Below are 144,179 nucleotides of genomic sequence, written 5' to 3' on the forward strand. Positions count from 1 at the left end.
ATTGAATAATCATGGATTAAATTTAGAATGTATAGAAATAGTATTCAACTGATAACCTTTTCTGATTCTAGAAAGGTAGCAGCTAAGTTTCTATGTGTAATGTGTATTGTTAGTTCAGTTGCTCACCATCTGAACTCCTTTGTGTATTTGATTTCCCTGCATTTGATCCTAGGTGGTCAACAGCTGCTTTCCTGTGCCTGCAGTTACTAGGTGGGCACGGGGTAGGCATTGCATCATTATTTGAATCCTCCTGCTTTACATTTTGAGTTGAGAGCTACTCATGAATAACACAGCAGATCACAGTGGCATTCTCCAAGCCAAAACCATTAACTACGTCCAGGACTGATGCAGCTTCCTCTCGCTGGCTAAGTGCAGTGCAGTGGTTATTGAGGAGTGACATTCCAGGTGCACAGTGGTTAGTCATGAGGCAATGAGACTGTGTTGATCTGAGTCCCTACGAGCCACCCAACTTCTTAATACCTTGATTTAAACAAGGTAATGACTGTTCATTTTACTACAAAATTGGCAGAATTTAAGGAACATGTGTGTTTGTACACACAATATAAACGCAGGGTTTCTTGATAAAACCCAAATCAACCATAATGTGATTTCTATGTTTTTTGTGACAATGATTAATAGCCACATAATTTTTCCCCCACAGAGATAACCACATAATTTAACTGTTCCTGAACATTTACTCTTATATGCAGACAGAATGTTTCAAGGAATATTCTTGTATGTGAAACTTTGTCTATGTCTGATGCTTTGAGAGATTCCTAGACAGTAGTTCACTAATGGTAAAATCTGACTTAAAAACAAAATAAAAAAATTTCCCATCTAATTGTAGAGTTGGTTTCCAGGGGTAGCTAACTTACTCTTCAATCTCTATGAGATATCAGTAAAGTCAGTGCTGGCCCCAAGTGAATTTACAAAGTGACACAACACACTGTTAGCAGGGGATTTTAACCAATGAGCATTTATTAAAAGCCAGTGGTGCACCAGGCACAGTTGCTGTCCGGTAGGTTACCAAATACAAATGATGGGACCAGTTCACTTATTAGCTTATCCGATTAAACAAGACATTTCATAGAAATGATTATAAAATGCACTGCTGAATTTTTTTGCACTTGCAGATCTTATGGTACCCTACCCTAAATAATTAATAAAAACCAGCCAATCCATACAGTAAAGTTAGCAAACCACCATTCCTTTATTTTAGTCAGCAAAGGAAGAAAACAATGTAGTCATGCTGAAACAGAGCGGCTTCAGCATAAAATATTAACATCCTGTTTCCAAATTGCTAGCACAGTCCACTTAGAATATTACACATTCGCTGTTTGTCATCCTGTATTAAGTCACTAGTACACCTTTGGGTTTAGATTAGTTTTGGTTTCAAAAGGAGTTAAATGTAGTACTTGAGTCCAATACCTCAGCTTCTTGTCACGAGGTGGGAGAATTACTCCAATTACAAGTGAGTTATGGATCAAAACCAGAACATAAATAAGCCAGTTTCCTCTACTTTGGCTGGTATTCTTGCCAGAACTGAAACATTAAGATTACACAGGTGATTTTAAATGACAAGTCGCAAAAAGAAAACTAGACAAAACATAGGCACGGCTTGTTTTGAAGCAAATCTGTCCATTGAGAGCCATTAATTGCATTTGGGAGATGCATGGCTAATTTGTTGACGTCCACAGAGTTCACTAGTACAGTCGGCAGGTTGGTCAAGAAGGGGGTGAGGGAGGGAGGACAGGTGGGGCAGGGAGTGGAGTGTTTTTTGCTGAGTGTTTTTCCTGGTCACCACTGAACCGCAGTCCTTCCAGAGAGGACCCCAGGGGTCTTCCAGAGACCACCGGGACCTATTTTCTCTGGCTTGCGGCAGCAGCAGAAACTGCCTCCAAGAGTCAAGGTGAACATTCATTGCACAAGAACCAAGATTTTCCCCTCCCCTTTTCCTGAGCTGGAGACCTCCAAGTGCAAACGTGTCTGGATTCTAGTCAGGTCGCGCCTCTGACCAGCAGGAGGCGTCTGCCAGATCGCCGGGGGAGCACCTTCCGCAGAGGGAACCGTGAGGTATGACGTTGGCCCAAGCCGCCTGACTGCTCAGTCGCCATTGTCAAGCAGCTTTTGTAGGTTGCTTTGTATCTGGAATTTAGGAAAGAGGGGCTCTCATTATAATTTGGAGGCATCTGCTAGGTCTAGATACTGTTGCAGATAATTCTATCTTGAATATAATGCTACACATACAGGTGGAAACAAATGCATGCTTTTGTCAAATCGAAGAAAAATTTTAAAACAGTGTAAGGAAGGAAAAAAAAAGTCAGGAGGGGTCAAAGGATGACATGGAATTAAAAAAGAACTACTAGCATTAGCTGTGACCTAAATGCATTCAGAGACACAAGGAAATTGGCCTTCACAGAATCCATTCTGAAGATGCCACATAATAACGTTAGCACAGATATACAACATTTCCAGGAATATTATAAGTTCTTTTTAAAATTACTTATTTGAAAGTCACAGCTGCAGAGAGGGAGGGAGAGATCTTCCATCTGCTGGTTCACTCCAAATGACCGCAACAAGGGCAGAGGCTCGGCTGAGACCAGGAGCCAGAAGCTTCTTCCTAGTCTCCCACTGCTCCCTGAGGCAAAGTAGCTAGGAATTGCTGGTACTAGGGACCAAGTCAGGCCATGCTTCAAACTTTTCCTCTCCACCCGGTGTCACAATGTTAAGCCCCATGGCCAGGGAGGGAGGATGTATGAGTAAAATCAGATAAACCCTGAGACTGCTTTGAGCAATGTGTAAAGCCTAACACATCCACTCTGGGGCCCCTGGGTACTGATGCTGCCATGCTCTCTGATGCACTGTGGGCCTTCCAGCCGGGCGCCTGCCCTGCCCGAGATGGGCTGGCAGCTGGCCTGCAGTGCACGAATTCTGGTTTCTGTTCCCTTATTGCACAGTGTGCTGTCCAAGCTGAGTCTGGCAGGGGAGAGGGAAGAAATGCGAGATTCCATGTGTTTCTGATGCAAAGACTATCATTTGTACATCAAAATCAACAAAATTCAAAACTAACACCTCTCCCCTGTTGAAGTCATGATGAAAGCCACATATATGTAAGTTCAAAAGAAACTGAGATGCTAGATAGTGTTGGTGAAGGGAATCAGACAGTTTACTCCTGTGTATCTCATCCCTCTTCCCCAGTAAGTGTGACTGTGGTACTACACAGAGCACCACAGCGCAGGACCATGTGAGGGTGGTTCCACTGGAGCACTGGACTCCAGATTTACCCTGAAGGATGGTACCAAAGCCTTCGTCCTACAGGGAGGAACGGCAGTGTGGAAGGGAGGGAGGTGTCTGGATTGCGTTTAACCTCCGATTATTTTGCCTTGTTCACACTCCCACTGCCACCTAGGAGTGCACAAGCTACAGGCAGCTTTGCTCCAGCTCTACCTGGCTGTAGGAAGATACTTTTCAAGGTCAAGGTAAGTTGTGGCCTTGCTGATTCTAGGAAGCAGTCAGATTGCTGCCAACACAACCAAACAGGCAGAGACGGGCCTGGTGCAAGTTCTAGGTGTGTGATTGTACAAGGGTGTCACCTTGAGCAAGGAAACTTGAAGTGGATTCTTCTGTTACAGAAGAATGCTGCCTCCTGTCCCTCAGGGCTCCAAGTAGGCCTGGATATTTTATGGATGCTAGTAGCCATTCTGGGTTGGGCTGGGGTGCCTTTGGGTTTGGGCTGCTGCTTTCTAATTCATTCCCTACTGCTGTGCTGAGCCTTGTGTTAAGTGGTCGCTAGCTGCTGGGCTGCTGGCACAGAGATGTAAGTAAGCAAGGAGAAAAATCGACAGACCAGCAAAAGCCTGTGTTTTCAGGATAATGAAAAGTTACTCCTTTGTGGAAAGAAATCGTCTTCCACACTCCCTCAGCACACTGCTGGTGCCGAGTGTGCAACTTCCCCCAACACTCCCATGCTGGCCCCCCAGAGCCAGGAAAGCAACGGGTCACCTTTTCTAGTTTCACTATGTTAGCTGAAAGCTCTTGGCAGAGGACTTCCACGTTCAGTTGTACCTGTGAACCAAGGCTGGAGGGTACCGTCTGCCTGTGAGAACAAAGCAAAAAATGACCATGGTCAGGGATGGCCCAGGAAGAAGCACAAGGATCCCATTTCAATGTATGTGTCAAAATCTGGCTGTAAAAGAGCTCTTTCCTTTAAGCCTAAGTTCTCAACAAACTTGGTCAGGCACGGTAAAGGCTGGAGAGGGACTGACATTGTGGCATACCCCCTGAAGCCAGCTCCCAGCTGGGAGTGGCGTTTGAGTCCAGGTTGCTCTGCTTCAGTGCAGCTCCCTGCTGCTGCGCCTGGAAAAGCAGCCGAGGAGGGAGAAGTACTTGGGCACCTTCCCTCCATGTGCCAGGCGAGGATGAAGCCCCTGCCTCCTGGTTTTAGCTGGGCCCAGCCCTGGTCACTGAGGCCATGTGGGGAGTGAACCCCAGAGAGGTAAGGTCTCTACCATCTTTCCTGCCAGTCGGCTTTTCAAACACAGAAACTTTATCATCATTCTCCCAAACTCACACATCCTACTAATTACTAGTCCCATCAATTTTTGTTTCTTGGTCACACATTTCTTTTGATCATGAAGATTCTGTGTATTTGTTAAATGTGCTATTTGAATTGCTTCTTTTCGGTGAAGGTCTTGACTCACTGCAATCTTACTAAGATAAAATTGTATAGTTTAAAAATGGGCCAAGGTCATGACCACAGGACAATGTAAAACTAGACTTGTTTATTGCTCCATGACTGGTAAACAGTATAGCAACTCAAGAATGGTTAGGACATTTGTTTCTAGGAGCCTCTTACTTCTTCACTCTACATGTGCACTTAACAGAATGTTCCCTGCATCTAAGTTTGCCTAGAAGGAGGCTAAGCTCGGATCAGTGAGCAAGTGACAGCAGGGGGCAACGGCCTTACCCAGGATTATGGCTGTCCACAGTGGAGGTTAGTGAGCCCAGTCGTTCCTCCAGAGTGTTAATTCTGTATCTCATGTAGAAGGTTGAGATCATTAATGCACAGACACTGCCAGGGGATAGAAGGGACATTTTCAAGTGGTTAGTGGCCAGAAGCTAATCATAAAACAATCACCTCAAAGCCAACCTTGTATACACCCAGTGAAACATTTTCCAAATTAACGAGGCTAAAGATACTTTGAAAAGATGTTTTAAAAAACATCCTGATGTTAACCACAAAGCTTTACAGCTTTAAAGTCCTCCAGTGCAAGTAAGTGCCTTGATGGGTAAATTGTGGACATTCCACTAGGACTGCCCAAGGCCAGGGTTCCACCTCCCCCCGGGACTAGAAGGACCTGCATGGAGTGGCCATCCTTGTCCTTTAAGTTCCTTGTTTTGTTGGATATATGATTGAGCACATCCTCCTTGGTGGGTGCAGAACAGTCTACACCCAGGCCAGGCTATTTCCAGAAGAGCAATTGCTCGCAGATTAGCACTGAAAGAGTGGCTGCATTTTGAGTAAAGGCGATGGCATTTTGTAGTTGTTTTGGCCTCAGAGGACATAGAACAGTTGGGAAAATCTGTGATTAGAGGAAACACACCTCATCGTACACAGAGCAATTTTCCAACTACAAGTGTCCAGTAGGCACTCAGTCCTCTGCCAGTCTTGGCATAATCATTATTAAAACATTACCTAAGCTGATGAAAAAAAATCAACAGCAGAAACATTTTCAAAGAAAATATATGGATCACATTAGAGACAACTGGTACACACCATGGCTCTTGGCAATGTAAAAACAGTTGAACCATTTTCTAAAGTCAAAATAGCAAACTGATTCACTTACACAATTGCATAGAATATAAGAATATGGTGAAGGGTTGGACATTTCTGAGACTTGACTTTATGCAAGATTCCACTTGTTTCCAATTGACCTATTGGGTAGAAGACAACGAAATGCAACAGTTGATAAACCACAGCACACTTCTTTCATCCAGCAGTGTCGCTACAGGGAAGAGGGACTAAGAACAGGACTCATTCTCAGGTAACAGAAGTCTTTCAGCTGTCTCTGAAGCTGATACTTAGTCCTTCCAACAAAACTCATTCCATACAGTTACCGCGTCTTCCCTGTGCTGTTGGTAATGGTGAACAGTGCAGTACAACAGTAGGTTATGCTACTAGGAATAGTGGGTGAGTCTCACTTTCGTTTTACCAGCAATTCCCGATGCACAATCTCAAAGTACTCAGAGTAATTAAGTGACCTTAGTGAAAGCTATCACTTTTGTACTCTACCCCCTCAGTAAAGCATAGAACTGGGCATTGCTGGCTGGATGCACAAATATATGTCAAGACCTGCAGCAGAAGGGAAAGGTGGAAATATGAAAGGTGAGTTAGAAAGGGAAACAAGGGGACCCTTTAAACGTCCCCTAGGAATCCCCTTGCTTACTGTGTGCAGGGTGACTCTTGGCTTTTCCTTCAGGTCCTCTGTTTGCATGGATGTCTGCACGGGCTGGTTCTCCTTTGGAGACATTCAGAAATGTTTGGGATTCAGTCACATGGAAGTCTACCAGGCCAAAAAACCAAACGGGGTGAGTTTTCTCCCTGGGGCATTAAAAACAGCAGACCCCATAACCTGAAGCAGTGTCTCACTGTGCACAATGGTCAAGGACACAAACAAACCTTCTTTGCAAGCTGACTGGCACAAAAGCAGAAAAGGAGCGCCTATCACCACCCCACAGCTCACCGCCAGCATTATCGTGGGAATAAGAGGTAAGCACACATGACCCATTCCTTCCAGCCACCCTGTTAGATGGCCATAAAGGCAGCAAAGGTTTACTGCCCTGGCAAGCCCTTTGCCCTGAATCATCCAGACTCCCACTCAGCCTGGAGGTTTGTGTGCTTTTGTTTGGGAACGGGGCCAGATGGGGATGTCTGGGGAAAATCCCACTCTCGGGCAGACGTACAGACCTCGCGAGTGCTCCGACTCCGGGGTCTGAGAGCCGGAACTGCTGTACCCTTCCATGTCCTGCCGCCTTTGCCGAACCACCCCGTCCAGATCCGGGAACTCATTGAAATCCTGGAGGAGAACAAGGAAATGAAGAAGCCTAGCTCCCTGTTAAGCCAATAGGCCGTTGTGAACCCCCTCTAGCCTTTCACTTGGGCTCCACCCATCACATACAGAGCAGCAGGGAGGACTACCCCAGGCCTTAGGGGTGTTTCCGGCAAATTGCTGTCAGTCTGGCTACTACAAGGGAAGTTATCTGGCAGTTATATTTTTGTCAGCAAGCAACCGCTAGCTTGTTAGGATGTTGTCTCTAGAAAAATTCAGAATGATGGTGGTTGTCAACCTTCCACCGTGAAGCGAGGGAAGCCTCCTTAGTGATCTGCAGCAGGATACAATGCTGCAACCACCAAGGTCGGAGAAGGTGGAGACTTCTCAGTCCAAGGGATTGATCGGTACTACCAAGTTACAAAGGTTTTTGTTTTGATTTTTAACAAAGTTTGCATTGGAAAGGCAGAGGAAGAATGATGATCTAGATTGGGATCTCCCATCCATAGCTGGGATGCTTCAAATGGCCACGACAGGCTCAAGTTGGGAACTGCAAGCCCAGTGCAGATTCCCCATCTGGAGAGCAGCACCATAGCTGCGTGAGCCATCCTCTTCTGCCTCCCAGGGTGTGCACTGCAGGAAGCTGGACGTGGCAGTGGAGGGAGCCAGGACAAGAAACCAGGCATCTGATTATGAAATTGACTGTTGAGTGCTAGAGGACAACTACAGCAGGAAGTTGGTATTTATTAGTTGAAGAAATGGAAGTTAAAAAGCTTGCCTCACAAGGGCTGGCACTGTCATACAGTGAGTACTACTGCTGTCTGCAAACTGGCATCCCATAAGCGTGCCTATTTGAGTCCCAGCTACTCCACTTCCAGTCCGGCTCTCTAATGCACCTGGGAAAAGCAGCAGAGGATGGCTCTGGTGTTTTGGCTCCTGAACCCAGGTGGCAGATGAGGAGATTGCTAGTCCAGGCCCTGGCTGTTGCTGCCATCTAGAGTAAACTGTGTCTAACTCTGATTTTAAGAAAAAAATTATTTGAAAGAGTTTTCCTGATGACATATCACAGCTGAACAAAGCCAAGGTGAGTGCAGTCCCGCTGTGCTAACTGGGTTTCCTGGATTCCAAATGCCAGGAGTTTTAATTTATATTGTATTGCTTCCTACTACTTTGTAAATTTTTATGTAATGTAAAACCATGTTAGTATACAGTTAGTTCAGTGGTTTTCAGAATACTTACAATGTTGTCAGCTCATCTACAGTGTCCTATTTTACAACACTGATGTCAGACCCAGAGCACATACTCTCTGGGTGGTGGGAAGTGGTTACTCTGACATTTCCCTCATTTCACTGCCCAGCAAGCAATGACTTCTTTCTTTCCTCCTTGTACTTGTCTAGTGGGACATTACATACTAGAAGAACTATAGGACCCATTGATGTCACAGCCTGTTCCTTTTTGTGGCTTACTATCACTGTACCAATTATGGCTCATCTTAAAAATTCATTCATCATGGATTCATGATGGGCATTAGGTTTTTGTTTTCCCCATCCCCCCTTTTTTTTTTGCTGTGTGAATCATGATATTCTGAACATTCTGGTGCTAGTGTTGGTGTGAACATGTTTCCCATCTATTTTGCTGCTTCATTAAAAGTGAATATTTAACAATGTTCAATTTAGAGATGGTCATCTGGCTGAGAGAGAACTCTCCTGGCAAAGTATTGTAGCATTACACATACAAATCTTGTACAAAATGGGTCAGTGTTTCATCTCATGGCTCAGCAGCTAAGAGACTTGCATTCCAAGTCAAAACACCTGGCTCTGGTACCTGGGTTCCTTGTATCTGCACAGGAGGCCTGGATTCATTCCTGCATCCAGGCACCACTTTGGGCAGGAGAGAATCCAGGATAGGAGGACTCTGTCAGTCCACTTATATGTCTGTTTCTCTACCTCTCAAAAATTTTAAAAATCCTCTACTAGCAGGAGGAACTACTTCCTACTGCAGATTCACTCCAAAGTCAACAAAGTTGGAGGGAGGCAAACCATGTCTGCCTGTAGCTGGGTGTGGTTCGCCTTCTATTATGGTGACTTCTGAGTGTGCCTTGTCTTGTTCTAAGCCATAAACTCTTTGAAGGCAAGCATTCATTTCGATTTTTCCTGGTATCCTACCGTGTGCACTAGCACAGTGCCTTGAACTGTTAAGATATTCATTGATTTGTAGAATGATTCATGCCCTGCTTCAAAGATTTGTGAATCCTTCCAGAACAATACTGACAAGCAAAGTTTGCATTGCTTGAGTGACTAGTAGCTCACAAAGACACCGTATGGTCAGTTTTGCTTTTGCAGGGCAACCCTTCAGCTACTTCAAAAGGTTTATGGCATCCTAAGTTCCCTCTCCCTTAGGAGAGCGGTGTCCTATTTCTGCAAGTGTACCTCAGGTATTCTGGCCCACAGCCTTCCTGTAGCCACTGACACAGGGTAAGCATGGATATAACTGGGGGGACCATATTGCATCCCCCCTTTTTCATGTAGATGGTTATGTAGGCAACTTACCAGAGGCAGGGATGAAGGACGGTCTACTTGGAAACAGTGTTCAGTAGAAGATGGATTGGGAGTGCTGCATGGGTTGGGACTTGCATTCTGAAATGACGTGAATAAAAGGAAAAAGCAGCTTAGCAATGAAACGAAGAAACACAAGAGAAGATGCATCCCTGAGCTCCAGGACGGCAGACTCACATCTAGGTGTCCACACACGGACTTGAGCAGTTTGTAAGTTGAATCTCTGGAGAGTAGGGAGACGAATATGTACTGAAAAAGAAAAGAGGATCATTAGTAACAAAGCCTCTAGAAGCAAGATTTCAGAGTTCAGGGAAGCATCTGAATATTGTTTTTATTTTCAAACGATATAGCCCATTCTCTTGGCTACATTCTCATTTATCCCATTTTTAAAATTCCCTTCCTGCTATAAAGTTGATAGGGTCCCCCACCAGAGCAGTGTGATCTCACAGCCCAGTTGAAGATTAATGAAGAAATGTAGGGCAAACTGAGGGCTCTGGTGCCTTCAGTTAGTGCAGATGGGCACAGACAGGGCTTGTGGCATGTGCTAGGTTCTCCGGAAGGCCTTTCCTCTCTTTTGTGTGTGTTTTTAAAGGTTTTCTCTGTTCTGGCCTAGATTTCCATTGAAACAGTCTTAGTGGTTTTTAAGAGCTGCTCCTTTCTCATGCCACTTACAGATTGTTCCCTGCATAGTTTTTTTTTTCCTAGCAGAGGCTTCTAAGTGAGCTATGCCAAAACACTAACATGAGAGCTAGACCAGTAATTGGGAGGCAAGAGGAAAAATGATGTTACCATCAACAGTGTTCTCTGAAAGTACAAAGAAACTAGCTATGCAAGCACTACAGAAAGTCAAATTGAATCGAGACAGGTTGATGTGGTACAAAAATGCAAAGTCATAAGTTCATGGATTAAAATTTTCTGGGAGGGCCCAAGAAAATTTTTTAATTAGTTCTTTGAAACACTGCTGATTTTGAGTTGCAGACCCTTTTTGAACCCCTTTTTTTTCTCTTCAGGGAGAGAACCTGCTATGATTTCCAAGTTCAGCAGTTAGATCCAGTTGCTAATTTTGGCTCTGACAGTATACTAAGTGGGTGATGTTAGGAAATTAATGTTAACTATGCTTTGTAGGGTGAGTGTATGGAATAACCGAGAATATATAAGGGAAGCACTTACTGTAAGCCTGCTAAGGATTAGGTACTCATGGCTGTTAGCTGCTGGTATTAAACTAGCCTTTCATTGGTGGGTGCTGTGGTGAAGTAAAGCCCTCGCTTGAGATGCCAGCATTTCATGTGGGCGCTTGTTTGTGTCCTGGCATCTCTACTTCCCACCCAGCTCCCCTGCTGTTGGCCTGGGAAAGGCACTGGAAGACAGTCCAAGTGTTTGGGGTCCCTGCTCCCACATGGTAGACCTGGAAAAATCTCCTGGCTCTTGGCTGTGTTGAGGCCGTGTGGCAGTGATCCAGTGAACAGAAGATCTCTCTCCCTGTCTCTAACTCTTCCAAATAATTTTTTTTAAAAAAAGGCATTTGAAATATGAAAATCTTTTCTTCCAGGATGGCCTCTTATCTCCCCTTCTCCCTTCTTTTCTGTTAAGTTATCCAGTATGGTGAGAAATTAAATGTAGCTTTGTGTTCACAAAAGCAGTAGATAAGATGAAACAGCAATTTCAAAAGAAAAATAGCCCAATGACTGCTCCCTTTTGCTTGCCAACCAAAATAAATTCCACTTCAATGCCAATGTTTCTGGTTGTACCCGTCAGGGGCAGCCTGCCAGCCAATGCCAGCTCTGGACTCTCTGGGTACAGAAGAGTATAGTAAAGGTATAGTATACTCTACACGGTATAGTAAAGGCCTTCGGGCCTGCCGCTGAGGCTGCCACTGCTGAGCAGGCTGCAGTTCTGTGCATCTGGGACAGCTCCAGGAAGGTGGGCACTGGGGGAAGGGGGTGCCTGTGTGCCCTGCTGGCTCCTCAGAGGCACCCTGCCTCCCACAGTCACCTGGGTTGTAGTTGCTGTTTTTATATTTTTCAAAAATGATGTCAAAAAAGCTTAGCCTGGTCCAACAGATGGCAGGGCAAAGTAGGAATTAAGCCAACCAGAATGCAGAGCTGGCAACAATGAGGTGAGAATAAATGACCTGGTGAGAGTGTACAAGGCCGGGCAAGTGCCTCAAGGGGCTCATGTCCAACTCCGTTCTCACAGAACATGCGTCTCCTGCTTCCTTACAGGACACGGGAGGGATCACGGCTGAGGGTCTCCCTCCTTGGCAAGAGGCCTGGGCCAGGACTGTGGTGTACTCACCCTGTCTGTGACTGTCGCTATAATCAGAGCATTTGGCACCAGGAGCGCGGTTTTGGTTTTCTTTATTAGGGTTACTGAGAAAGCCGGAATAGAGATCTGAAAAAGAATCACCGAGTTAGTACCCATCCAGACTTCACTGGCAAGCACCTGCAGCCTTCAGGTTCAAGGAAGAAACAAAAACAAAGCAGCAGCAGTAAGCTCTCCGGCTTCCACTGCAACACAAGAATGAAGGTCAAAGCCTGTCGGGGGCTCCATCCCCGAGCTGCTCACCTCAGCCAGCGCACACACGCAGCTCGTTGTTTCTGTCACACATCTTGGTGGCAGCCTTCATTTCCAGGCACAGAACACAAAGCAACATCTCCTTTTAAAGATCCAGTCTGAGGTTCTAAAGGCATTTCTGGGGTGAGATCTCATGGGGCCCTAACCTCCCTGCACCTGCGCCCTAGACTGGCAGAATGGCTGCTCACCGTTAGAAACTGCGAGACCCGTCTCCTGATCCCATCAACTGGAGACGGTCTTGACAGCTTGAGATTTCCCAGGAACTGAATCATATATGCAAATGTCCAGTGCCAGATAACAGCTTGTGATGATGAAATCACAAGACTGGTAAGTTCCTTTCTGGTTCAGACCATAGAGAACAACCACAGAGCAAGCTATTTGGATGCCCTCAGTCCGCAGTGGATCCGGTCAGACCCACAGGGCTGTTGGCGAGGAGGATATCCTGCAGTGTCGCCAAAGCCCAGGGAGCCTGCAGAGCCACCTCTCACCCCGTGGTGCGGGGACCCTCTTGTTCTCAGATCCACTCTCCGCTGAGGTTGGCGCTCTCGCCTACTTAGGACTACCCAGTGTGTCCAAGACTCTTTTTTTCTTTAAAAACAAAAAACCGGGTCACTGCTTTCAGCTTTGTGTTTGTCCTCTCTTAGGATGAAGATTACGATTTTAAAACCACTGGAGAACCATATCCGCCTGACACTGTATTTGCTGCCTTTGTGATTCCTCCAGTTGCTCGGCAACCGTGCTCACTTCTGCAGCCGTCCTGCTTGGCCCAGAGACGCTCCTTCCCTCTCAGTTCCCGAGAACTCACAGCGGTCACCAACACTCACTTCCCTCCTTTCCCATTCCATGGGCAAGCTTTGTAATCCACAAATATGATGGAATACTGCTTAATAGTGCTTTGTATCATTCAGATAATACTGTGATCCAGTGTTCTAAACTTGAGCCTATGTAATAAATATTAAAAAATTTGTCTCATTTAAGAAGAGTATTGTGCTAGCCTGCAGACCCAATGTGATCCAAAAAGTTTCTATTCCAGTGCTTTATGTAATTGCTGATGGTCTTAGGGAGATTATTTAAATAAAGCATATCACACAGTTTTTAATCAGTTACTTCCTGAGTATTACAAGTGCTGACTCAGAAAGCATGAATCAAACTGAGTGAAAACTCACTGAGGTCACGCAAACCCAAGCTATATCTCTGACTTCCTGTTCTAGGTGCTTGCGTGAAACACATCCTCACAGCTCATAAGGAAAGCATGCCAACATACAGCGTGATCTTTTCCCTTCTTTTGTGCCACAGTCACAAGATCCTCAGTTTAGAAGGTGGGGTCCTGGGAAAACTGCCAGTGTACCGTCTTCCCAGCCAGGTGCGGTGCACCTTGCTCCCCCATATCTGCGTTTAATAATGTGATGGGAAGACAGAATATCAAAGTACCCTTGGGACCGTAGACATGTGACTCTCCAAGATGAGGCCCTTTCCACTCCATTTCCTGCTCATTTCGTGAGGTTTGAAGTTCAAAGGGAGCTGGGGTGGGTAGCTTATGTCACTTCTTGTACGTCTCTTAAGACTCTGATGGGAACTGGGAAGAATCTGGTACAAAAAAAGTTTCTGAAAGTACTTGTTCTGGTTTTACAAAATGTCTTTGAGACAAACTACAGCACAGCCTCCACATGAAACGTGGGGACGGGGCTGAGAGGACTAGGGCACAGTTGTGGGCGAGGTCCTGAGTGGTCCCTATAGGATGCACACTTGTCTGGGCATGACACCTTTAAAGGCATAATCACAGCTGAGATTCAGAAGCACAGCGAACTCTTAAAACAATATTCACAATGCATTAAAACAAAAAGCCAGGTTAGCTTGCTTTTCAAAAATGTATACCCACCTTAGTGTCTTTTCCAAACACCTTGGAATGAAAACAGATCCAGTTTTCAGACACAAAGAGCTTTCCCTGGTACAGGATTTCTTTCTGTAGAGCACAGGTAAAGCCTGGGAGAACACATACACGTAGAACACTGTTTAGAACTTCCTCAGAAAGTAACAAGGAGGGGCAGATGGGAATTGTACACCATACTCCAAACTCTAGCCTCTTAGTCAAAGAACTCCAATTTGTGTTCTAATTCAAAGTTGTGTGGGGTTTAGAATAATCAAGTGAAGAGGGGAGTCTGGCAATGCACAGAACCCAGTTTCGTGAAGGCCCCACCCATGCAGGTGTCCATCTGCGTGCTAACCAGCACGAGTCCTGCATGCCTCTCTTCCCGGGATTCTCACCAATGACTTCTCAGAAACACATGGTCTGATTGTGGGAAGAGCATGTGACGCACACCTCTGGTTTGAAGCTCTTGGCAGGAGCCCAGCATCTTGTCCTAACATTTGTACACCGGGAGAGGCTAGTGTAGAAGCCCAGGCTCGGCGATGAAGCAGATATTTCACTGATACACTGGGCAAGAGATTTAGCCATGAGCACCGTGCCCACCACACCCTGCACAACACAGGTGTGAGCAGGCATGCCCACGCAGATCACTGTTTTCTCTTGGCCCTTGTCTTCTAGTGGCCTCTCTTGACCCGAGCTGGTTATCATTTAAAAAAAAAAACTCAGGAAAATTTAATCACATGCATTGCAGCAGTAAAACCAGAAGGTAAAGATACCATTCTAGATGATTCCACATGGCGAGATTCAGTTTGTCTTTCTATCCTTGGGTCTGCACACTGAAGCTGGCATTACTACCACATTAGGACTTTCGGAAAGCTATTACCCTGGATATAGCTCCTTCCCTGGGACATACCCTCTTTCTCCCGACCAAATCAGTTAACACCTTTCAAAATAGGAGCTTAGGATGTCAAATGGGTCAGAACTTACTTTGCTTTAGTGGCTCCTCTGTTGGGACCTCGAGAAACAACTTGTGAAAGTGCATATTTGCCTTGTACTGTAAGGAGAATGAACACAGGTGTCACCTTTTTATGCAACATGATGCCTTCAACTTCAGTCATAACCACAATTCTCTCCCTTAGTACTATCTTCAGGAATTCGGTCTCTCCCATCTTCAGGTCTCCAAGACAACCCATCTGTGACAAACAGTGGGAGTTTGGGCACCAAGGTTTTCTTTTCCAATATTAATGCCTTTCTGATTGATCAGAAGGCTGCAGATTGTGGTGGGTCTTGTGCTAAGATGAAAGCACTAGACTTGGATATCACCGATGAGAAAGAGATGAAATTCTAAGGGGTCTCACCAAGGCAGGTACTGGATCCCGTGAGTACTCCAGAACAGCAAAAGGCTTCGGGGTGCAATTAGGCAGATCGAAGCCTCGGCTGCACCTCTTGGTTGGTATGCGGCCATAGCCTGCTGACTTAACCTCCCTGAGTCGCTGTTTCCTTTTCTGTGCCTGAGTTCAGGAAAAGTTCCAACCTTGGAGAATGACCCAAGGCTCAAATGGGACAACACCTTATGGGACCCGCTGCTTGGAGCTAGCTGTACTGAAGGTGTTTCTTGGGCAGCCACGGGGCGGATGACAGTCCTGACCTCAGACAGGGCAACAGAAAGCTCCCTCGCCCCCAAGTCTGAAATGCTGCCAAGTTGCCTCCCTTTCAAGGCATCTGCTTTGATAGCTGTGACAATGACACTATCCAGCTAGCAACTTACAGTCCTTACAAAGCTCACAATATCCTCGCCATAACCCAGGCAGGGACCCTGTGACTTGGGGCACCACACAGTCGTGAAGAGGTGGAGCTAGTTGCTCTCCTGCAGCATCTCTCTGCCTTTTGGGAAGCCAGCTGGCTAAGGAGAAGGCAGAGAGAAGCACAGAAGGGCCCAGATGCTTTAGGATCCGAAGTAGGAGTGGCTGCCCTACTGCTGCTCTAAGGAAGAGCCATGACCCACGTCGTCAAGGCGACAGACAGGCTGCCAGTGACTGCCCGAGGAGGCCTTGGATGAAGTGATTTCCAGGCTGTTTCCCAGCAGCACACTTCGCATCCAGAGAGGGATGCTGGAAAGCCAGATGATCTATGGGGGCTCCACGAGACTGTGTTTTGAATTGCTATAGACTCTTGGCCGCACACTTGATTTAAAATATTCTAGGCTAGATCCTCTTCAAAAATATTAATGTAATAAAAGGCAAAAAAAATAGTAGTAGTAGTAGTAAGAATGAGCTACTGAGCTCCATGGGAAGCCACATTGCAAATGAATGCAGGATGGGACTCCTGATGGGGCTCTGGAGAGAAAAACAAAACACAATGTAACCTTTACAAACGGCATTCATTCCTGGGACAAATGGGATGTGGAACAGGGTTTCACAGCATGCCAACTGTTTTTAGCACACATGCATGGATGCTAAGGTGAAGTTTAAAAAAACCCTGCCATTCAAACTCTTGGCACCAGTCATCGTGCACCATCTAGAACACAGCACCTGAGTGGTAGGTACCCTGCATGTATTTCAAGGCCATTCCTGGTGAGGAGCTACCGTCCCAGGACCTGCTCCAGGTGCAGGGCTGGCCCTCTCTTCAGCTACATCATCTGACTCTTGCATGTTAATATACAATGTCACGTCTGCCCCCTCTGCGTCCTGGTAACTTTCAAGGGGGAACATGGCTGTGGGTTCCTGCGCTCTGCGCATGTGCTGGAGCTGAGGGCCACTGCATGGAACTCATCATCACTCAGATGCAACTGTGACTGTCATCGCGGTGGGATATGGAATGGAGCAGAGAACTTGACACCTGTGCCGTGGCTGTGCCAGTCCCGAGCGACAGCAGCTGCCTCCGTGGGCCATGCTCTGGCTTTGAGGGACTCTCACCCGTGGGCACAGCACACTTTCCCAGATTACCTGGCTGGAAGAGGAGGACTTTTTCCTTTCAGCCTTTGAGTCACTTTTGCCTTCTGCCTTATAGTCATTCTTGTCACTTGCTAAGGAGGCACCGTCAAAGCTGGATTTTGACCTGGGGAAATAAAACCCAAGGGATTTACATTTTTTATGTCACTCTTTAATTCAAACAGACCTTGGTTATCATACCATCCCACAAGGAAACTAGGTTTTTGTTTTTCTCCTAGATATCAATTAACCATGTCTGCCACTCTTCAGGGCATTAAGGTAGCTTGTGTTTTAGGAGACAAGGATGATTCCAGCTAGTTCTACACAACCTCCGAAGTGAGAAGTAACAACTGAGTTGTGAAAGTAACTGTATCATCTTCAAAGTATTTTAATCAGTTGAAGGAGGAGTACTTGAGGCAGATGAATAAATAAAACTGCAGCTATGGTTCATTCAAGGAATATTTTTGTTTCAGAATCCATTAATATTTAACAGGTGTTAACTGAGAGTGGCATTGTGTAAAATGCCTTGGGCACACAAGGACAGTATTTAGGCTTAAGCAACCCTATGCATGTAGGCATAGAATGTTTTTCAACAGGCAGTATTTAACTTAGTATTCAAAAACAACACACGTCTCAGAATTAGGAGATGGTATAGAGTAGAAGTCTAACATAAAAACAGACAAATAGAAAAGTCTGGGCTTCTTTTTTCTCAAGATTCATTATTTACTTCAAAGGCAGAGTGACAGAGGGGTAAAAGCAGTTCTTTCATCCTTTTCACTCCCATTATGGCCCCAACAGCTGGAGCTGGGTTGCGCTGGAGCCAGGAGCCCATACACTTTGGAGCCATTGTCTACTGACTTTCCAGGGGAGTAAGCAGGGCTTTGGACTAGAAGTGAAACAGCCAGGACCTGAACCTGCACTTTGATAAGGCATTGAAACTAGGACCTTAGTGCACTATGCCACAGTGCCAACCACAGAATATGGGTTTAGTATGCTCAGCCTAAGCAGATGAACCAGGATTGGGTATGAAGCAATAGAATATCCCAGGGGCAGTACAAGTAAGATCATAAAAATATTTTTTTGGACCCGGCGCAGTAACCTCGTGGCTAAATCCTCGCCTTGCATCTGCAGGGATCCCATGTGGGCATTGATTTGTGTCCCAGCTGCTGCACTTCTCAGGGATCTCCAGATCCCTGCTTGTGGCCTGGGAAAGCAGTAGATATCCCAATGTGTGGCCTTGCACCCACATGGGTGAATTGGTAAAAGTTCCTGGCTCCTGGCTTCAGATCAGCTCTGCTCTGGCCATTGCGGCCACTTGGGGAGTGAACCAGCGGATGGAAGATCTTTCTGTATATCTGCCTTTCTAATGAAAAAATAAATCTATATGTATATATATATATATATATATATATTAATTAATAAATGTATTTGAAAATCTGAAGGAGAAACAGACAGAAAAACAGACCAAAGTTCTGCCATCAGGTGATTCAACAACAGTCAGAACCAGGCCAAGCCAAAGCCAGGAACCCAGCATTCCAGTTGAGTCTCCCACATGGGCGGCAGGACCCAAGTGCTTGAGCCGTCAACTGTGGCCTTCCTGGGTGAGCATCGGCAGGGAGCTGGGATGGGAACCCAGGCCCTCTGATACAAGCTGTGGATGTGCCAAGCGCCCGCCCCAGAGGAGCAAGTATGAAGTCAGGTTCTCCTTTGTCCTGTTGCAGGCAGAGACGAGCGCCCAGGATTCCCTTCTCAGGCAGCTCTAGGCCTGTGAACGTATATGTCCCGTCATCTCTACAGCTCTAACCAGGTGCATCAGGGTGGGTCACGGGCACTTGCAGGAGATCAACATTAATATATTCTGTAATTATGCAGTTGCTCTATTGTTTGGGGGCAGGGAATGGTACATCAAAGTCCTGATTTCGCAATTATCTTTTAAAATAAAGCTCAAAAATATTTGGTTCAAACATGAAGAATATGAAGTAATTTCAGTGGCACTCAGCGGAAATGACTGAAGTGGCAAACACCGAGGCTGGGGTTCTCACAGTTGGGAAAAGATGCTCTAGGCGGTGTCTCCGGCCCCCTCAGCTCTCATAGCTGAGACTTCCCCAGGATCCACGCACAGCTAAGCACCCCTCGGCAATTCCACATAGGCCATGGAACCCACTCAGACACAGGAAACCAGGGAATCCACGAGTAAACACTTAGAGTCTACTTGAAAATAAAATAAATTCTGTGTCCAATTACCCTGTAGGTACACAATGCAGTAATTCAAACAGGTCCGCCCTAATGATGCAACTTAACAAAAGTGGGCGCAAGCAGCATTGTGGCAATCAGCTGAGGACCTGGAAGCCCGGAGGCAGTGGGCAGCTTTATTCTCACAGGAGCTCAAGGCCCAAGCAGCACAGGGCACCACGGCCTGCAGAGCCCTGGCCCGGGGCGCTGCCTGTTAGTCACATGGCGTTGATTTCTTTGGGTCTTCTCAGTTGCGCCACTCTCACGTCCTACAGGCGACAAGAACAGCCCTGGAGGCCCAGGGAAAAATGAAAATATGGGGCCTCAGACACAAACATTATAAACAGTTTCTGGGCCAGCACTCCATCCTGTGGCACCAGCTTCCCATATGGGTGCCAGTTTGTGACCTGGCTGCTCCACTTCCAATCCAACTCCCTGCTTTAGGTCTGGGAAAGCAGCCAAAGATGATCCAAATCCTTAGGCCCTTGCACCCAGATAGGAAACTTGGATGAAGATTCTGGCTCTTGGCTTTGTACTGACTCAGCTCAGGCCACTGCAGTCATTTGTGAACCAGCTGATGGAAGACCTTCTCTCTATATCTCTCCTTCTCTCTGTAAATCTGCCTCTCAAAAAAAAAAAATAAATTTCAACCAGCAAGAGCGTTAAGCCAAGTGGAAGGCCTGGAGCCACAGCACAGAAGGCATGGGCATGGGGCAAACCGGACCCACGCTGAGGATGAGTATGCAGCTCTTATGCAGAAGCCTGGGGAGATGAGAGCGGAGCCTACAGCAGCTGCAGGCGTATGGCCACCGTCATAAGAACAAGAAACAGCCTGCTCTGTGCCCAGATGAGGAGAATCAGTTACAGAATGAGGCGGGAGGCCCCGAGGTGAATGAGAGGAACAATGGGGAAGGAAAACAGGGGCCTGCAGACAAAAGTGGGGATTACACGGGGAAAAAGACACTCTGGGTTCCAAAGGAAGGACAGGTTTACAGAGCAGCCCCAGCAGGGAGTGACAAGCAGAGGCCACCTGTCCCCTGCAGCGCACACTGGAAGGGGTGGGAGGTGGATGGGCCAGGGAGCAGCTCCTTTAGCTGGCAAGTCGGGATACAAAACCCCAGACACCCTGCACTGCGATATGAGTGATTCCTTTTTTTTTTTTAAAGACTTATTTATTTTTATTGGAAAGTCAGATTTACAGAGAGAAAATCTTTCATCTGCTGGTTCACTCCCCAAGTGGCTGCAATGGCTGAAACTGAGCCGATCAAAGCCAGGAGCCTCTTCTGGGTCTCTGACCAGAGGCTTTGGGTCATCCTCGACTGCTTTCCCAGTCCACATGCAGGGAGCTGGATGGGAAGTGGAGCAGCCAGGGTACAAACCAGTGACCATATGGGATCCTGCTGCATGCAAGGCGAGGACTTTAGCCACTAGGCTACCACTCCAGGCTGAGCGATTCCTTTTAGAGGCTTTACGGCAACATGAAGCCTTTTGTTGGAGAGGGCTGGGGACCACAACTGTGCATCTCAGCCCCACACAAAGGACCCCGGCTGGGCTCCTAGAACGGCTGCTCATCTGCCCTTTTCTGTAGCTTCCAGGCCGGCCAGGGAGACACAGGTGCACCCATTCTGGGGCTGAGCAGACTCTGCCAGCCGAGTCTGAGAGCTGGACCCTGCAGAAGGCTACAAGGGGGAAGGGGAGCACAGGGAGCCACTGCCCAGCCCTGGAGAGCCAGGCTCCAATGCTTGTCGGGGTGGTTCTTGGCCAACAGCAAGTCTCCACTCTTGACAATGACCATGAGACTAGAGGGAGCAGAAGGGAAGAGAGTGGGTGAGGACTCACCAAAGGCTGAGGCTTCTCTTGGAGTCCGGGGACTCGGTGTCCACGGAGGGGGGAGGAGATTGGGCTGCTGGCGATTTACACACCTTCTTCTTCTCCTCGGCACCATTCTCGGCCTCTGAGCTGGAGAAGAAAGACAGGCGCTTCACCTTCGACATCCAGAGGGAGGTGGAAGGGAAAACGATGAAGTACCCACGCTTCCTGGACAGTGGGACAATCCTCAGGCCCCAGCGGCAGGCTCGACAACTGTCACAGCTATGCCCTTTCTCTGTCTCCATCATGAGCCCTCTCGGCAGCAGGTCACACCTGCTTCATTTATGACAGGGCGACGGTGAGCTCCCAGGTCTGGGCCGCGGGCCTAGTGCCGCCCAGCCCTGCCCTGCCCTGCCCTGCCTGGCTTAGGTGTGTGCCGGGCGACAGATCACCTGGAGGTTGGGAGGGCCCCCCACACACATGTGACCCGTAGTTTCCTGCAGGTGTTGGGAACCCCCGCCCCCTTTGTTTGCACTTCTCTCGCGCGTCACTCATCGGCTTTTGTGGTAATTGTGTAGGTCCCACTTTGCGATGTTTTAACCAAGCACTTCCCTAAGCAATTTACAGGCTCCGATCTTTACAACCGCCCAGGCTAGCGAGGAATTGCTACTTTCATTTTACAGATGAGGCGTCTGAGGCTCTCACTGAATATATTGCTCAAGATCCCTGGCTTGCATCTATCTAAGCTGGGATTCAAACTAAGTGGGAATCTATCCATCTGAATAGAACTCTGTTGATCTGTGCACATGCCAAGCACTCGCCCCTCCATTTATCCACCTGTTCCCCGACCGGCTCTTCCACGTGGCAGCTCCACTGTACGGCAGGAATCTTACTTATCCTTATGCCAACCATAAGGTCTGCACAGTGCTGGGATACCAAGTCAGGAGGCTTTGGATGAGCTGTTCCCAATGTTGATAAAGTGGAGGGGGAGAGCGAGGAAGTAAAACCCAGACAGTTTGCACACTGAGCCATTAACGACTGGAGGGCAACACAAGCATGAAGACAGAGCCGAGGTTCCTCGGGTGGCGCCAGAACACCTCTCCAGCACAGGAATCCATTTCCAATGTGGAAACCGGGAGGGGAGGAGGGGGAATAGGTGGGCCCCACCAACTGGGGCGTCTTTGATGCCAGCTGGTGCAGTGGAGCTTTGTTCACACTCCTGCAGATGGGGAGAAGTCCACGGTGTCGCTGAGCACACAGTGACACCATGAAGATGGCACTGACGAAGATGACAGATCAGCTTCCTCCAATCCCACATGTCACCTATTGCATGTGGAGACTCACCCGGTCACCACTTTCCATATTGGCAAACACTGCAGCCCCCATGTAGGGCAAGAATCAAGTGTACGTGACAAGGGCTCCCAGCTAACAGTCCCTGCGAGTGTCCGACTCTCGTTCAGCAGTTAGCATTTGCCTTCTCCTAAGTAGACGAACATGTGAAGGCAGAGGTGTGACTGACTTCTTTGGTTCCTCTCAAAATACTGAATGCCCTCAAGTGCATTCAAAGGGCTCATTACAAATGTGAATTATCTTATGTCACGGAAAGTATATGGAGGGCCTTGCAGTAGAATTAGGAAAATACGGTTTTATGTTAAAGTGAATTGGTTTGATTTTATTTACACTTGGCATCCAGGTTAATCTACCGACTCTGCATTTTAGGACAGATGCAGAAATGCACTGAGCCCCTTCAGCAGCAGGGAGCGGTGTGTGCTGTGTGCCTACAGAACGTCAATGTTTCAACTCAGCACTCACTGAGAGTTACTGTGTCCACGTGTGATAAAGTTGAGACAAAGAGGGGGAGCTGTGGCTGCCTGGGACAGCACCTGCGTGCACACAGAAAGAGCCACTGTCCGTAAGAAGCAATGTGTTTGGATGGACTCCTGCCTGGAGACAAGGTGCCCCTGGCTCTGGGCAGACAGCCCAGCACCCAGGTGCAAAGGCAGGCAAGGGCCTGCTGTCCACCGTGATATTTTCATGCAGTACAGGGGACGTGTGGCTGGCTAGTTTCTAAAGCCCCACCAGCTCAGCTCTGAAGATTATAGTGTGGGTTTCGGGCCTGTCCTACTCTGGCTGTGTCTTTCAGTGACAAAACATAAACATGTGCTCAAGCCAAGTTAGCCTTTTGCTAGATGCCAGACTGCTTTGGGAGAAACCCGTGTGAATGAGAGGTCTTGGAAAGTGTGTGGAAAATACATGTGGTGAACAGACTCTGCACGGATCTCAAAATCTTTGGCAGCACAATAAACTCACCTCTGAATTCCACCTTCTAAGATTTTCTTGCAGGGCTCCCATGCATGCCCTCCTCGTCTTTTCCTTAAACTAGAACTTGGTGTCTCTTTTCTGCCCAGGGACCCATCCTTCCTTCTCCAAGTCTCCCACCCCACTAAGTCTCCTCTACTCTCCGGGCACTAAGGAACCAGCACCGTGTACTCTTCAGTTTCCTCTCCAGTGTCTCAGTTATTCAACCACTGGGCTAAAGTTCCTTTAGGGCAAGGAATGTGTTTTTTTTTTTTTTCCCAGAGCACTCAACTCACTCTTTGCTCATCGTGGTCACGGATAGGTTGATGGATATGGGGTTAATCATGTAGTGTCTCAAGGAGGAAGTGCAATCCACCCATGGGTCAACTCAGTTGGATGTTTTTATTTACGTCAAGCAGGTTCTAGCAGACTCCTTCCTGACAGAGGCACACTGCCTGCCACCTGCCTCCCCTGCCTTGGTGGTCTTAGCAGCAGCAGGCAGCTGTGTCTGTGTCTGAGTGAGCAGGTATGGGAGGGCATGTGGAATGCGTGCCCAAGGCCCACTCACTCACGTCAAAGTTGTCAGTGATGCTCAACAGGTTTCATGAAAGTTATGAAAAGAAGGATGTGTGTGTGTGTGGGGGGGGGTGTGGTTTTAAAACTGGAGAGTCAAAAGAGTCACACCTAGTCCCTGGCTACAAGGACCAAGAAGCTGGCAACACAACCCAGGCCCTCACCTAATTCAGCCCCTGCTGCATTAATGGGCAGCTGGAGCAGAGAGTCAGAGCTAGGAACCAAACCCGGATACCAGGATAGTGGATATATGTATCTTGATTGATTGGCTAAATTTCTTTCCCATCCCCACCCCCCCAAATAAACAAGAAGACAAAGCCCTTCAGGGATACTGACTAGAAGGGTTAACTAAAACAGAGACAAATAAAATGTAAAGAACCCTGCTCCTCCTTTTCAGTAACTCCTGCTCACAGGATGCTCAGGTTTCGGTAGGGGGTAGAGGTGGATGAACCAGCAGTTGGAAGTATCTGGAAAGCGGCAGGTTGAATACATAGCATTGCACTGCCTTCAACAGACCTTCCGAGCAGTGTGACAGTCCGCTGTTGCCACCTGTGCCTGGCTTCATCAAGCTAGGGACAGCCAGGAGGAATCCAGTGCTTTCCATAAAACACTGCCACTCACTGCTGCCCAATCTGCCCACGGTCTACAGGGTGCGCACTCTGTCAGCGGCCCTACGGCTCTCCCTTCCCACACCTCCTGAAATCTGGGTTTCACAAGTTCTCAGCCATCTGAAGACATCCCTGTGAGTATGACAGACTGCAGCGCAACTTTCTCTGGTCATGCTGGTCTCCCAGGCCTGTTGCCTCACTGCTGAGAATGGACAGAACACACACATGCGTTCACAGCAAGCCCAGATCAGTAAGTAGCTCCTGGGGAGAAGCTGCGATTTGCCTGCATTTCAGGTGAACAAGTGCTTCTCTGTGGCTCAGTCTAGCAAGCAGATTCCTTTCTAAGTGCAGTGCCCTCATTATGTTTGCATGGGCCTTGATGGTAACCTTGCCAGGGGTGGGCATTGTGGTCCGGTGGGTTAGCATGCCACTTAGGATGCCCACATTCCCTGTTGTACCACGGGATTTCCTGGCTGTTCCAAATGCCTGTTCATGCATCTGGGAAGCTGTGGATGAGGGCTCCAATACCTGAGTCCTTCCAAACATTGAAGAAGCCCCTGCTTTTCACCTATACCAGCCATAGCTACTATTGACATTTGGGCAATGCCCAGCAGACAGAAGTTCTATTTCTCCAACTGCTACCACCTTGCCTCTCAAATAAAAAAAAGGTAAACTTTATTTTTGTTTAAATCAGCCTAAGCTAAAGCATAAAAACCATATTATTAAACTCCCTTATGGCTGTGCATGTGGAGACAGCGTTAAATCCACTCTGAGATTTGTTTTTTAAATATTTATTTTTATTGGGCCCAGCACAGTGGCCTAGCGGCTAAAGTCCTCGCCTTGAACGTCCAGGGATCCCATATGGGCGCTGGTTCTAATCCCGGCAGCTCCACTTCCCATCCAGCTCCCTGCTTGTGGCCTGGGAAAGCAGTCAAGGGCGGCCGAATGCATTGGGACCCTGCACCCGTGTGGGAGACCCGGAAGAGGTTCCTGGTTCCCGGCTTCGGATCGGCCGTTGCGGCTCACTTGGGGAGTGAATCATCGGACGGAAGATCTTCCTCTCTGTGTCTCCTCTCTGTATATCTGACTTTGTAATAAAATAAATAAATCTTTTAAAAAAATATTTATTTTTATTGCAAAGTCAGATATACAGAGTGGAGGAGAGACAGAGAGGAAGATCTTCTGTCTGCTGATTCACTCCCCAGGTGACAGCAATGGCTGGAGCTAAGCTGATCTGAAGCCAGGAGCCTCCTCCAGGTGGTGCAGGAGCTCCCAGGTGGTGCAGGAGCCCAAGACTTTGTGCTGTCCTCCACTGCTTTCCCAGGCCACAAGCAGGGAGCTAGATGTGAAATGGAGCTGTCGGGATTAGAACCAGTGCCCATATGGGATCCCGGAGCGTTCAAGGCGAGGAATCTAGCCGCTAGGCCACTGTGCTGGGCCCCCATGATGAGTTTTGAAGACGTTCCCAAGCATTATTTTAGAAACCACAGTGCTGACCAGCACAGGTTGAAAAGTGGCTTGCCAGTGACTATTTTACAAGAAGATTCCATGGTGAGGTTTCTAGAGACAGGTTTGCTGTGGTCTGGCCCACGTAGGAAGGCAGAGAGATTTGCTAAATCCCTGTACCAACAGCAAAGTTGGCACTGGGACTTGCTGAACCCTGAGATCCCACTTGCCATCGTGTCTGTGGGCCTGCCTGCTTGGGGCTCCTTGGCTGGCAACCCAGGGCCCTCAATACTGGGAAGCAAAGATAAGTTGTAGGTGGGCAGTAGGGAGTGGGGGTAGTGGTGGCTCTGGGGACTGCTGGGCAGCCACCACGGTGCAAATAAACACTGGCATTCCAGGAGCCTAAAGGAAGCTGCAGACTGGGGTGCAGGGCAAGTAATAGGGCCTGGGATGGCTAAGAGACCCTGGTTTCCCTAAATGCATAAGCTCAGAATCTCCGAAATATTATTTTACTAAATCAAGAACAGTCTTCCAGGGCCACAGGGGGTTAAGCTGCCACTTGCAAGCATCCTTATAGCAGTACTGGTTTGTGTCCTGGTTTCTCTGCTTCTGATCCAACTTCCTGCTAATGTGCCTGGGAAAGCAGAGGAAGAGGATGCAAATGCTTGCTTCCTGCCACCCACGTGGGAGACCTGGACAGTTTCACATTACCGGCTTCAGCCTGGCAACAGCCCTGACCTTTGCAGCCAAATGAGGGAACCAACAGAGAAAAGACGGCATTGCCTTTCTCTCTTCCTGTTAGTAAATCTTTAAATGTTTGAAAACTGTGCACAGGTTTTTCAGAATAGACAATTTCCATGAACTTCCTGACAGCCCTCATACGCATGTGTCCACTTTTTGAGCACATGCTGTAGCTTTTTCCCATCAGAACAAATAGATCATCCTGCTTGTTTTTAATGAGTGTATAGTTCCACCGCAATGAATAAGCTATCATCTAAACGGTTCTTAACCTGGGGCACTTTTGCAAATGCAAACAATACTGCAGCAGGTGTCCCCTGCTGGTTCTTCATGGACCAAAGGGTCGTTTTTCTAGAAATGAAACTGTTGTGTTAAAAGGCTCGTGATTTAAAGTTTTATGGTCACGGTTAATTGCTCTTAGGAAAAGTTTTATGATCCACACCATATTATACAGAAGTGTTTCCACATTCTTAGTACCACAGACAAGTACATATTTCAAAAGGGCTGGCCGAACAACCAGCACAAGGGAGAATAAGAATCATTTATTATGGACAATGTTGTACTTTTTGATCTTTGCGGATATGAGGGTTTAAAAAAAATCTCTCATAGTTTAAATGCACACTTTTCTTGTGAGTAAAAGTGAGTGTATTTTCATATACTTAAAGTGAGGAGAGACGCGCATTCCTGAAGACCCCCATCATTTTGGACTCGGCACCATTTTAAATATCTATTTCCCCTAGGTCTCGGCCTCCTTAAAGATTCACACGCCACTTAGGTTCAAATTCTGTTGCCTGTCAATCAGCTGTAACTTAGTAACCCTGTTCCCACCAATCCGCTGTAGCCTCATGGCACCACACCCAACGGCCCTGTCCACCAACCCTTCGTGGCCTCTCCCCGTAGTCCTCGCCCACTGCAGTAGCTAACAATCCCTGGCGGCCCCGACAGCCCTCTCCAGCCATCCCTCATGGCCCCACCGTGCCGCCCTGGCCATACAAAGGCCCACTCCTGTGTGTGCGTGCTGCCCTGCTCCTTGGTCCCCGCCTCTTTTCCCTTGGAACTTCCTCCTGCCTTGCTCCAGTCTCCACGGCTCTCATGCCTGCTGGAATAAAACCTCCTGCGTGGCTTGCGGCATCTCGTGCTTCTGCCGGTGGCGGCTAACTGAAGAGAGTTAATGCTAAAAAGACTTAACGCTTAAGACCTTTTAAAACAATTCCCTGTCTTCTTTGCATGTTTTGTCAGTTTTCCTTATAGTTTGATAACTGGAATATTTAGGAAAGAAAATCCCAACAATTAATTGCAGCACAAATTCTTGGTAATCTCACAGAATTTTATCCTACAATTTGCTTTTTCAAAAATCTTACATATTTGAAAAACTTAAGTGCTTGGGGCTGTGTGGTGGCATAGCTGGCTGATCACCCACCTGACTGTGGGACCTGCACCCGTATGGGCAGTGGTTCAGTCCTAACTGTTCCACTTGCGATCCAACTCTCTGCTATTGGGCTGGGAAGGCAGGAGAGAAGGGCTCAAGTTCTCAGGCCCCTGGCTCCCAGCTCAGGACTAGCCCATCTGCAGCCAGGGTGGCCATCTAGCACATGAACCAGTGACTCCTGATCTCCTACACTCGACTCGCTCCCACCACGCTCTGAGCAACTGTGAGAAAAGATGGATACCGGGGAGGGCAATGGGACATGGGTTAGGATGCCACTCAGGATGTCCACATCTCATATCTTGCTCAAAGCCTGGCTCTGCTGCCCATTCAGGGGATCCGGTTCTTGGCTCTTGGCTTTGGACTGGCCCAACCTTGGCTGTTATAGCTCTCTGGGGAGGGAAAATATTTTCTTTCTCTATCAATCTTCTTTTTAAGATTTATTTATTTTTATTGGAAAAGCAGATATACAGAGAAGGGGAGAGACAGAGAGGAAGATCTTCTGTCCAATGATTCACTCCCCAAGTGGCCGCAACGGTCGGTGCTGCGCCGATCCAAAGCCAGGAGCCAGGAACTTCCTCCAGGTCTCCCACATGGGTGCAGGATCCCAAGGCTTTGGGCTGTCCTCAACTGCTTTCCCAGGCCACAAGCAGGGAGCAGGATGGGAAGCAGGGCTGCCGGGGCACAAACCAGCATTCATATGGGATCCTGGTGTATGCAAGGCAAGGACTTTAGCTGCTAGGCTACTGCACTGGGCCCCCTCTATCAATCTTTCAAAAGCAAACAAATAGAGAAAAATAGTAAGAAGAAATGAGGGGCCTGGGTTGTGGCTCAGTGAGTTAAGTCATTGTCTGCAATGCATCGTGTGGGTGCTAGCTCAAGTTCCAGCTACTCCACTTCTAATCCAGCTCTCTGCTAACAACCTTGGAAAATGGTGGGGGGGAGGATGATGATCCAAGTGCCTGGGCCCCATCACCCACATAGGAGATCTGGAGGAAGCTCTTGGCTCCTAGCCCTGGTCATTGCAGCAATTAGGGGATTGAACCAGGAGATAGGAAATCTCCCTCTTTGTAATTCTGCACTTCGAATTCATTCATTACATCGTTCTCCCCCAACTTCTTACACGTCTCTTTTCTTAACGAGTCCCATAGATTTAACTGAAGACTTGGATGACAGCATAAAGATAACGCAGTTAAAAAAGGAGAAAGAGTGAGAGGAAACCCAGCTATGTTGCCCTACGTCAGAGGAATAGGCATTTGAAAAAGAACAAAAGCAATGAGTATGAAAAGAAAAAAGGAGGAAGCGTAAGGGCAAAACAAAAGCCCAAATGCCAGGAAGTCAGAGGGATTTAACAAGAGAGCTGCGCTGCTGGATGGTTGTGCAGGCCACAGGACCAGGAAGAACGTGACGTGAATACACAGCTCTCGGGGAAGGAAGGCGCGGAGGCGAGCAGCAAGGATTCTTCTCCATTAAGACAGGAAAGTGAGAGATGAGGTGACGCTTGATAGAACTAGCTCCACACACACATTTTGACAGATAATGAAGTAAGCACCAAATCAGATAGTTACAAGTTTCCGGCACACAGGAATGGAATGTGTGCCAGTAGTGTAATCTAGGATGTTAATGCATCATGCTATTTTGGTAAACACTTAAAATATAGCCAAAGATGTATAATGTAACATGGAAAATTAAAAAAAAAAGTACTTGAGTTCTTACTAGTATAAAACCTAATGCCAGCTTCTGTGTTCTTAAGAGACTTTAATCTGGCCCATAAATAAAGAACAGAGACAGGAAGAAATACCCACCATAAAACAGCTTTGAAGGAAATCAGGAATCTCTTCCAGTTCTAATGAAGAGAGTCAGAAAGATTTGTAGAGGTACTAAATATGACACTGTTCGGGGAGGGGATAATGCCTTTTCTTCTTTTGAAAGATTTATTTATGTGAAAGAGTTACAAAGGATGAAAAAGAGAGACAGAGAAAGATCTTCCGTTCTCTGCTCCATTCCCGAAACGGCTGCAAAGGCCAGAGCTGGGCTGGTCTGAATCAGGAGCCAGGACTTTTTCAAGTGTTCCACATTGGTCCAGGGGCCCAAGGACTTGGGCCAGCTTTTACTGCCTTCCCAGGCACATTAGCAGGGAGCTAGATGGGAAGTGGAGCAACTGGGACTTGAACCAGGGCTCAGGTTGTTACAGGCTGAGGCTTAGGCTGCTATGCCAAGACATGGGCCCTATATGTTTGTTCCAGTTTAGCAGGATAGTATAATGGCAGAAATATACTTCAGTGTAAGGAACCAGACATGTAAGAGATATATCTGTGTGTCCTATAGAAACAACAACAAAAAGTTTCTCGGACTGGGAAAAAAACCTTCTGCCTAAAATCTTGTCGTCGTTGTGTGGGGCTTATGGTGCAAAAACTGGCACGTGAGCACCAGTACAAGGGATGAGTAACCACGTGGACCGGGGAGAGAGACATCCTTATGTGGGAATCTAGCAGTTTGGTGCTTTGTGGAGGATGGGCAGCAGGAATAGGCTGGGAAACTTCAAGGACTAGACCCGGCGGCGTGGCCTAGCTTCCGGGTGAGGGAGGACTGCTTTTACATGACCAGGGACAGGGAGGATTAGCCGAAGATCTTTAAACAGGAAGAATAAAATGGCGGGGTCCAAAGCACCTGCCTTTTCCCACATTCATCCTGAGGGTGTGAGGAGCTGTGCCATGCTGCAGGATCGGGGTTGCATCTGGGCGAGAACCAGGGAGCGGGAGGGAAGGAAAAGGCAGGAGGGGGCGGGTACGCAGGGGAGAGGCCCAGAATGCACTGGAGAGATTCACCCAGAGACAACACTGCAAGGGGCAGGGTAGGGGCATAAGCAAAGGACCGAAGCACTCACGAGAACCCCAAGGTTTTTTGGGGGATGGATGGAGAGGATGGCTCAGCCAAGGACACAAGAGGAAGCATATCGGCTGGGAGGGATTCTGGTGTCAGACATAACAGAGATAAATTGTCAGCAGGTGGAAAACTATATATATATACATACACATATAAAATATAATTACTTCAAAGCAATCGACAATGCAAGTCTCCACCTTTGCAGCGCACGGGTCCTGCCAGTTTGGAAACCAGCTCTGTGTCTGAGTCCCAAACAGACTGCTGGAACCCACAGTCTCCCTAAATGCCAGCGATGAGTGGGGCTGGAGAATGGAGGAGCAGAGGCCAAAGCTGCTCCTGTCCCCTCACAGCACTTGACTCCACCAGAAATGAACAAGCCATGGTCCCAACTGCCCGCTTAAATCGACTCAGTTTTGTTCCCCTAAAGCACCACTTATCCTTCCAGGGTACCTCCCTAGAGCTGTGTGGTAGGCTTCTGATTGAGAAAGGGGCAAAAGCCCCCAAGTCACGACAGCTACACTAAAACCCACAGACCAGCGCAGCCCCCAGGGGCCTGATCACTGCCTTCAGATGAAGTCGGCCACAGAGAAGTGGCTGCCTGGGTCTCCATCTGCCCTGGGGATACACAACAGACATTCCAGGACCTCCCTCGCCAAGTCTTTCGGGACACGAAAGGCTGAGACGCGGCGTGGCCTTCCACCGACCACAAGAGCAGGAGCTGCCTGACCGGCCTGCATCTCACCTTGCTGCGCTCACCACGTTCCTGGGCCAACCTACCACGTCGTGTTCTCTCCCTATCGATTTTCAGTTCTTCCACAACATCCTCTGCTGCTCCTTATAGCAAGAGCTTCCCATCCCTCCAGGCCCAGGGCAAGTGCAATTATGTTGCCCTCGTCACTTAACTTCCTGTGTGCAGAGGTAAAAAAGTGGTGCAGCTGATGCTTGCTGATACAGGACAACAGCCTACACTTTGAAGAGGTCTTGGGTAAACATTTGGTCTCACATCCTCCCAGGTAAATGTGGTTGACAAGCGTGATTGACGAGTCTTACAGGAAGACTCCACACTGCAGAGTGGGAGGAGCGGGGAACAGAAGTCCAGGTCTCTCTTTTCCATGGCTGAATCAGTGTTGTGTGCAAACTCATTGTTCACACTGAGTATAAGATGGGCAATCGGGCCTGGCGGCGTGGCCTAGTGGCTAAAGTCCTCACCTTGAACACGCCAGGATCCCGTATGGGCGCCAGTTCTAATCCCGGCAGCTCCACTTCCCATCCAGCTCCCTGCTTGTGGCCTCCTGGGAAAGCAGTCGAGGACGGCCCAATGCCTTGGGACCCTGCACCCACGTGGGAGACCTGGAAGAAGTTCCTGGCTCCTGGCTCTGGATCGGCACAGCACCGGCCATTGCGCTCACTTGGGGAGTGAATCATCAGACGGAAGATCTTCCTCTCTGTCTCTCCTCCTCTCTGTACATTTGACTCTCCAATAAAAATAAATAAATCTTTTTTTAAAAAGATGGGCCATCATTGAAGCAGTATGAAAATCTGAAACGTTATCATCATTACTGGAAGAATTAACAGCAGCAAGCACAACCGCCATCAAACTGAATTTCTCAGCAGCAGCAGCGTTTGAGGCCCAGCACAGGTGCAAAACAACGCAGGAACTGATAGGAAGCCACGGAGGCAGCGCCTGAGTTCTCCAGTGTCTAGTCAAGGCGGGTGGGCGCTGCTGCAGGGCAGCTCGCTTCCGCCAGTCACACTTCAGCAGGTGAACACTCGTCTGCAGAGCTCAGTGCCAACGGACATTTCTCCAGGTAGATACGAATACATCTCATTTGAATACATCCCCTTCCCCCAGATACAGGAAGGCAAAGAAGAGAATGTGGAAATAACAGTCTCACGTACCTTCCTGTAGCCCTTGACCCTTGTTACCCTAAACGACTATGTAAAATCATCAAAAATAATTATTAAAAAAAAGAATAATCTCCTTCAAAAGGAGGGGGGATATCTAGACAAAGAACAGCATTAACAAATCCTCAGCTCTTATAGTAAATAAAGTACTATCAACCAGTAAGATTGAAAAGCAGTTCAGATGTTTCAGTTCTGAACGAGAATGTTAGTAAAGCTGTTTACATAAACCAGTTAAAGCTGTCAGCCCCTTCTATGTGAGGATATAAAGAAAAGTCAGATTCTGGCCAGAAAATAGATTTGCTGGATCTTGAACTTCCACCACTAACCAAGCAAATTCTGAAGTAGGGCCCAGTGCCGGAGCAGGTGTCCTACAACTTAAGGGTAGTAAGATCCTTTCAGTTAGCTTTGGGTTGGCCCACTTATGTTTGCCAACTGGAATCTGGCTCAGAGCAAGGACAGCATGATCCTGTGGTAGACAGAGAGTAGAACCTGTCATGGCCTGGGAAGAAGCAAACTGGATCCTTGGAAGAGGAGAGCCTGTTCTGAATGCTTCCAGTGGAAATGAGATTAAGCACACACACAGAACAAGCACAATCTCATCATATCAGCCCCTCTAAAGTTCAGACCAGAGAATGGTAACAGCTCCCCTTTGAAGTTTTGGGGGGACCTATCACAGGGGAGATCAACTTAGAAACTTGTTTTAAGAGAATGCAAGACCAAGGAAGGATATGGTGCAAAGAAGGAGAAAGGGAAGAATGTGTAACTTACATACCAAATGTTGAAGACAAGAAGCATGGCGGTGTAAGAACCAGGAGATGTTGGACAGAGGCACAGGTACTGCACTTGCTCATGGTCTGATAAGAGCATAGTACAGCTCTGAATTTAGCACACAGTCCTGCTGTGGTTTTCTGAGATGAGGCCTCACACGAAAATGATACCCTTGAGAAAATTAATGTACCTACTTTGAGAAATAGAGTACGCAAGAAAGGAATAGCAGGTAGACCAGATGCATATCATGAAATCCTGATTCACTCAAGATGAGGATAGTAGGAAGGTAGGGGTCCCTTGGAGCTGCTCGGTCATGAGGGCCGAGTGCTGAGCAGAGGAGTGCCTGTCCTATCACATGAGGACCCAGTGAGAGCAGCATCCATGGCCAGAAACGGACCCTTGAGCACGTACTGAATCTACTCAACTGGAGTCTCCAGCCGACTTGATGTGTTGTGACAACAGCCTAAACGGCTTATTGCCCCAGGGTTTTCTTTTCCAGGGGAGAGGCAATGAGGACTGGGGAGAAAGTGAGTAAGGCAAAGGCAGGAGGTAGAGACCCCAAGGCAAGTACCCTAACAAAGCTTGGAGCAGAACATTCCTTCATGTTAATATAAATGCCTCTTGAACTGAGCTCCAGTTCTCATGACCTCAGTACACTTACACCTGCGATAAATCTTATTTGGGGGCGCAGTCACAGGAAGTGTCACACTACAAACACATGCATTAATTCAGAAAGGAGTGTTTTGCCTATTAATAATGCAATGACATTTAAGGTGAAAACAGACAAACAAAACCCAGGCCATGAGACACACATTTGGACAGTGCCAGTGGTTGCTTTGCTTTGAGAATGCCAGGTCTCCATGGAGACGGCTGTCACCCCATCCCTTGGCTGTTGGAGCAGCCATTGGGACTTGCAGCTTGGAGGGCGAAGCTTCTGCCAGCTGCCCTGGCTGGCATCTGATGGGGGAAAGCCCTTCCTTCCTCCTCTATGCTCATTTCCCGTGACACTGTTTTTGTGAGCCAAAACAAGAGACTAAGGCATGCAGGTGTTGTGCGGTAGAGTTAAGTTACTGCCAAGGCCTAAAACAGTCCCACTGAGTTCTGCTGTCTTTGACAATGTATGGTGCACATGTGTTTGGACAGTGCAGGATATCCACAGCGCTGTGCCCTATAGGAACTCAGGTGGTGGCCATTATGGGTGGCATTGGCATGCCTGAAAATTCTCTGTGCTACATGGAGGGCATTGTGGCACAGTGGGTTAAGTCTCACTTGGGATGCCTATGTCCCTCAGTGGAGCGCCAGTTCAAGTTCTGGCTCCTCGGTTTTCAGTCAACTTCCTGCCACTGTGTATGGGAGGCAGCAGATGGCACCCAAGGATTTGGGTTCCATTAGTCATGTGGGAGACCAGAGTAAGTTCTTGACTTCTGGTCTCAGCCTGGCCCAGCTTTGGCTACTGGGGCTGTTTTGGGAATGAACCAAGCAATGAAAGAGATCTTTCCATCTGCCTGTCTCTTCCTCTTTTTCACGTTGCCTTTCAAATAAACAAACATTTACAGAAGTTTTTAAAAATGGAGAAAATTGGTCCTGGTGCTGTAGCCTAGTGGTTATAGTTCTCACCTTACATGTGCTGGGATGACATATGGGGGTCACATCATATCCTGGTTTCTTCACTTCCCTTCCAGCTCCCTGTTTGTAGCCTGGGAAAACAGTCGAGGATGCCCCAAGCACTGAGCCCCTTGACCTTTGAGAAACCTCCATGGGATCAGTCATTTCTCGTATTACTTTAAAACTGTGCAGCCTCCAGGTGAAGCTGAACTGGGCTCTGAAGCCTCTCCGGCTTTCATGCCCCTTCCGGCCTCCTGGCAGCATCCTACATCAGAGCCGCCATATCCCCTCCGGCTCATCTGACATGTTCCAGTTCTGGCCTGGGGCACCTCTTCCATGAAGTGTTTTCCAACCCCTTTGGACCCTGAGGACTGAAATTCCCTCTCTGCACTGCTGGGTCTGACTGCTGGGGCAATCGTACTACTTTAAGACAGGGTTTGTTTAAGGATCAGGAATGGGCTAGTGCTTCCTGCCTTTCCCGGGCTCCCACCATCGGCCCTGGAGGCAGGTCCTGGTGCTCCCACATCTCTGCACCCCACCAAAGGGGATCAGTTCATTTACCTTAGAGATGTCATGTTCTTGAAGCTAGCGTCAAGGTCAGGCTTTCTGGTTTCAAGCCCTGAGCCCTTTTCTAGCCTCACAGACGGTACAAATAGCAATGGGAAGAGATGTGTGTGTGGCTTGGAACACCCGGGCTTGGGCAGACTGGCACGGTGCAGGTCAGGACGGCGTCCTGCCCAGGGGTGCATCCGGCTCTGACAACTGGAGACTGGTTTGGGGTGTCAGTCCCTGCAGGTCTGACAAACATCACACAAAGCGGAACTGTGACAGGGGAAGGAGAAGCATTTCCCCCGAGGAAGTCATACCCTTTTCCCTCACAAAACCAGGTGAGAGGTTGTGGCGTGTACCTAGTCAGCAAGGCGAGTGACCTTACCGCCACTGCTGGGAGGGGCCGTGACACCTCTGTTTATTTTGTGAGCGTTTAAAGGGCAATGCTGAGATATGGCAGCCCACAAGAAGCTGCAAGAACACAGGACTGCTTTCCTCATTTACCCCTTCTGGGAAATGGAGAAGGCTCTGGAAGAAGTCTCACTTCTGTGACCAGCAGTTTCCTAAGAGCAGGCGGATGCAGTTTCTGGGAGCGGCACCTTCAGAAGGATGCCTGGCATTCCTCAGCCTCTGACGGAGAGCCTCCACGCCAGGCCTGCCTCCCACAGCCGCTCTCATCCCTGCACTCCACAAAGCTGTCTCTCTCAGGTCTGGCTCCTGTCACACCCAGGAGCCAAGAATGCAACCCAGGCATCCCACATGGGTGGCGGGAACCCAACTACCTGAGCCATCACCCACTGCCACCCAGGGTTTGCAAGAGCAGGAAGCCGGGAGCTCTAATCCAGAGCCAAGTAGCTTTTGATTTGGGACATGGGTATTAACTCTCAGGCTCAACACCCACCCCAGGTTCTCTCAGCACTTCTGCAATAATCTTTAGAGAGGAATTTCAAGGAACTGGCATTTTCTTTTCTTTTTATTTATTTATTTGTATTGGAAAGGCAGATATACAGAGGGAAGGGGAGACAAAAAGATCTTCCCATTCGATGGTTTACTCCCCAAGTGGCTGCAATGGCCAGAGCTGAGCTGATCCGAAGCCAGGAGCCAGGAGCCTCTTCCAGGTCTCCCATGTGGGTGTAAGATCCTTAGGCTTTGGGCTGTCCTTGCCTGCTTTCCCAGGCCACAAGCAGGGAGCTGGATGGGAAGTGGGGCCGCCAGGACACAAACTGGTGCCCATATGGGATCCTGGGCATGCAAGGCAAGGACTTTAGCCACTAGGCAACTGTGCTGGGCTCTGGAGCTGGCATTTTCTGATCCATGAAGTTAGGCATGCTGGATAAGTTTAGTAATGTTTGTCAGGTCACCATGGTTACGGCTGGATTTCTTTAGCAAACTCAGACTCATCTACTTTGGGGGATTAATATTAAATTCACAGCATAGCTGGGTGATTAAGAACCCCTACTTGCTTTCATAGAAGATTAGGAAATTTTAAATCACTTACTATGAACACTTTATAATACAGAGGCAAATAACATATTCTAAGCAGCCTGGCCAATCTTACTTCATCTATATCTCTGTCTGTTATATCCTCCTATTTATTTTGAAGTGAATCCTAGATACTATCGTTCCATCTGATGTTATTACAGAATGTAGCTTTGGAGATAACGGTTCTTTCAAAACAAACATGACAGTCATATCAAACCTAAGGACTAAAAATTCAAACCGATACTAAAAAGCCAATGAATGGAGTTTTGACACAGTAATTAAAACACCATTTGGAATGCCCACATCCCATATTGGAGTTTCTGGGTTTGAGCCCCAACTCTGCTCTCAATTCCAAGTGTTCTGGTAATGAAGACAACAGGCAGTGGCTCATGCCATGCACATGGGAAACCTGACGGATTTTCAGACTGCTGGCTTTTATCCGGCACAACTCTGGCTATTGTGGGCATTTGGGAAGTGAGCTAATGGACAGAGTTTTCTATTTCTCTGCCTTCCAAAGACAATGAGAATTTTAAAAGATTAAACAGTGAGCCAAATCTTATTAACTGATAAGCATTGCTGAGGCTGGTGTGGGTTGAAGCACCCCAAGGCATGCTGCTATGTGTCTGTGCATGCACTGTGAGACTCAAGGACTTTCCAATCCCTGCATCTGTCTATACATCAATGGCCAGATATGCATAGGAGGGACCCACTGGGTCCCAATGATCCTTCAACTGGTGGGTGGTGAGGTCTGCTGTGGCTCCTGTGGGGAGGGGCAGGCAGAAACGACATCCCTTAATCTCAACATCTGGGTCTATTAAGACTTTCTTGGAGCTGAAGGAAGAGAGAATCCCCAATTACAGTCAGCAGGAAGTGAGCTGTACACATGAACAGAATTATCCAAGTGGATGAGCTCCCAAGACAGAGCGGGATGAGGCGGCCACACCTGCCTGTGCTTCACTGTCATCTCTCTCCAGCATCCCTCCTGCTATGCCTGAAACACAGTGGTGGGAGCAGGAGACAGTAGCAGGAGACAGAGGCGACAGAAAGCTGACCCATCCACAACCCGTGGCAGCAAGGCCTTGGGCTGGCCTGGCCCGCAAGATTGAGTGGCCTTTCACCCACGTGTACCTGTGTGTCTTCAGGGATCTGCCGAATCAGGGCACACTTACTGAACACAGCAAAGTGACAACAATTCCTATCCGTTTAAGAAACAAGCAGTGGGTGGGTTTTGAGACCAAAGACAAACTTCTGGTGGGCAAAAATCAGCTCTCTCACAAATACAAGAGTCCCGGTCTGTTACAGATGTGATGGCTTCAAGGTTATTTCAGGGAGCTGGGGCACTGGTTGTCCCTGAGGGCCCCATGCACCCCATGGGGCAGCTGCTGTGAGCTCCATAGCTCTGATGAGGAGCAGGTGACAGGGCTGGAGTGGGAGATCATGATGGCTGCGCAGAAGGGCCTGGATCCCTACAATATGCTACCCCCAAACGCAGCTTCTGGCACCAAGGAAGACCCTTCCATCACCAACAAGGGATAGTGGGCTGCATCTGTGAAGAGGGCAATGGTGCTGTCATCCGGCTCTGGCTGCACAAAGGCGAGGCCCAGTGAGGCCCTAGCTGTGGAACCCACTAGAAGCTGGTGCCTCGCCAGTTGGCCCGATGAGTCCCTGTACTAACTGAAGCAAAAAGTGCTGTTAAGTTTCTTTTTCCAATAAAGGTTAGCCATTGTGTTGGCGCATCCTCCCATTAAAAAAAAAAAAATACAAGAGTCTCAGAACTGGTCGACCTTAAACACAGGCATGAAATATCCTCTTATCATTGTAAGAGGTTCTTGCCAGCTGTTAGACTGAAAATCCACAGAATCCTGCTCATTAAAAAGTTTTTATGGAGGAATAACATCCACTCTGTCCTTGGGTGGCTTCAGATAAGCCCATGCTACCCCTGGGCACTGAAGAAAGGTCTTACTGAAGCCAGCGGCCTGGGCTACTACTAAGTTAGACATCCAAGGCAATGATTTGCTCAGCGGGGCGAAAGGCTCCTCCCTGCAGTGTCTCTGGATTGTTCTATCCCCACCCTCTTAGGCCTCCACCCCTGGCCCTTGCCCCAGTGTGTTCTATTTGCTTCTTTGATAGGTCAGGATCAGGGTTGGCATTGGTTGGAAGACAACCATGTGTTCTAACAGCTCCCTGTTGTGTTATGAACACAACAACATGAATGCGTGAGGTCCAGCCAACAGACAGATGGTCCTAGGGAGCAGATGGTAGAGGCGGACCGACTCTCCCTCATCCAGCGGTCAACTGGCTTCAGTCTGCTCCTCCCTCCAGCCAAGGGGAAAAGGCAGGACAGGCCCGAGCAGAACTGAAGCAGTCCCCTTGACCTTGCAATTCAGTGTGAGTGTTTCACCTTCAGACTTGGCAGGAAGACTCTAGATGCACAGCTCGGTGCTTTCTCAGCTGCTTCTTCCTCCTGCCTACATGCACTGGTTACTGATTATTCTCAATTAACCAGAGTGGTTGGGACCGTGAAGGGGTGAGATGGTCTCTCCTCCGTGGGGGACTTATTTGCAGATTCCATTCAGTGAGGTCAGAGGTGGCAGACCGATGCCAGCTGAGGCTTCTTCAAAACTTCCATCAAAAATGTGGACCATGAAAGAACTACATGTGGATTCCAAAAAAATTATGCATCAAAATAAACTTATCTGTTAATTCAAGTTTTTCAAAAATTTTGAATTATTCTTACATACGCTGTTTTTCTCTCTCTGCATACAAACCTAAGATAAAGCTTAGCTTATAAAGTAAGTACAAAAAATAACAAATAAGAAATTTGAACATTTACAACACACCTATGCTGTACTGAAATGGCCAGGAGATGAACTACTTCTGTTCTTCAGTTGCTGTTAAGCAAAGCAAGAGGAAAGTGAGCACAAATACAGAGCCTTGATAATTAATCAAGACCTTGAGGGCCACTAAGTGACCACGGGGAGGGGTTTCCGTTAATATTTAGGCAAACCAGAGGACTGAAGATTGAAGAGCTGTCTGCCCCTTTTCTAACACTTTTAAAAATAAAGAAACCTTAACACAACACCTGTGGCCACTGTCAATATTTAGGGGAAGAAGTCAGTGAAGACAAGAACAAGAGTTAGTGGATAAATGCACTAAATCCCAATCCTCGGGCCCGGCGTGGTGGCCTAGTGGCTAAAGTTCTCGCCTTGAACACCCCGGGATCCCATATGGGCGCCAGTTCTAATCCCGGCAACTCCACTTCCCATCCAGCTCCCTGCTTGTGGCCTGGGAAAGCAGTTGAGGATGGCCCAAAGCCTTGGGACCCTGCACCTACATGGACACCCGGAAGAAGTTCCTGGTTCCCGGCTTCGGATCAGTGCAGCTCTGGCCATTGCGGCCACTTGGGGAGTGAATCATTAGAAGGAAGATCTTGCTCCCTGTCTCTCCTCCTCTCTATATATCTGACTTCGCAATAAAAATAAATAAGGCTAAAAAATAATGCCAATCCTCATGTTTATTTTCCCTGTTGTTCTGTGGCATGGTGAATCCTGTTGAAGGGTCTTCATTCCCAGACTGGAAATAATAATTCCTTCTTACAGAATTCAGATATTTTAGTGAGTTACAAAGAAGTTTCACATTTAAACACCCATTCAAACAGATTGTAACAGCTCTGAACATCAACAATGCTAGGGAACAAACTGAGAGGTTGGTAACCTGTGGTCCAGTTGCATACTGTGCTCGGCACTGAAACACATACACCCTAGTACTACAGGTGGTAGCTTAATGTGCTATGCCACAGTGCCAGTCCAGTTTTCTTTTTAGTTTTTATATTATTACTCAATTCAAAACTTACTTTAAGATACAGTGAAACAATGGCTAAACAGTCATCCTTGCTCTTCCTCTTGTATTTGAAAATGCCTGAGAATATACTCAGATTTCTTTCTGAACACTTGTTACGACAGCTTCGCCGTGACTCATACTCAGCCCAGATAATTCCTTCAGAAAAATTTAAAAACTATTCTGTCATAGTCTGTCAAAGTCTCTGAGATTCTGTTTGGAGTTGTCTCCAGTTTGTAAATTTGAGACACTTAATAACTTTCCTTAGCCAAGTGTTTTGTTCTTTAGCAAGCACGCGTTCTCACTTTATTTAAATCCAATTATATTTATCTGGGTATTTCATCTATTTTACTGCTTGTCCATAACCCTTGCTTCAACTACTTTTCAACTTATTATTGCTGGTAAGAAAAATAAGTAATTTTTCTATTTTCTTTTAGTCAACTTGTATTATTTTTAAAATTTACTTATTCAAAACTCAGTCTGTTTTTAAAAAGTTTACTTCTTTTTTAATATATGTTGCAGATTTTTTTACTGCTTTTTTTTTCATATAGATTGGGATTCCCCCCAAACTCCTACCCACGACAGATTTTTCCCCATGTTGCTTCAATGTTATAATCCTTCATAAGGAGTCATGATTCCATCAGTCTGTTATGTAATTGTACCCCTACACATTGTCTACACATTTCCAACCGTTTCATAAGGAGTCCATCTCTGATCTGGGAGCAGGGATGCACACTGCATTGTATCCCCACATCTGTATATGGTAATCTCTTACTCCATCACTATACATTCCCATAAATGAGAAGCCAGGAAATAAGATCAACAACCAGTATGAATTAGAACAACAGCTACAATAACAATAACAACAACAAAATTATAGCACCATGAGAAAACACGCCACTGAGTGACAAACGCATTGAGTGACAGAACACACAAAAGTCTCTTGGGTAAAATAATACCACTGTGTAATCCATGAGCCAGCAAAACATTCGACAAGAGAAAAGTATTTGGAATAAATGAAACCAAAATCAAAACCATCAAAACACATGGGATGCAGCCAAAACAAAACCAAAACACAAACAAAAAACACGGTATGGAATGGGCTATTGCAGTTACACTGTACATGATGGTTTCCTTAAAAAATTTACGTCTTTGAAAAAAATTAGAGAGACAGAAACAATGACCTTGATCTGCTAATTGGTTCACACTTCAGATGGAAAGATTGGGCCAAACCAAAGCCAGCAGGTCTCCCGCATGAATAGCAGAGACCCAAACTCTTGGGCCATCTTGCATGGTTTATCTCAGGCCATTCGTAGCGACCTGGATTGGAAGAGCAGCAGCTGGGACTTGAAAGGACGCCCATATGGAATGCCAGTGTCACAGACGGTAGCTCTACGCACTGCGCCACAACACTGGCCCCTCAATTGTTTTTAATTGCTTTCTGTTGGTTCACCTGACATTGCACAACACCGCAGAATCAGCTTTTACCTATATACTCCAAGTAAAGTCTGAGAAAGGCCAGTCTAGTGAGGGTTCACCTGCTTTCCAGCCCTCATTCTCTGCCAGTGATGCCTTTATTGTTCACCTGGATGGCACCCATCACTCTTGCTCTCCACCCAGTGACCTTTACTGGCATTTCACAGGAATCACTCGCCTTCACTGCCTGTCTTTCATCATGGCTCAAACTGCTCCATCCAGGGACTGTCTCTGTCAATAGTCTGCAAGGGACCTACCTGTGTCTACCTATGTGGTTCTCAGCCCTTGCCACCCTCACCACCATCTTCTAGTTTATCAACCCCCCTGGACCATAGGAAAGCACGTTACAAGTTAGTGGGGAAAGGAGACCATGCACAGGTTTTCTAAATACATATTTTCCATTAATTTTTGAAGAGCCCGCATATGCATGGATTTCAAAAATTTTGCAGTAAGTTTAAAATCCACTTTTCATAAGCTTTTTTCTTTCTTTTTTTTTTTTTAAGATTTGTTTACTTTTGGGGCCCGGCGGCGTGGCCTAGTGGCTAAAGTCCTCACCTTGAACGCCCCGGGATCCCATATGGGCACCGGTTCTAATCCCGGCAGCTCCACTTCTCATCCAGCTCTCTGCTTGTGGCCTGGGAAAGCAGTCGAGGACAGCCCAATGCCTTGGGACCCTGCACCCGTGTGGGAGACCCGGAAGAGGTTCCTGGTTCCCGGCTTCAGACCGGCGCAGTACTGGCCATTGTGCAAGTGAATCATCGGACAGGAGATCTTCCTCTCTGTCTCTCCTCCTCTCTGCGTATCTGACTTTGTAATAAAAAGTATCTTCCGTCCGATGATTCACTCCCCAAGTGACCGCAACGGCCAGAGCTGCACTGATCCAAAACCGGGAACCATGAACCTCCTCCAGGTCTCCCATGCAGGTGCAGGGTCCCAGTGCTCTGGGCTGTCCTCATCTGCTTTCCCGGGCCACAAGCAGGGAGTTGGACGGGAAGTAGAGCTGCCGGGATTAGAACTGACGCCCATATGGGATCCCGGGGTGTTCAAGGCGAGGACTTTGGCCACTAGGCCACCATGCCGGGTTCTTCATGAGCTTTTTAAAATATTTTATTTATTAGAAAGGCAGATACACAGAGAGAAGGAAAGAAAGAGAGGAAGATCTTCCAACTGCTGATTCACCCTCCTCAAGTCGCCACAACAGCTGAAGCTGAGCCTATCTGATGCCAGGAGCCAGGAGCCGCTTTTGGGTCTCCCATGTGGGTGCAGGAGCCCAAGGCTTTGGGCCATTCTTGACTGCTTTCCCAGGCCACAAGCAGGAAGCTGGATGGGAAGCAGGGCAGCCAGGGCACGAACTGGCACCCATATGGGATCCTGTTGCATGCAAGATGAGGACTTTAGTTACTAGGGTACAGTGCTGGTCCCTCCATGAACACTTATTTTAAAATAAAGACTTTCTGTATTTACTTATTGAGAGAGTGAGAAACAGAGCGAGCGAGAGAGCTTATCCCTGCAGATTCACTAACCAAATTGCCTCAATAGCTGGGATTGGGCCAGATTGTAGCTAGGATTCAGCGGTTTCTTCTGGGTCTTCCACATAGGTAGGAGGGGCCCCAGCTCTTGGGCCGACTTTCATTGCTTTCCCGGGCACATCAGCAGGGCTGGTTGGGAAGCAGGGCAGCTGGGATTTGTACTGGTACTCATAAAGGATGCTGGTGTCGCACATGGCAGTTCAATGTGCTGTATCCTACACTGCCCCCCACCATGAAATTTCTGACGCTTATATACAGGGTAATTTCAAAAAATGTGAAATCATAATTAAAAGGATCAGCTTATTTTGATGCAGAAAAATTTTTGATGCAATTTAAAAGATTTTTAATAAATGGAAAGAGCATATTATAAAAAAAATCAGAATAATCACACCTGAGTTTTAAAATACTTCTTTTAAAACCTCTTGTTTCACGAAAGGAATAAGATTATCTGCTTTGCACTGGCAAGCAGTCTCCCTCTTTTCTTTCGGGGGCGTCTATTTGAGAGGCAGACACAGATAAGACAAGGAGGTGGGGGAGTGGAGGTGGTGGTGCTAGGTGGCCAGAGGAAGAGAACTTTTATCTCAGGTTCACTCTTGAAATATCTCCATAGTCCCAGGCTGGGGCCACAGTCAGAAGTTGTGAACAATAGGATCCCACCACTGAGGGCAACCCCCAGGTCTGCATTAACAGGAGGCTGGCATTAGGAATAAAGCCAGATATCAAACACAGGTTCTGCTGTTAAACTCATTTATTTATCTTCCATGAAGTTTGAGGAATTCTCACATGCGACTGGTCACCCTGTTTTCTTGGTCCCCCCTGCCACATCGATTCACTGTACAATACACACACCCAAATCAGATCCAGACTCGTTTTCTGAACTTGGAATCCCCAGATCAGAGCTCCCTCAAGGCAGAAACGTCGCCCCTACGGTTAACCGGTGTGTCTGTTGTCACCTGCGTCCCTAGCATCTCTTAGGTGGCTTGCTGTTTCCTCAGCTCAACCTCCACACACTCACATGCTCTTCCAGCCCCAACCCAAGACCCAAGTCATCCCCTCTCAATGGGAACAACCACGTGGGGTACAGAAAGAACACGGACACGCTGTGTCCCCAGCCAAGAGCCACCACCTGTCTACTCCTGACCAGAAGTTATCTGCCTCTACATCTACTCCTTCAGTCTCAGAAGCCCAGCCTCTCTCCTTTTCCAGTCCAAGCCCATTCCCTGACACCTCTGGGCTTCTGTTATCAGATGCCACCCAAGTGACCTTCTCCCTTTCTCAAGGCTCCTTTTCCCTGCTGAGATGCACACTCACTAGCCTTTCCCATCCATACACCAAAACCTTGCCATGACCGCACTCAGTCCTTTCACTCCTTTACTTCTCAACCAGGCGTCCTAAGGCCAGTGCCTCCGCAGGCTGTGTGTGTATCTCCACTTCTCAACCACCCAGTCGGCATAATCTAGGCTGCAAGCTTGTCACCGCACTGAAATTTCTGACAGTTTACCGGTGATTTCTGCATTTTTTACATGCTAAGGGCATTGTAGCACACCTCTTAATGCTGCTCTTGGTTGCACCTGTCACTGGTGATCATCTCTTGAGTTTTTCCTTCACTTTCCTCTTGTCGTGATTCTATTCGTCTCCTCTCTTCTGCTGGCTGTCTGCTGTGCTGCCACGTCCCTATCACCTCTGTGGCCTCTCCTGTTGAACTTCATCCCCAGGTTCATGGTCACATTATCAGTTCCAATATCCCTCTCAGGGATCCTAGTCTTCTCTACTGGAAAATTCCATCTGTGCTCATGTTTGATAGTATCACCTCTAGGCTGACAATTCCCAAAGGCATATTCTAGCTCTGACCTCCAGTCCAATCTCAACTTTTTGGATAAGAATTCATTTTGATAACTCCAATCTCTTTAATTGTTATGCTTCATAACTTCCTACAATGGCATCACAGTTCACACAGCCATCTGACAGGGGGAAATGAGTCATTTTAGCTTCCTCTATCAATCCAACTTACCACCCGGTCCTTCCAATTTTATCTCAACATTTGTCAAGTATACTCTTCCTGTTGTGCATACCAAAACTACCCCACTTGAACTGTTTTACATGCAGCTAATCCCTGCTCATGGCTCTGTCCTCTGACAAATCCAACTTAAACCCTGGCACTGGAGTCATCTCTAAAAAAAGCCCCCTGCGTAACCATGTTCCAATCCAGAGTCAATCTCTTCATTGGCACCTCTGCCTTATGGACAAAACAGCTCCTCTCACCACACAGCTTGTCCTCTTCTGTGACCTTCCTACAACCTCCCCCTCTTGCCTCACATTCTGGAGGGAGTGTGGGAGGCAGCAAGCAAGCACTCCCTAAGCGCCTGCAATGGCTGGGGCCAAAGCTGGGAGCTAAGGATGCAACCTAGGTCCCCATGTGGGTGGCGGGGCCCTCATCACCTGCTGCCTCCAGGATCTGCAGCATCCGGAAGCTAAAAATAGAAGCCAGACCTGAGAATCAAACCTTGCACTGGTGAACACAGGTGTCTTTTTTTTTTAAATTATTACTTTATTTTATGACACAGTTCCATTGGCTCTGGGATTTCCCTTAACCCCTCCTCAAGCCCTCCCCCATATTGATTTCCTCTGTATTATTACAATAGTATAGCTCATAAACTGTCATAATTCCTTCATTGTGAGCATGGACCATGCATAGAGACCAGCATCCTATTGTCAAGTTAAATTTAACAGTTTCATTGAGAGTCCATCTGAAAGTAGAGATGGCAGAATATCCTCACATCTAGATACGATAGTATCCAATAAAGTTACTATACACCCCCTTAAATGAAAAGTCACAATACAAAATCAACAACAGGAAGAAAAATAGAAATTTACAATATCATGAAGTTAAATAGCATGCTACTGGATGACTAATGTGTTAGAAAGTTCAAGTTCTTACCCAAATCCTGTAACTACTTCATTGACATCTCATTTTTAGTTTATACATAACCAACTACTGTAAACCTTAAAATGGTTGTAGGGTAATATTGGGCTGTTTTGAGTTTAATATATTTATATTTAGCAGTTTATAGTATTCATATGAGATTTTACAGAACTTCTTGAATTTTAGGATATTCCAGACAAGCTTATAACTAATAATTCATATATTAACCACTGAAGAGTAGAACAGTTTTAGGAGGGGTGTGCAGAGAAATCTCTAATAGCTTAGATAGTGAGGAATAACTGATCTTTGCGTCCTATCTAGTGAGGTATACGAGAATCCAAGCTTTTTCTTGTCTGTTCTTTTGTTTTGTTTTTTTGTTTTTTTAAAGATTTATTCATTTTATTACAGCCAGATATACACAGAGGAGGAGAGACAGAGAGGAAGATCTTCCGTCCGATGATTCACTCCCCAAGTGAGCCACAACGGGCCGATGCGTGCCGATCCAAATCCGGGAACCTGGAACCTCTTCCGGGTCTCCCATGCAGGTACAGTGTCCCAATGCATTGGGCTGTCCTCAACTGCTTTCCCAGGCCACAAGCAGGGAGCTGGATGGGAAGTGGAGCTGCCGGGATTAGAACCGGCGTCCATATGGGATCCCGGGGCTTTCAAGGCGAGGACTTTAGCCGCTAGGCCATGCCGCCGGGCCCGTCTTGTCTGTTCTAAGCTTTCCATATTTATCTCTGCCTACCTGATCTAATTTTTGGGATTACGGAGTGACACTGATGGTCAGTGCAAGAGAGGATGGGGAGACAAAGTTGGAACTATGTAAGGACCAGAGAAAGCTCCTCTCCTCAGTCCAGAAGGAAGTTTACTATTCTTTTGCCTCTGAGGACTACCCGTGGCTCCTGGCTGTTGTTGCAATGTCATTAGACCCTGAACACAAGGTGTCTTAACCACTAAGCTAATTATCTCCTGTAACCATTCAGTTCAGCATATTTTATGTCCTAGTAATGTTAATTCTTCAACAATGCTGCTTTATATTACTGTATCTTTGCTTATGTGGCTAGAATGACATCCTTTTTATGGGTGGCGTGGGAGTTCTTATTCATCCTTTAAATCTTATCTTTGGCCTCCTCATTTCCTCTAGGAAACCGTCACTCAATCCCCACATTAGTTTCTTCCTATTCGCTGAGAAATGCTTGTACATATTCTTGCTTACCACAGTGGAGCGAACTTCACATTTAATGTCAAACTAACATACATATGGTTCAGGCCTGGCACCACTGGTGTAGTATGCCAAGCCTTCATCTGTGTTGCCAATATCCCATATGAGTACTGGCTTGAGTCCAGCTGCCTCACTTCCAACTCAGCCCCCTGCCAACGGCCTGGGAAAGCACCCAGTGGGAGGCTGAAGTATCTCATGGCTTCCAACTTCGGATCAGCTCAGCTCTGGCCATTGAGACCATTTGTAAAGTGAACCAGCAAATGGAAGATTGTCTCTCCTTACTACGCAACTGTCATTGCAATGAAACTAATCTTTAAAAAATATTCATTGTTCAGATTGTGATGAATTTTTCCTAAAAAAAAAAATCTTATTTGAAAGGCAGTGACAGATACAAATCTTTCAAATGCTGGTTCATTCCAGACAATTTCCAGACAATAAGTATACCAGGAAAGCTAGCAATTGCACTGATGTTGAGTTTGGTCCTCCTTTGTGGTAGAGGTGGAAATCAACTCCCCAATTAGTCATTTCCATTCAGCTCAGTCCAGAGGCTTTGTGGCAAAGCAAGGCTGAGGGAATGCAATGTGAATGCTGATGGATATCTTAGCAATGAGTAAGAGGATAGTCGTTTGGTTATATCTTAGTGGCTGTCCTGCCTTGAACAGATATACGTTTACCCAGGGAAAGAAAAGAGAAAAAAAATAATGAGGCCAACCCAAGCAAGAAAGCATGGCTCCTATTGTTACTAAAAGTGCTTTCTGTGGATTTGTTCAGCGTGATAGAATGGCTGGCAAACAAAGAAGGCCGCAGGAGAGAGTGTGCAAGTAGGGCAGTTTCTTCAAAGACTCCATAGTAGTCTGCAGCTTAGAAGCGGGATAACAGAACAGGTCATTGGGCTCTCTTTGTCCAGACGCTGAGACTGGAGAGGAAAACCACCTGCCTGGAGCATCAGAGTCTGCAGGGAAGCAACAAGGCAAAGCAAAGGGGGTACCTCCAGGGAGTCCTGCCCCCAGGTGGTCTCCCCCCCATAATCTTCCCAGGAGACCACCACCTCTCCACCCCTCCAAGAGTGCGGCAAAAAACGTGAACCTGAACTTCCAAATGTCCCATCTTTGTCTTCCCTCTGCCTGGAATCATTTTGCCACTGCATCTGTGGCTGAATCCTTTCTTATCCAACTGCCTCACTCTCACCTCTGCTCACCCCAAGAAAAGCAGACTGCTGTCTCACAGTGTATGCTAGCTGCTGTGGAATTCTCACCATGTGATACTAGCAGTATTGTGTGTGTGTGTGTGTGTGTGTGTGTGTGTGTGTCTCCTCCCTTCTCAGCTTGAAGGGCATCACATGAACCCATTCTAATGGTCAAGAACAGGAAAACATGTTTACCTTTGAATATGCTCAGGGCCTGGCCATTTAGACCGATCAGTGAAGACAGATGTTAAAGATAGAAAAAAAAAGAACAATGCAATGATTGCGCTGAAAAGTGGAGATACCTTGCATCCAGTGAGAAAAAGCCCAAATGATGTAAAATTACAATAGGGTTAAGAAATCTGAAAAGCGCAATTTCCATATAAATCTCCATAATATGGAGGGAACGTAACAGTTAAATACTGTCTAAACTCAAGGCAACTTTCTCAAACATGATGCTGTATGTAAAGTGAAGGTCAGATTCTTCGGAAAAAAAAAAAAGATAGGGCCCGGCGGCATGGCCTAGTGGCTAAAGTCCTTGCCTTGAAACCCCGGGATCCCATATGGGCGCTGGTTCTAATCCCGGCAGCTCCACTTCCCATCCAGCTCCCTGCTTGTGGCCTGGGAAAGCAGTTGAGGACAGCCAATGCATTGGGACCCTGCACCCACGTGGGAGACCCGGAAGAGGTTCCAGGTTCCCGGATTTGGATCGGCGCGCACCGGCCCGTTGCGGCTCACTTGGGGAGTGAATCATCGGAAGGAAGATCTTCCTCTCTGTCTCTCCTCCTCTGTGTATATCTGGCTGTAATAAAATGAATAAATCTTAAAAAAAAAAAAAGATAAATGTACTAAACTTTTATCCTCAAAGTATTTTGTGATGCTTAACATACTTCAACACTTATCGAGTGTATTATAAACACTGGAAAATTATTTTAAAAGAGTAGTAACTATAAAATTTTACTGTTTCTAGAATTAGGCTACTACGTCATAAACCTAGGTTGGGTAGTGTGCACATTTGTATACACATTGCCAGAAGTGCAGTTTCACTGTTTTACAGTCACATCATGTTTTTAATTAAAAGTAAGCTTACCCGCAGAATGGCTTACAGCTACTTAGGCTATTCTTATCCACCCTATTCACCACTTTTGGCTTCAAATACTTCAGACTGTTTCCAAAACCTGAATACCCTTTCAAAGAAGGGGTTTGTCAACCTTATGACTATTCAGATATTTTGCTCCAGGCTTTGCAAGTAACTCTGCAAGAAGAATTTCAAAGAGCTCTGGTGCAACTGCAGCTCTGTTCAAAAAGCCTTTGGGTTTCTCCATTGCCTACTTTTAAACAGACAGCATTCACACGCCTTTTAAACAGACTGGTCATATTGCTTTATAAAAACACCCTGTCCTGCTGTGAAAGGAACCCAAGCACAGCTCTGAAAACTTGGGATCTATGAATGATTGCTAAGCAAATGACAACATAAAGCAGCAACCAAAATGATGAACTTCCTGGCTGTCAGGGGCGAGCACCCTGAACACATCCGTTTCCAAGGAGACACCTGTGTCTGACAACACCAAGGGTTCTGGTGTTTAACTCAAAGGGGATCTTCCTCCTACAGAACAGTGTTAGACTGACAGGATGGAAATGAGCCTGGGTTTCATGGCTGCAAAAAACAAACCTGTCGGAGTTAAGAGACCCACTCAGGGCAGCCCATACGTTTGAGGGAAGGCAGCGACATCACTGTCCTTCCTATAACTAGAGAGATTGCAGAATTGATGATTACAGAAAGCTGGTTCAGATTAGACTGCCTGCCTTTGAACTGAACACTTGAACAGCTGTCATGACCTAGGATGGGTGACTGTCCCTGTTATCCACAAAACGTGATGAAAATAGTATGTATTTCATTCACTCATTGTGCACACGTAGAAGCGCTCTGAACGTTGTCCTGTGCATACAGCAGTGATATTCCTAACAGAAGTGTTGATATTTTTGAGCTGTCCAGTATCATCTTTGAAAAGAAGATCAAATCTCAAAAAGAAAATGTTTCTCTTCTCTGCTCCTTTTTCCTGTGGGCGAAAGTCTTTAACTTGCTAATCTCCATGACACTCAGCATGGCAGCCAGTAAGAACGACCAACCAGCTGGAAATGCTGGTAAGAATGTGACCAGATCTCAGATCACTATCAATAATCAAACACTGACCTCCTTATCCTCTCGTTTCACAGGTTATGATGGAAGGTCTGACAGTTTGTGATTTTTAGGGACAGTGTGTTGTGACTCTAACATTTTCCGAAAAATTCTGATCAAGGAAAAAAATATTAGCAATCTAGCAGTTTTAGGTCAAGATAAGTCCAACTTCGCATACAATGAAGCAGGATGGAAAGAAAAATATTCCTGATAAGTGATTTATAACCTTAGAGGTCTGCATTGTATATTAATATGAAGCATCTAACACAATCTTTAAGTATTAACTGAATCAAATGAGCTGGTATCTTTCAATAAATTAGTGAAATAATCCAGGGATAGGAAAAAGTGCCATGGTGAATCAACTGTTTGCACAGAGCAGCTCAGCTCACTGCAAGCCCTTTACAGCATCACACAGCAGGCGGCTCAAGATCCACAGTATCACACAGTAACTGTTCTCAGATAACAATCCTTATTAGTCAAGAGGAAACAAATTAACTGGCTTCTTCCCAGTTATTATAAAAACTGCAGAAAAAGGAAGCCGTAACTTGAAACACTTCAGGAGATCATGTGTGTGGATATAATCTTATACATGATGCATGTGGGCTTGAAGAAAACATGTATACACAGATCAAACTCTCCACTAGAGGAGTCAGCACCTTGGCATGTAGGGTAATGCCTCTGCCAGCGGTGCCAGAATCCCATGAATCCCAGCCACTCTACTTTCAATTCAGCTCCCTGATAGTATGCCAGGAAGGTTGTAGAGGATAGCCCAAGTCCATGGGCACCCACATGGGAGACCTGGAAGAAGTTCCAGGCTCCTGGCTTTGGACTGGCACAGCTCAGCAGCTATCGTGCCATTTGGACGAGATAGAAGCAGATGGAAGATCTTTGTTTCTTCTTCTTTCTGTAAAAATCCGCCTTTCAGATAAACAATAGTAAGTATTAAAAAAAAAAAAAACTCCACTAGAGAAAAGCACTGATCACACACATACTACCATAGCAAGGCAGAGCAAGAACACTCTGTGAGACAAGATTGTCATTGGTTAACGGTAAATCTTTTCTTTGTTCACTGTAACACAGTAATACTTCATCGTCTCGTCATCCAGCTCTCTTCTCGTTATCCTCATCTCTTTACTTATCTGTGACCTCACATGGTCATTCCCGACCTGCTTTACTCTATGTCTGCAGTTCTCACCACTTCGGTGCCCAAGGCTGATCCAGGTTTCGCCACCTCATCTTTAGGACTAGAAGGGAACAGTCAGGAAAAGCACGTGATCGCCTAGGATGGCTCAATCAGCAATCAACCCCTTGGATGAAGACCTAGAGTCCTCCTTGCTAAGAGAATTGTACTAGAGTAGTGTTCTGACGGGTTTCTTTATTGCTGGATGTGAGGTCACGTTCCAGGGGGAAACTTTCTCCTGATCTGTAAGGCAACTTTGAACTGTGCCTGATACTGACTGACCTCTCTCAGGTGTGCAAACTCCCCAGATGCTTCTCCTTCACAAGTCCAGCACATTTACACATAAAGTGGAAGGTATATATTCTAAAAGAAAATCGAAAACTCGATTCTGGCTCAAACTAACAATAGCATAAAATCAAAACTTTAAGAAGTGGTTCCCTTTCAGGTAAAGAACTGTGAGGTGGGAGATGGGAAGATGTTCAAATCTGATACTCTTGTTGCTCTAAAATGTCATCGATGGCGACAATTATGGTCCAATTCTTTTATTGAAAAAAGTTAGTATTAAGTGTTACATGCAAGGTTTTAAGAAGTATAAAACATTGTATATCACCAGAGTTACTTTTGATTCTGTGGCTGACCGGCGGGGTGGTCTCCAAATCTCAAGTACAAGTGTGCACAGATAATCATGCATAGAATGCATGCCACGGATCAACCTTCAAGGTGATTACTGTTCTGCTTTTTCTTTTTTTATGTGAAAACCATTATGTTAAACCTATCACATGATGACAGGTGAAACTGCAATGGCAAACAGTCTGCCAGGTCCTCAAAGGGTTAAATACAGAACCACCACAGGACCCAGCTATTGGAGGCATATACCCGAAACTAAAGCATTTGTCCATACCAAGATCTGCAGCAAACACTGACCCTAGCATTGCTCATTACAGCACCAAGGTGGAGCAACCTAACTGTTCAACAGATGCAAACAGACACAAAGTGTAGTATAGCCATGCAATGGCATGTGAGCCAGCAACAAATGCCTTAATGGATGAACTTCAACATACCAGGAGAAGAGAAAGGAGGCAGTGATAAGAAACTTCGGTTTGACTGCAACACAGACTTAGAATTTGTCAACTTACAAGTGTCCAACCTGTGATTTTTCCACATCACAGCAGCACGAAAGTGATGCACACTTGGGAATTTTAATCTGTGCTCTGACGCTGTGGCGATTTTGGGCAGCAGAGCCACAGCCCATGCCAACCATAAACCAGGAGGTTGAGAGGTTCAGCAGGTTTGGCAGGATCCATGGAGCAAATGCAATTTCAACTTAACACCATATCTAACTTAAGGGTTCATCAGGATGTGAACCCACCCTAAGTCACAAACATGTGTATGAGACGGCCAGAGAAGGCAGACAGCAGATGGAAAGTTAACTCATTACTTCAGCCTAGGGCTGCCAGCAGGGTGGGAACAGGAGTAAGAACAAATGTACCTGCTCTCAGGCTATGGTGAGGGCCAAATTACTGACTTGTATACAGGAAAAGTGTACATTTTATGTCATGTGAAATGTATCATGGAGACATTAGTTCCCACAGAAATGTGGAAACCTGGGACATGCATGGGAGGTGAAGCGACATTACACACATCCGTCTAAGGCAGTGCAGTCTAAGTTGGTTCAAATACGCTGCCGAAGGTACAACATCAACCCTGTGTTTGCTTAAGAACTCTCCTGTTCCTGGAGAGGAAAACAGCCACTAACAGCAGCAGAGGAAGTAACATTTAAATAAGCAAGGAGGTCACAAAATCATCCTGGCCCAAGATGCCTTTAGTGTCAAGTAAAGACCAAGACGGTGCCCTCCTGGTCCCTGGACATTAGTTTGTGGAAGGAGCAAGCATTGAGCCAGGTGCTTACTATGTCTGATCCCATATCTGAGTGCTGGGGTCCATTCCCGGTTCTGGCTCACACTTCCTGCCTATTCACACCCTGGCAAGCTCAAGGAACTATCCAATGGGAGACCTAGATCATGTTCCTGGCCCCTAGCTCCAGCCCCAGCTGTTGCCAGCACTTGGGGAGTGAACCAGTGATGGAAGCCCTGTCTATCATGCATCAACTCTTCATGTATTTTTCCAAGTTTTCAGACAAACTGAATGAAACATGTTTATTCTGATATAAAAATTCTTCAAGGGTGCAGTGCCATGGAGTTAGCAAGTAAAGCCTCCATCAGTGGCACGTGTATCCCATACAGTTGCCGCCTTGAGTCCCAGCTAGCTCCACCCCAATCCAGCTCCTTGCTAATGCACCTAGGAACACAGTGGAGGATGGCACCCGTGCTTGGCTGCCTGCACCCACATGGGAGACCCTGAAGATGCTCCTGGCTTTGGACCAGCCAACTCCAGCCACTGCAGCCATTTGAGGGAGTAAATCAGTGGATGGAAAATTCTCTGCTTCTCTCTCCTGTAAATTTGCTTTTCCAATTCTAATTGGTTTTATTACATGTTATGTTATCCTTTCACACCACCCCACAGCATGTTCCCAGCCCTCAACAAAGAGAACGAACATGCCTGCAGCCTGTGGAGAGCTGACCGCAAGGTAGGCCCTGGGCAAGTACATTTCCTCTAGGAACTTTTTCTATTTCAACCTCGGAGCTGGCCTATTTGAAACTGTTAACTTAGGTGTTTCACTTCCCAGATTACAAAACTAAGACTTTGTTGCTCTGAACTTTCAAATGCATGTTCCTTAGAGCCTGCATTCTTGACTACTGTGTTTACTTAACAGAAAGAAATATTGAGAGAGAATTCCAGATGCTGGTTCACTCCCCAAATGCCCACAGGGCTCTCAAGGGCGGGAGCCAGGAAAGCAATACACAATTCTCACTTAGGAGGTGGAAAGCCAAGTGCTTGAGCCATCCACTTGCCTTGTGGGAAGCTGTGGAGCTAGAGCTGGGAACTAAGCACAGACACTCCAATTTGGGACACAGGCCTCTTAAATACTAGAGGCCTAAAATCCACCATCTCCTAACCACTCCATTCACCGCATTTGGCAAATCACTAGCTTCTTATGGTATTAATGTAGCCACACGGTTGATCTGGATCATTGTATTTCTCTTAAAAGTTTTCAGGGGCCAGTGCTGTATGCAGCCGGTTAAACTACTAACTTAGAAGTACTAACTTAGAACATCCTTATGAATGCCAGTTCAAGTCCTGGATGTTCTACTTACCATCGAGCTCCCTGCTAAAGTGCCTAGGAAAGAGTGAATCATCGGATGGAAGATCTTCCTCTGTCTCTCCTCCTCTATAAATATCCGCCTTTCCAATAAAAAAATACTAAATCTTTAAAAAAACACTGCCTAGGAAAGCAATGGAAGATGATTCAGGTGTCTGGGCCCCTGCCACTCGCTGGGAGATCAGGAGGAAGATCTTGGTACCTACCTACAATCTGGCTCAGTTTTGGTTAGTAAGACCATTCAGGGAGTGAATCAGGAAATGAAAGGTATTTCTCTTTTTCTGTAACTTTCAAACAAATTCTAAAAAACACCCAAAAAATATAAACCCACTTTCAGACCAAAACACTATTTTCTCCATATTCTCAATCTCCTCCACAGATTGTTATACTTGAACGTAGTTTCTATGTTTTATAATACAGATTTTTTTCCCTTTATATACTCCCAGAAGAACTAGGTCTGTCACTTTTGACGACCAGAAAATTAAAACACACACACACACACACACACACACACACACACACACGCGCGCGCGCGCAACATAAACTTTGTTTTGCGAATGAGAACTTTAAAATTGGAATAAAGTACTGAAAATTACATCAGACAATAATCATTTGCTTGTTCCCCTACTTCCAACTTGAGATCAATTCTCCAATCTTGAGTCCACGGTTTTTTGTTTGTTTGGCTTGGCTTGGTTTTTATTTAAAAGGGAGGAAGAGTATTCTTATCTTTCTATCTTCTGGTTCACTTCCCAATTGCCTGCAGCCTTCTGGGCCAGCCCACACAGAAGGCTGGCACTCCTCTAGGTGTCCCTTTGGGTGGCAGGTACCTAAGCACTCCCAGCCACGGCCACTGCCTCCAGGGCACAGCAAGAAGCTGGATCACAGCACTCCAGCCAGTACTGACTTGGGAAACTGCCCCAAGCAGAAGCCTGACCTATCACCACAAAGCCTCTTTCCAACTCGGACTTCCAGCTCTCAGGAGCCCCAACACGCCCTGTGAAAGATCAGACCCTACATTCTGATTTCAAGCACGACTGAGAAGAAAATGTTGAAATACATCTGTCCTCTTTTCTCACATACAGAGCTGAATAAATTTCTAAATTTTTTTTGCTCCAAGCCACTAAAAAACTTAGATATTTAAAATTAAAACTGGGGCCCTGAGCGATGGTTCAATGGCTAAATCCTTTCCTTGCAAATGCCAGCATCCCACATGGGCACTGGCTCATGCCCCAGCTGCTCCACTTCCCTTCCAACTCCCTGCTGACGGCCTGGGAAAGCAGTGGGGGATGGCCCAAGACTTTGGGTCCCCATACCCATGAGGGAGACCAGGAAGAAGCTCCTGGCTTTGGACCAGCTCAGCTTCAGTCATTGTGGCCATTAGGGAAGTGAATGAGTGGTGGAAGACCTTTCTGTCTCTCCTTCTCTCTCTAAATTTGCCTTTCCAGTAAAAAGAAATCTTTTTTAAAAATAAGTTTAAAAAAATTTGAACTGTATTACAAATACATCTGATAAGTCATATAATTCAAAGTGCTTTTAAACATTTTTTTTTATACTTCAGAGTGAGTGAGTGAGACAAAAAGACAAAGAGAGAGAAAGAGAGACAGACAGAGAGCTTCCATCTGCTAACTCCCCAAATAGCTAGAGTTGGGCCAGTCTGAAGCCAGGAGCTTCTTCCGGGTCTCCCACATGGGTACAGGGATCCAAGAACTTGGGCCATCCTCTGTTGCTTTCCTAGGTCATTAGCAGGAAGCTGGTTAGGAAGTGGAGCAACCAGGAATAGAACCAGCATCCACAGAGCATGTCAGCGCCACAAGCAGAGGATTAGTCTGCTACCCCACCATGCCAGCCCCATTATCCATTATTTGAAACAAATCAAGGTATTTTTTACTCAGAAATCCACCAGCACTGTTTTAAATATTAGTTGAAATTTACCATAAGTAACCTGACTTGGCTATTACTAAATCCACAAGAATGTATACAAAATAAAAGTGAGTTTCTTCACCTGGATGTTTACCCTGAAACTCTGTATGGGAAACATCAAACTCAGAATGAATGAGTTTATGGAAGTGGGGGCAGCTATGATGCCAGCAGGGAAGATACGGCTAAGATAACCACTCTTGATCAGAAAAGGGGTGTGCCACATATGCAATTAAAAATTATTTTTTTTTTTAGAAAGGAAGATATACAGAGAGAAGGAGAGACAAAGATCTTTCATCCACTGGTTCACTTCCCCCAAATGGCCACAACAGGAAGCTGGATGGGAAGTGGAGCATCCAGAGCACGAAACGGCACCCATGTGGGATCCTGAAACTTGCAAGGTGAGGATTTAGCCATTGAGCCATCGCATCGGGCCTAAAACATGCAATTTGATGGTGATTTAATCAGACGCCTATCCTTTAGCACAGAGTAATACATAAGGCATAAGTCTCAGCCAAGTAACTGTACCTAAACATTCTATGACTAATTCCAAGTCTGATTAAGAAAATTGTAAAAGTAACTTCCCTTGGCATAGTGTAAATGAATGCTGGCTACCAGTCTGTTACAATTCTTTCCTTGAGGGTCTGGGGCTCACTACTTAGAGTGCTACTTGCTATCAGGAAAACTACTAACAAAAGTCATGGTTAGTAACTGTCATAATAAGAGCAGCTAAGTTGTACAGAGCTGGCCATGAGCGTCCACGGTGAGCACTTATCAGGAAGTGGCTATGGCTCCTGCTGAAGGTGGGCTTTCATGGACAGCTTGAGCTGCTTTCCAGAGGTGAAGCTAGAGAAGGGAGGGGGCACTGCAGAAGTGAGGTCCGGGGGACAACAGGCAGGCACTAGGGGGCGTTGCAGGAGTAAGGTCACCAGCATCAAATGGCAAACAGGCATTGGGACACAGCAGGAGTGAGGTAAGGGTGACAAAGGCAGGCAGGCTTTAGGGGTGCTGCAGGAGTGAGGTCATAGGCATCAAAGGGCGAGCAGGCATTAGGGGGAACTGTAGGAGATCATAGGAGACTAAGAAAGGAGTGAGGTCATGGGTGTCAATGGACCGACAGGCATTTGGACTCATTTGACACAATCTGTATTCCTTCTGAATATTACCTCTATTTTTTTTCCAATATTTTAAGTTAATACACTTAATTCATGATTGAATTCACTTATGCAGTGTAGTGTGTTTTTACTGTTTAAGTTAGAATAATGAAGTTCATTAACATTTTTTTGTAATGCAACATGCAGTTATTTTGACATAAATTGTTACTGAGTAGTCACCCTGTGTACAACGGATTCCAAAACTAATTCCTGGTGTCTGTCTGACATTTGGTACTTTGCTATCAGCAATTCCCTATTGTCTACCTATCCCCAATTCTATAGCCTCTGCTAAGTGTCCTTTTGAAGACTTCTTCAAGTTTAACTTCTGAATAGTCCATTTATAAGTTAAAAAAAAAAAATGCAGTGTTGATATTCCTGTGCCTGGTTTATGGAACTAAGTAATAATGTCCTGAAGTTTCAACCATATCGCAAATTTCCCCCTTTTTAAGGCAGAATAACATTCCCTTGTGTGCATGCTCCATTGTCCTTCTCCCTTCATTTACTGACAGTCTGATCCCAATGCCACCAATGCCACAATGAGCATGGGCATGCTATCTGTCACTTCCTTAACTACAGAGCTACCAGCAAGATGATGTGGCAACAAAAAGTGTGAATACTGGCTAGTATTAAGAAATGAGGTTGAAATGGTCTCCCTGTGCCAATTAATCCAGGCAGAGGAGCCCGTTTTAGACTACGCCACTGGGTGCCATCATGGGTTTTGGAGCAGAGGTTAAAGGGAGTAGAGTGCAGTGGTTACAACAGTGTGGGCTTCATTCTGAGCCCTGTCTTCCTAGCCATGGCGACTCTGTCCACTTTTCTGAGCTAACTGATTATCTATGTGCAACAGAGGTAACAACGCTTACCTCCTACAGTGTACAAAGTCATGCAACCTTCTTCATACGGCTAACATACTCAGTAAACACCAGCTGCTACTAGCCAGGAGGCTGGGTTCCAGTTACGAGGCCTAGAAGGAGCAGTTACAGGTGCAGGGGAATGGGGCAGGGTGGGGAGAGAAGAAATGAATATCCACTGGGACACTCCATTCAACAAGACTTTGGTAACTAACTGAAGTTTCAGAGGCTGAACTAGCTTTCTGGCTGTAAAAAGCTTGCAACCTCCATGGATTTCAACATGGAATGATCCTGCCAGTATACACTTGTTATAACACACTGTCTCCTCTCCCTCTTATTCTACAGTGAAGCAAAAGTTCCTTCTGAAACCGTTAACATATTAAGACTTAGTATCTTCATATTAGAACTTAATATCCCTTAAGATATTCACACTGACTCACAAATGGTTTCAGTACGCTTAGGAAGCATCACTTTAGAGGGAAAGACAAACTCCTTCCAACTAACAGACATTTACCAAAGCTCACCAAAGAGGTTCAGCAATGAGAGAACTCAGTTATAAGCCAGACTTTTTTTAATAGAACCTGGGCTCTGCTTGAGACCCAGTGTGAGTCTTCAGAAGCCCCATGGAAAACACATACTATGAAGAAAACCATGTGTGGATTTCAAAGGTTTCCCGCATCAAAATAGAACTTTCACCTTCCCTGCATTCCTTGTCCTTGTGCCGCTCCTCCTACACCCAGCTCCTGACATTTCAGAAGGGCAGATCCCAAACCAGACTTTCCCACCACAATGCAAAGTAAGGATTCTAGTATATGTTGAACTAAAGCCAACACATGAAATTTGCTTTTCCAAGTATTGGGCTGGAACGGGGGCTTGGGCCTCAATATGATTACACTTGGCTTTCTACAAACACCACCTTCCCAACACTCATGAATTCTGAGTTGTGACAATCCACCTAAACACCACAGAAGACTTTCCAGTCAGTGAATCTAGCAACTAGAGACACGAGGACTTCCAAGACTGGGTAAGCTGTTGTATAGAATGGAATCCTACTCTGTGCAACCACAACTAACGACTGCCTTTTCCAGCGAGTTTCGGACAAAGAGACCAAGCCTGGGAGTCTAATCTTGCCTCTGTCACTGCAGACACCTGTTCCCTGCACCTATAACATGGTGACAAGACCATCCCCACTACCTCTTCTTCGTGGAAATGAAAGTGTCTGCTAATTAAGTGCAAAGGAATTAGATTTTATTTGATGCTCCATCTTTATAAGTTTTCTTTCATCTTTATAAGTTTCAGTTTTCGCTTTTTATTTAAAAGGCAGAGATCTAGAACTCTTCCATCCCCTGGTCCATTCTCCAAATGTCTGTGATAGCCAGCGGTGGACCAGGCGGGAGCCAAGAGCTCCATCCGGAATGTTCGTGTGGAAAGCAGAGACACAAGTTCTGGAACCACCACCTCCCACCTCCCAGGACGTGAAGCAAGCTGGAAGGGAGGCTGGGACTAGAACGAGGCACCCCAACCCAGCACGTGGAGCCAAATGTCTACCCCTCAGAGTTCACCTTTTCCTGAGTGTGGATTAGTACGAAGTTAGAAATTTATTTTTGGGTGACAAAACAAAAACGATTGGGGTGGGCGTTCACCTAGAACAATTTTTTTCTCAGTCGTCTTTTATCTGTTGTAGTAAGTCCAGAGACTCGGTTTAGGTTCGCGAAGTCAACAGCACAAAGGGAGAGAACAACCAAACCGAAGCAGAGACCCGGGAAGGCTACACCGCCACAGCCTTGGAACGACAAACGAGAGCGCTACGTCCTTCCAAACCCAGTTTCAATCACAGCTGATGCACAGCCGAGCCTGCTTTCACCCAGTGACGAGGAACAAGGCTGTGAGGTACTCACAAAACACTACATGCACAACAGCTGATGGGAGGTGAAGTCGTCCCTACTCAAAGAACGCACCAACTTTTCAACAATTCGACCGGCTACCTCAACCCTGGGTGGATTACCCGGTTCCGCAGACTTGCTTTCAGTCACAGAGGTCTACCGCGGTGATGCAGCAAGGAGGCAACCACCGACCCATGCCTGGCTTTTTAAGAGAACGTCCCGTGAGGGAATCAGATTTTGCACATTCAGAAACACTTCCGAAACGCGGCGGAATCCAGGCCCTGCGTGGCAGGGAGCTAATCTCGTCATCCGAGTCTTGGAGCCCCGAGTTTCTAAAGCCAGGTCACCGTGCAAGTTTGTCTCTGTGCACGTGGATGCGACTTTCCGGTATGCAAGCTACCGACGGCGGGAGGTCTGCGAGGGGAGGGACACAGAAAGCCCAGCGCTGGTTCTCCACCACTCCGCCTCTCTCCTGGGTTGGGAAGGGAATGTGGGAAGGTAGCCCCCAGTCTCCAAACTCACACACAGCCGACACAGCCGCGTCTGGGAGGCTACCGAGCAGGGCACCGCGGGCAAGCGGGGAGAAGTGGGACACAGCCGCGACGCGAAGTCGCCGGGGAACTTGGACGCCGTCCCCGGGGAATCACAATTCCCGCCTCGCGCCTTCCCGGCAAATAACTCACATCCCCTAGAGGCATACAGGCCACGGGCCCTTCCAGTGCCCGCTGCGTGGGGGGGACACACAGGGAGAAAGCATTCCACACGACAGAGATACCGGCGCCCAAGACCGTCCTGGAAAAGTGGCAGAAAGCCGTTTTCCGCCCCGAAGGCGTCCGCCCGCGGGTGGCGGCGGGAGGGGGGGAGGTCCGGGGGCGCGCAATTCCGTCCTCCCGCCCGCGCGCTCGCGCCCCGGCCGGCGCGCGTACTCACGGGGCAGAGGCGACCCGGCCTTCCCTCTTCCCGAGCAGTCTCACAGGCTTGGCGTCGTCCACCTCAGGCTGGACTTCGGTCATCAGGGCCGGCTCCGGAGGGCGCCGTCAGCCCCGCGCGCCGGCTCCCCGGCTCCCTGCATCCGGGCCGGGCCGAGCTGGCGGAGGCCGTGGGCCGAGGCGCGTGGGGCGGGCGCGATTGGCCCGGGCCGGCAGAGCCCGGAGGGAGGGACAGGGGAGGGTCGGAGCTTAGTGACAGCCTCTTCCCCCAACCGCGCGGGCCAGCGGCCGAGGAGGAAACCTGTTGAACGAGTCTTTCGGGCCGAGGCAGCTAATTGGCCGGGTAGGTGAAGCCTCTGCCCACCCAGGCCCAGCCTGTGGGGAGCCCCGGCGGCGAGCGGGGGCGGCCTTCCTGCCGGGCCGGGAAGCCGGGGAGGGTTTTGAACGGAGCGGCGGGCTCGGTCGGCGCAGGAAACGGAGCCGGCCGCGTGGAGCTCAGCCGCGCCGCCTGGGCTGCACCTGGGCCTGAATTATTCACACGACGACGTGGTCGGCGCCGCGGCCGCCTCTGCGCGCTCTCACCGTGGCTGCGCTCAGGTTTTTAGGTAAAAGTCACAAAATAAGCGGAAACAGATGTAGTCGTTTGCAGTTGAAGACCTATTAAGCGCCTCAGTGCTGTGAGCCTCCGGGTGGAAAGTTCCCAGGCCTCCCCTCACGGGCCGTTCCCCTCAGCCCCGGGACTTTCTGTGCTGAGGTGAAGTTTTGCATTTTCGTGTAACACCGCTTGACGGACGGCATGTTCTAGATTCTAGGCGTCGCTATGAACACTGGCAGAGGGCCCTGTGTCGATGGCTTTCCAATTTACCTCAGGCCCACAAAGGAGCCTGACGTTGAGGATACCGGTTAAGGTGCCCGTGCTGGGCCCGAGTCCCTGGCATGCCCTGGCTCCAGCTAGCTGCCCACGCGGGCCTTGAAAGCCAGTGGTGCTAAGTTGTTGAGTCCCTGATTCCCAGGGGGGAGACAGGAGTTGAAATTCAGCTCCCAGCTGGCACCACTCAGACCCAGCTGTTAAGAGTTTTTGGAGCGGAGCTCAGTAGACACAAGAGCAATTCTGCTAGCCAGATAAAAAAAGATGTTTTAACGTAAGCATTGCTATAAAGCACCTGCAAACATATGAGTATATACATGTGAGTAAATGTGGGTGTGTGTGTCAAGCACCCACCCTTTAACCCCCAGAACTATGGAGATTCCAGTCCTTTCCAAGGTTTTCTCACTCCCTCTGGATTTGCTGGTTTCTGGCTTCAGTCAGAGTGTCCTTTTGTGGCCTGCTCCCTCCACCACTGATGCTTGTAATTCGCTTAGTAAAAGGAAAAAGTGTGCATGTATAATTCCTAAAGGGTTGGCCTAATCACTTCTCTTTCTGACCACTCACCTTCTCCTGGAGGTTGTAGGGGTGTAGGGGTGCGGGGTGTGGCTGGGAGACAGTAAGGGCTGCATCTCTGGGTGACCTGGGAGCCAGGAAGGGGGCTTCTTGGTGCCTGGAACTGGTGTCTTCCTGGGGGTATTGCTGAAGCCTTCATCTCTAGGTGGGATGCCGAGTGGACTTGAAATTTAAAGGGATTAAGAACCTCCCAAACTCAAGGTGGCGACTCCTCACATTGCAGATGTCCATTAAGACCCACTACTGAACTCTGTCACACTCAGTTTTTCCTTCAAAGTAATGTAAAATATACATAGTAGCGCTTACTGTTTTAGCCACTGGTAAAGATACAGTGTCATCCAGTACATTCTCAATGTTGTCTAGTCATAACCACTGTCTATATCCAACCCTTGTTTTAATCACATACAACACAATCTGCCATTAAGCATTTGCTCTTCCGTCATCCCAGCCCCACTGTCTATTTTAGAAAATCAACACTTTCTTTCTGTGCATAATTTCTTAAAGTCCATCTGTGTCTTAGAAGATTTTATTCCTTCTCTTGGCTGAATAATATTCCAGTATATAGGCCACGTGTTTTTATCTTGTCACCTGCTGACAGGTTATTTCCATCTTTTGTGTATGGTGAATGCTGCTGTGGGCTACACTCACACACAGGTATCTTCAAGTCAGTGTTTGCTATTCTGCTTGTATACTGGGGAACAGACTTGGTGGGCCATATGCTGTTCTCTGAAAAACCATGGGCAGGCTTTTTGAGGCAAGAAGAAAGGCAAGGATTCCGAGTAGCACCGGCCTGGGCTTACGCCCCAAAGAGAGCCTGGGAGTTTATTCTTGAGCGTATGACATGGAGAGTTCCACTGCTTGCTATTCAATAAGAGAAAGAGAGGAGGAGGAGTTTGGAGGGGAAGGTGGCTCTGAAGGAGCAAATGGCACATAATCCTTTAGTGGAGGGAATTGGGGAGGAGGAATAAGTTACCTTATTTTGTCTGATGGCCTTTGCTTAAGTTTAAAAGAAATGGCCACATAGCTGCCTTCATTGTTGCTTCTTGGGGCTAAGATGGAATGCCATATTTAAAGGATAGCAGCTACTGAGCAGTATGGGGACATTTTACTGCCATGTGAAAACACTGACATGTTATGCTTGAAATACATTTCCAGTGGCTTTATGATTTTATACCAATGAGATGTACAATACTTTTCTTCCTTCAAACCTCTAAGAAGCTAAAGTCTTTTTTCCTGATATGGAAGAGTTCTTACAGGCCCTTTCACCAGTGATTGAAGCAGCTTTAGTAGAAACATGCCTAACCCAACCTCAAGGAATCGGGCGCTAAGAATTCAAGCGGCTTAGCGTACTGGTCAGCTGTTGACCTCTTTTTAACATCGATCACGTGAGACACACCTGTCCATAGTCTCAGAGCAGAGTTCAGATAAGCTGAGCAACTTAAGTAGAAATTTGGCTACCACGTGTGATCCAAGTTAACTAGTTTAGAGCACATGACAGGATGATTATCCATTAGCCAATGTAAGTGCAGGTAAAGCCTTTCCACATGCCTGGGATTTGATGCATACGGGCTGATGAGATTTTGTGGAAAATGTTGATGTTGATGATGATGAAACTTGTAAGTTCTGTAACGCTTTAACAATGCATGATGTCTCATCATCAAAGAACACCAGGAAAACTAATCCCACCCTTCCTGTTTTCAATTGAGATCAATATCCAAAGGCAAAAATGGGAAAGACCTCAGTTTAGCTCCCAGTAATACTGAGAAACTCAATTCTAAGGAGTTTTTAAGAAGTTAAGAAGCATCACTTGAAGGGACATTTTTTTTTTTTGAATGATTTGTGCCAAATAGGGATGTTTTCTGATGATCGTAGCCTGTCAGTCTTGGGATAGGAATCTGTAGTAGTCTATGGATCTCGTACTGTGAAAGTTTTTGAAAATAAGATTAAAAATGCATCGATACAGTGGTTTTAAAACTAACACTTTCCAAACCAAGTGATAGGTTGTGAACTTTGAAATACTCTGTTTCTCTCCCTAGAGATAAAATAAGGCAAGAACTATGCTTGTCACCTGTGTTGGGAGAGATGGGTGAGATCCTCAGGCCTTAATGGTCCAGAGACCAGAGTGTGGCTGGAAAACATTGATATAAGCGAATCAGAGAAAAAATAGAAGCAATGAAAATCTCTTACAGTTCAGTACTTTTTAAACACTGAATGCTGCAGATCCCAACATGGGGCGTGGGAAGACTTCTGAGGTCACCCAGTGCAGTGGTTTCACAGCATGGCTGGGGAAGTTTGGACTCATGGGACACATGAGAGGAACACCTAGCACTTGAACTTGGGTCTTCTGATTCCAGTGCCTGCTTCTTGCACTCCTACTTCAGTCAGAACTCCCCTTTCATCTATCTGTGTTCTGGGAAGGAAAGTATTGCCACATAGCAAGCAAAATTTAAACATCAATCCCTTACCATAATTTTTCTGAGAAGAGTCTGAACTTGGCCAGAATTACAGTAGCCCCACGAGGCTGAAGACTTAGTTTGCTGACAAGAACCTTCAGATGTGAATACAGTGTTTACAGGGGAACAAATATTTGCATCTAGAACTATCTTTCATGGTTGCATGTTTGGTTATCTGTTGCCATGCAACTAACCAATTTAAACCATGGAGACTTAAAAACAATTATCTCCTGGTTTTGTAAGTGATTAGACTCAGTTGGGTGGTTGGCATCATGTGTGGTCTCAAGCCTTTGAAGTTAGCTGGAGCCCAGGAGTAAGGTCAGCTGAGGACTCGGCAGAGCCCATCACTCTTCCACTCTTGGGCCTAGGGCTTTAGCTGGGAAGTATGCAAGAAGTGAGGGTAGCTGAGCATTTCAGCAGCATCACGGGGTACTCCTCAGGGCCAACCCTGGCTTCCTTGGTGCTGTCATACAGCTGGCTTTTTCCAGACTGTGTGTCCCGTAATACTAAGTGCAATCTGTAAGGCTCTGTAAGAGTTAGCATTGGAGGTCAGGCAGCTTCCTGAGTGCTGTTTTATGTTTCTGAAAGGTGTGCCACTGAGCTGGTCCAGACTCATGAAGAATTGCACAAGATGCCAATACCAGGAACTGTTGTTCCCTAGGGGCTGTTGCTGGAGCTCAGCCCCCACATGGCAGATAACAGATTAGGAGCTGTGCCTGGAGATGCTTTGTGGTGGGGCTTGTGGGCAGATGCACACACGTCTCTGAATGCAGAAGGAGTAAAGCAAGGCGAAACTCACTGTTCTATCTCTTGCGGAAGAGATAGAATGATTTTGGAAGTAAGGACATAAATAATAGTTTGACTAGATAAGAGATATGCTTGAAGAAAATAAAACAGGAAAAGCTGGAGAGTGAGGATGGACTGTTTAGCAAACAGTGATCAAACAAGACTGAGAACTGACATTTCGGTTGAACTTGAAGGAGGACAAGAGGGAGGTCATGAGATGATCTGTGTACCAAGCCTCAGGGAGGAGGCAGGTCAAGACCCCAGGGCAGTCCTGAACTGGCTGTGTTCTAGGAAAGACAAAAAAGGTTCCTGTTTGCCACTCTGCCTGGGGTGTAAGGAGAGAGGTTTGCTGGGAGAAGGTTGGTGTGTCATGGAGATTATGTTTTCTCTTCCATGAAATCTAAAATGCAAAATTCAATCTTCTCAAACACTAACACCTTATCTGTTGTGCTTGCTACTCTAGTCGCAGCTTCTGGCTCATATTAGTTGCTCAGTAGAAACTTGGGAGTGAATGAATCCTTCTGTGGTAGTTTCTAACCATGCATTCTCAGCCATGCTGCTGTGCAGTTCTGACTGAGATGTTCTTTGTTGAATAACACTTGTGTTTTGTGTATTTGACTATGCAGGAGAATAAGAAAATAGTTCATGAAAAAAGAAATGAAAAAACAAAACAAAAAACAACCCTGTCCCCACCTCCGACTAAAAAAGAAACTCTTGGGCTCTTGTTTCTGTCACTTGTGGGCTAGCTGGATGAAGGTTCCCCAGCAGACTGGACAGGTCCCATGACTCCCAGCTGCCCTGCCTCTGAACCAAGTTCAGAAATCACTGTTTATAACCCACAGACAACACTTTAGAGTTATGGAATTTCTCTCTCTCTCTCTCCCTCTCTTTTAAAGAGAAACGGTCATACAGCTGCTTCCTCTCCTTGTTTTGGGAATCGATGCTCCCACCAACAGTAAGAAGACTGGTCTTTCTCTTCTCACCAGGGTTTGTCATGTTCTGTTTTTCTCCCTGTGAAATATTTTGACAACTCAGTCTGTGCATTGCAATGGACACATTGTTTGGAAACAGTTCATGGTTAGCTACTTTGAAGTAGGGTCTACACATTTCCTATTTTCTTTCTGTCACTTGTTCAATTGTGTGCATTTTAAAAATATTCTCATTTGTTTCATTCTTATATACTTTCACTTTGATTTTCTATTTTGCAATTCCTGTTTGTCTTTCATTATCCTAAATAATTTTTCTCTGTGTCATACGCTTCAGTTTTAAGAAATAATTCACAAGAAAAAAGTTAGCAAATAATAAACAAGTAAGAAGTGAATCAACAAGATTCTTCAAATAAACTTTTTCTATATTCTTCTCAAGCGGTTATAGATTTACTTTACTTTTACTTTTTGATTGAATCTTGCACATAGGCGCTTGGTTGAAACAAGATGTGTGCTTCCATCCTTCCATCTTTACTTCCTCCTTCCCTTTCATCCCTCTTTCCTTCCTTCCTTCCTTCTTTCCTTCTAGGAAGCATTTTTTTTTTTGGAGTATCTTTTAAGTATCATGCCATATTTTTGGTGGTGGAGACTTAAAACAATAAATAAGGACAATGACTGCTACAAATTTGTATCCTGGTAGGAGAGAAGGTCAACAAACAGGTATTACAGAGTGTACATTCACAGAACCTCTTCAAAAACGATCATGTGCTTATCTCAGGAGCAGACACTTGATGCCAAGTACCATCATGGTATCAAACGGAAAGGAGGGGAAGGGGAAGGGAATGGCCATTCATAGCTTCTTGTTCTTCTGTTTCGGGTCATACAGAGCCTCCGTGCCCACCCCCGACTGCAAACACCCACACATCTGCACAATTCTTAGAAAAGGCCCTAGGCTGGGAGTCAAGACAGCTGGGCTGCTGTCCAAGCTCTGTGCTTTGTGCTGGAATATGAATCTGTTAATGGGATACAATGCAGAAGTAACAGAGCAGCTGATGCTGCGGACGGAATCCTAGACTGCCGAGTTACAGCAATTCCACTTTATCTAGGCAAACCATAGGTGTGAAGAGGGTAAACCTTTACCCAGAAATCGTGTATGTAACAATTGAAAAACAGTTTTCATGAGAAGATAGCAATTATTGAAATATCACCTAAGAGAAACACATTCTTAGAGGGCTTTATAATTTATGTTAGCTTCTACTTTTATTTTGCTAAAGACTTATTTGAAAGGCAGAGTGAAGGAGAGAGAATGAGAGAAAGGGAAGCAAAGAGAGAAACTAAGGCAGTTTTCCAACCATTGATTTGTCCTCCTCTAAATCCTAAAGAGCCAGGGCAGGGTCAGGCCACAACCAGGAACTCCATTCGGGTCTCCCTTGTAGTGGGTGGCAGGGAGCTCAGTCATGGGGCCATTATTATCTTCATTTCTAGATACACTAGCAGGAGAATGGATCTGAAGCAAAGCAACTGGGACTTGACCAGCTCTCATATGGGACGCTGGAGTTGCCAACAGGGGTTTAACATGAGCACCATAAAACTGGCTCTTGGTTTCTACTTTTAAAACCACAGGCATGGGCCCTGCGGCGTGGCCTAGCGGCTTAAGTCCTCACCTTGAAAGCCCCGGGATCCCATATGGGCACCGGTTCTAATCCCGGCAGCTCCACTTCCCATCCAGCTCCCTGCTTGTGGCCTGGGAAAGCAGTTGAGGACGGCCCAAAGCTTTGGGACACTGCACCCTTGTGGGAGACCTGGAAGAGGTTCCTGGTTCCTGGCATCGGATCGGCATGCATCGGCCCGTTGAGGCTCACTTGGGGAGTGAAACATCGGATGGAAGATCTTCCTCTCTGTCTCTCCTCCTCTCTGTATATCTGGCTGTAATAAAATGAATAAATCTTAAAAAAAAAAAAAACCACAGGCATTAAAGATAGAATTTCTCCCATAGACTGATTAAAATCCAAGTTTGATATTTATTTTTACTACTAATCAAGAACTCTTATTAAAAATTCATCTTTACTTCATGGCGGCAATTATGTTCTCTGATGAGACACATATGAGAGGGAGAGCCAGACATGATGAATGTTTGGTATTCCAGAATTCTAAGTCCTCAGAATTTGACATAATGCCACGTAAATGGGCAGTAGACATGACAAGACAATGGGCAATAAGAAATGGTGAGCATTTCCAGCTTCTTGTTATCCTCCCCAGGTGGTCTTACAGTATTTGCTTCTGTGCCTTTGGATGTCTAAGAGATGGGCTGTGGAGTCCTTGCCATAAACCCCCCTTGTTTGAAGTTAGGTGTGTTGTCCTAAGAGCAAGAGACTCCTGACTGGGAGGTAGAATGAGAGGACGCTTAGCAGGCTGATGTGGATTTCCAACACACAGCCTGCAGCCTTGGACACGCGACTTACCTTCTCTGAGACTCAGTTTCCTCATTTTTTGAGGGGAGAAATGGGAATAGTGGGAGCATCTGTTTTATAAAATAGTTAGGGAGCATAAAGAAGTAACAGCACACATAGTGTTGTGTGCTGGACACAGTGAAACTGCAGATTGGTGGTCATCATCATACTTGTTATGGCCCAGAGTAGTGTTTTTCAGAAATTGGGAATCTTGTCTTCCCTTCGGCCTTCAGTACTTAGTGTCTGGAGTGTTGTAGCGCTTGCTAGAAAGGGTCGCTAAAGACACATGAGGTGTGACCTCTGCCCTCAGAGCCCCCAGTCCTACTCAGGCTGATGTTTTCATATCCTAGGTAGAATCTATCTTTACACCAGAGACACTGATACATGTGACTGCTCATCTCAGGCAAAATGCACCATGCTTCCTTGATTTTTCCCTCTCTTGGAAGCCTTTGTCACCACTACAGCTTTAGTTCAACTAGTAAAAGAGTCATTGAAATGATGAGTTCTGACAGAGGTGGAAGCTTATGTTGATTGTCAGGCCATGAACAGAAAAAGTTCATGGAAAATGTATCTTTTAATTCAACTTCCCATGAGCTTGTTGAAGTCTTCTTGTATGTCCTGATTGCTTTGAATAATCCTGGAGGTAATAACATCCCTTACTTCTCAAAAGATGTTTTTATTTTGTGAACTGACAATATTGAACAAACTAAACCACCGTATTAACTCAATTGGTCAGATTTAACTTCAAGTAGACCAAGATCTGAGACCTCATTGTCTTGCTGCGTAGGCCATTACTCATTGTACTTTCAGCTTCCATTTAAATACCTTGAGAGCCACTAGAAAGGTGGGGTGAAAAGTGTTTGCAGAAAGACCAAATGACCAAAGTTACTTGAGAAACAAGTCAAGCTTTTGGTCCATTGATCTGGTTCATTTGATGTCAGAGCTGTTAGCTTCAGGATGTAGTCATGTGTTTGGGTTTGAGTGATTTATTACTTATCCTGACTTTATTGACCAAGAGGGAGACATTTTTGTTTATACCTCATTGAATCACATTTATACTGACAGTGAGGTTACAAGCAATCTGTTTTAATTTACCAGAGGTTTTCTCTTTTGCTGTAGCTTACAAAGAAAATTATTGGCAATTCAATTTTGCTAAGGTGGGAACTTATAGGCTGCGGCTTTCAGTTTAATCACACAGTGAACTAATTTCCTAGAACCTTGAGAATCTTTCTGAAAAAACTTCTATTGAGTAAACTGTGTAATGCAGAAACCAGCACTTACAAAGTCAGCCATAGGAGTCCTTTACTTTTTTGTTCACCATTAACTATTCTTTATCCGCTTTATTTATAAGTATGGATAGGGGACTGGCACAGTAGCATATCAGGCTAATCACCAGCCTGCAGCACTGGCATCCCAGATGGGCACTGGTTCATGTCTGGGTGGTCTATTTCCCATCCAGCTCTCTGCTTATAGCCTGGCAAAGCAGCAGAGAATGGCCCACATCCCTGGACCCCTGCGCCCACATGAGAGACCAAGAAGAAGCTCCTGGTTGTGGTCATTTGGCCGGAAGATCTTTGTCTTTCCTTTTCTCTATGTGAAATATGCCTTTCCAAAAAAAAATCTGTTTTAAAGCCATTAAATCCAGCGTGCATGGAGCTGTGTGTGGAGTACTTGTTATGCTGCTGCCTGGAGTGTCTGCATCCCGTGTCAAGAGTGTCAGGGTTCTGGTTCAGGCTTGCTTCCGATCCAACTTCCTAGCAAATCGTGGGAGGCAGCAAGCGATGCCTTGAGTGGTTGAGCTCCTGTCACCACTGTAGGGAACCCAGACTGAATTCCAAAAGTTTGACTTTGTTCTGATCCAATCCTAGTTGTTGTGGACAGTTGGGGAGTGAATCAGTAGACGAAATTTTCTCTATCTCATTGATGTCTCTATGCTTTTCTCCCTCCCTCTCTTTCTCATTCCCTGCCTTTCAAATAAATAAATGAATGAAAAAACAAATATGTATATACAGAGCAATGAAATTAAAAAGTAATGAAAGTGTGCATTTCCTAGTAGTCACCTTGATGGGATGGACTGGGGAAGGAGGGAACTTGAAGATATGGTCAAAATGTTTTGTGTATTGATCTGAACAGTATTGGTTATCTAGGTTTGTGGATACATTCAGCATATGCTTAAGACTGTGCATTTTAACATATGTAAGTTAAACTTCAATTTTTAAAAGTAAGAACAAGGCCTCAAATCTTTTTAGCCAAGTGGTTTTTCTAGTTTTTGCTTGTTGAAAATTATGCTTAGTGGTGCATTAAAAGGTAAATTGAAAGTACGTTATTACAAAAATTAAAGCAAGAATGGAGTTGGATAGAAGGAGGTAGGGAGGGAGAGAAGTATGGTTATCTTGTTAGAATAGTATCTGTTAAAACATGAAATTTCTTCTCTTTATGTTAAATTCTTAAAAAATCATCTGAGTTAGTAAAGTGACAGAAGGAAAAAACACCAACATATGTGAAGTCTTTTCTGCCTTTTTTCTCTTGGATATCTATCTGATCCTGTCTCCACTTACTTTTTTCCTAGGGATAAATGTCTCATTATCGTTACCTTTGCTTAATCTTTGAAAACTTCAAAGTACACATGAATTTGCTTACAGGACTTTTTCTTCCCACTCTTACATATTTATTTTAGTATCTAACATTGCAAAGTTTTACCCTTTTCACTATATTTTTCTTTCTGGACTCTTTAGGGTACCTGTTGGAAACTTTTTAATCTATTCATGATTTTTGAGTAGTGTAGTCTTTACGTTTAAGTTCCTAGTTCATGTCTCACCTAGCTGTTTAACACATTCATTAGCCTGATCAAGAAACATGAACACCACTTTAATCTAGCATAGCTACATGGCGAAGTAGCATCTTCCAAATGAAAAAGAAAAAGTGAATGCCTTCAAGGTCTTCTGCCTCCAAAGGAGGTTCTCTTTGTAGCCAACCAGATCATGATCTGGTTGCCATATGTGGCTAAGTTCAAGAACACAGTCACACATGATTAAACAAAGAGACAGAGTCCTAGGGGAGTGTGATGACTGAGTGCTCACTGCGTGCCAGGCTCTGTGTTCAGCGTACATCACTGACTCTTCCTGACCACCCTGTGACGATTCTCTCCATGTAGCAGCCAATAGCCAAGGCTCTGAAAAGGGAAACCACATGTGCAGTATCTTAGCAACAAACAGTTCTGCTGTTTTGGTTTCCAAAACGTACTGGTTTTCTGCAGTATACTAGCTCCAGATATGTCCATAAGTAGCAAATTCCAAAGAGATTAAAAGATTCAAAGGGCTTGCTGAAAGTACTTCTCTCAACCCACATGCTTAGGGACAAGCAAGATTAGAGTGTGTCCTTCTGGACAACAACTCAACTACTTACCCCTCCTAGAAGTGCCCTCTCTTCTTCCTGTCCCCTGTTGCCCTCTTCCATAACTCACACCCCCCACCATCTTGCTCCTCATCGTGGTCAGAACTAAAACCTCTCATGTGAAACATTTTGGGTGATCAACTGAATAGCTTCTGGATCTTGGGTTTAAATCCCAAGTCAAACACTGAGAAGCTGGGTGACCTTGGGTAAGTTCTTTCACCTCTCTGAACTTTAGTTTCCTCAGTGTGAAAAGAGAGAACATAACAGTGGTTGTGATCATTAAATGAGTTAAGAACAGGGAAAGTAGTAAGAAGAAACTATCATGTTATTTTGTTGCATAATACTCTGTCTTGATTTGTGGTTGCAAAATTACAAGCTTGTCTCCCCAGTGAATTGGAAAAGATATTGCATACTTCCTTGGAATGTACTCCTCTTTTCCTCAGTACTGAAAATATTGCTTAACAATTCCAGACACTAAACAAAGGTCTATGGGATTGATTTAGTTTTCCCAGTTAATGGCTTTTTATGTTCTCCAATTAGTAACTCCAGCAGGTGTAGTACCCAAACACCCCCAGCCTTCATCTGCTACTATTAAGGATCCTGAATATCTTTAAGGGTTCCCCGCAATTTATTTGAAATGCAGAATGACACACACACACACACACACACACAGATCTTTCATCTGCTGATTCATTCCCTAAGTGGTCACCACAGTAAGGGCCAGTCCAGGTTAAAATCGGGAGCCAGGAACTCCAGCCAGGTCTCCCATATGGATGGCAAGAACCTAAGGTCTTGAGTCATCCTCTGTTGCCTCTCAGATGTACTAGCAGTAAGATGGATTGAACATGGAGGTGGAACTCCATTGCAGGAACTCCCATATGGCCTGTAGGTGTCCCAGGCAAAGGCTTCACCCTCTGCATTCCAATGCGCACTCCTAATAGTATTGATTGCCAGGCTGGCATACTCCCAACTCCCTAGATTTTGGATTGCTTTTAGAAATCTAAAAACATATTGGTAGTTCTATAGGCCAATGATTCCATTTAGGAATTGATTATTTCTTTGTTCTTGCTTGTCAGGTAACTAATATCAGGATGGACTGTCTTTCTCTTCTTGACATTGTATAGTGATGCAAACTGGTCTCTGTGACGGGTAAGTAACCCTAACATATGCTTTCAATCCATAGGTCCTCATTTCTGTCGGCACTGGTGTCTCCAGCTTCCCCTGCTGTCTGCTAAGAGAAAGAAAAAATACAGGTTTTAACCCTGTTTACTTTCTAAATGTTTGTTTCATGTTTCAATGATTTCCACCATACACAGAGCTAATTTGCCTTGAGACTATAGAATCCTGGTGTTTCCTGATTTCAGGAGAACTATTGTGTTTTCATTTCCTTCCTATTTCAATAGCAGCAGGTCACAGTTTCCAGAGATATGATATATAGAACCTGGTGACAAACTTTCAAAAAACGTGGGCTACAGCTCTCTGACTGGGGCACGCCATCCTTATCATCTCTACTCTTCTCCGATTCAAGTACTATCCAGTATCTAGTGTTTAAGGAAAGGTCCTCACTTGGCTGTAAACATTGTGACTGTTCTCTTCCACACAGCTGTTGCTTACTACCAGGAGCAAGGGGATAAATAACTGTATCAGAAAGTCTCTGTGTGACGATTCGGCTCCCTTTCAGCTGCTAACTGTGAATTTTGTCGTGTGACAAGCTCTGTTGCAGGAGATACGAAGCTGACTTTTGAAAAGATAAAAGAACACAGGAAAGTTTGGGTGCACTAAAATGCAATAGAAAGAGGAACATGTGAATACTCAACTTCTCTTTGAGTTCAAACTATAGTTAAAACTTTTTTCTTTGTTGTCTCTCCCTAGCAAGGGGAATGTCTAGTTCATGAAATCATTTGGTCTGGTCCTGCCAAGACAACCCCAGGAGAAACTTGAAATTCAATAAACGTGTATCAGTTTAATTTTTTAAGATTTATTTACATTTATAGGAAAAGCATATCAGATTTACAGAGAGGAGAGACAGAGAGAAGTATCTTTCATCTGCTGATTCACTCCCCAAATGGCCACAATGGCTGGAGCTGAGCTGATCTGAAGCCAGGAGCCGGGAGCTTCTTCCAGGTTTCCCTTACCAGTGCAGGGTCCCAACACTTTGTGCTGTCTTCCAGTGGTTTCCCAGGCCATGAATAGGGAGCTGGATGGGCAGTGAAGCAGCCAGGATATGAACTGGTGGCCATATGGGATCCTGGCACTTGCAAGGTGAAGATTTGGCCTTTGAGCCATCATGCCCAGCCCGCGGGTTAATTTTTTAAGGTAATGATTTTGCATGGCTCTCAACTGATATAAATATCCAAATCACATATGGTAGAAAAAATTCCTCATCCTGAAGGGATCTAAACTTTGTAAGGGACTGGTTCACTGCCCTTGTAGAGCCTCTATTTATAGTAATCATGTCAAGTACTCATATTCAATAAATGTTTACTGATTAATAAATGATTACCTAATTACTACTAAATAATTATGATTTAGTAAATAATATTGTCTGAATTAAGTAGAAAAATTATTTGTATTGCAGAACATCTAGCTGGGAAATGCAGTGTGTTCCAAATAGTATTCTGAGGTTCATTTGTAGGCATACAGAATGTATTTTTTTGTTTGACAAATACTGTGAAGAAAAACTTGGATTCTTGGGTTCGCTCATGAACTCCATTTATACCATGTTGTAAATTCTGGTGTTTTAACTGCTCCAGGAGCAAACTTTTCTGGGTTATTTTGGGAATCCAATGATTGCTTTAAGACTTGTTTGTAAGGAAAAGTCACTTCTTACCCCAAGGTGACTTTGCCACTGAATTCAAGGGTAGATTTATCTCAGCCTACCTGGCAGAATGTTGGTCCAGTGATATCAAGACAAATGTGGCCCTTGCTGCTGAGGGGGAAGTGATTGTGCTCTCCATGGCTTTACAGAGATGGTGCCCTAACTCCTGGCACTATGGAAGTGGTGTCTGCCTACTGCAGTCCCCACCATGAATGCTTGTGTTTTTATCGGTGACCTTCTTTCACAGTTCCTGCATAATTTCCTGAGCTGGTGGGGAAAACTGTGAAAGAAAATTCTAGAGTTAATTCTGAAGTTATAGATTCTTAGCCCTTTACTCCATGGGCCCAGATGCATTTTGGAAATGAGAGATACTTTTGGATTTTGCAAAAGTAATATGACACATATGCTACATATTGCATAATATTTCTGGCTTGTAATTCAGCACATTGATGTTTCTTTGGCTAAACAGTTGAACATTCCCTCTGAGACAATGGATACTGTTTATGCGTTCACATTACTTCATGTTCTACTGGCAAAGTAGCAAAAGCTGTTTTTTTGGAGCCCTGTCTACCTCAGAATTGTGGGTAGAGTATTATGATCTTTAATACCAGTGGGATTATGTCTCAAAGTAAAACAAAACAAAACAAAACAAACAAAAAAACCAAAACTGAGCATCGTCCCAGGCCCTGGACTTGTTTCTTGACCCTAGTTAGAGACAGGGAGGAACTATCTCTTAGGATGAAGGCCCAGCCTATGATTCAAGATGGTGTTTACCAATGACTCCCAGGTCAGCTAACTCTTGGTCTCATTAGCCTAAAAGCATTCTTCTGAGTGTGTCTACAGTTAATGAAGGTAGGCCCTCTGAGGTGGCTTAAAGAATTGTCATACTTAGAATTCAATACTCCAACTTTTCCTCAGTCCACTTCGGGTGGGGTCACAAGAAGGCACAGTGATAACTTGGAGCACCTGTGGAGATGCTAACAGAAGCTGTGCAAGGGGGATGCTATTGAAGGCACTGGAGGAGAAGTTATGTTTCTGGGCATGGTTGGATCTGGACCTCATTTCTACAGGGAATCCCACATAGTCTTTTGATTTCTCACAAAGAAATGGTCAGATAATATGAACAGCCTGCTTTGTTGGTTTGAAAATTTAACAGTGACTCAAAAGAGGAATTCAAATTGCTATTTGAAACTGATATTAGTTTCACATTTCCAAGAATGGATTTAAGTGTTCTCCTTACAAACAAACAAACAAACAAAAAAACCACTCAGGTGACTAGGAGGGGATGGAAATGTTTAGTTGGCAATCATTTTGCAACGTATCATGCATGTCAAAAGAGCTTGTTGTACATTTTAGGTAGATTATAACCTCAGTGCTGGGAAAAACTCCCTCTTGTTCTGGACCCTGAGTAGCAGTTCCTGTTGCCTTTAATTTTCAGTCCCTGATACTATTCTTTTTCTTTTTTAAGCCTCTAGGATTCTAATGCTGAGCACTGCTTAGTTTGCTAATACATGTTTAGGGAGTAGGAGAGATTAATCTTAGCAATTAAAAAAGCTTTAGACACAAAGAAATAAGGTGAGCATTTGTGAGTGCAAGCTAATTTTCCATGAAGACATATTTGCTTAATCTGTGTTGCCCAGAGCCTTGCTGGAAGGTTCAGTGAGATTAACCTCTGGAATTTCCCCATGCCCCCTTTCCAGGCAGGTAGATTCTCTGGAGCCATTCAGTTAGCAAAGATGGTGATTCCAGACTGCCCTACAGATACGCAGTTATTGAATTCAGATTAGGGTAAAGCGATCATATCTTGAAATGTGCTGATTAGGAAGGTAATTAGAAAATGAACTTCACTGATTATAATTAATAGGCAGGAATAGATTATGCTTAAGCAGTTCTGTGCATTAAAGAATTAATTCTGAGACTAATGTGAACCATATTAGAAAAATACTCTTTAGTCATTTTCTTAACCAGCTTTATATTGATTTTGTAATTACCAGACATTTATTCTGTTTTCATGAAGGAAAAGTGTCATTTAGTTACAAAACATATGTAACATTAAGATGTAAGAGCTGTAACCAAAAGCCAAAAGAGGATTCTTACTTACTCACTTTAGAAAAATGGTTGTGAGTCTTTTGATTAATGCATTTTGGAGACCCATGGTTGTAATTTAAATGACGTGGCCCTGAACGTATTTCAGTTATTCTCCACGCTGACTTTAGACTGTTTCATTGATAAGGATTATTCATTTGGCTGTGCTCACTCTTGAGAACAAGAAACCAGAGTTGAGCTACTCCAAGTGTAGAGAAACCCAGGCTTCCATTTCATAGAATTGGGATTCTTATAATTAGACAAAACTTCACAGAATCCATCTTTAGGCATATTTGGGTTTCTGCTATACATCTGAAATAACCCCACTAGAATCCAACTTGGCTTAAAGTAGAAACAATGGCTGTTTTATTCAGCTATGCAGAGCTAAGGTTGAACCTCTAGAAGAAACATAGTAAAAAAAAAAGGGAGAACGAGAGGCAAATCCAACAAAGACCCAAGCACCTCTGGCTACAGAGAACTCATCACTACCCAACCTAGGGCCGTTCCAGTTCCCGAGTCCTCTTAAAACTGGGTTGTGCTCCTTTCCTACTCTGATTCAGGGTAAGCCCTTCAGTATGTGTAGACACACAACCAATCCTTAACCTGATTCTCCTGCCTTCCTCTTTCCTCAGATCTGTGGTTGCTTCCTCAGTCTGTTATCCCTGGTTCTTTAACTGCTGACATTGCTACCAGTGTCTCCTGGTGATCTCAGGAGCTCCCCTATGAGCAGGCCCCATAGTGATCTGGGATGATGGGGAAGCCTCACTTGTATGCAGTTGTTATCTTATGCATTCTAGAATCTATGCTTTGTGCTGTTAACTTGACTTTCTCAGGTTTTGAAGAAACCAATGTTTTCAACCTTAATGAGAATTTCTATTTTAGTCTTATCTGCTTCTATGAGAGACAGTGGAAGTGGGAGATTATGATCATCTTGGAGCTGACTTTGCTTGCTCATGGCTCACCAGTTGCAGTGTTTTTTCTAAGAGTCAAGACAAGTTGGCTCTTTATGAAGGTTGTCCTAATTGGTCTCTACGGGGACTCTTTTTCCTGAGTCAGTCAAACCTATTACTGGGATGACCAAGTTTGATTCTGGGGAAGAAGGGTTTCCCCATGTGACTGTCTGATGGCTAGGGAGAACTTAGGAGACTGTGAAAGACTAGTATGTCTACTCAACTGCTCAGTAAGAATTAATCATATATCACTTCCTAGGACATAATGTCCAATTGAGCAAAAAGACTTAGAGATCTTTAATTCATGTAAATGTCAATGTTTTCTAAAGATAACCTTATTTATTGCTTTAAAATTATTTATTTATTTGAAAGGAAGAGAGACTAGCATAGGAAAAGATAGATAAGAACTATTTCCAGCCCGCTGGTACAATCCCCAAATACCTGCAACAGCCAGAGCTGGACCATGCAAAAGATGGAGTGTAGAATTCAAGCTGGGTCCGTCTTGTGGGTGGCAGAGTACCAAGTACGTTAGCCATCCCTTGGCACCTCCCAGGGTGTCTGTGGGTAGGAAGCTGAAAGATTGAGTAGAGCAGGGACTTAAATATAGGTGCCCCAATGGAGAATGTGAGCATCCTACAGTGATTGAATCACATTGCCAAATGCCCTTTACCCCCACCCGCCAGGTAATTTAAAAAAACAAATTATTGGGAGCCAGTATTGTGGTGTAATGGCAATAAAGCTATTGCCTAGATAGAGGCATCCCATACAGGAGCTAGGTCGTGCTCTAGCTCTTCCACTCCTGCCTTAACGTCCCTGCTAATGGCCTGGGAAAAGGCCAGAAGATGGTCCAAGTGCTTGGGCTCATTCCGCCCATGGGAGGCTGAGATGAACTTCCTGGCTTCTGATTTCTCTCTGACCCAGCAACCTTCTGGGAATGAAAAAGTGAATGGATGATCTCTCCCTCTGTCTGTAGCTCTTTCAAAATAAAATTTTAAAGCCAAATTATTACTTTAGAAGATATAAATATCCTGCATATGCAAATAGGTATGCATTTTTATTGTGAATCATCCTTTTGTGAAATCATATATTGCATTTGGGAAATAAAGAAGACAGCAATATTTTGCTATTATTTGACTTCCATGAAATTACAGTCATTTTGTACTTGATTGGGAAAGTGGTTGTTGTGGGAGGGATGAGAATTTAAGGATACTGTTGGATGAAACATGGGCCAGGAACAGGAGAAACGAGGAAGCTAGGGAAAGGCAGGGCAGAGTGAGTCTAAGGAATTCCAGGTCATCAGAGTCCTTATGCTTTCCGTGGTTGCATTTTGAGTCCTGCACTGTAATGATATATTTTGTAACTAACTAGTCAAAAGAGTTTATTTCTCAAGGTTACCTCTTTGACCTTCACATCAGGATTAGTAAGAATAGCTGGGCTAACAGGTGTTTCAAGGGTGTGGTACGAACTCTGTTCCTGGTGATGCCCATGCCATTGGCATCTTGGATCTGCCAAGATTCCTTCTTACATGACACGGGCAAGGAGTAAAAGGCAAAGAATCTCTGTCCTCCACCTGCCCCTCCCTTCAGCTTCCTGATAACAACCTGCAGACTCCAAGGAAGTGCTAGGAGGTTCATGTCACCAGGAAGGCTGGAGATGGCAAGGCCTTGATGGCAGGAAGAGCTGAAAGCCAGAAACTCCTGGGACTTTTGTGATCAGGGCCCAAAAGCCATATTCCTGCAAGGAATTCATCGGCCTGGACATGGGTGTCAGCAGCCTTCTGACTTGGGAGCCACACCTTCCAGCCAGCCCTTGCCCAGTCTCTTCCTGAGACCCAGAGTTCTCCTCTTGGAGGATTTAGGAGTCCTTGTTTTTCTAGCTCAGTGCACAAAGTTAGCATAACAGGCCTGAGGCTCTCTTCACCGAACGATCTGCTAGCTAGCTTGGCCCTTAGCAAGCTTGGGAGAACTCGGACTTCTGGAATGTTTGAGGGATGATAAAGGGTACCCAGACTGAGCAAGTTGTAGGATTTATACCAACCTCCTGCAGTGCTCCCAGGAGCTTGAATTTGAGATATGTACTAAGCAAAGGGTACACCATTTATTAAAACCTTGATTTCGAGTCTGCATCAGGCTCTCCTTTTTACAGAGGCTGCCACGTTTTTGTTGCTGGAAGAAGGCAGTTCTCATTTGTGACACTTCATTGGCTTGAGCATGCATTCTTCCAAACTCTGTCTGTATCTTTCCACAGTGAACCCACTTACTGTGTTACTTTAATAAATCTTAGGCATGAATACAACTGTATTCTGAGTTCTACGACTTCTCCTAGGGATGTTGGTGAGTGTGGATGTTCCTGGGAACCCTGCACACAAATTCTGTCCCAATGCATCCTTACATAACTCTCTACACAATTTCAATGAAGAAGATATAACGGAAGTATTTTTGAAAAGCTTAATGTTAAATACATAAAACATTGATTTAGAAGGTCTGTTAGATAAAAATATGTCAATTGTTTTGAAAAAAGGAAATAAATTCATCAGACTTGCAAAAATAATGTATAGGCTATATTTGTAGAGAATATGAGCTTTCAAGAAGGGAATGGCTTTTAAGGATCTCTCACCATTAAATCAATTTTAAGATTGAATTGATGTACTACAAAATTTGTATATTGAGAGTATGCAATTTCAGGGATTTACATGCCACAAAATAGAATTTAATCTAATTCTAGAATATTTGCGTGAACCCCACCTACCCAGAAAAACCTTGTGCCCATTAATAGTTGTTCCCCCACCTAGAGCCCTCCCCCACAGCCACTAGGCACTATTAATTTACTTTATATTTATTTTTCTATTCTGGACATTTCATAGAATCATGTAACCTTTTGTGACTAGCTTCTGTTATCTGTATTATAACATATAGTAGTAGTTTATTCCTTCCTATAGGTAAACAACTTTCCATTCTAGCATATTCCACATTTTACTTATCCATTCTTGAGTAAATGGAGATTGAGGATTTTCTCCGCTTTCTGGTTGTCATGAACAACACTGCTATGAGTATCTATGTACAGGTGTTATTACTTGCATATCCCCCCAGCTTTACTGAGGCATAACTGGCAAATAAGCAGGCTCTAGTTTTTGTAAGAAGGTGTGTTTTCAGTTCTGTTGGGTAGGAGACTGCTGATCGTGTGCAGGGTAGTTCTGGATCTCCTTTGAGGAACTGCCAAGGTGTTTTTTCAAGTGTATGGGTTGATGTACACTTCCAGCAACCTTTCATGATGGCACTAATATCACTACATATCTACAAACTCGTGCCAGTTTCTTGTTTCAGGTATAACCAGTCTTGTGGGTGTGAAGAGATACCCAACTGTGATTTTAATGATTAGTACAGTGTTGCATCTTATTGCTCCTGATCTGTCTTCTATTTAAAAAGCTACTCAAACCCTTTGCCCATTTTTGTTTTAAGAATTATTTATTTGAAAGACATAGTGATGACACAGAAAGGGAGACAGAATACAAGTGAGTGGGTGCTTCCATCCTCTGGTTAAATCTCCAACAGCCAGGGCCAAACTAAGCCAAACCCAGGAGCCAGGAACTCCTTAGAAGTCTCCCATGTAAAGGGCACGGATCCAAATGCTTGGGTCATGATGCATCCCTTCCTAGGCGAATTAGCAGGAAGCTGGATTGGAAGTGGGCCAGGAACACCAAGATGGGATTCAGGCATTCCAAATGGTGGCTTACTTCACTGTGCCACAATGCCTGTCCCCGTTTGCCCATTTTAAAACGTGTTGCCTTTTTAATTGAATTTTGAGGATTCTCTGCATGTTCTAAATTCTAGCCGTTTATCAGATATGTAACTATCATATACCCATTCTTTATGTTTTCACCTTTTTTTTAGCATCTTGTATTTTGTTGAAGTCTGATTTACTATTTCTTTTGTTACTTATGTGTTTCATGCCACATCTGATTTTCACACCAGGTCTTAATCACCCCACTTTGGGAGGTCTACAAGTTTCAGCCAAATTTTGTTTTTCCATGGTGGAAGAAAGCCAAAAGCCAGAGGAAATGGGGTATAGGGAAGCAAAATGAGGATATGATTTAGATATAAAATTCAGGGTTTTTTTTTTTGTTACCATGGAAGTTATGTGCTTAACCTTTCCAAGACTCAATATCTTATCTGGGAAATTGGATTATAATAGGCCCTATTACATGAGGTTATTCTGAAATTTGAATTACCTAATTGTGAAAAGGGCTTAGGAGTAGACATCTGATACACAGGAGGTACATAATAAATGTTAGATTGTAAAAGGCCTAATGAGAATATGCGTCACAGATACGGTTATCCTGCTCCCAACTGCATTTTTGAAAGTCCGAAAACCACACAAAGCTCTAGCTTTTACAGCTTTCTGGCACCTTGAAAACACCTGATGGGCTCACTGCCCAACAATAAATAATACTATTGCTCTTTGAAATTATAACAAGAGCCCTTGGCCAAGAAAAAAAAAAAGCCCCTATGGTGTCAGCAGAACCAGCAGAACTGAATACTTCATGATGTATGCTTGTTGTTATTCATCATTAATTCACAGCATTTCTAGAAGCCCAGGGAAAAATCACAAAGAAAGCCCCCTCCCTGTCAATTAGATATGGGACTTTAAGAAAGGTCATTTGATATTTTAGTTAAATATTTACCATGCTTTACAGCGTTACACATAGCTTTCATTGCAATTTCCCAGTCACTTGGTGCTCACAGGTATGGAGGCAGATTAAGGGCCACAATAAAACACCTCTGTTTTATTATCAGAAACACCACATTTTGAGGAAAATTCATCCTCTCTGCTTAATTCCTGCACCATAAGGAATGAGGCAGCTTCCAAGAGAGATATCTGTAATACTAGCTAGTAGAAAGAGGACGTTCTGCAGTTTGAGCTAAGCAACTCAGCCCAACATTTACCACTTTATTCACAATTGACAGTGAAACCCTGGTAGGCAGTTGGCAGAATTATTCTTCCCACTGTGATTGACCTGTCAAATATTAAATTCTTTTTGAAAAAAAATATAATAATCCTGTGCTGTGAAACAGTTTTCTATTTTAGTTTTTCCTGTCTAAACTTGCCACCCACAGCAACACACACACACACACACACACACACACACACACACACACTGATAGAATCCTACCAAGCAGAAAGATGGAACAGTGCCTTAGGGTGGCCATTGATAGCCTAGTTTTTTTCCACCCAAAATGTGGCAGTTCAGTAGGTGATCTCACAGCAAGATGTCATCTCCAGAGGGAAGATGACAGTAGGATTACAATTCTCGTTCACTGCCGGGTGCTTACATAGACTGGGTGGTTTTTTAAGTCCTTTGTTTTAACAGTGAGCCTATGGGACAGAAACTGTCAGACTTCCACCAACAGGAGAGCTTACTAAAACTCACAGAGGTGTATGAGCTCAGACAAGAAGGGAAGCCAGACAGTGTTGCACAGTGGTTGGTGCTCCACACTTCTGTTCCATGCTACTTCTGAGTTTAGATAGGAGTTGAATAATCAGCAGGGTAGCTTTTAGATTTCTGATTGCTCTAGTTCTCCAAAATCCCTAGAATATTGGGTATAATAATGTTAGCCAATAAAAGATTGCAAAGTTTTGCTTTTCTTTTCAGAAGGAAAATGAAGATATGAGTCATTTTGCATTAAAACCCTACATTTAAATATGCTATATAAGCTAGTATGCTGATGATAGGAGGTTGTGGAGAATTAGGATGAAGAGGTAGGTTGGGGTGTATGTTTGTCACACTAGTTAGGAAGCTGCCTGGAGTGCCTGGACCCTATATCAGACTGTCTGTGTTTGCATCTTGGTTCTGCACTATTATAATGTGCACTTGGTTATGCACATTATTAATGTGTATCCTGGGAGACAAGCCCAAGGACTTGGGTCCCTGCACTCGTGGGTGAGACCTGGATGGAGTTCCCAGGTTGTGGCTGCAGTCTGGTCCAGGCCTGGTATCGCACACGTTTTCAAAATGAATCAGTTGATGGAAGATCTGTTTCTCTTTGTCTTTCAAAAGGGAGTTAATATTATTTGAGTACAAAACACTTTTGAATTTCAGATACAGTTTTCCATTATATACATATTCCTGAACTTTTTGAAGACCTCTTATGTGCATGGGTTTTATAATTTTCTTTGCAGCAGAATAAATTTATCTTTCACTTTTCCCATAAACCTTTAGAAGAATCTTCATGTGGTTTAGTAATAGTAGTATGCATGTTCCAAAGAAAGTCACATCTGTGTGGGGGATAACTCTCATTTCTGTGTGCTCTAGAACCCAGTTATTTTAGAAATACCTTTTATAACATAATAATAGTTTCCTGAATATGTTTGATAAACTGCCATTAGTAAATAATATTTCATTGTATGAAATCCTGATTATGAAGAAAAGAAATCTGTTCTTGGCTGAAAAGCCACTTCTTTAAGGTAATAATGACAACTGCGGCAGATTCTGATTCATGGGATCTGAATCTTATTCACTCTAGGAGACTTTAAGGAAAAAAATATACCATTAGGTGAAAATCAGAAACAGCTCCTTGGAGCACTCGACCCTGAATCTTCAGCCTCATGGTCTTTGTAGTATGCCCATCACTTCAGAGAGCAGCTGAGTCCATTTTTAGAATAAAATGATCCCTGGGGCCCGGTGTGATAGCGTGGTTGTTTGCCTTGCACGTACCAGGATCCCATATGGGCGCCGGTTCTAATCCTGGCAGCCCTGCTTCCCATCCAGCTCCCTGCTTGTGGCCTGGGAAAGCAGTCGAGGACAGTCCAAAGCCTTGGGACCCTGTGCCTGTGTGGGAGACCCGAAAGAGCTCCTGGCTCCTGTCTTCGATTGACTCAGCTCTAGCCATTGCGGCCACTTGGGGAGTGAACCATCAGAAGGAAGATCTTTCTCTCTGTCTCTTCTCCTCTCTGTATACCCACCTTTCCAATAAAAAATAAATAAATCTTCAAAGAAAAATGATCCCTGAAGGATTTATTCATACTCTCCTGAAAGCTGTTTGCAGTTTAGAATGGAAAACATTTATGTATCTGTGTAGACTGCCTGGTTTGGTGTTCTTCCTCTGTTTTTTTTTTTTTTTTTTTCTCCTTAGTCTGGAGGGACCTTGGTCACTGCAGGTCTTTCTGCCTGCTGAGAAGAGGAATAAAAGCGAGGTAGAGATTTGCTGAAGGCTGCTGGGGCCGCATACAGTCTCTTCCAGCCTGCATTCTCAGCATATCAGATCTGGGAGGTAGGGTTCTGGGTATGTACACCGAGAACCTCTCCTCCTGGTTCGCCTGTGTTGTTCTTTTGCTGGGAAAGACATCAGAGTTGTGAACAGTTGAAACCTACCTAAGCCCAGACTCTCTAACGCCTCAATAGGGCCCCCACCGAGGCTCTGGGAATGTTGGGAAAATGTTCCTGTTTTGATGTAAGTCAGAACTCAACCCTTTGGAATGTCTTTTCTCCTGGAGTTAAATCTACTTCAGTTTCATTTATTATTTTTTGCTTCAGGTTTTGAGGAATCCTCTTAGCTCAGTGTTGGTATGGACTTGCCCGGCAGCTCCAAGTCATTTCCCGGTTCCTGGCAGGTCATCTTAGTACAGACTTAAGCCATATGGGAGAAGTGAAAGTGTGTGACAGCTGTTAATGTTATTGAAGTTTGACCCTGCAGTCCTTATGATTTCTACATACATTAAAATACACACAATAAACATTTTTTCCCTGGTTTAGCTTTTCTTCCTGCTGTGTTTGTCATTCACTGAGTTATAAAAGAATAGAACTACAGACGGAAAAACCTTTAGAATTTGCCATAGGGTTGTGTGGCTATGGGCTTCCAACAGTGTTGCTATAGTAACAGTTCACCTACTTTGTAGCTACACTAGGAGTTAGCAGTTGCTGACTGCCTCCTGCCACAGTCATCCTTCTCTAATCTTTAATACAGTCAGACAAGGTGGGCATTATTAACCTGATCTTACAAATGAGAAAAATGGGGTTCAGAAAGCTAGAAGGGTGGGCCAAGGGTTGCAGAGTGGCAGATTTGTGATTCAAACACAGATCTGGGTTCCTCTAAGGCTGAACCCCTTTCATCAGGCACCACCTTTCAGACCAGACAAAGGAGGTTAGTTTTGTGTTACACTGAAGGGGTGGCTGCCTCCAAGATGGTTCCTAGTAATCCCTCCCACTTTGTACTATCTCCTTCCACACTCTCAATTCACAAGGCTGCCTGTGTAGCCAGTACGATGGTGCTTGCCTTCCAAAGGTGTGTTGCAGGGGACCCTGAGCTTTCCCATTGGTGTCTCATGAGCCTCATTTTATGGGAAGCTGACTATCATGCTGAGAGATACACAGCCAGCTCCCTGTTTTCACAAAGAGGCTCCCTGGCTACCTGCTGATCCCCAGCAGCAGCCCATCAGGTAGTGAGCCAGTCACCTGCTAATTTCCAGTCCCGTCAAACCTCTGTGGGATGGTGGCCTTGTCAGTCACCTGATTGCTGCCTGGCTCAGAACCCGCTGATCCCGTGTGGGATAATGAGTGGTTGCTGGCGAGGAGGCAGATTCTGGCATGATGTGCTGCCACCCATGCAGCTGCTGCCAGCCCTGCCTGCTGCGAGCGCTGGTTCCCTACGTGTGTCTGTGGCTGGTTTGGGATTGAAGTTGGCCCCAGGCATTTGAGTGGCATGGAATTCTTCATGGTCTGTGGGCAGGGCTGGGTGAGGAAAGTTGATAAGAGAACTGCTCACTGCAGTTGGCATCTGTTGTATGCCATCCCTGAAAGGAATGCAAGTTGGGTGGTGGGGATCCTGAAGAGCCTTTAATTCTGTTTGCAGCAGTGGGACAAGAGCAAGCGTCTGAGTTTCCCGAGACTGGGGTGTGTTCATTTCCTGCAACCCTCCCCTCTCTGCACCACAGACCCACTCACAATCTCAGCTGCTTCACAAGCAATTTCTCTTTGGCAGAGAGCAGCAAGCACTGTTTCTTCACTGTGGGATTCTGTTTCTCCCTCATCCTTGCTCCACAGTACCCGCTAACGCTTAGAACTCATCTTCCACTTCATTTCATGTGGACTGATGATTCCAGCGGCTGGGGGCCTTCAGGTGTGGGCTGCACAACTCCCCCTCCCTCCCAGGACATACTGTTCACTGATGCATCCCTAATGCCTATTCACAACAACAAATTCTTGTTTGTTAAGAATTGTTTCAGAATGGGTGTGGGGGGCCGGCATCCTGGTGCAACAGGTTAAGCCTGTAAGGCCAGAATCCCATACGGAGCCAGTTCCTGTCTTGGCTGTTTCATTCCCAAAATCCAGGTCCCTGCTGATGTGTTGAGGAAAGCAGCACAGATGGCCCAAGTGCTTGGGCCCCTTGCCACTCATGTTGGAGACCTGGATGAAGTTTCTGATTCTTGATTTTGGTCTGCACCAGCCCCTGGTGGAAGGAGTGATTCAGCAGATGGAAGATTCTCGCTGTCTCTCTCTGCCTCTGACTCTCTCTATAACAAGGAAACATTATTCCCCAAAACCAGAGCAGCAGTTTGAATATAGGAAAATGAGCAACACATGAGGAGGAGTCTAGATTAAATGGGAAAAGGGGACCCAGCACAGTAGCCTAGCAGCTAAAGTCCTTGCCTTGAACGCATGCACCAGGATCCCAGATGGGCACTGGTTCTAATCCCAGCGGCCCCATTTCCATTCCAGTTCCCTGCTTGTGGCCTGGGAAAGCAGTCCAGAACGACTCAAAGATTTGGGACCCTGCACCCATGTGGGAGATCTGGAAGAAGCTCCTGGTTCCTGGCTTCGTCTTTGCTCAGATCCGGCCATTTTGGCTGCTTGGGGAGTGAATCAGCAGACAGAAGATCCTTGTCTCTCCTCCTCTCTGTATATCTAGCTTTCCAATAAAAATAAATAAATCTTTTTTTTTAAAAAATAATGTACTATTGCAGTAAGTGCATTCCTGGGTCATTTCATGCCATTTTGCAGTGATGCTATTTATTTTTGAACTCAGATTTGATGCACAATTAAGTAAAGATTAAATTTACAATTTTTTTCTTTTGTTGAGAGGACAGTTTCATTGACTTGTGACAAGTGAAGTAGACAGGCAGGCCAGGCTTCCACAGGGAAATGATCTTCCAAATTTACATGTAGACTTGTAGAAATAGATACTTCCACCTGTGTTACTCCTGGTAATCCTTCTGTCGAGTACATTTACCGCTTTATTGGTAAATGGCACCACAGAGGGTGGAATCCCAAATCAGGTCTTAGGAAGCACTTGGCAAAGCTTTGGACCATGAGTCAGAAGGTCTGAGGCATCCTCTCACTTTGCCAGCTGCCACTCTTCCACGAGCTATTCCAGGATGAACACAGCACCATGGTCAGGGCTAGGCTTGGTGTCCCCCCTTGCTGCCACGGCCTCTTCGTTTACCCATCTCCCTCCCAGCATCGTCATCCAATCTGATGTTTGTTGTTGCCTACTTTGTACCAGGAACTGTGCACCTGATTGTTTAGAAACAAAAGGAAGGAAGACAAACATCGCAACAAATAGAACTATGTGTGTATTAGGCCTTGGGCCTAATGTGAGTGCAGACAAATGGGCAGAGATGGCTGGGCAGGATTTCCTGAGGCAATTATGTGTGCCCAAGTATTGGACTAAATGGAAGGTGCAAGGGTCTCGAACTCTTGCACATGCATGGAGTGTGGAGCAAGCAGCATGAGATGCCACTGGGCCACTCAGCACCCTTCCCACAGGACAATGGTCAACCCTGGGAGATAACCTGATTGTAAATGTCTTCCTTATCTCTGTGTTTGCAATGAGCCTGTTTATGGCACCTTGCGCTGCCCCTGTGCGGCCATTGAAGGAATCAAAATATAGATTTCTTTCTCCCTGCGATCATCTGGACTGTCAGGTTTTTGTGCTGCACAGGGCTGGTTTTGTGCTACACATTTGAAATGGGCAGTTTAGGGCCCGGCACAATATCCTAGTAGTTAAATCCTCACTGAGATCCAGTATGGGTGCTGGTTCGTGTCCTGGCTGCTCCACTTCCCATCCAGTTCCTTGCTTTTGGCCTGGGAAAGAAAGCAGTAGAGGACAGCCCAAAATCTAGGGATCCTACACCCACATGGGAGACCTGAAAGAAGCTCCTAGCTCCTGGCTTCAGATCAACTCAACTCCAGCCGTTGTGGCCACCTGGGGAGTGAACCAGTAAACAGAAGATCTTTCTCTCTGTCCCTTATTCTCTCTGTAAATCTGCCTTTCCAATAAAAATAAATCTTAAATCTTAAAAAAAAGAAAAGAAATGGGCAGTTTATGTCTAGAGCTAACAAGTCGCAGCATGGGGCAAAGGGGAAGCCTGTGTGGTCATTAGTGTGTGGGGTTGGGCTACTAATCCTTTTCCAAGGACCTGCGTATTGTCTGCCTTCTCTGACGCTTGAGTGGGGGTCTGTTAGTAGCAGAGACTGCAACCCCCAGAAGCAGGCACTGCAGTGTGAGGCATGTATATACTTGACAAGAATCTTGCCCAGCACTTTTTTGTGTATGTTAGAGAGGGAAGCGGTGTCCGTAACCCAGCTGTACCTGGTGGTGAGGCTACCAGTAAACCTCTGGGATTTGTCATTTGCATTAGGACAACCACATTATCAGAACCTTTGCTGCATCCTAATGTGTTACAGATGAGCTGTAATATTCTGCACAGTGCTATGATTATCTCATGTTACCATTGGAGACAGAATCCCAAAGAAAAAGCATAACTTGTGTGTGACAAAGCTACAGCTGTGCCCCAGTCTACGTGCTGCCTCTACACAGGGGTCCCAGAGAGAACTCCATAGCTGTGCAATGAAATTGGCTGTGACACTTGTTCCTCATTCTGCCACACTCGGAGCAAATGTCACCGACCTAGGCAGATACCATCAGTCCTGAACATGATGATCTGACTTATGTTCGTTCTGCTTTATGACCATATGAAAGCAAAAGTCACTGAACAGAAAGTGCACTTTGAATTTTGCTCTTTTCCGGGGCTGGTGATAGTCCACAGGAAGATCCTCTCTTGCAAAACTGGGCAGTGGCAGTGGCTGCAGCTCCCACTCAGGAATCCAGGCATGAGGGAAAATAGCTGGTGTTGTGGGGGATGCTGTGCTGCTGGGCAACCACCTTTGGTAGCTTAAATAGACTCAATGCATTGTCAATGTATGGTACTTTGAACCTACAACGCATTTAGGTAGTGACTTCACTGTAATTTGAGGGGCTTTTCTATAGCTAACTGAATCCCACAGAATCACACATAGGGGTCAGGGCAGAATTGGGAATCCCAGGTAGGGCCCTTTGGCTTTGTTCTTTCTAACAGTACCATGGCTGCTTCTGAAACTCACATCTCCTTTAGGCTGTAAATGTCACCATTGAGTGACCCTTGGTGACTGAATTCTCACCCTAGTGATTAAGATGTCCACAGCCCACATTGGAGTGCCTGGGTTTGATCATTTCCCTGGGATCAGGCTCGTTATACCAGCTTTCTGCTAAATCAGGTGCTGAGAAGCATCCATAGGGCCCAGTGTGATGGCTCAGTGCCTAAACCCTCACCTTGCATCTGCTGGGATCCCATATGGGCACTGGTTCATGTCCTGGCTGCTGCACTTCCCATCTAGCTCCTTGTTTATGGCCTAGGAAAGCAGTAGAGGGTGGGCCAAAGCCTTGGGACTCTGCACCTGTATGGGAGACCTGGAAGGAACTCCTGGCTTCAGATTAGCTCAGCCCTGGCCGTTGCAACTACTTAGGGAGTGAACCATCAGATGGAAGATCTTTCTCTGTCTTTCTTTCTCTCTGTAAATCTACCTTTGCAGTAAAAAGAAAGAGAGAGAGAGAGAGAGAGAGAGAGAGAGAGAGAGAGAGAAAGAGAAAGAGAGAGAGAGAGAGAAGCAGCCATAATGGCTCAAGTGATTGGATTTCTCTCACCTCCTTGGGAGCCCTGGACTGAATTCTCAGCCTCTAACTTTATCCTGGATTAATCCCAGATGTGGCAAGTAAATGGGAGTTCTTTCTCTCTCTCCCTCCTTCCCTTCCCCAAATAAATAAATCAAATTTAAATATGAATGAAGTGAATGATTCTTGAAGGTAGATTAGATTTTTGCAAACAGTGCAAGTGATTTGAAGTCAAGGCAGCTAGGAAAACAGCAGCGAAGTTAGATAATGGTTATCTGGCCATGTATCTGTGCATTCACTACCTGAGCTGATTTTATGGGCTTATTTTTGCCACACAGCAGCAACAGGGGATTTCTTTTTGTTATTTGTTCTCATCTGAGCAATGGAGAGAAGCATTGTGAAAAGCCATGGTGGTTTACAAGGTCACTTCTGTAAGAAGTTCCCATGAGTAAGCCACTGCAGATGGAAGAGATACTCATTTTCACTGCTGTGTTATATATAAGCACTCATTCATCACTTTTATACTTCCTGGCACGGCTAATACTGTGCCTCCTGAAAGCTCCCTGCAAGATCTTCCACAAAACTACACAGGACGTTACTCAGTTGTACTGGTCTGGTTTGTTTGTGTTAAATACACAGGCTAATTGAGTAATAAATAAATGAAGATTAAGTAATGTAAATGAACTTGTTATTATTTAAGGAAGTGAAAGGGAGAGAGAGAGAACCAGAGATTTGTTATCTGCTGGCTCATTCTTCAAATCCATGCAAAAGCTGGGCTTAGGCTGATGCCAAAACTAAGAGCTGAAATTCAGTCGAGGCCTCACAAGTGCATGGTGGGGACCCAGCTACTTGCACTGTCATCTGCTGTATCCCTGGCTCTTCCTTAACAGGAAACTGGAATTGGAAACTAAAGCTGAGGATTGAATCCAGGTGCTTTGATATGGGACATGGGTGTCTTGACTGTTGCCTTAGTTCCAGGTCAAACTCCCATTCTTATTAAAAAAAAAAAAAAAAAAAAAAAAGCTAAGCTAAGATAAACTTTTAACAGAAGTGAGGATTTTAAGTTGATTTGATCCATAATATATTTTAATGTAGCTTTAAAATTTCATTTAAAATTGTTCAAAGATTAAGACTAAAGTTTGTTAAAGTTTTAAAAATATTTTCATTTGAAAGGCAGAGTGATAGAAAAGGAACACACACATTCACGAGTAAAGAGAGGGAGAGAGGAATCTTCTCTCTGCTGGTCCACTTCCCAAACGGTCTCCACAGCTAGACCTGGGCCAGGCCAAAGCCACGGGTCAGGAATTCCATTTGGGTCTTCTACATGGATGGTAGCATTCCAGGTACTTGGAGTATCTTCCATATCTTCCAGTAACTTTTCAGGTGCATTTGCAGGAAACTGGAGCAGAATCAGGGTAGGTGGGACTCAAGACCACACTGATACAGTATGCTGGCATTGAAGATGGTGCCTTAATGCTGTGCTACAAAATATCAGGCTTTACATTTTTAATTAAAATCCTCTTATTTGAAGGAGAAATAGAGACAGCAGGGGACAAACACACATACTAACACACAGAGAGTCAGAGAGAGATCTTCCTTCGTACACTCATAGCAGGAGAGAATGTCTGTTTTGAGCAGGCTGTGATAGCCTACTCAACACTCAGTTTAGTGACTGAAAGAACTTGCCAGAGACTGGCTTCAGGCTTCATATATTTCAAACCTTGTTTCTCTCTCATTCCCCATATACTTTCTTTTTTTTTTTTTTAAAGATTTATTTTATTTTTATTACAAAGTCAGATATACTGAGAGGAGGAGAGATAGAGAGGAAGTGGAGCTGCCGGGATTAGAACCAGCGGCCATATGGGATCAAGGCGAGGACCTTAGCCACCAGGCCATGCCGCCGAGCCCCGCCCCATATACTTTCAATGCATGACCCCAGTAGAACACATTTATATCATGAGATTATCTGTAGCCCTGGATTTATAAACTCCACTAATCCAAATCTATATTATCATTAAACAGCAGATTAAAAAAATTCCTTGGCCATTTGAGTGGAGGGACATGCAGCTGAGGGAGAACCGGCATGGAGGGAGAGGGTGATTGGAATTGCAGTATTGTGTGTACATTGTCACATTGTACAAAAATGTACGTGTGGGAACACCTCGCTGGGAACCATCCAGCCCCTTGGAAGGGCCCATAAGGGAGTGTAGATGTTAACCTACAAAGACGTTGGCTTTGTAATAAGTCCATCTGAATGGCAGGGCGTTCTTACATGGTTGACATGGGATATAAGACCAACCATTAAGAAGCTGTTCTTCTGAGGGTTGGGAGTGGAGGATACTGCAGAATTTATGCCAGACTTTCCAAAGGTGCATCTGGAAAAATAAAGAAGGGTTTCCAAGGTGATCCAAGGTGGGCTTCCAGCATGTTCCAAAGACTGACAGCTGGAGAGAGCAGGTGCGTTAGACACCACAGAATGCTTTGTGCAATGGACTATGGGGCAGGGCCCAGGAGTCTATGAAAGGCAATATGATCCTTGTTCTCCTGGCAAGGACCACCACTTAGGGGTTCTGTTCTCTCCTACTCAGAATTCTAATTCTTGTGCAAGAGAGGCCTGGTCTGTTGCATTCCAAGTCCCACAGTCCCCTGTACTTCCTCCTGATGCACACAAAGCTTCTGGCTCCTGACTAATCTGTCCTAACCTTGGCTGTTGCATCCATTTGGGAAGTGAGCAAAGATATGGAAGATCTCTCTTCCCTGTTTTCTTTCTTTAATTGTCTTTCAAATAAATAAATCTTTTTGAAAAGGAATATTCTAAACCTTTATTGAGAAACATTAACAATGACCTCAATACACGAAAGAACATCCCATGTTTATGAAAAGGTGCACTTAACACTATAAAGATGTCAACAGTTCTCAGATTCAACAACAGAGCCAACACAATTTCAATTTTAAAATAGAGATCTGACTTCACAAGCCGGTCTGAACATTTAAATGGAAGAACCCTGGGATGACAGTGACTAAACACTTCTAAACTAAAGCTGACTCATATTCCTCCATTTTTTTATTATAAAGGAATAATAATTAAAATCATGTGTAAAAGGATGTATAATGGAGTTCATCTTGCAGATTAATGTAGAAAGAACAACCTAGTAAATAATATGAAAGCATTCACTAGTTATATAAAATATTAAAATGCTTTAAGTCACATCAGAAGCAAAATCAACTCCAAACCTAAGAGCCCCATTTGAAGGGAAAACTTGTAGAAGCAGAGGCGTGCAAATGTGCTCATGACCTCAGAGTAGACAAGGGTTTCTTCAGTGAGTCATAGAATGTGCAAATGAAAACTTAACACACCATCAAATTAAACATAACTTGGATGTAACAGAAAGTGAGGATAAAGTGATATGCTAGAAACTTTTTTTGAACCCATATAACAACAACAACAACAACAACAAAATCAGTGTCTGGAGCATTTTTTAAATTGTCAGAAACTGAGAGAAACAGAGAGAGAGAGAGAGAAAGACGCTGACCTTCCTGCACCAAGTATTTGTAAATCATAACTAGGCATTAAGCAAGAAAAGGAATGGGAGGGACAGATGTTCCTCCTGCTGTTAGAGGTGAAATACATGTTTAAACCACCTTAAGGCACCACTTTACACCTTCCAGATTGGAAAACATTGAACAGCCAAATCAGTTAGATGTTGAGGAACATCACTCAGATCCACTGAATGAGGAGTGACAAGGGCTGCTCTGTAGGGAACACCCCATGATAACCCTCTGTCTCTAAACTCTGTGGCTGATGTTACAGTTGGGATAGATTCCAGACCCTCCTCCCCCACCCATTTTCTGTTGTTGCTGGATGCCTCACTTCTTACACGTGGCCAAGATTCACAGTCCTACCCTTGTCTGAGCAATGCACTCCTTCCTAGTCTTTCATGGTTGCATCTTCTGCGTTCTCTGAGTTGCTCGAAATATCACCTCTTTGGTTTACTCTATTTGCCACCCTATCTAACTTGGTTTTCCTCATCTATTCTCTAGCTCTTCTTTGATTGTTCTCCTACAACAAGTAAATAGATTAAGTTTTCAGTTATGCAGTGATGTATGTAGTTGTGCACACACTTCTGCCTGTCTCTGATCTTAATAACTTCCCTGAGGGCAGGGGCTCTGTCTCTTTCACCTCAGACTATTCCACTGGACTTTCCACGTTAGACATAACAGTTACTCAGTAAACCTTTGCTGAGTTGAACAGCTGAATGAAAACACTGCATAAATTCTGCCTGTGCCTGTTTAAAGAACTTGGGTGGTTTAAGAGGATGTTTATCAGGTCCAGCTCATGGAAAGAATAATGGGATCTCACAACAGCTATGTAATTTTTTAATATTTATGTAGAGGGAAAGGGAAATGTTTACTTGATCTTATTTTTGACTGCAGAAATTTAGCCACTGTGTCCCTGAATATTTCCACAAAAACTTTTTCAACAATTTTATACACATTAAAAAGAAATCTTTCCACTAGGCTAAAAGTTGTCCAATGCCCAAACTATTTGGAGACATGCCCAGTGACTTGGGGTTTGTTCCAGTGCACATTTTACAGAAACACTTACAGATGGAAAGAAAGATTGGATATTGAGGACTTCAATGTGCAGGTGACTTAGGGCTGGATTCCTTTTGCATGACTCTTAAATTTACAAGGCTCTCTGAGGGTTTTGTGTTGTTTTAAATTCTATGTGTTTATTTATAATGATGAAAGCAGCATTAGCTTAGATTATCCTTTCTGTAATCTCTTATTTGTCTGCTGCTGCATTTAATTAAATTTTTTCATGGTTAGAACTTGAGTTGTAAATAATAGTTGCCGTGATAATATACTTAAGAGATGGGATAAGTAGACAGAGGTATTTGAGAGCCACTTGAAGTTGAGCAAAACATGGAAATAATGCAAGATTTGCATTTTCAGACATGAGAATTACACTTCGGTTCAAATAATCACCAGTACAAGTAAAGTGAGACAGATTCATTAAACAGTGGTTAAGAAAAGTAAGGTATATGGAGGACAGATGTATCAAACTAAACGTGAATAAATGCTGTCTTTGGATCCTCAAATATTTAAAAAGTATTCAATTTCCTTTCCTAACGACATTCTGATATGTGAATGTCATGGAAATAAGGGATATCTTTGTTTTCTATTGAATTTGTAAGAGCTACACTATAAAGCACTCTGTGTGAATGATATACAATGTTTTAAGAATGTAAAACCAGTGATCAAGCGTAACTGTTGACTGCCTTGATCAAAAAGTAATTTGGATGTAGAGGTCAATATTTTGCTTTCACTTGAAGTTGATGTGAAAGTTACATTAAGTTGACATGAAGGTAGATGAGGAACTGCCTTGTATTTGATTTCCGCATCTACATGACTCTACAGTTTAAAACTTGCTAGAAAAAATGAAGACTCGATGAATGAATTTTCATTCTAAGTATACGTGTATCAGGATAGAGTTGAGTTAGATATTACTGTGTACAGGTAAAAACGAAGTGTTCTGAGCCTTGCCAAACCTGAATGCCATAGCACAGTTAGTGCTTTTCTAATATTTAATTTAGGACTGCTATCTTAACATTTCAATAAAAAGAAGAAAGAAGGTAGGTCTGACGCAAAAGTAGGGTTTTCATTTCACTAGTAGACTTTACGTTTAGGAACTGGAGTTGTAGTAAGCCAGGAATAGAGGAACTGCCCACTCTTCCAGGGTTTCAAACATGTAAGCGAAGGCACTAAGATCGAGCTCCCCAGACTAGTGGTCATACAAGTAGTGGTTGGGATGATTGCAGTAAGCTCTGATCAGAAAAATCACATTCCGTCTTGAATCTCTTACAAACTCACCCTCCCAGATACCCAGCCCTACCTTCTCCATGCCCTTGGCAGACTGCTACCAGATGGAACTGAGGAAGGCGCTCCCTCAAGGGCCACCTGTTGGGAGGCCACGCTGTACCCACCTCAGAAACACGGAGCCGGGGCTGTCTGTGGAGCTGTGCAGGGCCTCTCCTCTGCCTTTCTTGGGACTGCCAGGGAGCTCAAAGCGGAAGACCGTGTCATTGGAAGACGGCCTCTTTTTCACCATTGTACCTGTGTCTGCTGTGGAGGTGAGACCCAGCTCACATCCTCATGTCTGGAGCTCCCGAAAGAAGTGAAAATCGCTGAGCTGCAGCTCCAAACCGTTCCTGTATTGCAGGAAGCATTTCTTCACATGACTCCTAATCTAGCTGAGGCTGTTTTTTTTTTTTTTTCAAGTCAGTTAATGAGTAACGTGTAGGTAGGATATGGGGTGGTTTTCATCATGCCGACGATTATTTTAAAGGGAGAAATAGCCATGTTTGGAAAGTTCACAGTTTAGCAGATTCATAGGGAGACCCCTAATTAGAGAATACTTTTCTAGGTAGAAAAGTCTATGGGAAAATGCAAACACTTAAAGGAAGCAGAGGAGCAGAGTCAGGCAGCATCAAGTCATGAGAAGCGAGGATGCTTTCTGTGACCAGCGGGGTGAGCAATGTGGAATGGAGCCTTGCACACTCAGAATGTGGCCGGCCCTCACTGTACTGCAGCTGATGCACTGGATGCTTAAAGCTGTACTCCCTGGTTCTTGGGACCTGAAGGGTTCTGGAATGCTGATGGAAGGTCCTTGCAGGAGGCAGGGACCTGTGCCCAGTACACACACACACACACACACACACACTGGGAGGTGAGAGTTTGTGCTCTATCTCTTGTTTACTGATGGAGTCCCCCCAGTGGCCCCCATCCTGCTGTGTTTGATATCTGCCGCATCTTCTGCGCAGGCGTAGGATGAAATGGTATCGGAGAACGTGCTGTGGGAATTTGCAAATATTCTATATGTTCTGTATATTAGGATCTTGATCCATATTTTACAGACTTCAGGAAACTCAGGAGACCTGTTTCTTCATATGACTGACTTAAAGTTATTAGTGTTCTTCCATGAGTGTTCCTAGGAACTCCAAGAACCTTGTCTGAAAGAAGCTACACTCTCTCTTCTTGCTGTCCTTGACCTAAGAGACGCTCACAGCTTCTGGCTGTGGAAGAGAACCAAGTTTCCTGGGAAATCAGACCTTTAGCCTTGGCCTTATTAGCACTTTGCTCTCCCACTGATAACCAGGCAGGGACAGGGCTGTGTCGCTCCGTGTGCAGTACTGTCTCCAAGCACGCTTTCGAAATAAGACATATTATCTTTGCCAGTGGTGCCTAAGAAGGTGACCAACTTTATCCTGCTTTGCTTTGGATTTTGCTCTGACTAGAAGAGAATTTCCTGAATGCTAAGCCCTCGGAGCTGGGCTGGGCTGTCTGTGACAGGCAGTTACCCTTGTTTTCAGAAAACACCCCTTTCCATCCTCCACACTCCTGCTCCAGCTCCAGCAAGGGACCACGCCCAGCTTCCCTTCTTGTCCCTCATTGATGGCGTGGTCTGCATCTTCTCTCTGCTTCCTTATTTCTATGCTGTAGTTGAATTGGAAATGTCCTTAGAAAGTCACAAATTATACCAAAAGATTGGATTAAGTCAATCACTCTATCTCATCTAGGAGCAGCAGCCTGCATGGAGTTGATGCTTCTACTGAATGTTCAAGTCTAATTGGCATGGATGTGAATAACCAATACAGTGTTGTGTGCTGCTCTCTCTCAGGCAAGTCTGAATTTCAACCTGGGGCGGTACTTAACTAAGAATGAAATAGTTCTAATGAAGGAAATTCCAACAACAGCTCTGACTCTTTGGGCATATTTTTTAAAGGGTGAGTTTCCCATGTGCTCCTGCAAAATTTTTGCAAACTTTTAAGGAAAGTTCTGTGCTAGTTGCAGCAACAAACTATGTCAAGAAATAGTTCTTTGTTCCAGCAGTGCAATTAGGAAGAGAAATGTGCCTCATTGAAATGATAACAAAGAGTAAGAGGCTCAGAGTCAGCACATGTGCCATTCTTGAGTCTCTGTGTTATCTACTCTTTTTAGAGTGTCTGTAGCAGCTCTTATAAATAATTTTATAAACAATATTCAATTCTTGCCAAAATTGCATTTTTTTTTTGTAAATAAAGACACTTCTTAAGGATAAGCAACTTGATCATAATTCAGTACTAAGAAAGCGGCCCTCCTGTGATTCACTCATTCAGCAAGTGTTTCTGGACCATTTACATTGAAAAGAGGCACGATCGGTTCAAACTGGGATGACATGGGACAATCTGATAGAAACAAGGTAGGGTTTGAGTTGAGTTTCAATGAGCAGACAAAGGACAGGGCTTGGGGCAGGTGTGTGTGTGTGTGTGTGTGTGTGTGTGTGTGACATAGTCTGTATTGGTGAAGTAAGATATGGATTTGAGCATCAACATCTGTATAGAAGGCAGGCTGTGAAGCAGTCTAGATACTAGTGTGCTGAGCCCAAACTTTCCCTATAGGCAAAAGTCATGAGAGAATAGTTTAATGGTCATGAGCAAGACACCATGGAAGCAGAAAGGGATAAGCTGGACCGGGGCTGCAGCTGTTTGGATCTTATGGTATTTCATGTAGGTAGTAGTTTACCAGTCTACAAGAAGCACTTTGGAGCAGTTAAAACAGTATTGACCCAACTCTTATGTAAGATGCTGAGTTAATTCCTTATCATAAGAAATTGTGCCAAAGATGAGATTGCTGGAAGTCTGGAGCAAGGGTCACAAACTCGAATGCCTTCAGGAGCCAGACAGGTAACACCAGGAAGCAGAGACAGAGTCAGCAAAGAAGAGGGGAAAGTGGGGATGCTGATGTTTCCTCTGGGGTGTTTGAGTTACAACACCTGCTGATGTGCTCAAGCGCTAAGAGTAGTAACAAGCTGAGCTAGGTATGATCATGGAACCACAAGAAATTCGTGGGTACTGGAGTAGAGAACAGGCTGTAGCACCCACGGCCACAACATCCACTGGCTCACACAAAGACCAAGATACAGCAGAAAACTGTGCCGGGTAAGGGCCAAGCACCTACTGGCACATGTGAGATCTGGGTCTGGGAATGGGCCTGGTGGGGACTTGGGAAATTTCCCTGATGGGACATAGTTCCTGCTGGTGAGCATGTGATTCAGGCCTGGGTGTTGGTCAGGCCTGGAAACGTAGCTCTGCTTGTCAGCAAGTGTGTGGGTTGGTTTGACGAGGTGGTGGGGTGGGGTGGTTGGACCAGGCAGGGCCAGGCTAAACCTTAGCACACTGGTGGGTGCAGGAGCCAGGCTAGAGTGCAGGCCGTACTGGGCTAGGCCATCGCAACTACTGGTTTGCATATGCCAGGGATGGGAGCAGGCTGGGCAACACCAGCAGTGAGAGTTGGAACTGGGTCAGGCTGCAGCATCTGATGGCAAAGGCCAAGACAGAACTGGGTCAGAGCAACCACTGGCACCTGTAAGATTTGTGGCTGGGAGCCGGCCTGATTGGGGAGCTAAGATGGTGCATTGGATGGGTAGTGGTACCCCCTGGTGAGTGCAAGAGCAGCAACTGGGCTGGACATGACTGTTGTGTCCCTTGGCATGAGTGTGGACTGGGTCTGAGGTGTGCCAGCCTGGGCTCTACTGCAGCACTCACTGGTACTCGTGAGAGCTAGGGTGGATGTAAGATGGACTGGGCTAGGTCTCTGTACTTGTTGAACCACAAGAAAGCTGGGTCTAGAGGTGGTCCAGGCAGGGCTGGGATGTAGCACCTAACAGTGAGAACCAGAATGAGTGTGGGTCAGTCAGGCAAGGCTGCTGTTCCTTCCAGGATAGGAGGAGGGCCAAGTCAGGCTGGGTCAAGGACCCACCAGTGTGCATGAGATCTGTCAAATGCCAAGGTAAAGGTGGACCATGCCAGTTTGGGTCACAGCACCCACCAGAACACATAAGACTCAGGGCAGTTGGGGGTGAGCCTGGTAGAGGGCAACAAGGAATCCCCTGCTGGGCCATTGCTCCCACTGGTGAGTATGAGAACTGGCAGTGGGGCCAGACCAGGCTAGGCAGAGCCACAATACCTGTTGGCCTATAAGTGAACTGATTTAGGGGAAGAGCCAGACTGGGCTAACCGACTATATCCACTGGTGGATGCTTGAGCCAGAGTAAGTGCAAGCTGGTTTGGCTCTGCAGCAGCGTCACCTGGCAAGTGCTGGAAAGAGGGGCAAGTCCTGTGAAGCTAGACTGCAGAACCACCTGGAAAGTCCAAGATCCTGGACTGGGAGTGGACACTTCTCTGATGGGCTGCAACTCCCACTAGTGATCATGAGAACTAGGGCGGGGGGAGGGCCTGGCTGGACAAGTAGTAGCACCTGTTGGCATGATGGCTACATGGTAGGGTTGGTTGGGCTGAGCTAGGCTACACACCCATTGGTAGTATAAAAGCCAAATTGGATTGGGACAGACCAGATCAATCTGCTGCACATACTGTCATACACAGGAACTATGGCTGGGGAAGGCCTGGTGGGGATTATTGGGGGTTGCTCCAACTGGGCTGCAGTTCCCACTGGTGTACATGAGGGCCAAGCATGTGGTGGGTGTGGGTGCACTGGGTCGCAGCATCCATTGATTTGAATAAGATAGGGGACTAGAGACAGAACTGACCTAGCAATTGTAACCACTAGTGTGTGTGTGTAGGCTGATGTGGGTGATGGACTGAACTGGACCCCCATACTGCCTAGCACACACAGGAGTCAGCTCTGGCGTCACCTCTGGTGTGGTTTCTTTGGTGAGCTGCCCCAGCTGAACTGCTGGACTCAGTACTCCAACCACGGGGAGAATCATGGACTGATGGTAGAGTGCATGTGTTAGAACTGGGCCTTCTCAGTGGCTCAGGCAGAGCAGTAGACAGCATACCCATATGCACATTTAAGATATGACAGTCCATTGGGGGCTACAGAAGACATCTGGGATCATAGCAGATAATGGAGGACAAAACAAATTGGTTAATTATCCCAGCCAAGCATTGATAGCAAATATCTGGGTGAACGAAGGTGGACTTTATCAGCCAATAGACCTTGGAAGGATTTCTTCACCCTTGGAGCAACAAAATCAACGACATTTCAGAACTATTAAAACCACTTGAGCAGAACCCTTGGAGCATGCTCCACATTGGGACCCTGGAATGACATTGGATGGCTGGTCCCCATCCCCAGATACTGATGCAGTTAGGATTCTGGGTGCAGCTTCTCCCCTTCTCCCCCTCTTTCCTCCAGATATAGGAAGAAGAAAAAGAAGCAATAGTCTCACCTACTGTCCCTTAATCCTCAACCCTTCCCACCCTAATCACTGGTCTACATGGGCATACATCTTTCTCAACTAAGAAAAAATAAATCTGACCACAATTCCAAGCAGTTGTTTGGAGTTTATGTTCAAAGGTGAATAAGGTTATGATGGCATATGACTGCTGAAAGTTGAATTGTGATTGCCCTGTTTTGGAGACTGCTGACAATTGGCAATTGAAGAGCAGTCATTGGTAGCACAGGGCTTACCCTGCCTGTCTCCTTTGGCCATTTAGATGTGGCCTCTGCTTAACACACTCCTAGCCTGGGCTACAGCTTTCATTTTTATGTGTGGAAACGGAAAAAAAAGACCAGGTAATCAAAGATAAACATTGGAGTAGGGCGTCTGTGTAAATGCAGCAAAAACAGGAGCAGACACACTGGCCAAAATAAATAGCAATCATGCTTACTGGAATACAATTAAAATAATGGTACGTGCAGATTTATGTCCTTGCATGGAAAGTGAGATTTAGAAGCAAAATATCAAAAGCTAATAATCCATAGGCAGTTTTTGTTAAGGTCACCCATGATGAAAACATCTTGTATTCCTGATGCTTTCTTGTTAGCAGAAATCTCTAAAATATTTCATATAAGATAAGGCACCTGACCTTGCCTGGGAAGCCCCACCTTCAAAGGGGATGGCCCTGTGTCTGGTACTGAGAGGCAGCGCCCTCTGGTGGTGTGGCAAAGTTGTAACGTTTGATTCCCTCTCCAGCCGGTTCTGCCTCACTTGTTCTCAACATGTGCATTTCAACTTAAAATCCCTGGCCTGGGGCATGTTGGAGTCTTCACAAGCTCTGGCCTTCTTGTTTTAAACTTCACAAATTAAAATTTGACCTTGAGATTTTTTTTTCTTTCTTCAATGAAACAAGGTCGATAGTTGAAAGAATTCAGTGTTGTGCAATGATGATAGTCTTTGATCATTATATGCAAACATATTGGAGACCACAAATTCACCTGCCAGTGGTAGATAGATAGGTGGTGAGGGATTTATACTTGTAATGTCCTACATCTGTCCCCCTCCTCCTCTTTCTGCCAGCTCATTGGGATTTGAATATGGAGGCAAAGGACCAAATTGAAAACACCAGAGTTTCACAACTGAGTTTTCCAGAGGCATGGGGTATAAATTTGCATAATATAAATATAATTAAGCTAGATTCCCTCTACAGTTAGGAAAAGTTAGAAAATTCACCTGATTCAGCTCCAGCTGTTGTGGCCACTTGCAGAGTGAATCAGTGAACAGAAGATCTTCTTCTCTGTCTCTCCTCGTCTCTGTGTATCTGCCTTTCCAAGAAAAATAATTTTTTAAAAAAATAAAAGATTGGGCCCGGCGGCGTGGCCTAGCGGCTAAAGTCCTCGCCTTGAACGCCCCGGGATCCCATATGGGCGCCGGTTCTAATCCCGGCAGCTCCACTTCCCATCCAGCTCCCTGCTTGTGGCCTGGGAAAGCAGTCGAGGACGGCCCAATGCATTGGGACACTGCACCCGCGTGGGAGACCTGGAAGAGGTTCCAGGTTCCCGGCTTCGGATCGGCGCGCATCGGCCCGTTGCGGCTCACTTGGGGAGTGAATCATAGGACGGAAGATCTTTCTCTCTGTCTCTCCTCCTCTGTGTATATCTGGCTGTAAAAAAATGAATAAATCTTTAAAAAAAAATAAAAAAAATAAAAGATTTACTTATTTTGATTGGAAAGACAGATATAGAGAGGAGAGGAGGTACAGAGACAGCTTTTCCGTGTGCTGGTTCACTCCCCAATCCGATCCAAAGCCAGGAGTCAGGAGCTTCTTCCAGGTCTCCCATGTGGGTGCAGGGTCCCAGTCCTCTACTCTCTACTGCTTTGCCAGGCCACAAACGGGGAACTGGAGAAGCGGAGCTGCCTCGGTACAAACCGGCACCCAAATGGGATCCTGTTGCGTGCAAGGCAAGGAGTTAGCCACTAGGCTGTTGCGCTGGGCCCCAGCATGTGTTTAGTGGTGGCGTGATCCCACTGGGAATGGAGCATAGACATTCTGGGGCTCTGGGGTGCGGATGTTGATGATAAAGGCACTGGGGAGTCCATTCTGACTCCTGGCCTGGACAGCATGTAAGGCTCCGCCTCTCCTTTATCCTGTGGGTGTTGTGGGAAAGGCTGGAGAGTGGCGAGCACTCTCTGATGTGCAGTATTGGCCAGTTTCCACAGTGCAGAACTCACACTTCATGAAGTCGGTATTCCACAGCTGTTGTGCGAAGTGGCTGAATAAAAAATAACAGGGTAATTCCAACAATTCATGGAAAAGGAAATTTAAAAAGTGCATTTTGGTATAAAATTTTTTTTTAAAATCCATGTATTTTTTTCTCATCACACTCCTTTTCCATGAACTTTTAAAATATCCCCTCATGTTTTACTTTCAGGTGTTTGCTTTTTTTAGGCTCTGTCATTAGTTCTCATGTTTAAAAATTGCACCAGTTCTCTGAATTTCCAGGATTTCCTCCCTGGATTTCACAGTCAGATTCCAGGGCCAGAACATATTTTAAATATGTGGATTCTCGGTGTTTGAATCCTTAGTGTGCCACATTTTCACTGGAAGACTTAGAAAATCCTCTGTGTTTTAGTTTCCAAATCTGTAGAATGGGAACAACAGAACCTACTACATAGGTCTATTGGAACAGTGATTGGCTGTTACAAATACTGTTACTGTTACTTTACAAATACAAATAGTATTTATAAAGACTCTGCATCTTGCTTGCACACGATACTCAGTGTGTTTTTCTGTTGAACTTGACCAAGATTTGTAAGGTCCTTTTTTTTAAACTGACATTTATAATAAAATTTTAGGGTCTTATAATAACAAATTACCTGATTTTAGGAGTTTTAGAAAACAACCCTATTGAGACACAGTTTACTTAACACAAAGTTCTCCTTTGAAGTATGTAATTCAATGGCTTTTAGTATATTTGCAGAGTTGGGCAACTGCTGCTGTCGCCTACTGCCAGAATATTTTCAAAGAAATCTCGTACCCAAGGGCAGTTATTTTTCCCTCTCTATTCCCTTACTCAGCACCAGGCAACCCCTATTTTACTTTCTCTGTAGATGACAAATTCCATATACTACATGTGTGTGTGTGTATGTACCATACATATATGTGTGTACACACACAGTGACTACTGTGGATTTTGTTCTGGAAGTGGGATCATACTACATGGGATCTTTTGGGACTGGCTTCTTTCACTTAGCGTCTTGTTTTCAGATTTTACCCATGGAACCTGTTTCCGGGCCTCATTCCGTTTTATGACCAGCATTATCTCCTTGTAGGAACAGACTGCCTTTTATTTTCCATTCCTCGATTGATGAGTATTTGGATTGCTTCTGCTTTTCTGCTCCTATGAATAATGTTGCCTGGGTTTCTGTGTGGACAGGTTTTCAATTCTCTTTATTATACACCAAGGAATGAAATCAATATTTCAAATCAATGTTCTACAGTGCCAGCAATGGGAGTGGGTTCTGGTTTCCATGCGCGCTTGCCAAAACTTGATTTTTGTTTTTGTTTTTGATGACAGCCTTTCTACCAGGTGTGAAGTCGTGTTCCATTATGGCTTTGATTTGCGTTTCCCTAGCCATCTTCAGCATCTCAGCATGTACTTATGGGAAATTTGTATATGTTCTTGAGAGAAAAATGGATTCAGATTTTTTGCCTACTTTTAAGTTATTTTTCCTCCCCCCTCAAAGTGATGTACTTTATGTACTTTTGATACAAATTCCTTAAGATCTATGAGGGATCTTTATAAAAAAAGATCTTGGAACATGCTTATTATGGAAAAAACTATGTATGGATGAGATTTTTTTTTTTGAAGCAAAGTAAACATCTTTTAACTGCATTTTCCATGAAGGTGTGATTTGAAAATGTATTCTAGCATTTCGTAGGTTATCTTTTTATTTTTGTGACAGTCTTGAAAACATTTATCAAAATGTTTTCATTTTTATAAAGGCCAATTTGTTAGTTTTTTTATATATTATACTTTTGGTATTGGGCCTGAGAAATCGTTACCCAACACAAAATTTTAAACATCGACTCCTATGTTTTCTTCTAGGACTCGTACTTTTAGGTCTTCTGTACTAAGTGTAAGGCCACTGAATTTATTTTTTTCAGTTTATGACATAAGGGTCCAGTTTTTGCGTATTGCACTGACACAGTTACTCCTGTATATTCTTTTCCCAATGGGGTGCCTTGACTCCTGTGTTGGGAATTAATTTTTCATAATCATTAGGTTTTATTTCTAGATGAATAATTAGTTTTGACAAGATGAATAGAAACTTATACAGAATTGGTGAATTTGATCATCTGTGTTCCTTTTTGGAGATATTCTGCTTTAACCCTTTTAAATTTATGCCTGCATAAGTCCAAGGTTAGAACTTCCGGTATTTTTCTTTCTCATTTTAAAAATAAGATTTATTTTATTTACTTGAAAGACAAAGCTACACAGAGACTACCCTTTCACTCACTGGTTCACTGCCCAAATGGCCACAAAGGCCTGGTTTGGGCCAAGTCAAAACCAGGAGCCAGGAGCTTCTTCTGAGTCTCCCACATATGTGCAGTGTCCCAAACACTTGGACTGTCCTCTGCTACTTTCCCAGGTACGCTGCAGTGAGCTGTATTGAAAGTGCAGCAGCTGGGACTAGAACTGGTGGCCACATGGAATGTTGGTGCTGCAGGCAGTGGTTTAGCAAGCTATACTGTACCACTAGCCTGCAGTGTTTTCTTTTAGTCCTTCTTGACAATCGTAAAGTAACTTTTTTTCTGGGTGGCTGGTTATTTCAGCTCTTTGTAACAATGGTCAGAACAGAGATCACTGTACAAATTTTCAGGCGTTTGCAAGAGCACAAACTTTTTTTTAACACTGAAATATTTTTATTGTGTATTTTAAGACGATCAATAGAGCCCCTATTCATCAGTATTAAGAAACAAATTATTTCTAGCTATGTTTTCAGAGGTGATTCTTATTTTAAATAAAGACATTCTGCTCTCCAGTTTTTTCAAACATTTTTGGAATATGATTGTCTTTTGACTGAATTCAATATCTGACAGTTACTATTACTGAGACAGTGCCAAGTGGAGGCAAGTTTTTTTTAAATGTTCTAGAGGCCGAGAGATGGCTGCCACCCACTGATTCACTGTTCAGATGCCCGCGGTGGCCTCTGGCAGAGGAGGAACCAAAGCGGAGAGGCAGAGGTGCAGTCTCGGCCTCTTAGGGGCATGTCAGCAGCCCAGCTTCTGAGCCATCACTGCTGCAGGGCCTGCATTAGAAGGAAGCTGGGTCAGGAGCAGAAGCCAAGTACAGATCCCAGGCACTCCGACGTGGGACATGTGTGTCTTAATCACTAGGCCAAATGACCATCCACAAGTGGAAGCATTAATGAAAATGGTGTGTAGTTTAGAAATAGAAACTGTAAATAGAAATCATCGTTTGTGGGCTAGCTTCTACCTACAACACAGGCATCCCATATCCAAGCAGCAGTTCAAGTTCTGGTTGTTCAGTTTCTAATTCGGCTCCCTGCTGATGTACTCAGAGAAGCAGCAGCAGGTGACCCAGATAGATGGGCCCTTTACCTGTGTGAGAGACCCACATGGGGTTCCTGGCTTTGACCTAACGCAGCCCAGGCTGTTCATTAGGGAAGTCAATGGAAGATCTCTCTGTCTGTTTCACTCTACCTTTCAAATAAAATGAATAAATCTTTTTAAAAAATAAAGATCACCATTTAAATATTCTAATAATTCCTTTGCTTTATGTTAATATAATGGAATTAATCTGTACACATTTATCCTTTACCTGTAAATAATATTTATTCTTCTTAGGTATCCATAGATATATATTACAAATATTTGACCACAAAAATCTGTAACTAAGTTTAAAAAAAAATACAGACCACTATTCCTGCTCACAAGGCAGTGAGGCTAACAGTTCATCATGAAATTATAATGCCCAAACTTCAACCCAATCTGCTTAAGAAATATTCTTCCGGAGGTGAGCATTACCAAGAGCAGTTGAAGCCACTGCCTAGGATGCCAACACACCATTTCAAAGGGCCTGATTCACATCCCAGCTACTGCATGCTCTGACCCAGCTTCCTGCCGGTGCTCCTGGGAGGCAGTCATAATGGCCCAACACTTGATTAGCTGCTGCCTGCGAGGAGCAGCCAGAGGGAATGGCTGGCTCCTGGCTTGGCCTGGCCTAGGCCAGCTGCTTCAGGCATCTGAGGAGTGGATGGAAGACATTCTCTCTCTCTCTCTCTCTCTCGCTTGCTCGCTCACTCATTCACTCACTGTAGCCCTCTGTCACTCTGCCTTTTAAATAAAATTCTGTAACCCTCAGTCAAAGGTAAGTCGTAGGAAGAGCACAAACTCTTAAAGAATTTTATCTATGAATACATTTGTATGTTGCTGCTGATTAGATCACTTCAGTTCAGCATTTGTATTACCAGTTTTTAAAAAGTAGTGAATAGCAGTGAGGCCGTGAGGCTGGATCACATTCAGAGCAGGTAACTGAGCTTGGCTTAATCTTGAGAACTGAACTTGTACGATTTTGTTTTTAATATGAGCCAGCTCATAAGTATGCAGTTTAAAGCACAAGACATGCATATGGCTAATCAACACATGAAAAATATTCTCCATTGGTAATAAAGAAATAAGTGAAAAGACTCAACTGGGTAACACATTGGCACTGAATTTTTTTTAAAGCTCACTACCTTTTGTGGCCATGGCGGTGGCTTCTCAGCCTGCTGGTGTGCGTGCTGGAGAGAGTCCTGTTCAGAAATTAGCATGGTCACAGCGGCAGGAAAGCTGGAACCCAGAGGGGCTAAGGAACTGCTCTCGCATCTCACACTTGGGCAGGACAAAGCCCAATGGGAGCAGCTGAGGCAGATGTACGTGAACCCCGCCTCCAGCTCAGGTCCTCACAGTGAGCATTGGAACCAGACCAGTTAGCTAGCAGACGTCTTGGTGAGCTCTCCAGGAAAGCAATTTGAATCTGGCATGTGCCTTCCCTGTGCACCTGTGAAAACTTCCCAGGGTGAGGTAGGGCTTAGTGAGAGGCCGGTTATCACGGGGCCGTGCCCTCCAATGTCTCTTCTTAAGGACCAAGAGCCAGCAGCAGAAATTGCGAAACTTGCTACTCCTCCTAACGCTGCACTACAGGTACGTTTTGCCCCATTTTGGAGACAAGTTAACTGAACTCCCAGGGAAACGATACCTTCCTTGTCTGCACATCGGGTTAAGTGGCAGCTGAACTGAGTCAAAGGCAGGTCTGTAGAATGCCTGGCCTTGGCTGTTCGCACGGTCACATGCAGCTTCCCCGGCAGGAAAAGGAAGTTCCCGATCTCCTCAGCCCCTTTTCTTTTCACCATCTCTGCTCTGTTGCCCTCCAGCCTCTGTGATGATGCCTGAAACCTGGAGCCTCCCATCTGTTCTTTATCTGTGCAAGGCAGATTTGAGAGATTGAAATCAGTGTACTTGGACTGATAGAGGAATTTCTAAGAAATTAAATACTTTGACATGTACTTGGTATCCTGTTATTGCCTTTTTTGATTAGTGCTTTAAGAAAAACTACCTAAACTGGAAAAATAAAAAAAGCAAAAGCCAAAAAAACCATGCTAATCCATAGCATGCCCGTTTATAAGGAACTCAAGGAAAACTAACCCCAAACCAAACCTATCTGTCCAGATTAAAAGGAACTTAAACCCAGAACCTGCAGAGATGACAAGGGAAAGTGTGACTTAGTGTGTTGCAGCCCCATGTTCCTTTACCTCACGTGGCAGGTATTCCTTTGCAGCTAGTCCCTCCAGGTCTGTGCTAGCATTCACCTCGCCTGACCGACACCAACCCTTCTAACTCTCCCAGGTTTTTGAAGTTAACAGAAGTAACATGCACACTGAAGCCTGTGGGAGCATTTTTTTCTCTTTTTTCTGTTGCTTAAGGAAAGTGTCCCCAGGAGAAAACCACAGACTCTCTCCGTGTGGAGATGCAGTCATTAAGGCACCCACAGAGAAGACCCTTCACACAGCAGAGAAGCGACAGGGCACACTCCAGTGTTTCAGCAGGTCTGAGACCTGTCACTTACAGTTGCAGGTCTGACCCTCTTGTCTTCCCGTCCCTCCCCAGGAACAGACTCTTCCAGGACATGTGCTGGGCTCCAAGCTCCTGTGGGAGGCTGCTCTTGGCGGCTGGGGTCCTCTTTCTTGCTCGCATCCTGGAGAGGCTCCTGGTCTCCAAGGTACTGTGGGTAGGGCCAGGAAGAAACTTTGAGCTTACCCCTGCTCTGGCCAATAACAGCCTTCTCAGCAAGTGACGTCTCTTGCTGCCCAAGTGCTGTCTCAGAGGTTTTGCTTTGACTGAATGCTCAGAGGGGCTGGGCAGGCGTACCTGAAACCCAGAAAACGACCACAGGAACACTATGATGCCTACGGTGACAACCCATGCTTGTCTCCGGTGCTTCCCCCTGGGGCCAGATCTGGGAAAGATGGGCCAAATGCTGGGGCCAGCCCCTTAGCTTTATGCTAGACCAGTCCTACAGTTGAGGACATTTGGAAAGTGAATCAGCAGATGGAAGATCTCTGTTTTGTTCCCTTTGTGACATTTTGCCTTTCAAATATACAGTAACACATTTTTGGGGGAAAAATGGAGATGTTTCTCTTGATGTCGGTCTGCAGCTGCAGTCACCAGCCCTGTATGTACAATGAAGCGTGCCTGACTTCAATCCAGTGTCACCCTGCCTCTGAGACGGCAGTGGCGGTGTGCCGCCTTGGGCTTTCAGCCTCATCCTCTTGCGTGGCTCTCTGTTTTCCTAATATCATGACTTACATGATACAGATTAAACCCACCCAGCACAACTCTGATGCTCACTATCAAATGATATCATCAATGTATTATCACCCATGTATGCTTTATGCAATCAGTTTCTCTACCTATCATCATGGTTCTTTCCTCACTTGTTGGTTTCCAGTAAATATTTACTGATGATCAACCTGTTGTGCCAGAAAGTTAATCTTGCTCATCCTTTCTTCTCTTTAGTTGTCCTGTCATGCTTGTCACCACTGTGGATACTGAAGTTACAAATTAGAAGACTAAGAACGTGGAAGTTTAAATTTTTGAAAATTTATTTTTACGTGTTTGAAAGGTTGAGAGAGAGAGAGAAAGAGAGAGAGAGAGAGAAAAGAAATGATAGAGATCTTCTATATACTATTCACTCCCCAAATGCTTGCAACAGCCAGGGCTGGGCCAGGTCAGAGCCGGGAGCCCAAAACTTGATCCAAATCTCCCACGTAGGTGGCAGGGACCCAGCAACTTGAGCCATCACTGATCACCCCCAGGGTTTCCACAGGCAGGAAAATGGGTCAAAACTGGGGCCAGCACTCGAATCTAACTGCTAGGCTAAATATTGCCCACTGATCGCTTCTCGGCCTTCTGGCTAAGGTCAAGTGTAAACATTGCCCCTCTGAAAGCTTTGGTTTATTCTGTATCATGCAGAATCTAATTGAACTCCAAGTATTAAATATTTTGAAGCAATTAATGCATTTTAAACTAAGACTGTTGCCAGCAGATTATGTGCGTAGAGTGCTGGTTTGGTCCTATAGAAAATACTAGGGGAAAGATTTTTCAAGTCAGATGAAAGAGTACAATGTGCTTACATTCAAGGCTGTGTCGGCTGAGAATGGGAATAACGTTAACCTTCCAGCCTCCCTTTCCTACTTTTCAGTCACGTTTGGGTCGTTTGAAGGCACTGGGGATGCCAGTTAAGTTCATGACCTTTGCATGTCCATCTACAATCCAGGGCCCTTCTCCCTCTCTCATGTGGGCTGGCCTTGTTGTTTTCTTTGGCCAGCAGAATGTGTCAGAAACGATGTTGTGACAGCTCCAAGTTGAGCTCTGAGAAGCTGTGTGTCTCTGTGGCTTCTCTGGTTCCTCTGGGGTCACCATGACTCCATTTTTTGATCAAGAGGCATCCTCCCCATGAGCCACGTGGACAGAGCTGAGTCAGTCGGGACTCTCAGACCACTGGGCTGCCAGAGGACCTGCCCTCTCACCACAATCTCGTGGTGAGCCCAGCTGCAATCTAATTGGTCTAGCTCAACAGGAACCACCTGTCAGCCGGTAGACTCCTGAAAAGTAATAAATGATTGTTTTTTTAAACTCATGTGAGATGGTTTATGGCAGGCAATAACTAACTGCTTCCAGATACTGAAGTCATTACCGATAGGGTCAGATGATAATGCCTCCTCTGCAGGGCAATCACAGGTGAACAACTGCTGTGACCGCTTGAAGTAAGCGAACTGGGAGAGGGCTTTCCAGTTCAGTAAGTCAGCGGGCCTGGGGGTGGGGACTCAGAGAGAGGGAGAGGGATCATCCTTGAAGACAGCCTGATGAGCCGAGAGGTTGGCTGGCACTGTGTGTCAGGAGAGGCAGTTTTTAGGAGAAGGGATATGACATCCAGTCAAGATCTCAAAATTATGTTTGGCAGGCCTAACAGTGGTGACCACCACATACCCCTCTTCTGTTCTGTCCCCCAACTCCCTCTCATAGGCTGCCTGGGCACTGCTCTTCCTCTTACAGGAAGAGCCCAGGGTTACCGTTAGGCAAAGAAATTGGGAAAAAAATAAAAGATGCCATTGCTGTGGTGAAAGTCAGTCCAAGGTTCTGATCGCTGCAAGAGATACTCTCCGTTGATCCAGAGCTCGGAGTCGTGGGCCAGGACTTAAGCAAACATTAACCCCCATTTTACTGCCCTCTTATTAACAGCGTGACACCAAGAGATGGAGATTTTTTTTATGATGTGGATTGGGGGTGAGGTCATCATGTGATTGGGGGTGAGATCATTAGTACAGTACTGGCGTGATAATCCAAGGAGTTTCTTCAGATACGAAGGAAAGGAGTCTGTGTTTTAGATGTGTAGCAACGTTTTTCTGACTTGGGCAATTCCTTCTGAAGCACTAAGAAGCACTTTGAAATGACCGGAGGGGCTTGAAGGCTCTCCCTGGGCACCTCATCAATCTGCAAACCTGCCCTGGACATCTCAGAAGCTGAGCTTTAGGAGAGAAGTGTTGGAGTAGGTTAAACTCAGAGGAACTGGCTGGTAGGAAAGGTCAGGTAACTCTTGTCACGATGATGGCTTTTTTTTAATCCAAAGAGTCCCAGTTGAAGTCATCTCCTGTGTCCTCAGATTTTCCATATGGAGAATTTGGGCTTGGTCTAACCTGAAGTGTGGTCTGTGGCCAGTTCCTCCAGCATGCAGGAAAACAGGCCAGTCTGCCTGCTGCTTCTGTCCTTTGGAGAGCTCCCTGTGTGAGGGAGTGGGGAGTTGGGGGCGGTGTCTTCACTCAGCAGAGCCTTGTGACTTGGTCACCTGCGGCCCACTCCAGCCTGATCCCCTCCTGGAAAAGCAAGAGGGTGACATTTCCTGAGATGTCCTTGTGGTGTAAGAACACCCAAGCTCACTGGGTTGAGCTCCAACGCAATTCACAGCCGAGACTACATCTACCAAGAGGGAAACTGGAGGAAAAAGTCCTGTTTGAATGATGACCTGTACTGCCAGGAGTCATCTTAGGTATTTTCATATTCCTCATTTACTTCTTCAATTTATATCACTGTTCTGCTCACATACCCTATATTGATTTATTATTGGAAAGACAGATTTACAGAGAAGAGACACAGAAAGAGACAAAATCTTCTGTCTTTCCTCCTCTGGTTCGCTTCCCAGATGGCTGCAATGGCTGAAATTGGGCTAATCCAAAACCAGGAGCCATCTTGGTTTCTCATGTGGGAGCAGGGCCCCAAGGACTTGGGCCATTTTCTGCTGCTTTCCCAGGCACATTAGCAAGAAGAGGGTATCAGAATTGGAGCAGCTAGGAGTTGAATGTGTCTATATGGGGGTGCCAGCACTTCAGAGGGAGGCTTAATCTACTCTGCCATGACGCCGGCCCGATTTTCACCACATCAGTATCTGACAGCTGTGAAAGCGGTACTGGCAGAGTCAGCCCTGCTCCACTCTGTCTGCACACTTTCCTTGCATGCAGTCTTATGACTGTATACAGTGCATATGCTGATAACACCTCACTTTTACATTTCTTTCTGGCTTCTCCTTCTCAAATAAGCCTCTCAAATTCAGTGTGACCCATAGCAGAATATATATATTTTTCCCCAGCTCTCCTGCCAGGCTTTCCTTGTCTCCTTTTAGCTCCCCCGCCCAGTGGAGTCTTGCCCGCTGCTGTATGCTCACCTGCAGTTGGGTTCCTTCACCAGCTGTGTCTGCAGAACACATCCCACTCTGATGGCTCTCATCTGCTCTCACCAGCTCCAGCCACCCCATTCACATCGATGCCACGGGAATCAAATCAGATCTGTTCTGACACTTGGGTCTCCTTTGTAATCAGGAGCCGGGGGAGATCATAAAACAAATTTTAAAAGCTAGAACCCGTTCCTCTTAATAAAACCAGATGATTTTGCATTTCACTAAGAATACAACCCACGTGGTACCTTGACCCCAGCCAGCCTTTGCTTCTTCTCCAACTTGACTTGGCTCGAGCTGCCTTACATTCAGACTGCAATGCATCAGGCTAATTCCTACCCCAAGGTACCTGCTGTGTCTTCTGCCCAACTTCCAACTTGCTCTCATCATTCTGTTCCTGCCCAGATACTAGTTGCTCAGGAGTTCCTTCCCAAGCCAGCTCCCTGGCTTGGGAAACATAGCACTACACAGGTGAAACATACATAAAGCCATAATGGAGAACAAGAGGCCCTGACCATATATATCACAGCATGTGCCACTCTGCCAACAAATCAACCCACAGTTACAGTGTAAGCATGCCCACCCACTCATGTTCATCAGTAAAGTCCTGTTCCATAACTCTGGCAGTCTGTTCCGCGACCTGTTCACTGTCACCACGGTAGCTGGTGGCGGCGGCTGACATACTGGCCAAGATGGTCGCCATTATGCCAAAGTCTCTTTTACGCCTTATCAGGCCAACAGAGGCCTCTCCGTTAGCCCCTACAGTCACAGGCAGGATTCTGGCAGCTGCAGGATAATAGCAGTATTGCACTTGCCATTCCAGCACGCTGTCAGGGTGCACTGGAACTCGGTGTCATTCACTTTACAGGCGTTCCCTGTATGTAAGAGAGAAACATGGGGGTAACACAGGCAGACACAAGCTTAAAATTCAAGGAACTGAGGTTCACCCACGTGAGCGAGTCCTCAAGTTCAGAGGAGTGATGGAACTAATGAATTCCATAGGAATAATTGCATTCCTGAAGAAGGAATAATGGGGCGCATGCCAGTGCATGTCCATACCCCACAAAGCTGCCACATAGAAAAGGTGGGTATTTTCCCTGTGATGATAACAAGGGAATGATAAAAAAAAAAAGCACGGGCAGAAATTGAGCTATTTATAAAGGGAGGGCCAGACCCCCAACAGCTGGGGTCGCACACTAGGCAGTCTGGTAGTCTGGTTTAAGGAGAAACTGGGAGGAAATATTGGGACCTAAGTGTTCATAGGAAGAAGACAGAAAGGAGGAGTACTTAACAATGACCCAATATATTTGCTTGTCCCGTTGATCTTCTGACTCAAATGCCATCACCATGGCCAGTACCCGAGCTTTCACAAGACTCGGCAAAAGGAGCTTGCCAGACAAGCCTCTCAGGAATCCGCGATGGACCATTTTCGTTTTCTGGGAAAACACAGACCGATCCTTGTCCCCCATATGAGGACGGGATCTGGGCCTTGCCACTGACCAGTCAAGGGATCCTTCCACATCACATAACCTTTCTGCTTCTGAGACGAATTCCAATGACGGTCTGCAGCTGATCATCCTTCAGCATCCAATGTTAGAAAATTTAAGATAAATTGTATAAGGTTCAAATGATCTCAGGGAGTGCTATACTCTCCCTTTTTTGTTTAAATAAGGTAATCCTTAATAGTACGGTTGGCACGTTCCACAATACCTTGTCCTTGAGGATATTAAGCAGGGGGGCCTTAGATCTAAGGTACCAGGTTGCTTACTCTTATAGGGACAGTATAAAGTGAAAACTGTCAAATAATAGCTTTACAAAACATTTATCCCAAAGGCCTACTGCCTGTTATAAATGAGACAGGAGTACAGGTTAATAATAAACTTAAATATGAATGTATCAATGATGTAATATATTTTGGAAACAGTCTATTAGTAATTTAAATTACATAAATTAAAGAAATCAGTGTTGACTGGTAATCTTAAAGTAAATGAGTTTGTAGGAAAGGTTTAAAATCATTTAGACTTTTAGATACTTTTACAATCCTATCAGAAAGCTCTGGGAGTGTCTGCAGAGTTCAGAACTCAAGGCAACCTGCTTTTGCTGGTGATATGCAAATTTTGTGTCCTGCATTTGCAGCTGAGGATCCAGATATCTGATGAGACAGATGCATAAATTTACCTGCTTTATAAAATGTTTCCTACGGGAAGTTTGGCATTCTTGAGGCCTCATAAGGAGGGATACGTAGGCTAACCTGAATAAACCACCTTTATGCCTTAGCTCCGACTTCAGACTTGATGATTTTCTGGGGATTTCAAAATCCGGCACAACAAATCACTCAAATACCTTTAAAACAAATACAAAACCTTTCCCAATTTAAAGCAGTGAGAAATTTGATAATTAGCCGAAAACACAAGAATTATTTTAAACTATAAAAATGCTTTGTATACAATGAATACTACATTAATTTAACTTATACCTTGAAATAATTTAATAGTGTGTTAGTTTACTTCTATAACAAATTATTTGTGATAAAATTTCACATTTTTGAAAATATCACAAATGAAACCTTAAGAATTACAAGAGATTTGTCTTGTATTACTTGTATTTCTTTGAATTCTAAATTCCCAAAAGTTGCCATGGATATGCAGATCAAATTAGCTTGCTAAACATTTATCACTACAAAAGACCCTCCAAAGTACAATTTGCAAGTATAGAGGACAAGTTCTGTAAAATCGTTTTTTCCTTGACCTTTTCTTCCTGATCATATTATAAAGATATTTAAAAGGTGGACAACCAGGCAACAGAAAACTTAGGGTCAGGTAATGGAGGTCTGGATGAATCAAAAAGCGGCCAGCTGTCAGCAATAGAAGGCCTGACTAACAAAATCAGCATCCCAAGAACTGCTATCAGAGCAAAGCATTCAGCCAAGCTTCCAATGGGTGGGGTCTAACTGGTAGATGCCTAGGCTTCTATCATGGAAAAGGTGAAGGGGGCCAATGGACCATACAAGTCTAGAGTCCCTCAGATTAAAAGATAGTGCCATGTGTTGTCTGATTCTGTTTCTTTGCTTATCTTCTACCTCAACGACCAGGAAGACAAAGTGCCTAGCCAGAGCAGCTGCCTCAGGGTCTCCCTTCTGCGCTTCCTGTACCACACATTCCACAGCTGAAAGGGAAGTTGAAAGCCCCAGTGGTCCGCCCTGCTCCTGCCTAGACTGAGGGGAGAGATGCTGAAGTTGCTCCTGTAAATCTTCCACACCTGTACCCAGATTTAATGGTGCTGACGGCACAGGTGGCACAGAGGGGGGCTCTGTGCCTGGCCAAAAGGGATATTTGCTTGGCACACGCTCTATGGGCATATCCTCTATGGGTGGAGGATCCTTGGAAGATTCGCTTCCATCCTCTACCCCTTCCTCCTCAGAAGAGGACCCCAATCTACTTCGCACGGTTGCTCCAGACTTTGTCTGGTCTGGGGTTCCTTCTCCCTTTTACCCTGGTTTGGGGTCCCAGTTTAGAGTTCCTCTGTCTTCTGGTTTGCGGCTCCCTTATGGATAATTTTTCAAGGAATGGTTGCACCTCCGCTTGAGGGGATGACAAAGTATTTTTTACTAAGTGCCAGAGGAAAAAGGTGGCTACAAGGAGAGCAAACCACTGGGATACATCGCAGACAGTTTCAACGAACTTCTGCGCGGCCTTAGGCTTAGTGTCGGTGCCTTGTGACTGGAGCAGATCTCTGATTCCCGCAATCATCTGTACTTTACCGAGTTCCTGCCCCAAGATAAATTTTACTTATGCCTCTGCAAAATTTTTAAACTTGCCTCCAGATTTCCGAGTTCCCTCAGATTGTCCCTTGTGCCCCAGGATGGGGAGAAGGTCTGGGGATGAAATTAATTATGCCCCTTCAGAGTTCCAGGGTTCCCTCACATCGTCCCTCATGCCCTAGGACAGGGAGAAGGTCTGGGGATGAAATCAGTTATGGCCCTGCAAAATTTTAAATTCTAAACTTACCTTCTTAGGTCCAGGGGTCCCTCAGATTGTCCCTCGTGCTGTGGTCCACGTTAGGCGCCATTTGCTCCTGCCAGCAGAGCCAGTAACGTGGACACGGAGAGGGTCTGGGGATGAAGCACCCACAGGAGACCAGTGATGGTGGAAGTCTCTCTGAAGCCTCTCTTTTTACTCCTTTTATACTCTTTCCCCCAAGCCCTTTAACCAAACAATAGGATGCCAATGAGTCGGATTAGACCAGGTGCTTTTAGCCACAAGCCCATTTCCTGTTACTGCTCAGCTTAACCAGTGCTAATCAACTCCTTAGCCCACAATAGACTGAGTTTTTAAGAGATCTCAGTGTTCAGGGCTGCTTCGCAGTGCACAGGACTGGGCGCCTTGTAAAAGCAGCTTCGCAGGGCGCCCTGTTTCCTGTGTCCTGCCTGCTTTTCAGGAGAACTTGACAAGAAAGCCTTTACCAGATACCAGGGTTTGATTCTGGACTGTTCCACTTCTATGAATGGTGAAAAGATGGATCTTTGTTCTTTTTAAAGTTTATTTTTATTTGAAAGGCAGATTTTTCAGAGAGGAGAGACAGAGTTCTTCCATCTATGGGTTCACTTGCTGCCATGACCAGAGCTTAGCTGAGTTGAAGCTGGGAGTCGAGAGCCCCCTCAGTGTTTCCCACCTGTGTTTAGGGGCCCAAGGACTTGGACCATCCTCTGCTGCTTTCCCATGCCACAGGTAGAGAGCTGGAGTGGAAGTGGAGCAACAGGGACACAAACAGGTGCTCACATGGAATGCCAGCTGTAGCCGTTGGAGGACTAGCTTGCAACACCGCTTGCTGACCGCTAAAGTGTGTGTGTGTGTGTGTGTGTGTGTGTGTGTGTGTGTGCTTTGTTATGAATTCCTCTTCCCCCATTAAAAAAATAACAGGACAGAATAAGTATTAATAAAAGTAATACATGGCTTTTCTTGCTTGAGTTTTTAGCCATTTCTGTTGAATGCACCGTTTACAAATGCACCTAATTGTGTCTTCACACACATTCCATCACATGAACTCTTCAGGAAAATGATGGAATGAGATAACAGATTATACAAAAAAACTTTAATGTAAAAAAAAAAAATCAGAGGTGTCAGATGGTTAAGCAAGGTCCTGAACATGGTTGTGCTGAAGTAGTGGGAGTTAAGGAAGAATGAATGATTTTGGAACACTTCTGAGGTCTGCGTTTTGGGGAATGACTTTCAGGAACTCATCACATGGCTCTTTGGGGATCAGTCCCTGGTTCCCAAGGCCACCATTTGTCTTAGCCAAGGAGAGTGGGTTTCCTGCTTCTTGATAGCCACATTTGGGATGTGAGATCCGTTGATTAGAGAGGCCAGTTGGCTTCCCCTTCAGTCCCCTCAGAGCAAGCTTATTTGTTAAAACCACAAATTCAAAGAGCCAGATACTGATACGTTGGTGTGATGCAGCCCCCCCTTTTTTATTGATTACATTGCATTATGTGACACCGTTTTATAGGCACTAGGATTGCCCCCACCCCTTCCCAAACCCTCCCCCCATTGTGGATTCCTCCACCTTGTTGCATTACCACAGTTCAAATTCAGTTGAGATTCTTTTATTGCAAGCATCTACCAAGCACAAAGTTCAGCATCTTATTATCTAGATAAGTTCAGCGGTTTCTTGGGGAGACCCATCTCTGGTCTGAAGGTAGAGCTGGCAGAGTATCATCCCGATCAATTAAAAGCCCCAACATTACATCAGTAACAATTTATAACGTTATGGAATTAGTTGACATGGTATTGAGTAACCAATACGTTAAAAGAGAAAGAAAGAAAAAAAGAACGCAAGTTTGAACTCACAGGATGTGACTTCTACATTGACATTTCAATTATTAGTTTATATACAACCGGGTTCTGTACACCTTAAAATGGCTATAGATTACTATTCAGCTGTCTCATGTCTATTTTAATTTTAGTATTTAGCAGTTTATAGCATTGAAGCATGATTTTGCTGAACCTGGTGATGCAGCCCTTTTTAAAAGCTTGGGAGATAGAGAAAGGAAATGGGCGTGTATGGACGGCACTGGAAAGTTCCGTCTGTGAGTTCCTGGCACCACCTAGTGGTCAGTGCATATTGATGGCAATGGGATCTGCAGTCCACAGGCAGCAGAACTGGATAGTTTGAGGGTCTTAGCCTGCCCATGGAAGCAGTCAAGCTTGTCAGAATACCAGAGATGTGGCTGAGTCTTCTTTGCTAAGAAGATCATTAAAGATGGAAGGAAGGCAGATGCTGTTGATAAAGATAAAAGAAGAATGGCCCTAAGGCATTTTTGTTCATCTTGGCTGTCAACACAGACCCAGAGAGTCAGGGGTTTGGGGACAAATGCTCCCAAAGGAGAGTTCCAGGGCACATGTAGGATGTTGAGGGCTCATGGTCTGGGACTCCTGCAAGTTTGCTGTTTCTGTGTTCAAGTGCAGTATCTCTTGGCTGTTCCAGGTGTGACTTGAGTGGGACCTAGCTGACTTGGATTGTCCTTCTGGAAGGCCTATGGTAAAACCTTGGCTGTGTTTGTGAATTGACGACTCTGTAGGCACGCAGAGTACAAGAGTCTTGGACCCCATCCATGGGCTTGCTATAGGGCTGTCTCAAGCTCCGGCTGGGGCAGTGGGAACTAGACTTTAACGTCATCAGTGTGTGGTATCACATGGGAAGGTGACAGGTGTATGATGCAACCCCTGACAGCTGCAATGGAGCTATGCCTGGCAGAAAGCAATGCGTGTGGAGCTGTCTGAGGTTGTAGGCTCCTGACTCTGAGCTTGGTGTTATCTGGAACGTAAGGACACCAAATCAAGGAGGATGATTTTCCACATCAAGATTGATGTCATTTGCCCTGCTTGGTTTTAGCTTTCCATAACCCCTTTCTGCCTTTTAGATTGGGAATGTGTATCCTATGCCTGTCTAGCTATTGTATTTTGGGAGCACATGGCTTCTTTGATTTCAAGAGTTTATAGCTGGAAGGAAATATATCTCCGGAAATGTACCTCAGATCTTAACTGTATTTGATATGGATGACACTTATTTTAAATTTTATTTACCTTTCCTTGAAAGGCAGAGAGAACTTCCATTCACTAGTTCATTCCAGATATGTCTGCAACGGTCCAGGAGTCAGTGTGGAACTCCTAGAGGGATGATAGGGGTGATAGAGGCCCAGGAGTCAGCGTGGGACCCCCACAAGGGTGATAGAGGCCCAGGAGTCAGTGTGTGACTCCCACAGGGGTGATAGAGGCCCAGGAGTCAGCGTGGGACCCCCACAAGGGTGATAGAGGCCCAGGAGTCAGTGTGTGACTCCCACAAGGGTGATAGAGGCCCAGGAGTCAGTGTGGGCCTCCCACAGGGGTGATAGAGGCCCAGGAGTCAGCGTGGGACCCCCACAAGGGTGATAGAGGCCCAGGAGTCAGTGTGGGCCTCCCACAGGGATGATAGAGGTCCAGGCACTTGCTGCTTTCCAGGTTTGTTAACAGGAAGCTTGATAAGAAGCTGAGACAAGACTGCCCAGGCACTCAGATTGGGGTACAAATGTTCCGGGGTATGGCTACACTGCTGTTCCCCAGGGCTTGTCCCAGATGGTACTAGATGAACCTCTGAACTTTAAAACTTTCAGCTGATGCTTGCAGCAGTCTGAGAACAACCTGGGTGGAATGAACAAAGGTTGTATGTGTGGAGGCTGCGAGTTTGGGGTTCGCTAGGGGCTATATATTTAAACACACCTCCTGGAATTTATGTTGAAACTGGGTTGTCAATAGGAGAGTGTGTGAAATGATGCCTTCAGGGAGTGATTAAGCCATGAGGTGGGTACCATTGCAAGTGGAACCAGCACTCCTATGAGAGAGCTCGCAGCAAAACACTGTGTTGTGGGGATTGGTTGGCTCCTACCAGACACCAAACCTGCTGGTGCCTTGGTCGTAGGCTTTGCAGCTTCCAAAGCTGTAAGAATATTACAAAAAAAAAAATTGTTCTTGATAATGCATTATCCATGTGTGATTAAATGCATACACTTAATTTTTCCATGAACTTTTTGAAGTCACCTTGCGTTATTCTTGTGACAGACAAGGATGGCATTGATCCGTGAGTTGGGGAGGAACGGAACAGGAGATGAGACCGGTGGCATTCGGCTGCGAATGGTGTGGCAAGCCGCACAATTGGGATCCAACCTGAAGTTCAAGTTCAGAGGACGTGGCAGGGCACCTCCTGTGTCTCGAGAGCCTGTCTGTGGATCAGCCAGGCTGTCTCTCATGAGTCACTGCACGGTACATGGGGGGTTCCGGAACATAAACCTTCCCATTGAATTGACTTTCAATTGTATTTCTTTTTTTTTTTTATCAGTACAGTATTGGTCATGCCTACGAGCCTGTGGTACAAACAGGCTTATCGTCAGCAAGGATGCTACTTAAAACTCACTGGGGCTGGAATTTGGCCTAGGAGTTAAGGTACTTCTGTCCGTATAATCACCACCTGCATGTCCTGATGCCAGCTTCCTGCTGATGCAGAGGCAGTGGCTGATGGTACAAGTTGTTCATCGCTTGTAGGCATTTGGGGGAAATGAACCTGTGAGTGGGAGTTTTCTTAGTTAAAAAAAAATACATTACACTCTCCCAGAGGTCTCAATAAATCTGAGCCTGTTATACATTTAAGGCTTATTTCAGGGTGAATGGCTTAAACCATAATAATAAATTTAAGTGAAGAAATGGCAACCAAGAAGAAATCTATAGGGCATGTGGTTTAATTTGAAGTTATATGAAGATAATTTCTATCATCAAGCAAGTGCTGAGCTTCTTTAGTGGGGCAATGCTGCCACCTGGTGTGCAGGCTTCTTTACTGCAGTAGGCTGTGCAGGGGGTAGGCAGTGTTCATCACGGCTTCCCCGGAAAGATGAGTTTTACCTAGGTTGGTGAAAGATGAGGATTTTCCAGGTTGCAATTATTAGCCATTTAATCTGAGAGTAAGATGAAAGTATTTCCTGTAAAACACAGATTTGAAGAAATCACAGGAGCCTTGAATTTTCTTTATTCTAAAATCCCCACCCTGGCATCTCAAATGACAAAGATGTGGCATTTGTCAGTTGGCCTTTGTGCACTGTGATAGCTTTGCTGCTCTGGTTGTCAGAAACAAAAGCCACCTTAGCTGCCGTGGTGTCATAAGGGCTTGATCCGACAATCAACGTTTTAAAGTCAGTCATACTTGGAACTCTGAACTTAGAAAGGTACATGTCAGCAGAGAGCACCATGGGAGGGCGCAGGAGGTCAGGCGTGGTTGGGGGAAGGGAGTGTGACACTCGCCAGAAGGGACAGACTTACAATGCTTCAGATCATTGGCTCTCATTTACCAGAAACACTCTGTCGTACCCCACCTATGGATGAGTTCTGTTCAGATCAGATTCTCTCACAAGTGGCTTCGGATGTCAGTAATAATAATGAGAAATAATAAAATCTCTTGGAAAATCAGAAAATCAGGATGAACTGCTAATCCAGATATGTCTGATGGATTGGGGCATGTGGTTTACAGTTCTCGCTGGGCATCACCTGGCAGGATCCATTCATTTGCCAGCCTGTACTCTGTGGCTATTCATGCTTGCAATTCCAATCTTAGACCTTCCAGAGCATAATTGGAGATAATGCAAATGATAACTTATAGGGTTGGACCCAGGGCAGCCCCGTTTCTTTTTAAGAAGTCCAAGTGCAAATTGGCCTCATCCAAGGCTTCCCTCTATGTAGGGCAGAGCTAAAACTCCAGACTTACTGGAGGTTTGCTATTGCTTGGGGATGGCTTAAGTCTGGGAGGTTCTGATGCAGCTCAGTCACTACATGGGTGCCCAGTTAGCAACCAGTGTATGTGGCCCATAGTCACCTCTGAAAAATTAATTTAGTTTTGAACACTATGCTGATGGGTGCATAGTCCAAGGAAATTGTGCAAGTTCCAAATAAACACAGTAAAGGATTTCTCGACTTGATGAGTATGCCTTTTCTGCACTGTCCAGGGTGTAGTCACTACACACGTTTGACCAGTAAGCCTCTTGCACAACCGACATGAAGTGTGAGTTAGCTCCTGCGGCGTGTTAGCCACGCAGGCTGCTGTGTTGGACAGCCCTGATGCTCAGCATTTCCACCTTTGCAGAAAGTTCTGTTGGTTCTATTGATGTGGTTCAAAGTCAGTGTTTTTGAGACTTTCCATCTGGTCTTATCTTGTACTTTGTTACAGAGTTAGAACCACGGGCCAGCATTTAGGAATTTATCTTAGTCTGTTTAAGGTGCTATAACAAAATATTATAAATGAAATAGCTTACAAATAATAGAAATGTGATTGCTTGAAGTTATTCATTTCCTTTTAAACATAGATTTATTTTATTTTAATTGCAAAGTCAGATATACAGAGAAAGAGAGAGACAGAGAGGAAGATCTTCCATCCGATGATTCACTCCCCAAGTGAGCACAACAGCCAGTCTGCACTGATCCAAAGCCAGGATCCAGGAACTTCTTCCAGGTCTCCCACATGGGTACAAGGTCCCAAGGCTTTGGGCTGTCCTCAACTGCCTTCCCAGGCCACAGGCAGGGAGCTGGATTGGAAGCAGGGCTGCCGGGATTAGAACCAGTGCCCATATGGGATCCCGGTGCATTCAAGGTGAGGACTTTAGCTGCTAGGCCACTGTGCCGAGCCCTTCCTTTTTTTTTTTTAAGGGGCAGAGCCACCATCCCCAGGGCCACTGCCCAAATGCCCACCTGGGCTTGTATCTGAAGCTGGTAGTTAGGAACTCTGCTAGGTTTCCATTGGGGTGACTATTTGGGTCATCACCACTGCCTCCCAAGGGCTGCCTGGACAGGAAGCTGGAGTTGGAGACAGGTGCCAGGGTTTGGACCCTGGGGACTCTGAGGTGCAGAGCATGTGTTCTAACACTGTTGACAACTAGGTCAATGCCTGCAGCAGCAAAGGAAGCTTGTCTGTCAGTTTGGTGGCCGGGCTGTCCAGGATCAGGGTGCCGGCCGCATTCTGGTTATGTTGGGGGCTCTTTTCTGGGTGACAGACAGCCAACTTGTCACTGCAGCCTTACCTGACAAGGGGACGGAGTCCCTGAGGCCCCTTTCATAAAGCTGCTGACCCTGTTAGAAGGATTCAGGCTTCATGATCTAACCAACTCTGAAGGTTCTCACTTCTTAGTGCTACCTCTCATGGGGTATAAACCTATCAACATTTTTTTTGCCTTGGGTTACAAAATATTCACACTAGAGACTGAATTTTCAGTGTGTAAGTTAGATAATAATGTGAGAAATTTCTGTGTCAAAAAAGAGTAAAGTAGGGCCTGGTGTGGTAACCTAGTGGCTAAAGTCCTTCTTGCCTTGTGTGTGCTGGGATCACAAATGGGTACCAGTTCATGTCCTGGCAGTCCCAATGCCCATCCAGCTCCCTGCCTGTGGCCTGGGAAAGCAGTTGAGGATGGCCTAAAGCCTTGGGACCCTGCACCCGCGTGGGAGACCCAGAAGAGGCTCCTGGTTCCTGGCTTCAGATTGGCTCAGTTCTGGCCGTTGCAGCCACTTGGGGAGTAAAGCAGTGGATGGAAGATCTTTCTCTCTGTCTATTCTTCTCTTTGTAAATAAATATTTAAAAAAATAGAGTAGATGTGAAGGGTGGAAGATATACCTAGCCATGGAACAGCTACAGGTGGATGGCTGTGTGTTTAGGAGCTGAGTCTGATGTGTAGTTTATGTGAGGTTGTGGAGTCTGTTCACTGGTGATGCCTGCTTAGCCTCCATTCTGTCTTCTGCTGGCAGCACTGGGGACTGTCCCATTGTGCACTCTATGTGACCTCCCCGGGAGTCTCAGAGGGCCCATGGGTTATAACTGAACCAAGGAACTGGAATCCTGAGCAGCTTCACTGAAGACACACAGTGGCTCGATTGGGCTCATCCTGTGGCATTTCTGAAGACCTTTTCCCCTTTGGTCTCCAGTATTTACCGTCATTTTTGATCTTGCTTGTAGCTGATGACTTAGCTGCTTCTTCCCCTTGATGTATTGTGCTGTTGACTTTTGTTAGCTTGCTCAGATCTCATTCATATTGAATTCAAGCATCCAATACAAACCAACAGAGATGGTGATGCTACGCTGCCGGGAGGGCTGACTGTGAGCAGGTGAAGTGGGAGAAGAACGTGAGATTCTGCCAGAGGTCAAGCAAAGCTGTGAAAGGAGCTACAAAAACATGGTGCCTGAGAGTGGGTCATGTAGATTCTGTGCTTGGAGATCTGGGGAGAGGAAACAATCCAGAGTTCTCTTTAGTCCTCAGCACAGGACTGCCCAGTTGACCGCCCAGCAACCTGTACTGTGCTGTATTTTTTAATTGTTATTATTTTCCACCATACAATTTTGTAGGTATAGGAATTCCTCCCCCTCTTCCGTTTCCTCCCTATTTTTCTTTCCCAGCATTTCCCCCTGAATTATCAGAGTAGTATAATCCTTTGGCAATAGTTATAAATTTAATCTTCTGCTATTTAAGTGTATCATGGCATTGCAGATATAGGCAAAATTAGAAAGCATAGTACCGTATTGCAATGGTATGTTTCAGTGTTTCACTGGGAGTCCTACTTTTATTCGGGAATAGAGATGCATGCCACAGTATATCCTGACTTCATGTATCAGGTATTTATAAACAGGAAGATGCATACTTCAGCATATCTTTATAGTTTATGTATGAGAATATATACATAAACTTGATTACCGACATCTTTATTTTGTACTTTGCATGGAGGCTGTCATATATTGGGATATGGTATATCTATCCTGTGGGATACTGCACAGCCATAAAAAAACAACAAAATCTTGTCTTTTGCAATAAAATGGTCCCAACTGGAGACCATTGTGCTTAGTGAATTCTGTTTTCATCGAGTCTCCCCGCCGCTGGGACCACACCTCAGCTGTTGTTGACTTTGTGCTGTTTGGGGACTTTATCATCTTGTGCGTCTTGGTCTGATTGACTTAGCTTCAGCCCGACAGCTCTCAGCTCACCTGTCCATGTCACTGACTTACCTAGCACTCAGCATATTTTATGGTTCTAAATCAACTGCTGTCCTGTGCACTTGGGTGCTGATGAGGGATTGTGAGCTGAGCCAGGTATTGCAGAACACTGGTCCTCCTTTATCTGTAGGCTTGCTTTCCGTGTTTTCAGTTCGCAGTGGTCTACCAGGTAACAAAACTACTGTGCATTTTCTTTTCTTTCACCACTTCATGACAGAAGGTGCATCGGTTGGACCGTAGTAACCACAGTGTATTATGCTCTCCACCTCCCAATTCCTTGTGAAGTTGACTCTGCACCTTTTCACTTACAGGAAGTACCTTGGTATTTCCATGTGGCATACCTGAATTTGGCTGTATCCCAGCTCTTATATTCTGGGACCATGATTAAGTAAAGCAAATGTTACTTGAATACAAGCTCTGTGATGCTAGGACAATTGAAAGAGCTAAGATACTTTCAGAGTGATCACTTTGAGTGGAAAGTCAATAATTGTGATAACTTTTCATCTCATCTTCCTTACTTTCTTTATTTACAAATAAACTCTATCTTAGGAATTTTTAAGTAGGACAATGCTTATATAGGGCTAGGTCTTTCTTATGGTTTCAGGCATCTCCTGAGGGCCTTGGAAGGTGCTCTTCTTGGCCAAGACAGTTGGGGGGTAGGGAGTCTCCTCTCATTATGAAGTGAGAATGATGGAACCCCAACCTGTGATTGAACTCAAAGCCTGAAGATAGACAAGGGGAAGGGCTGAATGAAAGTTCTGGAGTCACCGGTGGCTAAGCCTTCTTGGCTGGCAGAGTTTTGTTCTTTGTCCTACTTCCTCATGCCCTCCCAGGTTTAGTGCATTTGTGTTGAGTGCCAGTGTGTTTTCTGACAGGGTATAGTGGGGTGTGCAGGAGGACAAGCTTGGTGGTTGTAGCAGATGTTTCTGTATTCACTCCAGGTGCCATGAGGAGCTGGCTCACAGAAGGAGCCCCTTAAAGTCATAGCACACCAGGGCCAGAGAAACACATCGCTGGAGTTAGCTGAAAATCTTGTAGAAACTGCTCTAAGATTGATGGATTGGGGACACAAAAATACAAAGAACCCTTCTGCTGGCTCATGCTTTCAACAGCTCTTGTCTGGGTCTGAGACCAGGAGACAGGGCTCAATGAAGCTTTTCAATGGATTTAGCAGTGACCTGGCTGCTAATACCTTCCCTGTCCCGTCTCTCAGAATCTGCTGTAAGGAAAGTGGAGTCGGGGACCAGAGGCAGGTGTAGAATGCAGATGCTGATGGGGAACCTGCGCCTCAACTGCTCAGCTGAATGCCTGTTGCTGCAGTAAACTTCACAGTGCACTGACAGGATGGATGTATTTCTATAGGATGTTTGTGGGTTCAGCCTTGTAGGTTGTGGGGTGAGTGTGTAGCCTACCTGTTTACATGTTTAACTACCTAGTTAAGACACAACATGCAGATTACAGTATTACATTGGAGGAGCAGTATCAATGTGTGTGTTTCAGCTCTGACTGCAATTAAAATTTCCTCCCTGAAAAAAAGATTAGGATTGATGAATAGAACATAGGGTAGAAATTCTGACATCATTTCTTAGTACAGAATTATTGATGTCATCAGTGAAGGCTGTGGCTGTCCAGTGGGCTGTCCTACATGATTGTGAAATCTGTAGCAGGAAGGCGCTGGCTCAGGCACCGTGTTACATTAATTCTCAGTGCCGAGACTCTCTAATGGCATTGGACGAGGACAGCTGCAGTGCAATGTGATGTTTCTATCCTCCATTTCATGCTGTACCTTGCTTTTTTTTTCCTCTTGGCCTGTAGCATTGATTGATTTGGTAACATGGGATGTTTGCTTTCCACTTGGCAGATCTAATTGTAAATAAACAGCTGCTAGCTGCATTGAGACAGTGCATGATGTTAACAGGTACAAGATCAGGGTGTATGATTTAAGTCCTGTGTGGTCGGCTGGAGAGAGAGACCAGCAGATATGAGGAGAGTCAGGTAAGAAGTCCCTTGTGGCTCTCAGCCCAACTTCAAGGCTACCTGAAAAAACCAGAATTGTAAAATAAGCAATGACAAGTCATTGGAAGGGCCTGTAGTGGCCAAGATCCCGTACTAAATATGAGAAAATGTTGGCCTTTAGGAGGATAATTCAAAATTTCTTTTTATGAAGAATGGAAAAGAGATTAGGTTGATTGTTGAGGATTATTTCCCCTTAGCAAGATGAATTAAAAAAAAACTCTGAATGAAAGCAACAAGATGCTGAATGAGTGGAGTGAATTCCTCCTGGTGTGTGAGGTGACGTGAGGACAGTCACAGTGATGAGGGAAACACCAGGACCTCCATGTATGTCACTGTCATGGTTATGTAACAGTTGGGAAGTTGAATGCCTGTGGGTTCACACACAGGGAAACGTAATGCTTCCGGAGTCTATTAGTGTTTTACGGTCTGACCAACAACCCCTGAGAGCTTGGGAAGCAGCTTATAGTCATCAGCCATGACTGTCCATGCCAACCACAGCTATGGCACTGGGAGTTCCCAGAATTAAGGTCCCACTGAGAGTCCTTTCTTTTGCTCCGGGGCTGGGTGTAAAGAAGAAACCAGCTGTCCATCAGTGCTATTGTCACCCTATGCCACCAGCTTATCTTCCTGAGCATGATCCTATCCGTGAGTACCTGTCATTCATTCTCCCTTTGTGCCTACATAGGGAGTAGGATCCTGGGCCAAGATCAGCTGGATGTTGGTATGGAGGAGAAAGCTTCCATGGCTGCTGAGACAGGGACGAGGAGAGACTGAGGGAGGCAAGTCAAGGTGTCCCACTGACGATGGGAGGTGGTGCTACAGCTCCTCACCCTCCCGTCTTCCCCGCTACAGAACTGAGGGTGTGGAGTGTGCTTTGAGACAGGTAAGTGTCTGCTTGTGGCTGGAGCACAGGAAGTGGCAAGCACAGAGTCCCTGGAGCGGCACTATGGAGAAGCTGTAAACTTGACAGCAGATCCCCTGGACTCCCTAACCCCATGATGTGGGGACAGGTGTCAGGCTCTGGGCAGCATAAAACGTGCGTCCTGGATCAGTGGAGGTGTGATCTGCAGGGCGAAACTTAGGTGCACACTCTGTTTTTTTTAAAAATTCTGGTTATTGTCGGACCCTCTTTCTTACCCTTGACTTCTGTTTTGCCCTTTAAACTAGAATATCCTGAATGCTTTGTTTTCTTTCTGTGACTTCTCCCTTCCCATCTGGTCTTGTCTCTTCTCTAGGGACCCCCCACACCCCCCACCACCCCACACTTTCCATATTCCCTGCCTCCTCAGAAGGCCCCATTTCCTGTTTTCCTGTTCATCTGCCTTTTTAACCATTCACAGAACACACTGGTATGCTGAAGTCAGCTGACAGCCTTCCTCAGAAAGAGCCTGTCTTTCTGGGCTTGGGGAAGGTGAAGGAGCACATGGGTTATCTCACTTAATTATCACTGTTTCCCAGGGGGACACTGACCTTGCCTTGCCTTGCACAGTGGGAAATTCTGGGCTCTGAGAGATTTGCCAGGGGCTTCAGGGCTAATGGAATGACTTACGTTGGTTTTAATCGGCTGCTCCTGAGCTCTGTGCCACTGCACTTTTACAAGACAGGAATATCTTGCTCCATCTTTTCTTCTGAGATCAGGGTAGCTGTGCAATAAGCCTGGAGAAGGAAGACAAACTATATACAGTGTTGTAATCTAGCTTATAAAAAGCTTCTGGCTTGGGCTCGATTTATCCTCTTGAATCAGCCCCATGATCTATGGCGACAAACGTTCGAATCCATAATCTGAATTTACTTAACAAGATAATGAAATATTTAAGGCCTGTTCATTTAGAGGCTAGCGGGGATTATAGATAGCACACTCGTAGATTTCCAGCTCTATATTAGTATGCACAGCAGCACATTCTTAATTTTGGTTGTAGCTGTTTTTCAGTTCTCATATCTCTGCATTTGCCATGGCAATTAGGACCGGAGGGAGCGTGTGCTGTCCTTGGTACTGAAGGAGTAGAGAAATTATGACACTAAATAATACAAAATGGGCCTGGTCCTCACTGCAGTGGAAACCACTCAGAAAAGTTAATTAAACTCAGAAAATAGGCTGCAAGATAATTAAGTTTAGGCCTAATTTTACACTGCAGGCGTTCTATATTGTTTTTGCAAGGGTCCAAAGGAACATGAGATAGAAAAATTTCCAGGTTGCGGGCTTGATTCATAAAGTATCATTATCTGTAGTTAAATGGTCAGATAAAATGTTAATGTGTGGGTGGTAAATTATATTTCATAAAGTAAAAGTGATAATTATACTGTGCATGTAAGGTACAATTTCTTTTAATTCTCCGTGGTGCTGAGAGTTGTCAGTGTATGTACTGTAGAGAATGACGATTGTACAAACCCCAAATCTAAGAGGTAAGATGCTACAACCAGGCAAGTCCATACAAATGTATAGAGAAATAGGATCAATAGATACTGATCATTTTCCATGAGTTATTATAAGACCCTTCCCCTGTATCATCTGACATAATGATGACTAATTTCTTATTGCATCAGTTTGAGTGCATAGGAAGGATTTTCAAAAATTACATGAAAAATGTGTGTTATAGAAAATTATGCATTGGTTTAAAAAATTTCATACCTAAGCTAATACATTTTTTTCATTAATTTTTAAAATTGCTGTGTGTGTATTACTGTAGTGCCCTTTATTGTAATGCACAATTGGTAATTGTATACTTTCATGGGATTTAAGGTGATAGTTTGATGTATACATTATGAATGATTAAATCATGTGAACCCACAAAATAGTTCTCCTGAGACATTTGACATTTACTCTGATTTATTTGAAAAGAATGTCATTGTAGACTCAGGTCACCCTCCTGTGTAGTAAATCAAGCACTTACTGTTCCTGGTTGTTGAAGAACCTGTAGCTTACTACCGATTCTGTGTTCCCCGTTCCTCAGTACTGCTCTTGCTCTCAGCCTTGTTAGAGGAGCATTTTAAATCCTAAGGCTGGAAGCAGCCTTTATTGGCATCTTACTACCTGTGTGTCACAGAATGCAAAACCTATCCCAAGTTAAGGGCAAACAAAACTCTTGCCTCTGCTTGATCTTTCTCCACCAGAGGGGGAAATGCTTGTGTCTCGCTGGTCTTGCTTTTCACAAAACCTATTAGCAGTTACTCCGTGCTCTGTGGCCTTGGAGGGCATTGACATTTGATGACACTTTCAGTTATCTAGCGTTTAGTCTCATTTTCTTACGCCTGATGTGAACTTGGCCCTGCTTTTAAATGGGGAATGTATTCGAAAATTGACCTGGAATTTGCCCTATTGTTTTCATCATCTTTTTTCTTTACCTAAGGAAAATACTTTGCAGGATGGAAAGAAAAGAAACCAAAGTCTGTCTAGTTGCTGCCAAAATCAATCAGGTTAATTGTATTTGTTGTTTACTCTGTCTGGGTACTTCTGAGTCCAGACAACTTTCCTATGGTTAAGTGCTATCTTTTACTGTTCTTAAGACTCAGCACTACACTATTTTCTTTACTGTCTGACACCCAAGGGACTCTTCAGGGTTTGTTCTCATCCTGTGCTTAGTGTTGGTAATATTTTGCAGGTGTCTTGTGGTTTCCAAAAGTGTTGCAAGGTGAAGAAGTCACCCAGATAAAGCAAGCATCAATGTAACAAGATGATAGAAGGAACATTTCCTGTTGCCTTATGATTTTGGTCTAAAAATCCAAAGCTGAGGGAAGTTGGCATTGGTGTGGCCTGTGTTTTATAGTGGCAAAGAATAGCCATCTTTTCCAATTCTACTGTTCAAGCAAGGCTTTGGCAGTGAAGATGAACATTCACACAGCAGGCACTCTATGTACATCATGTACTGACTTTAATATTGGAAGGGTGTGGCATTCTGTCCTTACTGTGTCTTGGAAGATGGGAATATGTTAGAGAACTGGTTAATCTTTCTGGTTTCAGAAAGTTAGCTAGAATGATATTAGAGAGGTTATTAAGCAGCAGTAACATAATTGGGTGTTAGGTCCTGTGGGTGGTGGCCTCCCTTACTGTATAACTGCAGCCTTCTAAACTGATAGCAGTAATGTGGGGGAGTGTCCCACTGAGGCTGAGACCTCCCAGCGCTAGTCCCTCCCTGTCAAAGTGGTTAGATGTTGTGGACTAAGGAGTTGATTAGTGCTCCTTAGCCTGGGCAGGAACAGGAACAGGAACAGAGCCTGTGGCTAAAAACACCTAGACTAATTGGACCCATCTGTATCCAATATGCTGCTAAATGAGGATGTGGGGGGAGGAGTATATAAGGAGAGGTGAAGGGGCAATAGAGAGAGACTTTCCAGAGACTTCCACCATCACTGGTCTCCTGTGGGTGCTTCATCCCCAGACCCTGTCTGTGTCCACGTTACTGGCTCTGTTGGCCGGAGCAGTTAGAAAGCTCATCATTTGGCATGGCCTTCAGGCCTTCCAGCAACCTAAAGGAATGCGGTGACAGTTCATGACTCAGTGCATGGACTGAGCAGTTACTTTCTGTTAGGCATAGTTCTGAGGACTTCAGTGTATAAACATAGTCCTTGCTCAGAAAGAAGTGAAGGGTTAGATGTTATTCCCACGTTAATGGGGAAAGCCTTCACTACCAACATTATACACCTGATGGAACACTGATTCAGGCAGTCTGGTGTCTGAGCTCTCAACCCTGACACCACTTTACCTCTTGTAATTCTAAAAGTGCTCTGATGGCCCCCAGTTACAACTCTGCTGCCAGAGGTGCCTGGCTGTGTAACCACAGTATCTTTTGCGCTAACAAAGTCCTCTGGTTGCCTCAGGAGGCTGTGGCCTCACCCTGACCTGGTGTGGCCAGACCTTACTCCTGCCCATCTTTACAGTGGATCTGTGCCTTGTACCGTGTTTGAATCCTGTAGGCAAAGAACAGTAAGGTCTGCTTTGCACATAGAAGTTTAACCTATCTTGAAGGAGTGGGAAAGCCTGATGGATTGAGGGAAAGTAATAGTAAGGGACATTTTTATCTGGGTGATGGAGTGATTAGTCCAGGAAAATAGTTAATTTTAATCTTTGAAGTCAGAAGAACAAGCCATGTTTTCCTAGAGATTGCTGACTTTGCACGGGGTAGCCAGGAGAATTCTGGTCTGTATACAAGAACGGCCCGAGTCACTTGACTCAGCTGTGAGTGGAATGGTACGAGAACAGAATTAGCATTCAGGTTGCTTCCTGTAACCTACACTTTGATTGGGAGTTAAGGAAAATGTAGGGAGTGCTGCAGCCGGTAACCTAAGACCCTGCTGATGTCACGAAAGAGTGTGTGTGCGTCTGTGTGTGTTTCCTTTTATCTTATCCATGTGCTAGTTTTAAATGGCTGGTTGTGTAAAAAAGAGCAGTAGACCGCTATGGTGAGAAAGGAATTATTAGTATTATTGTTAAATCTGTGGTTGAGATAGTTTTAATTTTGGAAGAGTTTCTGATGTACTCAGTGACTGATTTGGCCAATTTATTTCTAAATCTATGCTTTAAAAAATCACCTGCAGCAATTTGCAGCTGTGTGCACAGGCTAGTCATACATCTTCGCTGTCTCGCCCCACGGGTGTGTAAATTTTCTTACTCTCTGTCGCGCTGTTGATAAAGGGATTTTAAATCACATGGATAGTTGAAGGGTTTGCTTACACCTACAAGAGAGATGTTTTAATTAAGAGAAATGGGGACGCTGTTGTCTTTCATCTCCTGTGTTGAGTTTCTTTGCACCTTGGTGACTGAGAAAAAGGAGGCTCGTGAGGGATTGGTTTTGTGGTGCCGCACATTGGCATCCCGTAACAGAGTGCCTGATTCAATTCCTGGGTATTACGCTTATGATCAAGCTCCTTGCTGATGCACCTGTGAAAGCAGCAGGAGATGGCTTACGTGCCTGGGACCCTGCCACTCACATAGGAGACCAGGGTGGAGCTCCTAGCTCTTGGGTTCAGTCTGGCCCAGCTGTGGCTTTTGTGGTATCTGGGAGAATGAACCAGCAGATGAAAGATCTCTGGCCTTCTCTTTCTGTCATTCTGGTTTTCAAATGAATAAATCTTTGAAAATGTTCATGGACTCCGAGATGTACATTCAATTGGTGGTCTGTTGTGCTGGTTCAGAATATGTTTATCCCAATTATTGGTGTAGTGCATTCACTTTGAATAGGATTGGCAAAGTCATTTTCAGATAATACTAACAGAAAAAAAATCCCTCTCTGTTATTGATGGTTAATGACTGTCACAAGGGATAATGATCACAACTCCTGACTCAAAAACCATGTTGTTCTCGTTGTTGAGTCAGCAGATGGCAGATCTGTAGACTAGACTGGACCGCCAGGACTAATGTCCTTGGGTCACAAATGAAAAGTTAGAAAAATATGTGGAGTGGACATTGACCTCCCTACTGTGCCCTGGCTGCTTGGTTTTGCAGTTACTTACATCTTTTTCTGCTGTAATCTTAGGTACAGTCATGGTTTGCACATCTATGAATGCTTCAGCAATGGGTAAAAACTCTTATTTCCTCCATCATTTAATAATACATAGAACAACTGTTAACATTTATATAATACGAGGCATCACAAGCCATCTAGGGTCAGTGAAGGAGATGGGACGATGTACACGGGTTATATGCAAATGGTCTCATAGAAGGGACTTGGGTATCTTCAGAGGGTGGCATGTTCTGGGATCTTGGAACAATGTCCTCTGCATACTGAGGAATGACTTAAATGGAAGCAAATGGGAATGTGCGTATCCTCTCCCTATTTAATCCAAGTTTTGTGTTATGTCTATTGAACTAGATACACTGTTCTGCCCTTGCTTTTTCAAATTTTGCTGAATGTTTTGGAGCTTATATAATATTCATGTATGTAAAGTAGTTCTCAATGTAATGGCTGAGACATTCTCCATAGATTTGGTTTAACATAATTTACATAATTTATTCACTTCAGAAAAGGACATTTAGATTGACCTTTTTTTTTGGGTGCCAATATTTACTACATTGTGACAAACAGCCCTGAACATATGTTATTTCCATGTATCTATAGGATACATTTCTGGAAGTAAAATTGCTAGGCTAGAGAGAACGTGAATTTTAAATTTTGGCAGTTGTTGTCCAGTGACCTTTCATTGGGTTATATCCCTTGACAATCTCATGAGCACCGAGTGAAGGTGACTTGGCCTACTGCTGAGATGAAGTGTCATCAAATTTAAGGTCATTTTCTAATTCTAGTGAACTGTGAAATCTATATAGTTTTGATTTTCATTTCTCTTATAAGTGAGCTTGAATATTTAATTGTATGTTTAATAAACATTCGTTTTTCCTGAGAATTTTTTCCATATTATTTGGTCATTTTTAATTACTGAGTTTTGCAGGCAATGTCATTTTTGGTAAGGTATTTAAGGCAAGTCTGTTGCTGTGATTTGTTTTTCCATTACGTTGTATGTTTACTTTGTGTCTTTGTCTCAGTTTTGGTAGTTCCTGAAATTTTTTAAAACTTTCTCATCACATACATTATGGTGACCTGTGATCAGTCATTTTTGGTGTTCACCTTGTTCTAGGGTGCCATGAACCATTCCCATGGAAGAAGGCAAACTTAATAAATATATCCTCACTTCTCTTCCTACCAGCAGCTTGCCCCCCTGCCTCTCTCGCTCTCTTTCTCTCTCTCTGACTCTTTTGAAATTAATCTAGGTAACAACCCGACAGTGGGCTCTAAATGTTTAAGAGCAAGCACTTTATGTAAAATGCTGGGACTGCTGATGCCTAGCATGGAAGATACATTGAGAACTGAGTTGACAGGTCTCTTTTGTTAGCGAGGCAAATAATGAATGAAAGGGAAATGTTCTTGCAGGAAATTAAAAATGCTGGAATTAAAAATGCAGTGAATATATGAATAATAAGAAATCAAAATCCTGTAATTGCTCCTGTGGAGAAAGTTTCAGTGCTCTGGATAGAAGAGCAGACCAACCACAGCATTACTTAAAGCCAAATCTGACCCAGGACCAGGTTCCAGTTCTGTTCTGGTCTACGAAAGATGAGACAGGTGAATAAGTTGTTAAATACAATACTAACGGGCAGCTTAACCTTGCACAAGTTGCAAGCCATCTGCAGTTGCAGTCATTTTTCTGGTGGATGGTCATGCCCTGATGACGGTGATGTCAACTGAGGACTGAGGGACTGTCAAAATTTATAAAAAGAAGCTATTTAATGCTAGTGTTGCAGTTGGCAGCTTTACCTGCTGTGCTAGTTTACAGAGCATTTTAAGTTCACTGCTAAGACATACTGCTTAGAAAAAACGTTTTCAGAATGTTACTGGTCATTGACAACACACTTGGTCATCCTAGAGCTCTGTTGGAGATATACCAATGCAATTAATGTTGCTTTCATGTCTGATAACCCAGCATTCACTCTGTTGCCAGCGAATCAGAGTGAGTTGACTTTTAAGTCTTATTACTTGAGAAATACATTTTATAAGCCTGTAGCTGCCATCAGTAGTGATTTGTCTGATGGATCTGGGTACAGGAGGCTAAACACCCTCTGGAAGAAATTGACCATTCCATGTTTTGTTAAGAGCATTCATGATTTATGGAGGGAAGGCAAGAGATCACTATCAGTGGGATTTTGTAGTTGATTCCAATGCTGAGCGACAACCTTGAGGGGTTTAAAACTTCAGTGGAGGAAGTAACTGTAAATATGGCAGAGATAGCAAGATCTGTGTTGAGAGGAGAAGCCCAAATATGGGATTCAACTGCTATAATCTCATAAGACAGCTTCAATGGATATAGCTTATTTCTTATGGATCACCAAACCAGGTGTTTTCTAGAGATGGAATGGTTGGAATGATAAAGAAGTATTCAGAATACGACATAAACTTGATAAAGTGGTAGCAGGATTTAGAAGATTGAGTTCAATTATGAATGAACTACTGTGGGTAAAACACTGTCAAACGTCATCACATACTGCAGAGACATCTTCAATGAAAGGATGTGTCATTTGATGCATCAAATTGCATTGCTTTCTTTTAATAAATGGGCACGATCCCTGTTCCTGCCGGCTTCAGATGACACCACCATCAGCATTAGAGAAAGACCACCTCTCAGTAGAATGACTGCAACTTGTGCAAGGCTGAGCTGCTTGTTAACAGTATTTGTAGCAATAAATTGTATGTATGGAATGCAAACTGTTTTTTAAGACATAATGCTTTTTGTGTATGTTATAACTATGATGTAGCATAAACACAAGTTTTAGATACACTAAGGAGCCGAGAAATTTGTCTTGCTTTGTGAAGTTTGCTTTCTTCAAGTGATGTAGAGCTGAATATGCTAGATCTCTGAGATACTCCTGTATAATGATAACATGTCAGGGGACGGTACAAATTAGAAGGTTCCTTCTCTCCTATGCCTAGGAGTTTCTTTCATAGTGTTACCTGAGTTTTATGTGTATATGTAACCATATTTGTGTTGTTTATAAAGGTGAGATCAGCTTATGCTGATACACAAAAAGCCAAGGATTCCAGTACTCTGACTCTTCAACAAGTATATGCACTTCAAGAAACCTTTGAATGATTTGTTAGCGTACGGGAAGAAAATGTGGTTTTTCTACTTTAGTGTGATTTAGAATCTCATTTAGATTTCTTTTGGTGAAAAGCCTTTAAGAAAAAATAATTAGTTAGCAGAAAACAAGTTTCACTTAGCAAAATACACCCCAAAAGAAGTAACAATACAGTTTTAAGTCAAGGGCTTGCCTATTTCTACAGTCTTAGTATTGAGTCTCAATTCTCACAGCCAACTTTTAAAAAACATTTTATTTTTATTCGAAAGAGTTACAGGGAGATAATGGAGAAAAAGCAGAAGTTTCAATTTACACAGTGTCACATGCTACAAGAAAAGTTTGTGTGTGAAAACATAGAACACAATGTTTAAATCCAGATTTCACAAACTCAAGGTGCAAAGAATGGGAGACTCCCTTGGCAGCTGACCAGTTGTCCACTGGGCCGAGCAGGATGGGTTTCTATGTTCATCCAGCAAGGGCGGGCCATGACTAGAGGCTTCAACTTCTACCCAAAGCTTAGAAATGCGGTGGGCTCCAGGAAAGCTCTATTATTTTGTTCTTAACCTTCTAGGAGCCTGAGAGCAATGCAGAGATGGTACTGAGGGCACACACTCCACCACAAGCTAGATTTTTCTTTAAAACCTGTGTTTAGCAACACATAATGGCCACATGCAAATACACATAATAAAAAAATGAAACATTTATGTGTTTAAGAGTATGCTGGTTATACTGTGCAAAATGTTTGGAGATAATCACCACACTTAAGTAGCTATAAAATGTATTTAAGAGTGACACAGAGGGAGAGATGGATATCTGCCATCTGTGGGTTCACTCTCTTATCAGCCGAAAGAGTTGGGTCTGGACCAGGTAGGAGCCACCAATCAGGAACTCCTGGATTGTCTTCCACTAACTTTCTAGGTGAATTATCAGGGAGCTGAATCTGAAGTGGAGCAGCCAGGACTTAAACTTTGCTCCAATATGGGATGCTGGCATTGCAAATGATGGTTTAATTCACTGTGCCACCCCTATTGTGATCAATTTAATTTTTTTAAACTTGTTTGAAAGGGGGAGGGAGAGAAAGAAAGAGATGCAGACAGGCACGTAGAGATCTTTCATCCTCTAATTTTTTTTTTCTCTAAATACCCACAGTAGCAGGACTGAGCTGGGATGAAACAGCAACCAGGAATTTCATTTCTGAGTCTTCCTTTTGCTTTTCTGTCCTGTCCCATCCTGTCCTTTCTTTCTTCACATTTTGCTTTAGCCTATATAGGGAATAAACTTTTTATGCAGTTGGTTTTGTAATCAATTCACACATTCACATTTTATCATGATAGCATTTTTTGGAGAATGAGTTTTGACATACACAGTCAAACCTACTGCAAACAAATATTGCTAGCAATAGTTTGCTGACATTAAGCCATCCTCTTATTCCTGATAAGAAGCTGGGTCATGGCATAATATTCGGTTAAAACTTGTGTCTATGTGCTAATGTTTAGTCCCTGTGCCTTGCAGTTATAAAAGATTGCATTACAGTTTTTTTTTAAAGATTTATTTATTTGATTACAAAGTCAGATATACAGAGAGGAGGAGAGACAGAGAGGAAGATCTTCAGTCCGATGATTCACTCCCCAAGTGAGCCGCAACGGGCTGGTGCGCGCCAATCCGAAGCCGGGAACCAGGAACCTCTTCCGGGTCTCCCACGCGGGTGCAGGGTCCCAAATCCTTGGGCCCTTCTCGACTGCTTTCCCAGGCCACAAGCAGGGAGCTGGATGGGAAGTGGAGCTGCCGGGATTAGAACCGGTGCCCATATGGGATCCCGGGGCGTTCAAGGCGAGGACTTTAGCCGCTAGGCCATGCCGCCGGGCCCGCATTACAGTTTTTTCATATCACATATTTTGTGTTATGATATCAGAAAGTTTTTCATTATCCAGGACACTATAAATGTTATTAAATATCCATCAAAGGTTTGAAAAAATTTAGCATGAAGTAACTATTGTTGGATGCCACTTTAATAGTAATATTCCAGTTTTCTAAGTTTGTTTCTATTTTTATAACATGCACTTCGATAAGTTAATGCGATTGTAAACCTATATGATGGAACCATATTTTATTATAAAAAATTGATGATCTAGTAAATGAATTGGCAGTAGCTGGTACTTGTCATATTTTGTAATCCAAGGAGTGCACCAAAACAGGTAGGGGACTGGGAGATTGTGACAGTGAGGGAGAACCTCCTGGCAGGTTCTGAATGAAAATCAGAAACCAATAATAGAGTGAAATGCTTGCAAATTTAGAAGAAGGTAAGATGCTCATCCGAATAAAGAAAGATTCCTTCTCTCCTTATTGATTTAAAACAGGTCAAATAGGATTTGGAATCATACAGATGATGGAAAAATTGTACTATTAAAAAAAAATCAACTTAGGGGGGCTGGTATTATGCTTCATTGTAGGTTAAGCCTCACTCTGTAACACATTTCAAATGGGTATCCATTCAAGTCTTGGTTGCTGCGCTTCAATTCCATCTCCCTGGTCCAATGCTTAGATCTCTGGATCCATGTGGGAGACACGGGGGAAGCACCGGGCTCCTGGCGTTGTGCTGCCCTGGGCTGGGCTGTTGAGGCTGTCTGGGGAGTGAATCAGATGATGGAAGAACTTTGTGTATGTCTTTTTCTGTAACTCTGTCTTTCAAGTAAACAAACAAACAAAAATGAATCTAAAAAAAAAAGCATCTCTGGATTTGATTGAAATTGCAATTGTTTTCCTCTAAGTGTATTATTCGAAAATATCAATCCACATGTTACATTTTATAATGAAAAGCCTCTGAAATCCTAGCTTGTCAATGATAAAACAAACAAGGGACATTTCCTATTGTCTTACAAAGGAATTTGGTGTACTTTGAGCATAATCTTCTAAAGCTGGTCAGTCCTCTGACATTTGATCAGATACCAAGGACAACAGCTACAGCTTTCGAAATGGTTTCTGTTATTCCCTCTGTGGTATCCCCTGTTCCAAAAAGTTTTTATTTCACT

The 144,179-nt window shown here is 45.0% G+C and overlaps 1 protein-coding gene across 3 annotated transcripts; it reads right to left on the reverse strand.

Annotated features, from left to right (window-relative positions):
• Positions 1-949: 949 nt before the first annotated feature.
• GRAMD2B (GRAM domain containing 2B) lies at positions 950-99,236 on the reverse strand. 3 transcript variants are annotated; one of them, XM_012927385.2, is made up of 14 exons: positions 98,999-99,236; positions 21,047-21,166; positions 16,991-17,102; positions 15,033-15,099; positions 14,058-14,161; positions 11,900-11,995; positions 9,782-9,853; positions 9,599-9,685; positions 6,968-7,076; positions 6,447-6,563; positions 5,847-5,934; positions 4,967-5,071; positions 4,003-4,096; positions 950-2,145 (listed from the first exon to the last, which is right to left on the reverse strand). In XM_012927385.2, exons 1-14 carry the CDS (start codon positions 99,121-99,123, stop codon positions 2,104-2,106), a joined length of 1,338 nt encoding a protein of 445 aa, XP_012782839.2. In that variant the 5' UTR covers positions 99,124-99,236; the 3' UTR covers positions 950-2,103. The 3 variants fall into 3 exon arrangements, with proteins under 3 accessions (XP_012782839.2, XP_004586425.2, XP_058533354.1); XM_004586368.3 differs by lacking the exon at positions 98,999-99,236 and adding an exon at positions 62,788-63,191; XM_058677371.1 differs by lacking the exon at positions 98,999-99,236 and having other exon boundaries at positions 21,047-21,447.
• Between the last annotated feature and the right edge of the window lie 44,943 nt (positions 99,237-144,179).

Source organism: Ochotona princeps, chromosome 19 (genome assembly GCF_030435755.1).
Source record: "Ochotona princeps isolate mOchPri1 chromosome 19, mOchPri1.hap1, whole genome shotgun sequence".
NCBI lineage: Eukaryota > Metazoa > Chordata > Mammalia > Lagomorpha > Ochotonidae > Ochotona > Ochotona princeps.

Coding starts and splice junctions, on each gene's coding strand:
- GRAMD2B (XM_058677371.1), bottom strand. CDS start 21,324: ATGATGGAGACAGAGAAAGGGCATAGCTGTGACAGTTGTCGAGCCTGC. Junction 14,162..15,032: donor AGAGGAGCCACTAAAGCAAA/GTAAGTTCTGAC, acceptor GTGTTCTCCCAG/GCTTTACCTGTGCTCTACAG. Junction 11,996..14,057: donor TGTTTGGAAAAGACACTAAG/GTGGGTATACAT, acceptor ATTCTTTTTCAG/ATCTCTATTCCGGCTTTCTC.